This window comes from Saimiri boliviensis, chromosome 14 (assembly GCF_048565385.1).
Source record: "Saimiri boliviensis isolate mSaiBol1 chromosome 14, mSaiBol1.pri, whole genome shotgun sequence".
Classification (NCBI taxonomy): domain Eukaryota; kingdom Metazoa; phylum Chordata; class Mammalia; order Primates; family Cebidae; genus Saimiri; species Saimiri boliviensis.
Genome location: NC_133462.1, coordinates 16,698,843 through 16,841,303, shown reverse-complemented (window position 1 = coordinate 16,841,303; position 142,461 = coordinate 16,698,843). Strand labels below are relative to the sequence as shown.

General features: G+C 44.0%; 8 protein-coding genes, 1 long non-coding RNA gene and 2 pseudogenes across 21 annotated transcripts in view; 5 read left to right on the top strand and 6 right to left on the bottom strand.

Annotated features, from left to right (window-relative positions):
• The window catches only part of LOC101037364 (galectin-10), a 3,887-nt gene extending 3,873 nt beyond the window's left edge, over positions 1–14 (bottom strand). The window contains exon 1 of the mRNA XM_074385683.1: positions 1–14. This exon is cut by the window's left edge and continues 117 nt beyond it. Within this exon, the coding sequence (XP_074241784.1) occupies positions 1–14 (14 nt within the window).
• A 16,706-nt stretch (positions 15–16,720) lies between these two features.
• LOC101036839 (galactoside-binding soluble lectin 13-like) lies at positions 16,721–20,221 on the bottom strand. The gene is given in 5 exon segments (XM_074386362.1): positions 16,721–16,970; positions 18,762–18,972; positions 19,461–19,537; positions 20,113–20,148; positions 20,150–20,221. Coding segments are annotated over 5 exon segments (513 nt in total). The 3' UTR covers positions 16,721–16,853.
• A 12,289-nt stretch (positions 20,222–32,510) lies between these two features.
• Positions 32,511–44,048, top strand: LOC141581147 (uncharacterized; annotated as a pseudogene).
• Positions 44,049–44,055: 7 nt separating this feature from the next.
• LOC101038007 (galactoside-binding soluble lectin 13-like) lies at positions 44,056–48,762 on the bottom strand. Its single transcript, XM_010330981.3, has 4 exons — positions 48,534–48,762; positions 46,485–46,561; positions 45,786–45,996; positions 44,056–44,319 (listed from the first exon to the last, which is right to left on the bottom strand). Exons 1-4 carry the CDS (start codon positions 48,546–48,548, stop codon positions 44,203–44,205), a joined length of 420 nt encoding a protein of 139 aa, XP_010329283.1. The 5' UTR covers positions 48,549–48,762; the 3' UTR covers positions 44,056–44,202.
• Positions 48,763–56,450: 7,688 nt separating this feature from the next.
• Positions 56,451–59,906, top strand: EID2 (EP300 interacting inhibitor of differentiation 2). The gene has a single exon (XM_039466167.2). It carries the CDS (start codon positions 56,554–56,556, stop codon positions 57,238–57,240), a length of 687 nt encoding a protein of 228 aa, XP_039322101.1. The 5' UTR covers positions 56,451–56,553; the 3' UTR covers positions 57,241–59,906.
• Positions 59,907–63,980: 4,074 nt separating this feature from the next.
• On the top strand, positions 63,981–69,579 carry EID2B (EP300 interacting inhibitor of differentiation 2B). Its single transcript, XM_074386360.1, has one exon. It carries the CDS (start codon positions 68,041–68,043, stop codon positions 68,524–68,526), a length of 486 nt encoding a protein of 161 aa, XP_074242461.1. The 5' UTR covers positions 63,981–68,040; the 3' UTR covers positions 68,527–69,579.
• A 3,445-nt stretch (positions 69,580–73,024) lies between these two features.
• SELENOV (selenoprotein V) lies at positions 73,025–90,032 on the bottom strand. Of its 6 annotated transcripts, none has more exons than XR_012513834.1 (8): positions 89,921–90,032; positions 79,796–85,508; positions 77,885–77,909; positions 77,725–77,778; positions 77,565–77,639; positions 77,372–77,471; positions 75,067–75,145; positions 73,025–73,569 (listed from the first exon to the last, which is right to left on the bottom strand). XR_012513834.1 is itself a non-coding variant. In XM_074386357.1 (8 exons), exons 3-7 carry the CDS (start codon positions 80,599–80,601, stop codon positions 77,394–77,396), a joined length of 1,038 nt encoding a protein of 345 aa, XP_074242458.1. In that variant the 5' UTR covers positions 80,602–83,058; positions 85,351–85,508; positions 89,921–90,032; the 3' UTR covers positions 73,025–75,145; positions 77,372–77,393. The 6 variants fall into 6 exon arrangements, 5 of the variants coding, with proteins under 5 accessions (XP_074242458.1, XP_074242459.1, XP_074242456.1 ...); XM_074386357.1 differs by having other exon boundaries at positions 73,025–75,145; positions 79,796–83,058; positions 85,351–85,508; XM_074386358.1 differs by having other exon boundaries at positions 73,025–75,145; positions 79,796–83,055; positions 85,351–85,508.
• Positions 90,033–90,174: 142 nt separating this feature from the next.
• On the top strand, positions 90,175–99,857 carry PSMC4 (proteasome 26S subunit, ATPase 4). Its single transcript, XM_003943152.4, has 11 exons — positions 90,175–90,281; positions 91,186–91,284; positions 91,406–91,592; positions 93,287–93,433; positions 93,515–93,624; positions 93,723–93,816; positions 98,232–98,399; positions 98,485–98,561; positions 98,699–98,867; positions 99,072–99,127; positions 99,609–99,857. Exons 1-11 carry the CDS (start codon positions 90,246–90,248, stop codon positions 99,720–99,722), a joined length of 1,257 nt encoding a protein of 418 aa, XP_003943201.1. The 5' UTR covers positions 90,175–90,245; the 3' UTR covers positions 99,723–99,857.
• An 884-nt stretch (positions 99,858–100,741) lies between these two features.
• On the bottom strand, positions 100,742–111,885 carry LOC141581268 (uncharacterized). The gene is made up of 2 exons (XR_012513835.1): positions 111,690–111,885; positions 100,742–101,518 (listed from the first exon to the last, which is right to left on the bottom strand). It is a non-coding gene; the product is annotated as an uncharacterized LOC141581268 (long non-coding RNA).
• Positions 111,870–134,262, top strand: ZNF546 (zinc finger protein 546). Of its 8 annotated transcripts, none has more exons than XM_074386343.1 (7): positions 111,951–112,036; positions 112,340–112,413; positions 113,244–113,297; positions 121,008–121,094; positions 122,742–122,868; positions 123,948–124,046; positions 128,529–134,262. In XM_074386343.1, exons 2-7 carry the CDS (start codon positions 112,393–112,395, stop codon positions 130,640–130,642), a joined length of 2,502 nt encoding a protein of 833 aa, XP_074242444.1. In that variant the 5' UTR covers positions 111,951–112,036; positions 112,340–112,392; the 3' UTR covers positions 130,643–134,262. The 8 variants fall into 8 exon arrangements, with proteins under 8 accessions (XP_074242441.1, XP_074242444.1, XP_074242442.1 ...); XM_074386341.1 differs by having other exon boundaries at positions 113,241–113,297; XM_074386342.1 differs by having other exon boundaries at positions 111,986–112,003; positions 113,241–113,297.
• On the bottom strand, positions 112,712–113,092 carry LOC120362695 (cytochrome c oxidase subunit 6B1 pseudogene; annotated as a pseudogene).
• Positions 134,263–142,461: the final 8,199 nt, after the last annotated feature.

Here is a 142,461-nt window from a genome sequence, read left to right as displayed (position 1 = left end):
AAGGCCACATGCATGTTTCCAGTTCAACACCCAGTCACATCCCAGCACACACACCCACAGTCACACGGAGCCGCACTCAGAGTCACACATGACCACTCGCTGTGCATATAAAGATGCTCACACGCTGATCTGGCTGTACTCACACACAGTCATATCACAGTTACCATGACAAAGCATGGTCACCCCATGAGACTCATGCACAGACCCGCATGTCCTGATGGGCCATCCACCGCCCACCTAAAGTCGTATAATCTCAACAGACAGCATTCTCATCAGAAACCATCACTTGGTCACAGAGGGTTACAGCAGCCCAGGGTCCATACCCTACACCCACAAGCATCTCAGAAGTGAGAGCCCTAGGTTATCTCATTCACAAGCTTACAACTCTAAGTATTCACAGTAGAAATGCTCATATTTGCATCTCATAAAATATCCCTTTTCTTTTTTCTGTGGCTTAAGATTATTGAAGGCTGTAATTTTCAACTCACAGTTAGTAGTGACATTGTTGTCTCCCTCTGGGCGGCTGTTCCAAATTGTGTCCAGTCTTCTGTGTGGATGTCTTGGAGTTGCAGCATTTAAATGGTCCCTGGCAGCCCTGCCCTCTGGCTTCATTCCTGTTTCCAAGCCCCTCCCAGCAAGGTTTCCCTGTGGGATAGGATGTAAGATGTTAGAAAGAAGCTTAGTCACAACCACACCTGTTTGCAGGCCTATGACAGACAGGGAGGGAGGTTTGAGGGGAGAAAAAGGGATCACCAGGGAAATGCACAGAGAAGGATGATGAAATGAGAGGTTTTGATGTTCATCCTCCATGCCTGTCCTGAAGCATTTTCTCCACTGTGCAGAATCCACCTGGCAGGTGCGCGTTTTTCTAACTTGTACAATGAGAAACAGGTGGGGAGTGTGGAAAAGGCTTTGGCCTTCGAATGTAATCATGTTCTCTGCTCCAGAAGTCTCTGAGAGAGCACTGACCTTGATTCTCAACAGAAACTTAGGGAAGAGGTAGAGAAAGTCCTTGTGTCCTCATGAGCCCACCCCAGGCCCCTTGGCTCTGTTGAGTGGTGACCACTCGGACATACCTGGGCTTCAGCCACACCATCTCCTTTCTCTTTGGGTGTCCATGTGCATTGAAATCCCGAGAGTTCCTGCTTCTCCTGCAGATTCTAGGAGACAGGTGAGATTCTTAAGTCTAGTCCTTGAGTTGTGTGCTCCTTAGCTCCAGACCCGTGTGAGGACAGGTGCAGGTGCAGGTGATTGAACTTCAGCCATAGTGAAGTCACCTGAGGTGGAAGACTCAGGACCCTTCCTCAAGTTCTCTTTCTCTGAAAATAGAAAACATCTCGAAAACCTATATTAGAATTTGAGGAAGGAATATGTTAGAATTCCTCTCCTTCCATTTATTCCCTCTCTTTATTTTCCTCTTCAGGAAATGTAGAATCTCACATTGGCTGTATTTTCTGAAGAGGAAATCTCACATTTTATTGACTGTACATTTAAAGTGTTTTCAAAAAGTTGATCCAAGTTACCAAACAATCCATATTTTGGTGAGTAATTATTAAAATAGCACTTCAGTATTAGGCATGGCCTGTTGGTGACACCCATTGGTTCCTATCTGTCGCTTCCTTGCCATGTAACCTGCCAAACATTGCTTTCTACACAAAATTGTCCCAGTCCCCTCATGCTGATCTTTTTTTTTTTTCCCATGGAAAATTCCAAGATGTATCATAGACTCCCTGAAATTTAAAACAAATCTCTCCCTTTCTGACTGTGAATGCAAGAAATTGTTCATAAGGCAAACAGAGACTTACTGAGAAGGCAAGAATCATGACACACTGAGGATTGGAATCTTTTTTTTTTTTTTTTGAGACGGAGTTTCACTCTTGTTACCCAGGCTGGAGTGCAATGGCGCGATCTCGGCTCACCGCAACCTCCGCCTCCTGGGTTCAGGCAATTCTCCTGCCTCAGCCTCCTGAGTAGCTGGGATTACAGGCACGCGCCACCATGCCCAGCTAATTTTTTGTATTTTTAGTAGAGACGGGGTTTCACCATGTTGACCAGGATGGTCTCGATCTCTCGACCTCATGATCCACCCGCCTCAGCCTCCCAAAGTGCTGGGATTACAGGCTTGAGCCACCGCGCCCGGCTGAGGATTGGAATCTTTAGAGGACCTCTGACAATTGGGGCTCCCCAGAGTTCACCCAAACGCAGACATTCCAAGGAGAAAAGTCACTCTTAGGAATGGACTGTTGGGTCAGGAGGGGTCTTCTTAGATCAAGGTCCAGGCTCTGACATGGGATAGGTTACAGTGGTAGGCACTGCAGGGGGTGGCAATAGAGGTGTCATAACCCCATGTTAGTTGGAGGAGAAGAGTGGGACCTGCAAGGAAGACCATCAGGGAGAGCTGATACTGTGTGCCCTGATCAAAGACTTCACCTTGCATCCTTCTCCAGCCAGGGTTCATACTCTGCAAAGCAGTGACTGCCCTGGGCACTATTGGAGCCTGCAGCTTCTCCTCTGTAAAATGGCTTTTTCCTTTCTCAGTCTGCAGGGAGGGTGGGAGCGGGGTTTGGTCATCCATGGGCACTCTTTACATGAACAAGTTAGCTTTTTCTACGTCTGGGTCTCAACCTTTCCCGAAACGAAGTTGCATATTCCCCATGCATAACCTAAGAAGGAGACAGCATAGGAGTTTTATTTTTGTTTCTTCTGGTTGAGTGGAGGGACCTGTGAGCTTTGGACTTCAGGTAGGTGGAAGGGAGCCCCCACGAGTGCCCCCCTCTCTTTTCACTGCAGAGTGTGACTCCCTCCCACTCAGCTGTGCTCAGTTCAGACATTCCCTCCCACCCTGCTACTCAGTTATTCACATTCCAAACCGCTCTCAGTCTAGAAGCCTGCATGCACATCCTTACCCTTCTCTTTCTATTTACAGCCTGTCTGACACCTGTGGGAAAGTCCTATGGCTCTACTTGAATAAAACAGTCATGAATTGAAAATTTTTCATTTCCTGCCAGTTCACCCAGGACAGGCAGTTTTGTATCTGCTCTGAGTGTCTTGCTGTTTTCTTAATAAACAAATGTCCTTTCTATAACCTCTCTATAACAGTGATGTGATAGAAATAGAATTTGTAAGATTCCAGCAGTGAATTATGAAATCATTTATGTCTGCACCATGGATTTCTTGGGAACCTGTACTGTACCTGGCTTTGTAACTAGATGTGCAAAGGAAACATGGTCGGATTTTCAGTTTGCTTAAAAATTTGCCCAGGGTCATAAGGAAGTGAAGTAATGAAGAGCCCTTGGCAGCCTCCCTGTGGGTCCCAAATTGATCTGTGATTATTTGCTCAGTTTCAAATTGGATAAAAGGATTGGACACATTCAGAACATGGTAGAATCTCACATTGGTTCGGTCATGTAGTGCCTGTATTTCAGTTTCGTGAACTATGAGTGCCATTCACTGCCAATGGCCTAGTTTCTCTTTACAGTCTCTCAGATCTGAGCTGGTGGTGGCCAAGAATGAAACTCATGTGTTGCTAGAGAGTTAAAACAGGACAAGTGTTGCAAAACATACCATATTATTTTTAATAGCTGTTTAGCATATGAAAAGATTCTCAACTTAAATGCGAATAAAATGTAAATCTTTGGGCATAAACATTAGGGAAGGCCAGAAAGTTTGAACATATTCTTTACTACTGAGGTCTGTAGAGAAAGTGACCTTATAGGTGTTAATAGATCAGATTTGAAATGCACACATTTTTGACCCAGTTATTCCATTTCTTTGTAATTATCTTCCAATGTAAGTATCAGAAGGTTAATAATGACAAGAGGGTTGAATAGAGAGCTTAATATTGCATTATTTGTGAGAGCAAAACATTGGAAACAACCTAAATGCCCATCAAAAGGTCAAGTTCAATAATTTTGGGTATTCCTATTGAGATCCTATGCAGTCTTTGAAAACTGAGGCAGCACCGTGGATAGGTGATGTCCTCGAGATATAGTCTTTAAGAACAAATCAACTTGTAATGTGTAATGTGTAGAGCAGTTTATACCAGGATTTGTTTAAAAAGCAAATGAAATCGTAGACCTATATGCTTCTGTAGGCATAGGTTTCCTCTGGAAGGAGAGCAGAGCACTGGTAATGTTCTCAGGAGTCAAACTGGAGTCCAGGAGTGAGACAAAGGCTTAATTTTTGACTGAATACAACAATTTTATTCTTACACATATTATAGTCATTCAGCTAAATGAAAATGTAAGTAACTGCCTAAGTAGAAATGAACACCATAAGAAAAGACAGTGGAGATTCCATACATTGGGGGAAAGAAATGGCAGGTGAGCTGACCTTGACCCTGGTCAGATTTAGGAAACGAGCTGAAAATGGCAGTGCAAGCAGAAGGTGCTCTGTGGTGAAAAGCCTGGGGCAAGGGTAGTAATGGGAGGAGCCCAAGGGACTCATGGGGCCATCTCAGGGCGAGCTGCCTCCTGCTCTGGAAGCCCGCAACGGCCACGTGCTAGGAGCTCCTGGGTGCTCACTTGGTACTCCTTGTTCAGCACTGAGAGGCCCAGGTCAAATGGTTTTCCATCTTTGAAGGGCACATTGTGGCATGTCACCTCACACGTCCAGGCCTCACATTAATGAATGTTCATGACCGCACAATGGCCAAGATACACTCAGAAGTGGAAGGTGATGTCTGAGTCCTCATTCATCCCTGTGTGGAAATACACCTGCAGCTGTGGGTCATTGCTGAGGGTAAAGCACGCAGCAAATTGTGCAGAACCCTCCCTTGTGGGGCACAGACAGGACACACATAGAAATTCCTTCCCCCTTTTCCACAGGGCAGACAGAAGCCTTTCTGGTGCTGCTATAACCCTCATTCCTGTGGGGTTGCTTCAGCTCCTCTTGCCCTTCAAAAGTGAGATGCTTTGCACCGTGTTCCCAGGTGGAAACAGCCACAGTAACTGACCTGAGGCTGTAAGTTATCCATTCCTTGAAAATTCTATGCTCCTTGATAAAGAGACACAGCCCAAACCCACTGAGTGTCCTCCTCCCCTAGGCTGTATGACTGGCCCGCAGTGCAGGAACTGCAAGTTTCATGCCTGGTGCTGGAGGGTCTCCAGGACCTTCACCTGCATGGTGCCTCCATCCTGCCAACTAGACATTTCCACATCACTCACATGAGACCACCTCCTAAGTAAATATTCTCCCTCTTCCTCCACCACGCACCATCCTTGGACCATGGAGTACTCACACAAAAAGGAGGATCAATGTCCCTCTGTCACTCAAGAACCAACAAACAAGTACACAGGCCATGTATGTGGTGCCTGCCACGAAGATTGAGAGTGGATGAGACGGGCAGGGCCAGGTACAGCCTACCCTTCTATAACAGATTCTCATGATGCAGGAGGTTCGAGACCAAAGGCAAACTCAGGCCTCCTCATTCCCACCCTACCACAGTCAGGCCCCTTATTCCTGAGGAAATAGGGGTGGAGGCATAATTATGAGCAAGGCATCAGGAGCCAGGCTGCCCGGATTTCTGTCCTGATTTCGCCTCTTACTAGCTGTGCCATCTTAGATCTGTTACTTAAATGTTCTCTACCTCAGTTTCCCCCATCCAAAGAGGATTACTAGAAATTTCTTCTTTGTAGGATGTTCACATGGATGGAACAGTTAATATATGTAAAACTTTTACCCTAATCGCCGGCATGTATAGGGCCAGTTAGATGTTACTGAAAGAAGAGTGTGGGTTCTTCTGGAACACTGCCCTGCCTTCATTTTCAACTCTGAAAATGTGAAAGCAAGATACGAGGATGTAATAGTAAAGTAATTCACTCCATGAGAAATAATACTTGTTGAAAGAGAGAGGGAAATAGCAAGAGAACAGTGAACCCGTGTGTGTGGGATGCCCATGCATCACAATCATCAAGGGCCATGGACGTCCTTCCCAGAAGGGGCACAAATTGTTAAGAGCACAGCTTCAGTACTTGCGCAAATAGAGTGTGGGCCAGAGTGTGGAGGAAATCTACAAGTGGCTGATACTTGTTCTCTTTTGAGATGGGGTCACATTCTATTGCCTAGGCTTACGTGCACTCATGCAATCCAGAACCTGCACAGCCTTCCTGGGAAGGCAGGAATCAAAACCCTCTGAGGATTAGAATCTGTAGAGCATCTTGGATGGATGAGGCTTACCCAGAGGCCACCCAAAAGTGGATAGACCCACTTTGCTGTTCTATCTGGGTGTCTACTGCTCAATTCCTTCAGCACCACCTCAGTGGGGGACTCTACAGCCAAGCTGGTCTCGGTCATTATAAATCAAGCAATTTTTATTTCCTAACAATTCAACAAGGGCAGGAAATTGTTTTTCTACTCTGAGTGTCTTGCTGTTTCCGTAATAATTGTCTTTTTCTATAACTGCTTTATGAAAAACTGATGTAATAGAATTCGTAAGAATCCAGAAGTAAATAATATAAAATCATTTATGTCTGCACAGTGGATTTCTTGAGAATTTACTGATGGCTTGATAACTAGTTGTAAAAAGAAAACATAATCAGATATTCAGTTTGATTTAAAAGGCTCCAGGGGAAAAGCTACTTTTAGGAGAGGGCTGGGTGTAAGAAAAGGTTTTCTGAGATCAAGGCCCAGTCTCCTACAGGAGAGGGGGCAGTAGTGGCCACTGCAGGACTGGCAATAGAGGTGTCTTACCCCATGTCCGTGGGTGGGTCTGTGGTTGGGGAATAGAGGCTGAAGGGGAAGTCATCAGTGAGACTGGACACTTTGTGCCATGACCAAAGGGTTCACCTTGCATCCATGTCTTTTTTTTTTTTTTGGACATGGAGTCGTCTCACTCTGTCTTCCAGGCTGGAGTGCAGTGGCACAGTCTCAGCTCACTGCAACCTCCACCTCCCAGGCTCAAGCGATTCTCCTGCCTCAGCCTCCCAAGTAGCTGAAACTACAGGTACATGCCACCATGGCTGCTAATAATTTGTATTTTTAGTAGAGATGGGGTTTCACCATGTTAGCCAGGATGGTCTTGACTTCCTGACCTCATGATCCACCTGACTCTGCCTCCCAAAGTGCTGGGATTACATGCGTGAGCCACTGCACCTGGCCCATCTCTTACCAAGATTTACACTCTACAAAGTAGTGCCTGCCCTCCTTATTCTTTCAGCCTGCAGATCCTCCTCTGTGAAATGGCTTTTCTCTTTCTCGGCCTGAGGGGGGTGAATGGAAGCAGGGCATAATCATGCATGAGCACTGTTTAAGTAAATAAATTCCCTTTTTGTAAGTCTGTGCCTCAACAGTTTCAGACATGAAGTTTTTTGTCCCTTATTCCTTAACTCAGAGGGAGAGCATAGGAGTTTCATTCTTGGTTATCCTGGTTTAGTGAAGAGACTTGTGAGCTTTGGAGCCCATGTAGGGGGAAGGGGACCCCCATGAGTGCCCGCCATGCATTTTTAGTGTAGATAGTGTGGCTCCTACTCACCCCTGCTCAGCTCTGACATAGCCCCTCTAACCCTGTGACTTAGTTATTCAAGCCCCAAGTCCCCTCTCCCAGTTCAGAAACCTCCAGGCTGTCCTTTACCCTCCTCTTTCTACTATAGCTTTCCCATACCTATGGGAAAATCTTATGGTCCTCCTTTCATAGAACAATTATGTGTTGAGAAATGCTGAGTATATGATTGCTGAGAAATGCTGAGTGTACAATAGAATATATTGTTTGCTAGGAAGAACGATGTCGAGGAAAACCTAGTCACCCCCACCCCCAAATAGAAAACTTTTTGGGGCATTCTAAAGTGGCAGGACAATATATAAATATCATACACCAGTTAAAACAATTCTTTAAGCATGGGACATCTGACCCATGGCTCCCTCATGGAGAATACTTTTTAATTTGTCCATGGTCAGTGGTAAGTGGGCACCACCTGTCTGCTTGGTATATTTTTGTGTTATGAGAAAATACAAAACATATGTTTGTTAATAGTCATCACCTGTTCAGAGAGAATAAATGTGTGGGTCAGAGTCTGCTCCAGGCCTTCTGCTGGGAATGCTGTCAGCCCCCTGAGGATCTCAACTTGGAAGGCTGTTGGCCCCCTGGATAGACCCACTTTGCTATTCTATCTGGGTGTCTACTTCTCAATTCCTTCAGCACCACCTCGGTGGGGGTCTCTACAGCCGAGCTGGTCTCGGTCATTATGAATCAAGCAATTTTTATTTCCTAACAATTTAACAAGGGCAGGAAATTGTTTTTCTACTCTGAGCGTCTTGCTGTTTCTGTAATAAATGTCTTTTTCTATAACTGCTTTATGAAAAACTGATGTAATAGAATTCGTAAGAATCCAGAAGTGAATAATAAAATCATTTATGTCTGCACAGTGGATTTCTTGAGAATTTACTGATGGCTTGATAGCTAGTTGTAAAAAGAAAACATAATCAGATTTTCAGTTTGGTTTAAAGTTTAGCCAGGATCATAAGATTAAGTTCTTTGGCAGCTGCCCAGTTGGCCCCCTATCTATCTGTAGGTATTTGCTGAGTTTCATGTTGCTGATTTCTCAGAATCTGTGGCTGCTAGAAATGGTATTTACTCAGCATCAGTGGTATTTGTTCAATGTCAGTGGCAGGTAGAGATTCTCAGAAATTTCAGCAGGCTCCTATACAGGAATTATAGCACAGACTCTGAAGGTTCTCGAGCAAAGCCATGCCATCCTTGTAGATATCCACTCCACTTTTGAGAAAAAGTGTTTACCGCCTGTACCTGAAACCTCCTGGGGAGTCAAGCTTATTTCATTTAGTGTACTTTAAAGACTCATTCATGTGATAGCAAGTATCAGAGTGGCATCCACTTTTAAAGCTAATAATCTTCCATTAGAGGTACCTCCTTAGATGGACTTTTGCCTTCTTTCCAGCTTTTGCTTGTAATGAATAATGAGCAATGCTATGGACATCACTGTACAAACACCTGTACCACTCTCTTCCTTCAGTACTTTAGGGTGTATACCCAGAAGTGGTATTTCTGAATCATATGGTAAACTTTTTGAGGAATTGCCGTAATATTTTCCACAGCGGCCATGCCATTTTACACGCCCAGCAGCAGTGTTCAAGGGTTCCAGTTTCTCCACGTGCTCCCAACACTTGTTATTTTGCATTGAAACATCATAGCCACCCTAAAAAGCGTGAAGTGGTATCTCACTGTGGCTCTGACTTCGCATTCCCTAAGGACTTGGGATGTTGAGTGTCATTTCATGTGCTCACTGGCCATTTTTATATCTATTTTGGAAACATGTCTTTTGACGTTCTTTGGCCGTTGTTAAATTGGGTGGGATATTTTTGTTATTACAGTTGTTACTGGGTTGTTGAAGGTCTCTATATGTTCTTGATCAGCGGTCCCCAACCTTTCTGGCACCAGAACATGGTCTTGTGGATGCCAGGTTTTCCATGGACCAGGGATGTGTGTGTGGTGGGGGTAGTGGTTTCTTGGGGTAGTGGTTTCTGGGAGAAACTGTTCCACTTCGGATCGTCAGGCACTGGTTAGACTCTCATAAGGTGCAACAACCTGGATCCCTCACACAACCAGTTTGCAATAGGGTTCACGCTTCTATGCTAATCTAATGCCACAGCTGATTTGGCAGGAAGCAGAGCTAAGGCAGGAATGTGAGGGATGGGATATAGCTGTAAATACAGATGACGCTTTGCTTGGCTGCCCACTGCTCACCTCCTGCTGTATGCAGCCCGTTTTCTAAGAGGCCAGGAGTGGTATTTATCTGTGGCCTGGGGACCCCTCTTCTAGATAATAATCGCCTTTCAGATATATGATTTGCACATTATCTTCCATTCTGTTAATTGACTGTTTACCTTTTTTACAGTGGTCTTTGATGAACAGATGTGATGAATTTTGACGAAGTGCACTTTATGTGTTTTTCCCTTTGTTACTTGGGCTTTTACCCTCCTCTTCCCATCAAACCTACTCAAAAGGTTTATGGTTCTACTTTCATAAAACTGTCATGAAGACAGCTATTCTTACTGCCTACCAATTCCCTGAAGTTAGACAATTGTGAATCTATGCTGAGTGTCTTGATAACTGCTTTTTAAATAAACAAATGTTTTTCTTATCACATCTGTCTGATATACTAATTAGATAGCATTCATTAGAATCCAGAAATAAATTATGGTATTATTTATGTCAGCACCATGGATTTCTTGAGAATTTTAAAATGTTTTAATAACTATGAGTATAAAGCCAAGAACCCAAATAACAACCACAAAAATAAAGTGCACTTCATCTGTTTTTACAGCCCACATTCAAGAAATCATTGCCAAATCTCATGTCATGACGATATCCGTGTCTCTCCTGACTTTTGTCATTGAAGGACTTACGTTTATTCTTTGATACATTTTGAGTTCACTTTTGTATATGTTAGAAGGTAAGGCATCAGTGTGTATAAGTCCAGTTTCCCCAGAATCATGTGTTGAAAAGACTGTCCTTTTCCAATGCGATGGTCTTAGCTTATTGCGGACTCTCAGATGACTCTGTGAGTGTTTCTAGACTCTCTATTCTTCTCCTTTGATTTCTGTGTCTCTCCTTAAGCCAGCACCACACTGTCATGATACTGCAGCTTATAAAGGAGGTCAAACATTGGCCGCAATAAAATAGGCACTTCCAAAGCGATTTTTAGGTATCACATATCATGGAATTGGCTCTGTTTTTTATTCTTATGACCTGCATGGACACTATTTCTTATCCTTCTGATATAGGAGTTATTTAAAAATAGTATTTAGGCAGATAGTAAGGATAAATGTTCTTGGTGAAAATTTTTCTGTCATAAGAAGCAACCCCCAAACCATTTGTTTTCTAACAGAAAAGGCAACTTGAAGGGCCAGGCCAACAAACTGATGCGCAATTGTTGGCCTTTAGAAATGAGGCTTACTCAGTATGGCTTTTCCTGCTTTTTTTTTTTTTTTTTTTTTTCTGTCACCCGGTGTACCAAGTGTTGTGGCCACCTCCAGATAACACCATGTGCTCAGGTCAGGTTCTTCATGGGCTACATAAATAATACACCTGGTCAAACCAGTCTGCTGAGCTCTGTGAAAACCAGACACGGACTCCTCCAGAATCCCAATATAAGCAGCCAATTTTTCCTGCACGTGGTGTTTTCTTTGTTCGAATCACCCCTCCTCTGTGTAGGGGAGCTCTTTTCTTCTTCCTTTTTTCTTTCTTGCCTATTAAATTTTTTACTCCTTAAAATCACTCCATGTGTGTCCGTGGCATTAAACCTATTAGCACGAGACCAAGGACTCTGGTGTTTCTCCAGTCATTGAAGCACTATCATTTTGGTGTTTCGGCCAGGAATGGGAATTCATCAAACGGGTGGGTATGGAGTGAATCTCAACTTTAAATCTGCCCTTTAATTTCAAGGGTTTCTTCCAGCTATCCTGTTGCCAAATGTTCTTTCTCTCTCTGTCCGTGGTCACTTACACCCTGTGTGTGTGTGTCTAATGTGCAGGAATCTTTACAGTTCAGAGAAACAGGTCTCTTAGATAAGGTCACAATCAAGGCAGGCAGTAACTTAATAAACTTGTCTCTACGGTTTCTCTGGTAAGCACATGGTATTTCTAAGCCAACACCACCACCTAGTGGATTGGTTCTCTGTGGTAGATTACAGGTTCACAACTTTTCTACTTTGTCCTTTTCTACTGCTGCTTCTGTGGATGGGAAAGCTTTGGTGTCAACAGTTAGGAGTAAGATGTCTTCCACAGCCAGATTTTAGTTCCGATATTGTTTTATCCCTAGGAATACAGCCATTCGGTTTCTACCTTCTTTTAAGGTACCTATTCTGTCTCCAATTAAGACAGTACTTAATTAGTAAGGATATTTTAAGTTTGAAAGTTAACCACACTTTTTTTTTTTTTTTTAAGGGTAAGTGCATTAGCATGGGTTGTAGTGCCAGGCAGTCTAGCACATTGCCTCCATTAAAGAAGTATTGTGCAAAGGTAACAGGGTCCCTCCAGAGATCCTTTTTTCTGGGAGCTAGGCAAATCACACGGGTTTAGAAAAATCAAAGTAAATCACACGAGGTGGATAAGCTAAAACTGCTTAGGGAGAGGAGCATCACACAATGGGGGCAGTTGGGGGAGTAGGGGAGAGAGCAGCAGGGGGCTGGGTGGGGAGGGTGGGGAGGCATAACATGGGGAGAAATGCCAGATACAGTATGTACCTAAAGTAAAAAAATATAAAATTTCATAGATGAGCATGATTAGCCCCATCACCTAGTACATCCAGTTATATGGCTTGGAAGAGCACGCCTACAACCATGGGGGACACATTTAACGTGATGCGAAGATCCGGAAACCAGGGAGGGAAAGTATTTGGAGGATGCTCCTTGTCTTCTCCTCCACTCTGGGTCATAAGAAAAGGAAGGAGGCTAAGAGGACGTTTTTATTTTCGCTACATTATCTAAATCTGTAATAAATTATCCTCAGCTTGCACCCCTCTGCAGTGCACTCTGAAACGCTGAAACTTCGTTAAACTCAAAACTTTACGGAGAAAAGCAACTCATTTTCTTTTGCATAGGGGTGTGGCATTTTTACTAAATCTTTGTAAGTGGTGTAAGATCAGCTCTTTTAGCAATCATATCAGAAAAGCCCAAGAAAAACAGTTCTCCATAATTAAAAGAAACTTTCAGGGGAACCATCTGAGGATCCCCCTTATTTGGGTTCCCCTCACATTCCCTTCCTATTACAATACCTTAGGCAAATAAAGGGAATCATAGGCCAATTTTCTAAAAACTCTAATAGGTATAGAGAAGCTTTCCAAAATTTAGTGAGGTGTGTAACCTCACATGGTGGGATGTTCTGCTGCTCGTAAACCAAACCTGCAGCTAAAAAGCAGGTAGTTCTGCAAGCAGCAGACAATTTCGGAGATGAGATTATCTCCTGTAATACACCAAAAGGGAAGAAGGCAGAGAGGGAAAGAAAAAAAAAATAACCAAAAACACCATTCCCAATAGAGAGGGAAGCAGTTCCAGTAAACAGCCCTAACTAAAACCACAGTAGCTCTGGAAATGAATCGAAAGGAAACCAACTTTTAAACACATTTTAAAAGTCCTATGGAAAACCAGGGCCAAACCCCTCAGTTACTCTAAACTGTCTATAATGAACCAAAAGCCAGATAAGAATCCTATAGCCTTTATCGAAAGACTAAGAGAGGCACTAATAGAGCACGTTTTCTTATTCCCTAATTCAGTGGAGGAACAGCTCATCCTGAAGGAGAAGTTTAGAAACATCGCAGGGAAGACTCTAATCCTATATTTTTCTCAACCTTACTTGTAGTTAGAAAGACCTATTTGCACATGCTTCCAAGGTGTTGTCATCATAGCTCTACTAGTCAGAAAAGCCTCCAAGTTAACCCTAGAAAATAACTCAACTGTTTACAGCCCACATAATGTGGCAGGATCTCTCTCCTCTAAAGGGAACTCTTAGCTAGAAAACAGCTGGTAAAGAAAGTACATAAGGCAGGATCGGCAGTTGTCACTGTCCCCAAACACAAGCACTCAATTGGCTGAGCTAATAGCTCTTACAATAGCACGTAAATTAAGCAAAAGCAAGCTAGTTAAGTAACCTCATCCCTGTCCAAGCTGTGACAAAAACACTGGAAACAGAACGGCCCAGAGGCAGAGGTCACTGTATTCAAAACATTTATACTAACTCCAAGTATGCTTTTCTAATTTTCCATGCTTATGCTGCCATTTTAAAAAGGCTTTTTTTTTTTAACCACTGATGAATCTCTCATAAAGTATCACCAGGAAATTAACAGGTTATTATCCTCAGATTTTCTTCCACAAGAAATAGCAGGGATGCATTGCAGGGAACAGCAAAAGAAAATAAATAAGGTAGCCAAAGGAAATAAATTAGCTAATCAGGAAGCTAAGTCAGAGGCAAGGAAGCCTCAAGGCATTAACATAACTAGCAAAAGTCCAAGGAAATAAAATAATCTCTATTTAACCCAGGAAATGTAGTATTAGTAAAAACTCTCTACCCTTCCTTAAGCCAAGCTGGGAAGGGGCCCTACACTGTTCTTTCAACCCTCTTGGCAGCAAAAGTTACACAAATCAACTCCTAAATACATCACACTGAAATCAAAGCCTAAAAAACGGAAGGAGCAACCCTTAGCAGCCCAGAGATGTGACCAGAATATCAATGTGGAAAAATAGAAAGTCTTAAGCTAAAAATCATAAACATTAACTGAGTAAAGGTTACTCATCTGACTCAGTCTCACCTTTACCTAAACAGATACTTTTTTGTCTTTTCTGCCCTTACCTCTCAAAATTTGCTACCAAATATTAAAACTTCTTTTTAGGGGCCGGGCGCGGTGGCTCAAGCCTGTAATCCCAGCACTTTGGGAGGCCGAGGCGGGTGGATCACGAGGTCGAGAGATCGAGACCATCCCAGTCAACATGGTGAAACCCCGTCTCTACTAAAAATGCAAAAAATCAGCTGGGCATGGTGGCGCGTGCCTGTAATCCCAGCTACTCAGGAGGCTGAGGCAGGAGAATTGCCTGAACCCAGGAGGCGGAGGTTGCGGTGAGCCGAGATCGCGCCATTGCACTCCAGCCTGGGTAACAAGAGCGAAACTCCGTCTCAAAAAAAAAAAAAAAAAAAAAAAACTTCTTTTTATTGCATATTTGCAGGAAATTTTGAATTATACATGATATTGCACTTGTAACTCTGTAAATCCCAAAAAGGGAAATGTTTAACCTTGGGCAAGTAGTTTTAAACATTTTTTTTTTTTACTACATCACCCTTGTAGCAGTTGTTATAGTCATGCTACCATTTGCAATAAAACTTATACATTGTGGCACCCACAATGTGGGATTCTGGTTGTAAAATTTTAATTTGTGCTTCTATGAGAATCTGATACTGGAGCTGATTTGACAGGAGGTCACTCAGGCAGTAATGCTTACGTGATACTCACCTCCTGCTGTGTGGCTCCATTCCTAACAGGCCACGGATTGTTGCTGGTCTATAGATTGGAGATTGGGGACCCCTGCTCTAGGATCTGTCACTTTCAGGGCTCCATCTAAAAGCCTAACTCTCCCTCCCACTTGGTGGACACCAATCTACAATTTTTGTATCTTCAGATTCACAAGATTGATGGAAGTTCTACTCTGCCACCACCTAAGAATCACCATCTAATTTACAGTACTATTTAAGTTGCCCAAAAAAAATGTCCTTGTTAGCTGTTTTTAAATCCATCTAATTAGGTTTCATGCACTTTGTTTCTATGCTTCCGTAGTCTCTTTTAATCTAGAAGGAGAAGCTGGCATGTCTTACAGGCATGGCTGGAGCAGGTTGAAGAGAGTAAATCAGGGGATACTACACTTCTAAACAACCTGATCTCATGAGGACTGACTTACTATCATGAGAAATGCAAGGGGAAAATTCACCCCCATGTTCAAATCACCTCCCATCAGGTCCCTCCTCCAACACTGAGGATTGCAATTTGATGTGAGATTTGGGAGGGACACAGACCCAAACTATATCTGTGGGGGAAGAAAACCATACTCAGTAAATGGTGCTGGGAACACAGACAAGCCACATGTAGAAGAATGAAACTAAATTCTCATCTGTCATCTTATACAAAATCAACTCAAGGTAGATCAAAGGCTTAAATCTCAGATGTAAAGCCATTAAAATTCAACAAGATAACATTGGAAAAACTCTTGTAGACATTGGCTTAAGCAAAGAATTCATGACTAAGAACTCAAAAGCAAATGCAACAAAAATAAATAAATGAGACCCAATTAAACTAAAAATCTTTTGTACAGTAAAAAAAATGATCAGCAGGGTAAACATACCACTCACACAGTGGGAAGAATATTCACAAACTGCATCGACAAAAGATGCATCCAGAATCTACAAGGAACTCAAATGAAGCAAGAAAGAAAAACAAACATCAAAAAAATGGGCTAAAACATGAATAGAGAATTCTCAAAAGAAGATATAGATATGACCAAAAAACAAATTCAAAAAAGCTCAACATCAGTAATAATTAGGGAAATGCACATCAAAACCACAGAGTGATACCACCTCACTCCTGCAAGAATAGCCATAATTAAAAAAAAAAACAAAACTGTAGATGTTGGCGTGGATGCGGTGATCAGTTATTTCCAAAGAGAAGCCTCTGGATTCTCCCCACATAAAATGGAAACATCTTCAAATGTTTGAAAATAAGGATAACTGGAATTCTTCAAGGGAAATCACTGGGCTCCAGTGATTCTCTATTACTTGGATTGAAAACTTTACATGTGAAACTTGTCATCTTTTTCTTCAGTTCCTTCACAGCAGCCCGCACAAAGCCAGGCACAGTGTTCATACACAATAAGCATCCTGAGAACAATGGAAAAAATTAAGAAATTCCACATTATTTTCCTCAAGTTACAGGGTTTCCCGAGAGTCACCAGGTATACCTTCCTGGCTGTAAACAGCTAATATTTCAGTGCCATGAGTCATCTGAGATTGAGTAAGTCATTTGGTTCAGACTGTATGATGTCAACTACGTGCTATAGAAGCATGCTGTTTCTAATGTCTTCTCAGACATTCCAGGGACCTTGCTACTCACTTCCTTTGTCACAGGAAGGTTTATCCCCTTTGATTTCATGATGCCTCCCATAAATTCCCTGGCCCCTCTTGAGGATGACCACTTCCTCTTTCCCCCTCTTAAAGCAAGAACCAAAGTATGTGAGGTTTGGTGCTTTTTTAATAACCAAGTGTGAGGGAAGGGATAAAGAGGGGTTATTCTGTTAGCAGGCTCTAGGAATCCCATGGTCAGGTAGAAAAGGATTCCTCAACAGTGAGGAATGTGGTCATCTCTCTCAATTGCAGACACACACTGAGGTGAGGAAGATATCTCTGCACACTTGCATCATCTTCACAAATGATGGCGGGAGTCGATGGACAAAGCTGTAAATGCGTTGGCCATTTACCTTTACCTACAGGAGGAAAAAAATGCATCAGAAAGACAGTAGGACACCAAATAAGTTTTCAGCCTCCTCTCCACTCTGCCTTAGTACCAATAACTTTCCCCAAGAACACTACTAGTTATGCAGGTGAACTTAGTAGACACACTTCTGTTTACACAAGACGTTTGTGCCTATTTGAGACAGTTGCCAACTTTGTTTCTAATGCTTTCTCTCGTTCTTCTAGTGAAGTTCTACACTGTGTCACACAGCCCCTGTTAACTCAGCCTCCCTTCTAACCCGAATGATCCCCATCACTAGGGGCTGCGTCTCGGGAACTTGAGACTCTGCATCTTGCACAGGGCATGCCACAGAGTTACTACTCGACCACATTCACTGAAATGCATACTTTTCATTTCCATGAACTGTGACTGCCTTTTACTACTGATGGCACAGTTTCTCTTTGGAGTAGCCTACATCTGAGATGCTATTGACAAAGAGTAAAACCCAGTATTGTTAGAGAGTTAAAGAAGCACAGGTCTTATAAATTAGCATAGGATATTATGTTCAACAACTTCAAAGCATAGGAAAAGATCCCTCACTTGAATCTGAATAAGATATGAATCATTTGCCCTATTCATTAGAGAAAGCCAGAAAGTATGGATATATTCCTTATATTGAGGCTGTAGAAAAAGTCACTTTATTAGTATTAATTTTTTCAAATTTAAAATGCACACATTTTTGAGCCAATTTTTCCATTTTTTGTGTAATTATCTTCCAAAATAAGTATTGGGAAGTTGGTAATGACAAAAGAAAACTTAATACAGCATCATTTGTGAGAGCAAAATATTGCAAACAACTTTAGTGCCCAAAAAAGGGTCAAGTTTAATAATTTTGGGTAAACTTCTTAGTGCAATGTTATGCAGTCTTTAAAAACTGAAGCAGCACCATGGATTGATAATGTCTTTAAGATACATTCTTTGACAGCAAATCAACTTAGTTCCTAAATGGTAACCTGTAGAGTAAGTTATACCAGGATTTGCTTTAAGACAAATGGAATCATAGGCATATCTATATGCTTCCAAAGGCAAATATTTCCCCTGAAGGGCTGGGCACGGTGGCTCATGCCTGTAATCCCAGTATATTGGAAGGCTGAGTTGAGTGAATATCTTGACGTCGGGAGTTCAAGACTAGCCTAGTCAACATGGTGAAACCCCATCTCCACTAAAAATAACAAAAATTAGCCAGGTGTGGTGGCACATGCCTGGAATCCCAGCTACTTGGGAGGCTAAGGCAAAAGAATCACTTGAATCCAGGAGGTGAAGGTTGCAGTGAGCTGAGATCATGTCATTGCACTCCAACCTGGACGATAAAGTGAGACTCTGTCTCAAAAAAAAGAAGTCTCTCTGAAGGAGAGCAGAGCTCTGGTAATATTGTTCTAATGAGTAGAATCGGGGCCCAGAAGTGAGATGAAGACTTAATTTTTGACTGATTAAAACAACTTTTTTCTTAAGTATATTGTATTCACTCAGCTAAATGAAAACTTAAATAATGGCATAAGTAGAAATGAACACTATGTGAGAAAAACAGAGGAGATTCTCTACTTTGGGGGAAATGGAAGGTGGGCTGACCTTGACCTTAGTCAGATTTGGGAAAGAGCTGAGGATGGCAGTGCCAGCAGAGGGCGCTCTGTGATGAAAACCTGGGGCAGAAGCAGTTATGAAAGATGGGCCCTGAGGGGCTGGTGAGGCCAGGTCAATGAGAGCTGCCTCCTGCTCTGGGGGCCCACAGAGTCTGGGTGCTGGGAGCTCCTGGGGTGCTCACCTCGTACTCACTGTGACGCACGTAGATGCGCAGCTCAAATGGTTCGCCATCCACAAAGGGCACGAAGTACGATTTCTCTTCCAACTTCCATATCCCAAACTCACGACTGTTCATGACCATGCGATGGCCAAAATGCACTCGGAAATGGAAGGCAATTTCTGAGTCCTCATCCATTCCAGTGTGGAAATCCACCTGCAGCTGTGGGTCATTGCTGAGGGCAAAGCACACAGCAGGTTGGGCAGGTCCCTCCCTTGCGCAAACACCCACTCAAATCCCTTCCCCCCTTTACCCAGGCCAGGGCAAGTCTCCCTGATGATACTGCAGGCCTGGTCCCTGTGGGGATGCTTCAGCTCCTCATGCCCCCGGCAGGGAGATGCTGTACTCCTCATCCCCAGATGAAAACTGAGCCAGTCACTGACCCGGGCCTGACTTGTTCATTCCCTGAAAATTCGGTGCCCCTTGATTAAGAGCCACAGCCCCAACCCACTGAGTGTTCTCCTCCCCTAGGCCCCATGGCTGGCCCACATGCAGTTGCTGCAGGTCTCATGCCGGGTGCTGGAGGGTCTCCAGGACCTGCACCTGCATGAAGCCACCATCCTGCCAGCTAGACATTTCTACATCACTCACACATAACATCAAGCCCTTAGCAAATCTTCTCCCTTCTCTACCACCCCCTCTGTTGGACCGTGGAGTACTCACATAAAAGAGAGGATCGGTGTTCCTTTGATTATCACACAGGAACCAATAGACAAGGACACAGGAAGTTTGTATGGCACCTGCCAGGGTATTGAGGGTGAGTGAGAGGTGCAGGGTCAGGTGCAGCCTCCCCTCCTGTAACAGATTCCCATGGTGCAGGAGTTTAGAGATTAAAGGGCAGACTCCAAGGCCTCCCCCTTTCACCCTTCCACAGTCAGGGGCTCATATTCCTGAAGATATAGTGGACCCATAGGTAAGAGCAAGGGTTTAGGATGCCTGGATTCCGGTCCTCATTCTGCCTCTTACAAGCAGCGCAATCTTAGATCCATTACTTGAACTCTCCCTGCCTCAGTTTCCCTAGGACAAGGAGGATTATCAGGAATTCCTATGTTTTAGGATGTCCTCCATAATAGAGGAGTTAATATATGTAAAACTTATCCGAATCCTTGGAATGTTTAGGTCCTGTTAGGGGTGAACTAACAGAACAAGGGAGTCCTGAAACACTGACCTGCCTTCATTTTCAACTCAGAAAATAAAAACAAGACTTGATAATGTAAGAGTTTAAAAATTCACTCCAGTGAGAAGCAACACTTGTTTAAAACAGAGAGGGAAATTATTAAAAAAAAAATAGGAAGCCCCTATGTGTAGGATGCACATGCATCACAGTCATCAAGGGCAATGGACGTCTTTCTCAGAAAGGGACACACATTGCTGAGAGCACAGCCCCAGGACTTGCACAAATGAAGCCTGTGGATCAGGGACATAACTGGAGGAAATTATTGATTTCGGTGACGACTACAAGTGGTTGATGATTTTTCTGTATATTTGAGATAGGGTCTTGCTCTTTTGTCCAAGCTGATACGCAGTGGGGTGCAATCAGCTCACTGAAACCTTGAATTCCTGGGCTGCAGTGATCCTCACACACCTGCTCCCTCTTGAGTAGTTGGGATGAAAGGTGCCTGTCACTCTGCCAGTCTGATTAAAGTTTTTTAAAGAAATGGTCTTAAACTTCTGGCCTCAAGTTATTCTCTTATCTTTGCCTCCCAAATTGGTAGAATTAAAGCCATGAGCCAGTGAACCCAGCTGCTTTGTTGACTGATATCCACTGTAAGCTCTGTCTGAACTGAGACTAAATTTGTTCCTTCATGGGTGGAGAAACAAGTTTAGTCTCAGTTCGGACACAGCTTACAGTGGATATTTTGTATGACTCGGTGTCTGAAACCACTGCCTCTGCTGTCCTTCCCTAGCAAACCATCTTCTGCATATCCTCCTGTCTCACAATGGGAAGAACAGGTTAGGCTAGGGACAGGGAAGCTGAGTTGGAAGCAAGAACCAGTGTTCACTTTGTGCAGACCCTACCTCAGGAACCGTCGCCCCCATATTCTGCATTCATCTTCCCCACTCTCATTGGGAAGAGACATCTACTGATCATACATTTTGCTCTCATAAGTGATCTGAGTCCTTGGTAATTCACAATCCCCAAGAGCCCCACCAGTTAAGCCACCAGGGATCCACATTGACACACATAAAAAGACACACAGATTCTTCATCAAAGGTGTGGCTGTGTGGGGAGGAAGTTTCACCTGCACAGAAAGCCAGATGTGTGTTCCCGCTTCAATACACAGTCAAATTCTAGCACACACAACTGCTCACTATGCACATAAAAATGCTCATGCACTGGTCTGGCTGTGCTCACACACACACATCACGGACAGGAAGACAAAGCACACCCCCTCCCTTACACTCACTCACACATCTGCTCGTCCTGGTGGGGCATCTACCTTCCATCTAAAGTCACATCATCCCAGCAGATCTCATTCTCATCAGACACCACCACATGCTCACAGAGGGTTACACTGGACCAGGGTCCACACCCCACACCCCACAAGCATCTCAGATACCACAGCCTCAGGATTTCTTTTCCACACACCCACAACTCTCAGCAAAGCATGCACCGTAGAAATGCACATATTTTCTTCCCATACAATTTTCTGTTTCTTTCTTGGTTTGTGTGACTTGAGATTATTGAAGGCTGTGCCTTTTCAACTCACAGGTAGAGATGACATTGGTCTCTCTTTCTGGGTGATCTTCAGAATTATGTCCAGTCTTCTGTCCAGTGTTCTGAGTAAATCTCGGACTTGGAGCATTTAAATGATCCCTTTCAGCCTTTCCCTCTGGCTTCATTCCAGATTCCATGCTCCTCCCAGCAACGATAGCTATTTGCAGGTCTGTGTCTGTAATGCAGCAGAAATGTCAGTGGGAGGTACCAGGCTGTGGATTGGGTTACGAGGGAAATGCATAGATAAGGATGATGGAGTGAGGGGTAGTGATAGTAAAGTCCAGCCTTTATGCCTCTCAAGCCTTTTCTCCACTATGCAGAATCTACCCAGAAGGTGTACGTTCTTCCAATTTGTACAATAGCAAAAAAAAAAAAAAAAAAAAAAAAGTTGGATATTTAGGGGAAAGACATTAGCCCTAGAAGGTAATTCTTCTCTTTGCCTTTAAACTTTCTAGGAGAACACGGACATTGATCCTCAGGAGGATCTGGGCAGAGAAGTAGAGAAAGTTCCTGCATGAACCTGCCCCACACTAGGCTGCTTGGCTCTGCCAGGTGAGGGCCACTCTCATCTGACTGTCACACATCTGAGCTCTAGTTACACCCTCTCATTTCTCTTGGTGTCCATTTAAATCAAAGTTTAAGAGACACTGTTTCTCCTGCAGATTCTGGGAGAAAGATGAGACTGTTGTTTTTTCTTTGATTTTTTTTTTTTTTTTACTTTTATTATATGTTCACTCTGACACTCGGGCTGGAGTGGTGTGGCACCAACATGGCTCACTGTAACCTCTGGCTCCTGGGCTCAGGTGATCCTTCCAGCTCAGGTTCCTAAGAGGCTGGGACTACAGGCAGATGTCACCATGCCAGACTCATTTTTCTATTTTTAGTAGAGATGGGTTTTTGCCATGTTACTCAGCCTGTTCACAAATTCCTGTGTTCAAGCGATCCACCAGCATTGGCTGCCCGAAGTGCTGGAATTACAGGTGTGAGCAACTGTGCCGAACCCTTTGCCAACTTTTTTATGGGTTTGTTTGTTTCTTTCTTGTAAAATTGTTGAAGTTTCTTATAGATGCTCAGATATTAGACCTTCTTCAGATACATAGTTGGAAAATATTTTCTTCCATTCTGTAGGCTGTTTACTCTGTTGATAGTTTTCTTTGCTGTGCAGAACCTCTTTAGTTTCATTAGATTCTGTTTGTCAATTTTTGCTTTTTTTGTGATTGCCTTTGACGTCTTTATCATGAAATCTTTCCTCATGCCTATGTCCTGCATGGTGTTGCCTAGGTTGTCTTCCAGAGTGTTTATAGTTTTGGGTTTTACATTTAAGTCTTTAATCTACCTTGAGTTGATTGTTCTATATGGTGTAAAGAAGGGGTCCAGTTTCAATATTCTGCATATGGCTAGCCAGTTCTCCCAGTACCATTTCTTAAATAGAAAGTCATTTTTTCGGCCCGGCGCGGTGGCTCACGCCTGTAATCCCAGCACTCTGGGAGGTCGAGGTGGGTACATCACCTGAGGTTGGGAGTTCAAGACCAGCCTGACCAACATGGTGAAACACTGACTTAAAAAAAAAAAAAAGGAAAAGAAAAAAGAAAAAGTCATTTTTTCCATTGCTTGTTTGGTCAGCTTTGTCGAAGATCAAGTGGTTGTAGAGGCGTGGCCTTACTTCTGAGCTCTCCATTCTGTTCCATTGGTCTATGCATCTGTTTTCATAGCAAAACTATGTTGTTTTGGTTACTGTAGCCTTGTAATGTGATGCCTCTAGCTTTGTTCTTTTTGCTTAGAATTGCCTCTGTCATTTGACTCTCTTTTGGTTCCATGTGAATTTTAAAATAGTTTTTCTTCTAATTCTGTGAAGAATGTTATTCATAGTTTGCTAGGAACAGTGTTACATCTGTAAATGTCTTTGGACAGTATGACTGTTTTAATGATATTGATTTTTCCTATCCATGAGCATGGAATATTTTTCCATTTCTTTGTGTCATCTCTGGTTTCTTTGAGCAGTGTTTTGTAATTCTCATTATAGCAATCTTTCACCTCCCTGGTTAGCTGTAATTTTAGGTAGTTTATTATTTTTGTGACAGTTGTGAATAGAATTGCATTCCTGATTTGGCTTTATACTTTGCTGTTGTTGGCATATAGGAGTTCTAGTGATTTTTTGCATACAGGGATAGTTTGACCTCTCTTTCTAGTTAGATGCCCTTTTTTCCTTTCTCTTGCATGATTACTTTAGTCAGGACTTCAGTACTATGTTGAATAGAAGTGATGAGAGAGGGCACTGCAGAAATTGTGGTTTAAAAAATCCAAGTTGAATTTCTGCTTTATTCATCATGGAGATTTTGACCATGATGTGTCAAATACAAAACAGAACAGAACAAAATTCCTCTCTTATTCCGTCGTATTGGCCCCACACTTTCCAATACAGGGCCAAACACACTAATGCTCAGCACCACGGACAATGCCATAGGGGAAACAGCTTTGAGGGACTTGGGCATTATGGACAATATTATCACAGAGTAAATTTATTTTGTGGGAGACTTCAACAAAAACATCACCAATGTAAAGAAACAGGGGTACCAGCCACTAAAAAAAACACATCAAATTATAAAGATCATTGACACAATGAAGAAACTATGTCAACTAACGGGCAGAACAACCAGCTAGCATCATAATGGCAGGATCAAATTCACACATAACAATATTAACCTTAAGTGTAAATGGGCTAAATGCCCCAATTAAGAGACACAGACTGGAAAACTGGATAAAGAGTCAAGACCCATTGGTATGCTGTCTTCAGGAGACCCATCTCACATGCAAAGACACACATGGGCTCAAAAATAAAGGGATGGAGGAAGATTTACCAAGAAAATGAGAGCAAAAAAAAAATCAGGCATCGCGATTGTAGTTTCTGATAAAACCAGCTTTAAGCCAACAAAGATCAAAAGAGACAAAGAAGGGCATTACATAATGGTAAAAGGATCAATGCAACAAGAAGAGCTAACTATCCTAAATATATATTCACCCAATGCAGGAGCACCCAGATTCATAAAGCAAGTTCTTAGAGACCTACAAAAAGACTTAGACTCCCACACAATAATATTGGGAGACTTTAACACCCTACTGTCAATATTAGATCACCAGGACAGAAAATTAACAAGGATATCCAGGACTTGAACTCAGCTCTGGACCAAGTGGACCTAATAGACATCTACAGAACTCTCCACCCAAATCAATAGAATATACAGTCTTCTCAGCACCACATTGCACTTATTCTAAAATTGACCACATAGTTGGAAGTAAATCACCCCTCAACAAATGCAAAAGAATGGAAATTATAACAAGCGGTCTCTCAGACCACAGTGTAATTAAATTAGAACTCAGGATTAAGAAACTCACTCAAAACCACACAACTACATGGGAACTGAACAACCTGCTCCTCAATGACTGTTGGATAAATAATGAAATGGAGACAGAAATAAAGACGTTCAAACTAGCAGAAGACAAGAAATAACTAAGACCAGAACAGAACTGAAGGAGATACAGACACAAAAAACCCTTCAAAAAATCAATGAATCCAGGAACTGGTTTTTTGAAAAGCTCAACATAGTAGATAAACCACTAGCCAGACTAATAAAGAAGAAAAGAGAGAAGAATCAAATAGATGCAAAAAATGATAAAAGGGATATTACCACCGATTCCACAAAAATGCAAACTACCATCAGAGAATACTACAAACAACTCCATGCAAATAAAACAAAATATAGAAGATATGGATAAATTCTTGGGACACCTACACATTTCCAAAACTAAACCAGGGAGACGCTGAATCCGTGACTAGACCAATAACAAGTTCTGAAATACAGGCAGCAATTTATAGCCTACCAACCAAAAATAGTCCAGGACCAGATGGGTTCACAACCAAATTCTACCAGAGGTACAAAGAGGAGCTGGTACCATTCCTTCTGAAACTATTCCAAACAATAGAAAAAGAAAGAATCCCTGTAATCCCAGCACTTTGGGAGGCCGAGGCGGGTGGATCACAAGGTCAAGAGATCAAGACCATCCTGGTCAACATGGTGAAACCCCATCTCTACTAAAAATACAAAAAATTAGCTGGGCGTGGTGGCACATGCCTGTAATCCCAGCTACTCGGGAGGCTGAGGCAGGAGAATTGCCTGAACCCAGGAGGCGGAGGTTGCAGTGAGCCGAGATCGCGCCATTGCACTCCAGCCTGGGTAACAAGAGCAAAACGCCATCTCAAAAAAAAAAAAAAGAAAGAAAGAATCCTCCCTAACTCATTTTATAAGGCCAACATCATCCTGATACCAAAACCCAGCAGAGACACAACTGAAAAAGAAAATGTCAGGCCAATATCCCTGGTGAACACTGGTGTGAAAATCCTCAATAAAATACTGGCAAGCCAAATCTAACAGCTTATCAAAAAATCTTATCCATCATGATCAAGTCCACTTCATCCCTGGGATACAAGACTGGTTGAACATATGCAAATCAATAAACGTAATTTATCACATAAATAGAACCAAAGACAAAAACCACATGATTATTTCAATAGATGCAGAGAAGGTCTTTGGCAAAAATCAACAGGCTTTTATGCTAAAAACTCTTAATAAACTAGGTATTGATGGAACTTATCTCAAAATATTAAGAGCTATTTATGACAATCCCACCGCCATTATCATACTGAATGGGCAAAAACTGGAAGCATTCCCTTTGAAAACCAGCACAAGACAAGAATGCCCTCTCTCACCACTCCTATTCAACATAGCAATGAAAGTTCTGATCAGGGCAATCAGGCAAGAAAAAGAAAGAAAGGGTATTAAATTAGAAAAAGAGGAAGTTAAATTGTCTCTATTTGCAGATGACATGACTGTATATTTAGAAGACCCCTTTGTCTCAGCTCAAAGTCTCCTTAAGCTGATAAGCAACTTCAGCAAAGTCTCAGGATACAAAATCAATGTGCAAAATCACAAGCATTCCTATACATCAATAATGGACAAATAGGGAGCCAAATCATGAGTGAGCTCCCATTCGCAGTTGCTACAAAGAGAATAAAATACCTAGGAATACACTTACAAGACATGTGAAGGACCTCTTCCAGGAGAACTACAAACCACTGCTCAAGGAAGTAAAAGAGGACATGAACAAATGGAAAAACATTCCATGCTCATGGTTAGGAAAAAATCAATATTGTAAAAATTGCCATACTGCCCAAAGTAATTTGTATATTCAGTGCTATACCCGTAAAGCTACCACTGACTTTCTTCACAGAACTGGAAAAAACACCTTCATTTTCATATAGAACCAAAAAGAATCCTGAATAGCCAAGACAATCCTAAAGCAAAAAAAAAGCTTGGAGACATCACACTTTCTGACTTCAACATATGCTACAAGTCTACAGTAATCAAAACAGCATGGTACTGGTACCAAAACAGAGATATAGACCAATGAAACAGAACAGAGACCTCAGAGGCCACACACCTACAACCATCTGATCTTTGAAAAACCTAGCAAAAATAAACAATGGGGAAAGGATTCCCTATTTAATAAATGGGAAAACTGGCTAGCCATATGCAAAAAGCTGAAACTGGATCCCTTCCTTACACTTAATACAAAAATTAACTCAAGATGGATTAAAGATTTAAACATAAGACCTAAAACCGTAAAAACCCTAGAAGAAAACCTAACCAATACCATTCAGGACATAGGCACGGGCAAGGACTTCATGACTAAAATACCAAAAGCAATAGCAACGGAAGCCAAAATAGACAAATGGGATCTGATTAAACTAAAGAGCTTCTGCACAGCAAAAGAAACTATAATCAGAGTGAACAGGCAACTTAGAGTGAGAGAAAACTTTTGCAATCTATCCATCTGACAAACGGCTAGTACCCAGAATCTACAAGTAACATAAACAAATTTACAAGAAAAAAAAATCAAAAAGTGGGTGAAAAATAGACATTTCTCAAAAGGAGACAAATGCAGCCAACAAACTTACCAAAAAAAGCTTATCATGACTGGTCATTAGAGAAAAGCGAATTAAAACCACAATGAGATACCATCTCATGTCTGTTAGAATGGTAATCATTAAAAAATCAGGAGACAAAGATGCTGCAGAGGATGTGGAGAAATAGGAACACTTTTACACTGTTGGTGGGAGTGTAAATTAGTTCAACCATTGTGGAAAACAGTGTGGTGATTCCTCAAGGATCTAGAAATAGAAATACCATTTGACCCAGCAATCCCATTACTGGGTATATACCCAAAGGATTATAAATCGTTCTGTTATAAAGACACAAGCACACATATGTTTATTGCGGCACTGTTCACAATAGCAAAGACTTGGAACCAACCCAAATGCCCATCAATAATAGACTGGACAGGGAAACTGTGGCACATATACACTATGTGATATGTTCACATATCTATGAGATACTATGCAGCCATAAAAAATGATGAGTTTATATCCTTTGCAGGGACATGGATGAATCTGGAAACCATCATTCTCAGCAAACTAACACAAGAACAGAAATCCAAACACCACGTGTTCTCACTCATAAGTGGGAGTTGAACAATGAGAACACCTGGACACAGGGAGGGAAACATCACACACTGGGGCCTGTCAAGTGGGTGGGGTGCTAGGGGAGAGAGAGCATTAGGAGAAATACCTAATGTAGGTGAGGGGGTAATGGATCCAGCAAACCACCGTGGCACTTGTATGACTAGGTAATAAACCTACACGTTCTACACATGTACCCTACAACTTAAAGTATAATAAAAAAAATCACAAAAAATGAAATAACTGGTTCAAAAACGTGTGCATTTTAAGTTTTAACAAACTGACATCTAGAAGGTTACTTTATAGCGCAGTAATGAAGAATACATCCAAATGTTCTGGCCCTTTCTAATTGGTAGGCCAAACATTCACATTTTATTCAAATCAAGTAAAGAATTATTTCCTATGCTTAGAAGCTCTTCAAAATGATATCCTATGTTTTTGCAACACTTGTCCTATTCTATCTCTGCAACAACACTTAAGGTTTATTATTATTATTATTATACTTTAGGTTCTAGGGTACATGTGCAGATGATGCAGGATTGTTGCATAGGTACATACATGGCAAGGTGATTTGCTGCCTCCATCCCCCCATCACCTATATCTGGCATTTCTCCCCATGTTATCCCTCCCCAACCTCCTCACCTATCACTGTTCCTCCCTTAGCCCCCAACAGATCCCCATGTGTGATGCTCCCCTCCCTGTTCCCACGTGTTCTCATTGTTCAACACCCGCCCATGAGCAAGAACATGTGGTATTTGGTTTTCTGTTCTTGTGTCAATTTGCTGAGAATGATGGTTTCCAGATTCATCCATGTCCCTACAAAGAACATGAGCTCATCCTTTTTTATGGCTGTGTAGTATTCCATGGTGTATACATGCCACATTTTCTTTGTCCAGCCTATCATTGATGGGCATTTGGGTGATTCCTCAAGGATCCAGAAATAGAAATTCCCTTTGACCCCACAATCCCATTACTGGGTATATACCGAAAGGATTATAAATCGTTCTGTTATAAAGACACATGCACACATATGTTCATTGTGGCACTGGTTACAATAGCAAAGACCAGGAACCAACCCAAACACTTGAGTTTTATTCTTGGCCACCATCAGCTCAGATCTAGGCAACTCCAAAGAGAAACTGGGCCATCAGCAGTGAATGGAAGTCATAGTTCATGAAACTGAAAGCATTCAGTGAACCTGGTTTGGTCTCACGTTAACCCTGTGTGAACTCCTGTACAAGATGGAGGGATTCAAGTTTATGAAATACAGTCACTAGCCAAGGGGATTTTACAGGCTAGCGGGGAGGCTGAGCAAACATACACAGAGTGGTAGAATCTTGCTGGAGAATGAGATGAAACATTAGAAATAAAGTGAACAGCTGCCTCAGATAGGCACAAAACGTCATCTATAAACAAAAGTGTATGTCCTGGGTTCAGTTTTCTCATGGGATGTTGTAGGTAATAGGACAGAGTGAAGAGAGGGCCAAAAGCTTGTTTGGTGGCATACTGTCTTTCTGATGCATTTTTCCTCTTGTAGGTAATAATAAATGGCCAACACTGTTACAGCTTTGCCCATCCAACTCCCACCATGTTCTTTGAAGATGGTTCAAGTATAAAGAGATGTCTCCCTGATCTCAGTGTCTGTCTGCAGAGGGAGATGACCATACTCCTCATTGTTGAGAAATTCCTCTGTAGGATCCCCAGAGCCTCCTAACAGCATGATCTCTCCTCACCCTTTCTCCTACACTTGGTCATTTTAAAAATCACCAACTTCCCAGGATTTGACTCTTCCTTTAAGAGGGAAAGAGGAAGTGGTCATCCCCATGAAGGCCCAAGGAACTTGATGGGAGGCATCCAGAAATCAAGGAGAATAAATCTTCTTGGGACTCCAGGAGTGGGTTATAACGTCCCTGGAATGTTTGAGAAGACTTTAGGTACAGCGTCCTTCTGTAGCATGTTGTTGACGTCAGAGACAAAATCCTTACCCAATCTCAGATGACTCACTGCACTGAAATCTTAGATAGCTGTTTACAGCCACACAGGTATACCTCGTGGCTTTGGGGAGAAATTTTGTAACTTGAGGACAATCTGGTAGAATTTCCTTATTCTTTCCATTGTTCTCAGGATATTTATTGTGTGTAAGGATGATGCCAGGCTCTGTACAGGCTGCCATGCAGGAACTTTGGAAAAAGACACATTTCCCACATGAAAATTTCAATTAAAGCAATAGTTAGAGAATCACAGGAGTTCAAAGATTTCTCTTAAAGAACCCCAATAGTTGATGTTTAAAAATAATTGTGAGGTTTATCCGATGTATATGGCAGAATCCTGGTATTTCTCTTTGGAAACAAATGGTCATAGTTTTACATCAGAAAATATGGGGGTTATTGTTGGGATGGACACAATTCATACACATGGACCCTGCTTTGCTGCTGTTTCACTAGGCATTGCAGCCCAGCAAACCTCCCAACATGTGTTGGCTTAGAGCAATCATTTATTCTGATCTTTCTCAGTTAACTGGACTGGTGTGAGTAGTAGATCAGCTGGTGAGAGTCATGTTTTCTGAAGGTCTTTTAGGCTGGATTCCAAAGGACGCTTCACTCATGTCTGACTCAACACAAGGACTGGGTGAACACCTGGGGGCTGGCGGGTTATCTCCTTTGCTACCTCACCTCCCCATTCATGCCTTGAATACCCTCAAATCATGAGTCTCATGGTTGGTTCTTAGACCTAATGAATGAATTGATAAGTAAGACATGCACCCAGTGAAAGAAACCATGCTTGCTCTTTGTATATGAATAAAAATTAAAACAAACCAATACAAACAAGCAAGAACAACAAAAAAATGAGCAGCCGTCACTGGTGTATATCATTGCTTAAACCAACAAGACCCCTATTTTCATCTTCTCTGAAAATGTTTCTCTGCAACAGTTGGCTCCACCTCCTACTGTCAGCTTCTTGGAACTCCCACAAAGATGGCACAATGACAGCCCTTTTCCCTCTATGAGGACTGTTGTCATCTGGTTCATAGCACAAATAGAGAACCATTTAGTTGAAGATAAACAACATATTACCTAAAAGCCAAACAATGCAGATTAAGAGGGTCTCATCAAATAGTAGTCTTTATCTACAGGGCCCATCTCAGGTGTCATTTTGATCACTCATCCTCTCTTCCCGTGTTCACTGTCACAGCATACTCCAGCCTTATTCATGGGTATGCCTTTCTTCTTGCCATCCTTTAATCTAACATCAGATACTTTGAGGTGTCAATGCACAGTAAATAACACCTTCATGCCTCTCTTTCTTGTTGCTTTCCTTTATGAACTGAAATGCCCTCCTCTCTCACTGGAAAGTCTCAGGTTCTTGTTAGGTACACTCTCCTCCTTATATCATCCCTCTCACAGTTTTGGTCACTTCTCGATTTTGATGATAGATTATAGGCCCCATCATCAGCATGGAAATAATTTCTTGGGGAATTAGGCAATTCTTGCTCTAAATGAATAAGACTGATCTGAGACTCTGAGTGGATAAAGACTATCTTGGAACCCATGACTTTCGGAGCAGAACTTGAGTTTGATTTCACATCTACATGTCCCTAGATGATGCCCATTGTATTTGAATAACCTACAGGGTCCTACATGCTGTGCCTGCTAGACAAACACAGAGTGACTGCATTTTCTTTATTGACATTCATCAGCTCCGTTTATTTCACACTGGGCATTGGTTACATTCATCTTTATACCAGCTACTACCCTATGCTCATTGTGGCCAGGAGTGATGTCTCAGATAAAAAGAGAAGACATAGAGTCCAGGAGCCAATGTTCAACAAATGACTTCTGATTTGCCTCTGGGGTCCTACTCAACATCTTTTTCATGCTCCTCAACCCAAGTTTATGGTCTTCTCCCAGCAAATACAGCATTGCTCAAAACACAGTAGGTTATTTCTGGATTCTAAAGCCTTGCCTCCTGAAAGGTCTTTAGGGCTTTTCAGTTTTTGTTGAAAACCCCCAGAGAATAAATCTACTGTTTTGTAATGTTGTCCTTGATGCCTAAGTTCCGTGTGTGTGTGTGTGTGTGTGTGTGTGTGTGTGTGTGTGTGTGTTCTGTGTTGCTGTCCGTGGTGCTGAGCCTTGGTGCGTCTTGGCCTGTATTTGCAAGTGAGGGGCCAATAAGACAGAATTAAGAGAGAAATGTTTTGTTTTGTTTTGTTTTGTATTTGATAAATCACAGCTTAAACTATGATGAATGGAGCATGAATTGAATTTGAATTTTCAAACCACACTTTCTGCACTGCCTTCTCTCACACCCTCTCATATGCAACATAGTATTATTGGAAGTCTTGGCCAGAGCAGTCAGGCAAGAGAGAGAAAGAAAGGGCACTGAAATAGAAAGAGAGGTCAAACCATCCCTGTTTGAAGACATGATTCTATATCTAGAGAACCTCATAGTCTCTGCCCAAATGATCCTTAAGCTGGTAAACAACTATAACAAAGTTGCAGATTGCAAAATCAATGTGCAGAAATCACTAGAACTCCTATATGCCAACAACAGTAAAGCATAGGGCATAATCAGGAATGCAATTCCATTCACAATTGCCATAAAAAAGAATAAAATACCTAAGAATACAGCTAACCAGGAGGTGAAAGATTGTTACAATGACAATTACAAAACACTGCTTAAAAAACCAGAGATGACCCAAACAGACAGAAAAACAGCCCATGCTCATGGATAGCAAGACTTACTAAAACAGTCATACTGCCCAAAGAAATGTACAGATTCAATGCTATTCCTATTGACTTACCAATGACATCCTTCACAGAATTAGAAAAAAACTATTTTCAAATGCACATGGAACCAAGACTAAGTTGAATAACCATGACAATTTTAAGCAAAAACCACAAAGCTGGAAACATCACATTATCCAACTTCAAACTGTACTACAGGGCCACAGTAACCAAACAGTATAGTACTGGTACAAAAACAGACATATAGACCAGTGGGACTTAATAGACAGCCCAGAAATAAGGTCACACACCTACAACCATCTGATCTTCGGCAAAGATGACCAAACAAGCAATGGAGAAAGGACTTCCTATTCAAGAAATGGTTCTGAGTTAACCGGCTACCCATATGCATTGATTGAACTTGAACCCCTTCCTTGCTTTACATAGAAAAATCAACTAAAGATGGGTAAAGACTTAAATGTAAAACCCAAGACTATAAAAAAAACCTGGAAGACTACCTAGGCAATACCATTCTGAATGTAGAAATGGGCAAAAGTTTTATGACAAAGATACCAAAAGCAATCACAAGAAAAGCAAAAATTGACCAATGGATCTATTTAAACTAAAGAGCTTCTGCACAGCAATGGAAATTCTCAACAGAGTCAACAGACAACCACAGAATGGGAGAAAATATTTACAAATTATGTTTCTGAAAAAAAGTCTTATATCTAGCATCTATTAAAAACTTTAATAACTTTACAGTAAAGAACAACCCCATAAAAAAGTGGGTAAGGGGGCTGGGCACAGTGGCTCATGCCTGTAATCCTAGCACTGGGAGGCCGAGGCAGGCAGATCACGAGGTTAGGAGATCAAGACCATCCTGGCTAACACAGTGAAACCCCATCTGTACTAAAAATACAAAAAATTATCTGGGCATGGTGGCACATTCCTGTAGTCCTAACTACTTGAGAGTCTGAGGCAGGAGAATCGCTTGAATCTGTGAGGTGGAGATTTCAGTGATGGTTCTAACATGGCACTGCTGGTAAGAGGCAGAATCAGAACTGGAATCCAGGCAGCCTGGCTCCTGAATGCTTGCTTTTACCTATGGGTCCCCCTTTTCTTCAGGTAATCAGGGTCCTGACTGTGCTAGAGTGGGAAGGGGAAGCCTCAAAGTCTGTCCATTGACCTCTAAGCTGCTACACCATAGGAATCTGTTACAGGAGGGGAGGCCACACCTTGCCCAGCCCCTCTCACCCACTCTCAAACCCCTGGCTGGTGCCGTATGCACGGCCTGTGTCCTTGTCTATTGGCTCTTGTGTGAGATTCAGAGGGACACCAGTACTCTCTTTCGTGTGAGTAGTCCACGGTACGTGACAGGAGGGTGGAGGAGAAGGGAGACTATTTGCTAAAGGACTGACCTCATGTGTGAGTAATGTGGAAATGTCTAGTTCGCAGGATGGAGGCACTGTGTAGTTGCAGGTCCTGGAGACCCTGTAGCGCCTGGCATGAAACCTGCAGTGGCTGCACTGTGAGCCAGTCATGGGGCCTAGGGGAGGACACTCAGGGCATTGGGACTGTGGCTCTTTATCAAGGAGCATTGAATTTTCATGAAATCAACAACTCATAAGCCCAGGTCAGTGCCTTGGGATGAGGGAGCTCTTAGGGGCAGGAGGAGTTGAAGAGCCTCCCATGGATGAGGTCTGCAGTATCACCAGGAAGGCTTCTGTCTGCCCCAGGGAAAGCAGAGAAGAAATTTTTGTGTGTCCAGTGTGTGTCCCACAAGGGAGACACCTCCCCAACACACTCTGTGCTTTGCCCTCAGTGAGGACCCACAGCTGCAAGTAGATTTCCACACAGGGACGAATGAGGGGTCAGATTTTACCTTCCATTTTCGAGTGAACTTTGGTCGTTGGGTGGCTGTGAACAGTGATGTGTGTGGGGTCTGGTAGTCAGAGGTGACATGCCACAATATACCCTTTGAGGATGGCAGACCATTTGACCTGCACATCTCTGTGCTGGACAATGAGTACCAGGTGAGCAACCCAGGAGCTCCCAGCACCCAGCCTCCGTAGGCTCCCAGAGCAGCAGGCAGCTCTTCCTTAGCTGGCCCCACTGGTCCCTCAGGACCCATCTCCCATTACTGCTCCTGCCCCAGGCTTTTCCTTACAGAGCACCCTCTGCTTGCACTGCCACCCTCATCTCTTATTCCAAATCTGACCAGGGTCAAGGTTGGCTCACCTGCCATTTTCCCAAAGGTGAAGAATCTCCTCTGTCTTCACCCATAGTTCCTATTTCCATGTATGCTGTTACTTACATTTTCATTCAGACAAATAGATAAAATATGCATATGAATAAAGTTGCTTTATCAGTCCAAAATTTAGTCTTCCTCTCAGTTTTGAACCCCAATCCTGTTCCCCAGAACAACAGTATTACTAGTTTTCTACTCAAATTCCAGAAACAATATATGCTTATGGACACATACAGATCTATGGTTTCATTTCTTTTTAAACCAATGCTGTTTTAAGTTTCTCTACACATTACACTTTAGGAAGTGGGGTGGATTTAATGTTAAACACTATATTGGAGCAATCATCCATCCATGGTGCTGCCTCAATTTTTCAACATTGTACAGTATTCCTGTAGAAGAGTTACCCAGAACTACTGAACTTGATGCTTTTGATGGGCATCAGGCTGTTTCCAGTATTTTGCTCTCACAAATAAAGCTTTCCAATCTACCCTTTGTCATAAGCAACCTCCCAGTTTCTATATTGGAAGATAAGTAGAAAAAATGAAATAACTAGTTCAAAATTGTGTACATTTTACATTTCATAAATTAACACCTAAAAGGTGACTGTCTCTAAAGCTTTAGTAATAAATAAATAAGTATTTCCAGCCTTCCAAATCTTTTCCGTTAGGTAGACCCAAAGATTAACATTTTGTTCATATTTAGATGACAGATGTTTTTCATACACCTATCAGTTGTTCAGAATAATATCCTATGTTTGGCAACACCTGTTTTGTTCCTCCTCTCTGAAGATATTTGCATTTCCTTTGCCCCCACCATTACAGCTCTGAGCAACTCCAAAGACAAACTGGGCCATCAGCAGTCATAGTGAATGGGAGTTGTATTTTGTGGAACTGAAATGCATGCACTCAATGAACACAGTCCAGCACTAACCGCATGGCAGGCCCTGTGCAAGATGCAGGGATTGATGTTCATGAGAGATAGTCCCTGGCCATGGGAATATTTCAGGTGATAGGAGATACTGAGCAAACAGGTTCTGTGATACACAGAGCAGCAAAACCTCCCTGGAAAAATGAGAGAAAATATCGGAAATAAAATGAGCAACTGTCTGAAATAGGCACAAAGGTAGTCTGTAGATAGAAGTGTGTCTGCTGGGTTCTGATGTCTAATTAGGAGTTTTCTGGTTGAGTGCTGTAAGAACTAGGGCAGAATGGATATGATGCTTAAAGCTTGTTTGGTGGCATACGGTATTTCTGATGCATTTTTTTTCTTACAGGTAATGGTAAATAGCAAATACTGTTACAGCTTTGCCCAGCTACTCCCACTATGTTGTGTGAGGATGCTGCTAATGTGTAGAGATGTCTCTGTGACCTCAGTGTGTGTCTCGATGGAGGAAGATGACCACACTCCCTATTGTTGAGGAATCCCTATTCCTGTGTGACCATGGCATTCTCAGAGCCTGGTAATAGAATGATCACTCCTCACCCCTTCCTCTATACTTGGTCACTAAAACCACCCAATTTCCAAAGATTTGGCTTTATTTTAATGGGGAAAAGGTCAAAGTGAAACAAGGACACAAGTGACACAATAAGTGAGTCACAAGGCCACTGGAATATCTGAGATGACATAATGACAACATCCTCTGTGGCCCCTAATTTACGTCAGACACGCTGAACCAAAATTATTCTTCATTTTAGATGACTCACTGCAGTGAAATGTTAGGTAGCTGTTTACAACCACACAGGCATAATTGGCTTTGGGGAGAAACTTTGCAGTTTGAGGAAAGTCAGTTGAAATATCTTAATTTTTCACTCATTCTAAGGATGTTTATTGTGTCTGAATACTGTGCCTGACTTTGTGCAGGATATACTGAAGAAACTGCAGGAAAAAGTCACCAAATCTGCACCTGAAATTTTGTCATTGTTGTTTATCAAGATAAGGTTTTACTCTGTCATTCAGGCTGGAGTGCACTGGTGCCATTAAGGCTCACTGCAGCCTCGACCTCCTGAGCTCAAAAAATTATCCTGCCTCATTCTGCCAAATTGCTGAGACTACAGGTGTTCACCACCAGGCCCAGCTAATTTTTGCATTTTTTATAGGGATAGAGGTTTGCCATGTTGCCCAAGCTGGTGTCAAACTCCTGAGGTTGAGCAATCCACTCACGTCACCCTCCCAAGTCACTGGCATTACAAATGTGAGCCACTGTGCTTGGCCTGTACTTGAAAATTTCAATCCAAAACCTAGAGAATCACAGGAGTTCAAAGAAACACCTTTTGGGCTGGGCGTGGTGGCTCACGCCTGTAATCCCAGCACTTTGGGAGGCCGAGGCGGGTGGATCACGAGGTCAAGAGATCGAGACCATCCTGGTCAACATGGTGAAACCCCGTCTCTACTAAAAATACAAAAAATTAGCTGGGCATGGTGGCATGTGCCTGTAATCCCAGCTACTCAGGAGGCCGAGGCAGGAGAATTGCCTGAACCTAGGAGGCAGAGGTTGCAGTGAGCCGAGATTGCGCCATTGCACTCCAGCCTGGGTAACAAGAGCGAAACTCCGTCTCAAAAAAAAAAAAAAAAAAAAAAAGGAAACACCTTTTGTCATATTTAAAAAGAGCTGCCAGATTTTTCCATTCTATGTGGGTGAAATCCTGGAACTCCTTTATAGATACTCCTTTGTGGAGGTATTCCTTTTTAGAGATAAATTATCAGTTGTAGATCAGAAAATATATAGTTTATTGCTGGAATGAGCACAATTCATTCACGTGGACACAGTGAGCTGACCCTGCTTTGCTGCTGCTACAGTTGGCACTACAGCATAGGAAACCTTCCCAACATGTATTTTCATAAAGCAATCATTTATTCTGATCTCTCCCAGCTTTGCATGTTTACTGGACTCATGTGGGTGGTAGGTCATGCGGTGAGAGTCACATTTTCTGAAGGATCTGCAGGCTGGGATCCTAGAGGATTCTTCACTCAGGTTTGACTTGACACTGAGGGTGGGTGAACACGTGGGGGCTGGCTGGTCATCATCTTCCCTGTCTCCCCTCCACATTGGTGCCTTGAATTTTCTGAAATCATGAAGACCTTATAGTTGTTGGACTTCATCAATGATGACTGTCTTCCACCAAAGAAAGTCTTTCAAAAAACCCAAGAAGAAGGTGCAAGGCATCATAGGTCTTGGCTTTGAAAATTGGACAGTGTCACTTCTATGACATTATATTGATCAAGATGAGTCACACGGACAGCTCAAATCGAGGGGCGGGGGCTCCACAAGCTGTGGTTGTTTTGATTATTTGTCATAATGGGGTTGTTTTTGGAATGAAGTTCCACTCAATCTTTACTGGATTACGTACTGTTCACATACCAAGAGCAGTAACCCTGTAAACAACTATGGAAAGCAATACCATTATAGGAAAAGGCTCAGAGTGGAGTCCAGTGTCTTATCATCTAATCAGGACCTGGTGTCCATGAGGTGACTACAAATTACCAGGTGTACTTTCTCTGAACATATGCACTAATGGGTCAAATTATTGATGCTATACACATCAAACACGCAATACTGAAACGGACATCAGAAGAATGCAATTCACACATCTGTTTTAAGCATTATTTGAAAAAGAGAAGAAAAAGAATTTTACATCAAAAGGACAAGAAAATAAAATTATTTGAAGAGGGGCAAAATAAAATAGACAGCAGTCACTGGGCCATATTATTGCTTAAACCAGCCAGACACCTATTTATTATTTTCTCTGGGAATGTTTCTCTGCAGCAATTGGTTCCATCCTCTGTTCTCAGCTTCTTGGAGTTTCTACCAAGGTGGCAGAATGACAGTCCTTTTTACTTCTCAAGAGCTGTGATTATCTGCTTCATAGAAAATCTAGAGGACCACTTAGGAGAAACAACATGTTACCTACAAACTAATGAAGGATGTTTGAAGAAGATCCTGTCAAATAGCCCTTTTTTCCACGTGGCCCATCTCAGGCCTCATTTTGATTATCCTTATCTTCTTTCCACATGTTCATTGCCACAGCTTGTTCACCCCCAGCCTTACTCACGGGTATGCCCCTTTCCTTACCCTCATTTAGCCTAACATCTGGATACCTTCAGGTGCCAACACACAGTAAGTTCTACTCTTCATGCCTGTCTTCCATGTTTCATTCCCATATATAATAAAATTCCCTCCTCTCACTGGACAGTCTTGGGTTTGGTTTAAATACACTCTCCTCCTTACACCTTTCTGGACTCAGCGTTGTTCACTTCTCTATTTTTATAATAGATCACAGGCCTCATCACCTGTATGGAATTCATTTTTTGTGGAATTAAGCAATTCTTGCTCTGAGTGGATGAAAAGAATCCTGGGACCCATGGCTTACTGAGCAGTAAATGACTTTAATTTCATATAGACTTTTCCCTTTTTCCATATAGTGGCTACTGCATTTGAATAATTTGCATAGTCCCATGTGTTGGCCCTGTTAGACAAACACACAGTGATTGCCCTTTCTTAAATGGATTAAGTTTCTTTGTTTATGTTCTGTCTGGAGGATCTGTCCAATGCTGAAAGTGAAATGTAGAAATCTCCGGTTATTATTGTATTGAGGCCTGTTTCTCTCTTTAGCTCTAATAATACTTTATATACCTGGGTGCTCCAGTGTTGGGTGCACATTCATTATTATATCCTCTTGCTGAATTGATGCCTTAATCATTATATATTAACCTTATTGTCTCAGAGTTTTTCTCTCAGAATCTATTTTTGTCCAATATAAGTACAGCTACTCCTGTTCTTGTTTCATTTCCAGTGGCATGCAATATCCTTTTCTATTCTTTTCTCTTCAGTCTATGTGTGCTTTTATAGGTGAAGTGTGTTTCTTGTAGGCAACAGATCAATTGCTCTTGTTTCTTCATCCATTCAGACACTCTTATGTATTTTGATTGGAGAGTCTAGTTCATTTACTTTTAATGTTATCATTAATAAGTAAGTAAGTAAAGACTTAGTCCTGCTATTTTGTTATTTGATGTCTGGTCGTATTTTGGTCTTCTCTTCTTTTGTTCCTTCCTATCTTCCCTTACTAAAGATGATTTCATCTGGTGATATAGTTTAGTTTCTTGTTTTTTTATTTTTATGCATTCATTATATATTTCTTGGTTCAAGGTGACCATAAGGCTTGCAAATACTATCTTATAACTCATTATTTTAACCAGATAACTACTTGGCACTGCTTACATAAACGAACAAGCAAAAAGAAAACTCATAAAAACTCTACAACTTAACTTCATTCCCCTGATGTTTAACTTTTTGTTTCTACTTATATCTTATTGTGCTGTCTATATCTTCAAAAGTTGTAGTTATTATTTGTATTGGTTCACTGTTTCATCTTTCTGTTTAGGATGTGAGTAGTTCACACACCACAGTTACAGTGTTAAAATATTCTGTGTGTTTCCCCTAAAAAGTCTGCTGACAGATGTATTACAGCTGCATTGTGTGCTATTTTTTTTTTATATTGGGCTTTTAGGATCATTTATTTGCCCTTGACCTTTAAAATTTTGATTACTAAATCGCTTGAGGTAGTCTTTGGTTTCGGTCAGCTTGGTGATCTATAACCTGCTTGTACTTGGATGTTGATCTCCTTTTCTTAGTTTGGGAAGTTTTCTGTTATCCCTTCGAATAAACTTTCTACCACGATTTCTTTCTCTACTTCTTCCTTAAGGACAATAATTCTTAGGTTTGTGCTTTGGAAGCTGTTTTCTAGATCCTTTAGTCATGTTTCATTGCTTTGTGTTTTTTTTATCCTTTCCTCTTTTGTCTCGTCTGGCTGTGTATTTTCTTTTTCTTTTTTTTTTTTTTTTGAGACGGAGTTTCGCTCTTGATCAGTTCTGCTGTTAAAGACTGATGCATTCTTCAGTATGCCAATTGCATTTTTTTTATTTTGTTTTACTTTAAGTTCTGAGATACATGTGCAGAATGTGCTCATTTGTTACATAGGTAAACGTGTGCCATGGTGGTTTGCTGCACCTGTCAACCTGTCACCTAGATGTTAAGCCCCACATGCATTAGCTATTTGTCCTGATGCTCCCCCTCCCTTTGCCCTTCTAACAGGCCACAGTGTGTGATGTTCCCCTCCCTGTGTCTATGTGTTCTCACTGTTCAGCTCCCGCTTATGAATGAGAACATGCATTGTTTGGTTTTCTGTTCCTGTGTTAGTTTGCTGAGAATAATGTCTTTCAGCTTCATCCATGTCCCTGCAAAGGACGTGATCTCATTCCTTTTTATAGCCGCATTTTGCAGCTCCAGAATTTCTGTTGGATTCCTTTTAATTATTTCAACCTCTTTGTTAAACTTATCTAATAAAATTCTGAATTCCTTCCCTACGTTATCTTAAATTTCTTTGAGTTTTCTTCACATCACTAATTTGAATTTTCGGTCCTAAAGGTCACTTGTCTCTGTTTCTCCCTGCTGCTTATTTAGCTTATATGCTTTACTGGATGTTGTTGACACTAGCAGGTGTCATTCAGTGTCTGAGAATTAAATAAGTAGCTATTTATTGTGATCTTCACTGCCTGGGCTTGTTTGTGCCTATCTTTTTGGGGAAGACTTTCAGATATTCAAAAGGACTCAAGTGTTGTGATCTGACAGGAGAATTCTCTGGATTGCAAGGCAGAGCCTCTTTTTCTTTTGCCTTTCTCCCAAACATACAGCGTGTGTGTATGTCTTCTGAGACACATAAAGCTGGGGATGGAGTGACACAGGCACCATTGTGGCCACCACCACCATGACTGGATCTTACCTAAAGCAAGCATAGCACTGCCTGCTGTAACCAATACCTGGTTACAGCCTTGGTTCACTCAAGACACACAGCCCTAAGGCTCTAGAATCAGCATACAGCAAAGGCAGCCACTTCTTTGTGCTTCCCTTCAGGGTGGTGAGTTCCCCAGGCCTGGGGTGGGTCCAGAGGTGCCACCTGGAAGTCAAGGACTAAAGTAAAAAACCTTAGAGGTCTTCTTGGTGTTTGATTGTACACTCAAACCCCAAGATTCAGTCCTTTCTACTCTCCCCTCTCATTTCCAAAGGCAGTGGTCACCCCATGGCCACCACCACCATAGAGAGTACTGCCAGACTACCACAGATGTTCCCTTAAGGCCCAAGGGCACTTAAGTCAACTTAGAGTGAATGCTGCCTGGCCTTGGACTCACCCCACAGGGGAGTGAACTCCCCTCTGGCCCAGAGCAGGTAAATAGATGTCATTCAAGAACCAAGTCCTGGAATTAGGAACCCCAAGAGCCTGCCTGGTGCTCTACTCCCTTCTGGCTGTGCTGGTACCTAAGGTGCAAGGCAAAGTCCCTTTTAGCTTTTTCTCTACTTTTACCAAGGAGAAGAGGTTTTCCCCACAGCCACCACAGCTGATAATGTGCTGAGTCACATCAGAAGCCAGCAGATCTCAGAGACTCATCCAAGGCCCTCAGCATAGTACCTGGGTATTGCTGGTGGCTATTCAGAGCCAAAGGGCTCTTCATTAGCAGGTGATAAATGCTTCCAGGAATGGCTCCTTCCCTTCAAAGCAGCACGTTCCCTTCTGGTCCAGGATGTGTCTAGAAAGATCATCTGGGAGCTAGGGCATGGAATGGGGGCCTCATGACTCTGACTGGCACGCCTATCCTGTTGTGGCTGAGCTGATATCCAAGATGTGAAATAAAGTCTTCCCTACTCTTCTCTCTCCTCTTCCTCTCCGCTCCTCAAGTGAAAGGAAGGGGTCTCTTTTGGAGCCACAGGCTGTGCATCCTGGAGTCAAGGGAGAGGTACTGCCAGCAGCACTCCATTAGTCACCCAAGCTGCCATCTCAGCAGGTCTCCAGACCCCGTCTTGTCTCACCAGACCCCAGTCCATTGTCTCTGGCCTGAGTTCATCCCCAAGACTCACCTCAGAAATTCTGTCCTTATGGCCTCGACTGCCTTTCAAGGTTACTTGGAAACCCACAGCACTGTAGCCCTTACTGGTAACGTTTGCAGGAAGTCATCCTTCAATCGCTAAGATCAGGGATATTCCTCTGGCTAGGGCTGGCTTAAATGCTCCCTTCATTGGTGTGTGTCAGCTGCACTTGATCTCATGTTCTCTTCCTCTCTAGCAGGACAGCAGTGACTCCAATGCCTCACAATTGCTGTGCACTCCCTCCCCCAGTACCCAGAGACTCTGCACCACACCACTGCTGTCCGGATCAAGGAGTGGCATTGGCATTGGCAATTCAAGACTGTTTTTCCTATCTCTTTGGTGCCTCTTTCAGTGACACAGAGTTAAAACCAGGTATCTCTGAGGACTCAGCTAGTTTTTTATTCATACGGAGGTGTTTTCCTGCATAGATACATGAGATTGGTAAAGCCCTTGATTCTGCCATCTTGCAAAGCCTACCCAAAGATTTAAATTCTGATGAAATTCATTTTGTCTGTTCTTTAGTTTCTTGTGCTTTTGGTGTCATATTCAATAAATCATTTCAAGATCCCATGTCATGTAATATTCTTCTATGGTTTTTCTGTGGTTTTTCTAAAAATTTTAAAGTTATAGATCTTACATTTATTGTGTGATATATTTTGAGTTAAGTTTTATATGGGGATTATGGTAAGGACCCAACTTCTGATGTAAACTTTCTCAGCTTTTTCTTTTAATTCCTTCAGTGCATCCCACACAAATTCAAGCAGTTTTGAGACACAAGAAATATTCTTAGAATGAGTGAAGAATTAAGATATTTCACTTGAAGTTTCTCAGATTGTGAAGTTTCTCCCCAAAACCAATTATGCCTGTGTTGTTGTAAACAGATACCTAACACGTCACTGCAATAAGTCATCTAAGATGAAGGAAGAATTTTGGTTTATAGTGTCTGATATAAATTATGGGTTGTAGAAGATGTTCATTTTGTCATCTCAGACACTCCAGTGGCCTTGTGACACTAGATATGTCTCTTGTGTCCTTGTGCCACTTTGTCTTTTTCCCCATTGAAATAAAAACCAGATGATGAAAAATTTGGTGAAGTTTTAATGACCAAGGGTAGGGGCAGGCATAAGGAGAGATCATTCTGTTAGCAGGCTCTGGGAATTTTATGGTCACAAAGAAATGAGGAGTTTCTGTTGTTCCCCAACAACAGGGAGTGTGGACATCACCCTCAAATGCAGACACAGATGGAACTCAGGGAGACATCCCGCCATACTTGCACCATCTTCACATAACATGGTGGGAGTCGATGAGCAAAGCTGTAACTGTGTTGGCCATTTACCAGTACCTACAAGAGGAAAAACGCATTAAAAATACAGCATGCCAGTAAATGAACTCGTCTCCACTCAGCCCTAGTGCCTACAGTATCCAACCAGAAAACTCCTAATTATACATCAGAACCCAGTAGACACACTTCTTCTACAGACTACCTTCGTGCCTATTTCAGACAGTTGCTCATTTTATTCCCAATGTTTTCTCTCGTTTTTCCAGGGAGGGTTTTCCACTCTGTGTATCACAGAACCTGTTTGCTTAGCCTCTCCTCCCACCTGGAAGATCCCTATGGCCAGGGATCTCTCATGAATGTCAATCCCTGTATCTTGCACAGGGCGTGCCGTGGGGTTAGTGCTGGACCGTGTTCATTGAGTGCATGCATTTCAGTTCCACAAACTATTAACTCCCATTCCCTATGACTGCTGATGGCCCAGTTTCTCTTTAGAGTTACCCAGAGCTGTAATGATGTTGGCAAAGACTAAAATCCAAATGTTTTCAGAGAGGAGGAAAAAAACAGGTGTTGCCAAACACAGGATATTATTCTGAACAGCTGATAGGCATGTGAGAAAGTTATCTCACTTAAATATGAACAAAATGTTAATCTTTGGGTCTATCCATTTGAAAAGGTCGGGGAGGTTGAAAATATTTATTACTAAAACTAAAGAGACAGTCACCTTTTAGGTGTTAATTTATAAAATTTAAAATGACACAATTTTGATCTATTTTATTTCTTTGTAACTATCCTCCAGTGTAGAAATTGGGAGGTTTATTATGACAAAAAGTACATCAGAAAGATTCATTTGTGAGAGCAAAATACTGAAAATAGCGTAATGCTCATCAAAAGCATCAAGTTGAATAATTTTGGGTAACTCCTCTACAGGAATATTGTACAATGTTGAAAAACTGGGGCAGCACCACAAGTGGAAAATTGCTCCAATATATATTATTTGACAACAATTCCACCCCAGTTCCTAAAGTGTAATGTGTAGAGAAACTTAAAACAGCATTGATTTAAAAAGAAATGAAACCACAGATCTATATGTGTCCATAAGCATAGATTGTCTCTGGAATTTGTGTAGAGAAACCACTAATACTGTTGTTCTGGGGGTAGGATTGGGGTTCAGGACTGAGAGGAAGACTCGGTTGTGAACTGATAAAACAACCTTATTCATATGCATGTTTTATCCATTTGGCCGAGTGAAAATGTAAGAGCCTAAGTGGAAATGACAACTGTGGGTGAAGACAGAGAAGATTCACCACATTGGGGAAAATGGCATGTGAGCCAACCTTGACCCTGGTCAAATTTGGAATAAGAGCTGTGGGTGGCCGTGCAAGCAGAGGGTGCTCTGTGAGGAAAAGCCTGGGGCAGGAGCAGTTATGGGAGATGGGCCCCAAGGGACTGATGGGACCAGCTCAAAAAGAGCTGCCTGCTGCTCTGGGAGCCCATGGAGGCCGGGTGCTGAGAGCCCCTGGGGTGCTCACCTGGTACTCATTGTCCCGCAGGGAGATGCACAGGTCAAACGGTTTGCCATCCTCAAAGGGCATATTGTGGCTTATCACCTCATGCTGCCAGGCCCCACACACACGACTGTTCATGACCACCCGGCAGCCAAAGTACACTCGGAAATGGAAGGCGATGTCTGAGTGCTCATTCATCCCAGTGTGGAAATCCACCTGCAGCTGCGGGTCCTTGCTGAGGTTAAAGCACACAGGGCGTTGGGCAGGTCCTTCCCTTGTGGGGCACGTACTGGACACACACAAATTCCTTCCCCGCTTTCCCAGGGCAGACAGAAGACTTCCTAGTGACACTGCAGGCCTCCTCCCTGTGGAGCTGCTTCAGCTCCTCCTGCTCTTAAGAGCTCCCTCACCCCAAGATGTAAACTCAGCCACAGGCACTAACCTGGGCCTATGAGTTGTCAATTTCATGAACCGTCTATGTCTCTTGATAAAGAGCCACAGTCCCAATGCCCTGAGTGTCCTCCCCTAGGCCCCATGACTGGCTCACAGTGCAGCCACTGCAGCTTTCATGCCAGGCGCTGCAGGGTCTCCAGGACCTGCACCTGCACGGTGCCTCCATCCTGCCAACTAGACGTTTCTGCATCACTCACACATGAGGTCAGCCCTTCTACAAATATTCTTTCTTCTCCTCCAGCCCCCTGCCATGGACCATGGAGAACTCACATGAAAGAGATGATCGGTGTCCCTTTGATCGTCACACAAGAACCAGCAGACAATGACACAGGCTGTGTGTGTGGCACCTGCCAAGAAATTTACAGTGGGTGAGAGAGGCAGAACCAGGTGTGGCCTCCCCTCCTGTAACAGATTGTCATGGTGCAGGAGGTTAGAGATCAAATAGAAGATTTAGGCCTCCCGCCCACCCTGGCACAGTCAGGTCATATTCCTGAAGAAATGGGGGACCCATAGGTAAGAACAAGGATTCAGGAGCCAGGCTGCCTGGATTCTGGTCCTCATTCTGCCTCTTACTAGCAGTGCCATCGTACATCCATTACTTGAATGCTCCCTACCTCGATTTCCCCAGGACCAGAAGAATAAGTAAAGATTCCTGCTTTGTACGGTTTCCCCAGTAATCAATAAATTAATATATGTGACAGTTTTATCCTAATCTCTGCCATGTATGGGGCCTGTTGGAAGTTACCCAATAGAACAGGGAGGTTCCTTTTGAAACACTGACCTGTGATCATGTTCAACCCTAAGACTGTGAAAACAAGATGTGACGATATAACAGTAAGGAGATTCAATCCAGTAAGAAAAACAGTTGTTGAAAGCGAGAAGAAAACGATGAAAGAACAGGAAACCCTGTGTGTGGAATGCACATGCATCACAATCATTGAGGGCAATGGACGTCCTTCCCAGAAGGGGCCACGTTGGTGACAGCACGGCCCTAGGACTTGCACACATGAAGCCTGTGGGCCAGGGAAGAGATGGGAGGTAATCTAAATATTGTGAGATTTTATTTCTCTGTTTGGTGTTGGGGTTTGGGGTTTTTTGATACAGAATCTTACTCTGTCACCCAGCCTGGGGTGCAGTGGCATGGTCACACCTCACTGTAGCCTCAAACTCTTGGACTCAAGTGATCCTCCTGCCAAAACCTCCTGAATGAAGGTGCACACCAACATGCTTGGCTAATCTTTACATTTCTGGTAGAGACAGGCTCTCACTATGTTGCCCAGGCTGGTCTGGAACTCCTCACCGCAAGTGATTCATCCATCTCGGCCTCCCCAACCACTGGCATTAGAGGCATGAGCCACAAACCCTGGCAAGTTGTTGATTAATATGCACTGTAAGTTCTGTATGAACTGAGGATACACTGGTTTCTTCTCTATTTGGGGAGACTCAGTCTCTGAAACCACATCCCTCAGTGGCCTTCCCTAGTGAGCCAGGATCTGTTCACCCTCTTCTCCCACAATGGGATGGACAGGCTGGGAGACAGAGAGACCTGAGGCTGGAGGCAGGAGTAGGTGGTCTTTCTGGGCAGGTCCCACCTGAGGAACCATCAGCCCCATAGTCTGTGTTTCTTTTCCCTAACTCTGCTTGAAAAGAGGCACCTGATGATTCATGCATTCTGCTCAGAGGTGACTCCTCGATATCTCATGGTCCACAATATCCCCACCAGTTCTGTCACCCGGGATCCACACTGACACACATGGGAAGTGCCCAGCTGCTTCATCAGAGGCACTGCAATGTTGGGATAAACTTTTACGTGCTCAGAAGGACACTTGCATGCTCCTAGTTCAATACCTAGTCACCTCCCAGCACACACACCCACAGTCACACAGAGCCATGCAGCTCTGTTGAGTCACACCGGCTCACTGTGCATATAAAGATGCTCACGCACTGGTCGAGCTGTGCTCACACACACACGCATATCACAGTCATGAAGACAAAACACAGTCACCCCTTTACACTCGGGCACACACCCACCCACCCTGGTTAGCCGTCCACTCCTACCTAAAGTCACATCAACACAGCAGAGTTCACTCTCATCAGACACCACCACATACTCACAGAGGGTTACACTGGTCCAGGGTCCACACCAAACACCCCACCAGCATCTCAAATATCACAGCCCCAGAGTCTCTCTTTCACACTTTCACAACTCTCAGTAACGTGTTCACAATAGAAATTCTACTTTCATCTCATGAAATCACCCCTGGTTCTTTCTTACTTTATATAAATTGAGGTTATTGAAGGCTGGGCCTTTAGACTTACACTTAGCGGTGACATTGTTGTCTTCCTCTGTGTAGCTCTTCGGAAGAGTATCTGGTCTTCTGTGTGAGTCTCTGATTTGCAGCACTTAAAGGTTCCATGTTGGCCCTGCCTCCTGGCTTTGTTTCTGTTTCCAAGCCCCTCCTAGCATGATTTCCCAGAAGTGTGAGGGGAGGGGGCGACAGAAATAGACTCTGTTTCACTTTCAGGCCTGTGACTGTGATGCAGCAGAAATGACAGTAAGGGGTATGCTGGGGGGGCAGGGAATCACCAGAGAAATGCACAGGTGAGGATGCTGGCGTGACGGTGACGAGTTGTGCAGCTCAGCCTCCATGCTTCTCATGAAGTTATGACGTTGTGTTTTCTGGTAAAATGGTTTGCCTTGCATCCATCTCTGACCAAGATTTACACTCGGAAGAGTACTGACTGCCCTGTCCATTATTTGAGCCTACAGCTCCCCCTCTGTGACGTGACTTTTCCCAGGCCGGGCGCGATGGCTCACACCTGTAATCCCAGCACTTTGGGAGGCCGAGGAGGGCATAACGCCTGAGATCGGGAGTTCGAGACCAGCCTGACCAACATGGAGAAACCCTGTCTCTCCTAAAAGTACAAAATAAGCCGGGCGTGTTGGTGCATGCCTGTAATCCCAGATACTCGGGAGGCTGAGGCAGGAGAATTGCTTGAACCCGGGAGGCCAAGATTGCAGTGAGATAAGATTTTGCCATTGCACTCTAGACTGGGTAACAAAAGCAAAACTGTGTCTCAAACACCCCCCAGAACAAACAAACAATAAAAGCATGACTTTTCCCATTCTAAGTCAGGAAGGAGGATGAAAGGAGCACATGGTCATCTGTGAGCACTCTTTAAATGAGGAGATTGTTGCTAAGTCTGGGTCTTAGCATTTCCAGAAAAGAAATGGTTCATCCCAAATTCCGGAACTCAGGGCAGACAGCATATGAGTTTCCATCTTCCTTTTCCTGGTTGAGTAGAGGGACCTGTGAGTTTTGGAGTCCAGGCAGAAAGAAGAGAGACCCCATGAGACCCCTGCTCAGTGTAGTCCATGACTCCCACTGAGCCCTGCTCAGCTCAGAAACAGCCCCTCCTACCCTGCTACTCACTCAGTTATTCATGCTCCAAATCCCCTCTTTCAGTCCAGAAACCTCCACGGCATCCGTTACCGTCCTCTCTCCATCACACACTTTCTCACACTTATGGGATGTCCTATGATTCTACTTTCATAAAGCAACCAGGGATGGAGTGATTCTTATTTCCTGCCAGTTCACCAGGGCAGGCAATTGTGTGTCTACTCTGAGTGTCTTGCTAACTGTTTCCTCAGTACACGTCCTTCCTATCACTTCTGTCTGAAATAACGAGATAGTGTGCATCAGAATCCAGCGAGAAATTACAAAATGATTTTCCTCCACATCATGGATTTCTTGAAAATCTGTTTGTCTCTTTAGTTAGGTCACAAGTTCAGCCAGAACTATCTAAAAGTGAAAGTGCTGCAGAGCACCTTTCACTTTCAGATAGTTCTGGCTCAACCTGTGTACTTTCATGTACCTTTCATGGTGGCATCTCCTGTACAAACTGACATTGGGCAAATAAACTCAGGATGGATGTGGGGACTCAAGTCCCCAAGTCCCCTCTCTCAGGTCAGAAACCTCCACATCATCCTTTATCCTCCTTCCATCACACACTTTCTCACACCTATGGAAGGTCCTAGGGTCCTCTTTATGAAAAAATCAAGGATAGGCTGGGTACAGTTGCTCATGCCTGTAATCCCAGCACTTTGGGAGGCCGAGGTGGGTGAATCGCAGGGTCAAGAGATAGAGACCACCCTAGCCAATGTGGTGAAACCCCGTCTCTAGTAAAAACACAAATACTAACCGGGCATGGTGCCTATAGTCCCAGCTACTTGGGAGGCAGAAGCAGGAGAATGGCTTGAACCCGAGAGGCAGAGGTTGCAGTGAGCCGAGATTGCACCACTGCACTCCAACCTGGCAGTCGAGCAAGACTCCCTCTAAAAATAATAAATAAACAAAATCAAGGATAGAGCAGTTCTTATTTCCCACCAATTCACTTAGGGCAGGCAATTGTGTATCTACTCTTGAGTGTCTTGCAAGCCGCTTCCTCACTAAACAAGTGTCTTTCCTATCTTGTGTCTGAAATACTAACAAGACAGCATGCATCAGAATTCAGCAATAAATTACTAAATCATTTTCCTGTACACCATGGATTTCTCAGAAATCTATGACTTTATAATCAGCAGTGAAAAGAAAACAAAATCCTATTTTTAGTTAGGCTGCAAGTTCAGCCAGAGCTATCTAAAAGTGAAAGTAGGGCAGAGCTCAGTCACACCATGTTTTCTGGTTGCATGTCTTACGCAACCTGAAACTGAGTAAACGGCCGCCGGATGGAAGGGGGGACTCATTGGGCAGAGAGATCAGGCTTGCACAGGTTCTGAAGGCACAAGAAAGCTGCAGGAGGAACGGTCCAAATGTCCAGAGCCCCTACTCCTGACCAATCACCTTCTCCCCACAGCCGGCACCTACAGTCTCAGGGAAAGTCTGTCTTATTCCACTTAGCATGTTTTAAAGACCCATTCATGGGACAGCCAGTGTCAAAATGTGCTCCACTTTTAAGGCTAATAATCTTCCATCATATATATATCTATAGATGGATTTGGGGTTGTTTCCATCTCTTGCCTATAATGAATCATGCTGCTATGAACACTGCTGTGCAGATATCTGTGAGTCTCTTTCTTCAATTATTGATGGGGTATACACAGAAGTGGTATTGCTGGAAACTTTTCCAGAAACTGCCATAAAGTTTTCCACAGCAGCTGCACCATTTTGCACTCCCAGCAGCAACGTTCAAGGGTTGCAGTATCTCTGCATCCTCACAACACTTGTTACTTTGTATCTGAAAATAACAGCCATCCTAGTGAGGAGGAAGTGCTATTTCACTATGGTTTTGATTCTGCATTTCCCCAATGACTCTGAAGTTGAGTCTTTTTTCATATGCTCGTTGGCCACTTTTATATCTGTTCTGGAGATGTGTCTATTGAAGTTATTTGGTCATTGTTAAATTAGAAGAGTTTTTGTGTCGTTGTTAGATGGTAGAAGGTCTCTATTTATTCTAGATCATAATATCTTATCAGATACCTGATTTGCAAATTATCTTCCATTCTGTGAGTTGAGTGTTTACTCTTTCCAGAATGACCTTTGATTAAGTTTTAAGTTTTGAGGGAGTCCAGTTTACCTGTTTTTTCCTTGGTTGCTTGTGCTTTTGGAGTCATACCCAAGAAATCATTGCCAAATCTTGTCATGAAGATATGCTTGTGTTTCTTCTTTTTTTCAAAGAATTTTATCATTTTAGGTCTTTTTTTCCCCCCTTTGAAACAAGACTCTCACATTGTCACCCACGATGGAGTGCAATGGCGCGATATGGGCTCACTGCAACCTCTGCCTCCCAGGTTCTAGCAATTCTCCTGCCTTAGCCTCCTGAGTAGCTTGGACTACAGGTGCACGCTGCCACGCCTGGCTAATTTTTTGTATTTTAGTAGAGATGGGATTTCACTGTGTTTCCCAGGCTGGTCTCAAACTCCTAAGCTCAGGCAGTCCACCCGCCACGACCTCCCAAAGTGCAAGGATTATAGACATGAACCATCGCGCCCGGCCAGCAATCTTACTTTCATGATAACTAGCTCACTGCAATGAAAAGGACATTTATCTGCTGGCTGGATGTGGTGGCTCATGCCTGTAATCCCAGCACTTTGGGAGGCCAAGGCGTGTGGATCACTTGAGGTCAGGAGTTCAAGATCAGCCTGGCCCACGTGGTGAAACCCCATCTCTACTAAAAATATGAAAATTAGCCAGGCTTGTGGCACATGCCAGTGATCCCAGCTACTGAGGCTGAGGCAGGAGAATCGCTTGAACCCGGGAGGCTGAGGTTGCAGTGAGCTGAGATGGCGCTACTGCACTCCAACGTGGACAAGCAAGCAAGACTCCATCTCAAAAAAATAATTGTGGTAAAATACAGTTAATATAAAATCTACTTTTTTTTTTTTTTTTTTTTTTTTGAGACGGAGTTTTGCTCTTGTTGCCCAGGCTGGAGTTCAGTGGCACGATCTCGGCTCACCGCAACCTCCGCCTCCTGGGTTCAGGCAATTCTCCTGCCTCAGCCTCCTGAGTAGCTGGGATTACAGGCACACGCCACCATGCCCAGCTAATTTTTAGTATTTTTAGTAGAGACAGGGTTTCACCATGTTGACCAGGATGGTCTCGATCTCTTGACCTCGTGATCCACCCGCCTCGGCCTCCCAAAGTGCTGGGATTACAGGCTTGAGCCACCGCACCCGGCCTAAAATCTACTATGTTAATAAAAGTTACTTTAAAGTTTCTACCTGGAAAAAAAAAAAGAGAGAATGACATTACTACTCTTATTATGATGCAGAGCCCTCATGACCTAATCGCCCCTTATTAGACCCCACCTTGAAACACCTGCATTGGGGATTAACTTTTTATTTTTTTATTTTTTTATTTTTATTTTTGAGACGGAGTTTCGCTCTTGTTACCCAGGCTGGAGTGCAATGGCGCAATCTCAGCTCACCGCAACCTCCGCCTCCTGGGTTCAGGCGGTTCTCCTGCCTCAGCCTCCTTAGTAGCTGGGATTACAGGCACGTGCCACCACGCCCAGCTAATTTTTTTTTTTTTTTTTTTTTTTTGCATTTTTAGTAGAGACGGGGTTTCACCATGTTGACCAGGATGGTCTCGATCTCCTGACCTCGTGATCCACCCGCCTCGGCCTCCCAAAATGCTGGGATTACAGGCTTGAGCCACCGCGCCCGGCCTGGGATTAACTTTTCAACACATGAACTTTGGGGCATGGATTCAAACCATAGCAACTGCCAAGGAAGATAGGAGGAAATATCAGAGATACATAAGAAACAACATCTCCCTTAGTTTTTCTGGTTATAACTGGGCACATGTGCTCAGACACTCAGTTCTGTTCTCCCTTCAACACACATTTTGAGCATCCTCTCTGTGTCTGGCCCCGTGAAACTGGCATCCCCCAACTCCCAGGTTAAGATTTCTCTCCACACTGCAGAGAAGTTTATGTTGAATTTTCTGGTGTGATGCCCACATTCATTGTCCCGTTTAATGAATGACAATAGATATCTATTGTCAGAAGATGATTATGGCACTTTCCTCTTTTGCAGCTCATTAATTGTCTTCAGAACAAAGTGTAAACCTCTTCCGTGGGCACTTAAGTTCTCTTTGGTAGAAATCTTCCCTTTCTGATACTTACAAGAACATTTTTATTTTTGAGTCTCACTCTGCCACCCAGGGTGGAGTGCAGTGGCATAATCTCGGCTTGCTGCAACCTCCACCTCCCTGCAACCTCCACCTCTCGGGTTCAAGCAATTCTCCTGCCTCAGCCTCCCGAGTATCTAGGATTACAAGTGCGTGCCAACACACCCAGCTAATTTTTGTATTTTAGTAGAGACGGGGTTTCACTATGTTGGCCAGGATGGTCTCAATCTCTTGACCTTGTGATCCACCTGCCTCAGCCTCCCAAAGTGCTGGGATTACAGGCATGAGCCACCGCACCCGGCCCCTAGAACCATTTTTAGATCACTTCAGTCTAATAAACCATGATTTTACTTAGAGCAGTTTCTATTCTTGGAAAATCAGAGGGCCTTTCAGCTTCTGCTGTAAGGTGATTCTTAGTCCAGAGAACAAGATTATATCTGCTTCTGCAGGATTACAGCAAGTTACTAGATTTCTACTTCTTCCTGTCATAATATATGTTATCATCTAAGTCTGGAACTTCCTTTGTTAAATTTTCGTGATTCTCCAGGCTGCCTAAGGGTAGGAACAATAGCTCTGTCTCCAGCCTAGCCTGGGAGCTGCCTTAAAGGAGCCACACACTTAGCGATTGCAGAGATGCTGGTGGGAAGCTGCAAGTAGACTAGCTGTTGTGTTTTACTAATTTGGTGCTTGGATCGGGAAAATTAAAACGCAGTCTTGTGCTCTGTGGATGAGACCTTACTGCCTGAGAATAGCTACTTCTGATAGGCAAAGAACAATGAGTCACTTAAATCATTTGCTGATGGTCATGAATCATGGCATCGTGACAGGGACCACCACCAGCAAAATCAAATCAAATGATTTTGTTCTCGTTAATCAGAACAAAAAGAAAGTAATTGGAGAGCTAGTACATAAGATTCATGTTTTAATATTATGAGACCCATAAAAGAATGGTAATGAATATAATAACTATCAAGAAAATAAAGTATTTATAAACCGTAATGAAAAGATAAGCTAGAAGCCAAGCACGGTGGCTCATGGCTATAATCCCGGCACTTTGGGAGGCCGAGGCAAGTGGATCATTTGAGCCCAGGAATTAAAGACCAGCCTGTGCAACATAAGGAGACCCTGTCTCTATAAAAAGTAAAATAAAAATTAGCAGGGTGTGGTGGTGCACACCTTTAGTCCCAGATACTCAGGAGGCTGAGGTGGGAGGATCACTTGAGCTCAGGAAAACATAGAACAAGATTAAAGTTTTAAAATTCATGATTCTTCAGGCAGCCAGAGGGTGGGAACAAGGAGGTCAAGGCTGCAGTGAGCTGTGATTGCGCCACTGCACTCCAGTCTGGATGACAGAATGAGACCCTGAAAAAAAAAAAAAAAAAAAAGAAGGAAGGAAGGTGGGAGGCTGAGGTGGGCGGATCACCTGAGGTTTTGAGTTCGAGACCAGCCTGACCAACATGGCAAAACCCTGTCTCTACTAAAAATACAAAATTAGCTGGGTGTGGTGGCACATGCTTATAATCCCAGCTACTCGGGAGGCAGAGGCAGGAGACTCACTTGAACCTGGAGGAGGAGATTGGGGTGAGCCAAGATCATGCCATTCCCCTCCAGACTGGGCAACAAGAGTGAAACTCTGTCAAAGAAAGAAAGCAGGAGAGGGGAGGGGAGGGAGGAAAGGAGAGAGAGAGAGAGAAATTACCTGTTGTGACTGCCCTGGGCGTGCCTACCTACCAGACACCTGATCTTGCAAGGTCTTTATTAAAAGTCTCACTTTCACTGTTCTTCGTGCCTCTAAGTCCATTCTTTGGGTTTGGACAGTTAAGTGTGCTTCTCGCGTGTATAAAGTTCAGAATACAGACCAAAGTAAACTATAGCATTAGGAATGCACCCTTAGGTGGTAAAATGAAAAGAGAAACAAGAAAGTATAAATATCAGGATAGTAGTTATTTCTGGGTAGACAGGAGAGGATAGTGATAAGGAGAGGAAGTGTTCTGGAATACTGGAAATACTACATTTCTTGGCCTGTGTGGTAGTTAAATGGAAGTTCATTTGTGATAAATCATTCAGCTGTATACTTATGTTTTGTTTACTTTTCTGCATGTTATATTTTACAAATAAGATTTGAAAATTAAATGTCCAAAGTAGTCAATGTCATACAAGAAAAGAATATAATTATAAAGCTTTAGTAGCTAGGACGATCCATATGGGTGAAGACAGGCAAAGAAATGAATGGAAAAAAATTAAAAAACCCAGAAAAGACCATGAATCTAAAATATCTTTTGACCATGAATCTAAAATATATATGATACGGATGGCGTATAATCACTGAAGAACAAAGAGGAACACTCTAGGACAGAACCTTGAGAACGCCTACAAGAAGCGATCTTGTAAGCGTTCCTAGCGTTCCTCGCAAACATCAAACAGGTTGAAATGTCCAGTACGGCCCCGCCCTTCGTCATTGGGCTGTTTCCGATGCGTTGGCGATTCCCGGCCTCGAGGGGGCATCTGGAGAACCGCGGGCTCCTGGAGAGTACGCATGCGCACTGCTCCCAGGGTTTGCGGTAGAAACTGCTCTCGCGCCCGTTTACGCACACGGCGTTTACCGTGCGCACAGCGCTCACGCACGCGCACTGGGGTGTCCACCGTGCATCGCGCCGTCCCGTTATTCCAGTTTCTCTGGAGTAGCCGAGTTGACCCCGCGGTCTAAGATGTCCAAGCTGCCCGCAGCCAGCAGTGTCCCGCAGACAGGCGCGGCGAATGGTGATAGAGACGTCCCGCAGGCAGAGGTAGGCCGCGGGAGGCGGGAGCCGGCCCCGGCGCAGCCTGAGGAGGCCGGGGAAGGCGCGATGGCGGCGGCGAGAGGAGGCCCGGTGCCGGCGGCCAGGGAAGGCCGGATGGCGGCGGCCAGGGGAGCCCCGGTGGCAGCGGCGGCGGTGGCCAGGGCAGCCGCGGCGGGTAGGGAAAGCCCAGCGGCGGCGGCGGCCAGAGAAGCCCGGATGGCGGAGGTCGCCCGCTTGCTGGGGGAGCCGGTGGACGAAGAGGGTCCCGAGGTTAGGCCCAGGTCCAGGCACGCGAATGGAGGCCTGGCTGCGTTGCCCTATCTCCGCCTCCGCCACCCACTTAGCGTTTTAGGAATCAATTACCAGCAGTTTCTCCGCCACTATCTGGAAAACTACCCGATTGCTCCCGGCAGAATACAGGAGCTTGAAGAACGCCGCAGGCGATTCGTGGAAGCCTGCAGAGCGAGGGAAGCAGCGTTTGATGCCGAGTATCAGCGAAATCCTCACAGGGTGGACCTCGATATTTTAACCTTTACGATAGCTCTGACTGCATCTGAAGTTATTAACCCTCTGATAGAAGAACTTGGTTGTGATAAGTTTATCAATAGAGAATAGTTACGTGGTGACACTACGAGAGAACCTCTGCATTCCAGTTATACCAATCCTGCAACTTGATTTTCAGAAGTCAGAGTATATCGAGATAAGGCAGTGCACAGGTGGAGGTGGAGGGGAAAAAGACAGAGGGAAGCTTATCTTGAAAAAGCATTACAGAAGAAATTGAAAAAAATGTCGAAAGTACTGTAACTGTAACGTTCGTTGAGTTTGTGATTGATCCACATTTTTCCCTCTGCGTTATGGAAAATGTCTCTCAACATTGCTTTATTACAAAGTAAAGGATGGTTTTATAAAGTTGAGACTTGAGGAGAAATCACCAATACGTAAGCCCATGAGGATGAAAGAAATTAGCAAATAGTGCTGAACAGAATAAGGCGTTAACGCCGAGTTATTAGGACTAGAAGGCTGTGAAAAGATCTTGAAATTGTTGGAATATGTGCCCTCCTCTTGTCATATTCAATAAGAAGTTTCTAGTGTAAGATTGATTTTGTGTTTTCTTAGACATTTCAAGTGACAAATGTTGTACATATTACGTGATAAATCATGTTTTCAAGAACATCAAATTTCTGGACTTTTTTCTTTCAATTTTTAATTTTTAAAGTGTTTTCAGTATAAAAAAAATCCATTTACAAACCAAAAAATATATAAAATATGCAGTGAAAAGCCTTCCGTTCTTGTCTTCCTCCATCCAGTACCCACCATGGCCTCTAATGATAGCCACAGTTTCCTTTCCATCCTTCTGGTTTCCCTGTGTGTACACAGGCACCTGTAAATCTGGGTTTACTTGTTTTTACTTCTTCACAGAAGTTAGCTTATTATACTTACTGGTTTATACATTGCTACCAAACCACTGTATTTCCTCATTATTTTTTAAAGAGGCATTTTATTTCATTCTGAAATTATGTTGAAATTTACTTAACCAGGGATATATTGATGGACATTTAGGCTGTTTCCCATATATTTCTTTGGAGAGAAAACAAAATTGCTGGAGTAGTTGATCTTGTACACATATCATGTGGCAGGTGCACAAATACAGTATTGCTTCCATTCAAAATACACTTTTCATATTTTAACATAGCTGAAATGTGGGTGCATCTTACATTTGATGGAGTAATACAGCATTTTTTCCTTAGGTTTTCATGAAACTAATGATGTGTCTTATAATCATTAGCTACCTATATTTCTTTTAACGTGTAGTATCTGTAGGCTGATTCCCTAGAAGTGAGACTTCTGGACCAAAGGTACTCCTTTAAAATTGTATGGATACTGCCATGCAGCACTATGTGTCCTGGTTTGCACTCCCACCAACAACTGATGATCAAGGATGTTTCATGACAGCCTAGCCAACACACTAAACCAACAATCATCCAGCTTTTATCAATCTGATAGTTGAAAAAAAATAGTTTACCAGTTTTAATTTGCTTTTATTATGAGTGAAGTTAAGTATCTTTTTTTTTTTTTTTTTTTTTTTCCCCGAGATGGAGTTTTGCTCTTGTTGTCCAGGCTGAAGTGCAGTGGTGTGATCTCTGCTCACTGCAGTGTCCGCCTCCCAGGCTCAAGTGATTCGCCTGCCTCAGCCTCCTTAGAGCTGGGATTACAGGCATGTACCACCACGCCTGGCTAATTTTTGTATTTTTAGCAGAGATGGGGTTTCACCATGCTGGCCAAACTGGTTTTGAACTCCTGACCTCAGGCAATCCACCCACCTCGGCCTTCCAAAGTGCTGGAATTATAGGTGTGAGCCACTGCACCCAGCCAGTTAAATATATTTTAAAGAGTCATATATATATATGCCCTTTTCCATAAAGTGTCTGTTCATATTCTTTTTTCTTTTCTTTTCTTTTTGAGATGAAGTCTTGCTCTTGTTGCCCAGGCTGAAGTGCAATGGTGCCATCTCAGCTCACTGCAACATCCACTTCCCAGATTCAAGTGGTTCTCCTACCTTAGCCTCCTAAATAGATGGAATTACAGGTGTGTGCCGCCTCGTCTGGCTCATTTTTGTATTTTTAGTAGAGATGGGGTTTTACCATGTTGGCCAGGCTGGTCTTGAACTCCTCATCTCAGATGATCCTCCTGCCTTGGCCTCCCAAAGTTCTGGGATTATAAACTTGAGCCACCGTGCCTAGTTCATATTCTTTATCCACTTCCCTGACAGATAATTTTGTCCTTTCTTCATTGAATTCAGTAGCTATTTCTGATACTCATGTTAGTGATATGAGGTATAATAACAGCTTGGTATATGAGTTAGGATATTTTTTCACAATTTGTGATTAGGCTTTGGCTTTTTAGAAAGCCTTTTGGCCGTGGTGATTTTTGCTGCCTATTTTCCTTTAAATTTGCAGTAGGCCCAGCACAGTGACTCACACCTGTAATCCCAGCTCTCTGGGAGGCTGAGGCGGGCAGACCACTTAAGCTTGGGAGTTAAAGACCGAGCCGGGCAACATGGCAAAACTCCGTCTCTTTGAAAAATATGAGAAATTAGCCTGGCGTAGTGGCACACGCCTGTAATCCCATCTACTCTGGGAGCTGAGGTGGAAGGATCATTTGAGCCCAGTAGGCTAAGGCTGCAGTAAAGCCAAGATCACACCACTGTACTCCAGCATGGATAACAAAGTGAGATTCTGTCTCAAAAGTAAAAAATAAACCTGCAGTATTTTGAATCCCAAGGTTGTAGTGTGTGTACTCTGTGTGTGTGTGTGTATGTGTGTGTGTTTTCATTGTTCATGTTCGAATCTTTGAACCATTTGAAATTTATTCTCAGGTGCAGTATAAGGATCTAATTTTTTTTAGACGATTGCCTGATTGCCCTAACATCACTTACTAAGTAGTCTATCTTTTCTCCACTAACTGTTTTTTGTTTTTGTTTTTCAGACAGAGCCTTGCTCTGTCAACCAGGCTGGAGTGCAGTGGCAGGATCTCAGCTTACTGCAACCTCCTCCTCCCGGATTCAAGCAGTCTCCTGCCTCAGCCTTCTAAGTAGCTGGGATTACAGGCCCATGCCACCACACCCGGCTAATTTTTTGTGTTTTTCGTAGAGACGGGGTTTCATTATGTTGTCCAGGTTGGTTCGAACTCCTGACCTCAGGTGATCCACCTGCCTCAGCTTCCCAAAGTGCTGGGTGCCATGCCTGGCCCCACTAATTGTTTTCAGATGCCTATTCATACAAAAACTGTGTTTTAGATTTTCTAACTAGTTCTAAATCTGGTAATGCTAAGGCCTTTCAGTATACTTTTTCATAGTGCTTCTGGGTATTTTGTTCATTATGTAACTACATCAACCTCAAAATCAGCTAACCTTATTTTAAAACAAAGCATTTTTATTAGAATCCTATTACACTTCATTAACTCATGGGTAATTGCTATCCTTTAGATAATGAGTCTTCTTCATATCTAAATGATCAGGTTTTTTTTTTTTTTTTTTTTTGAGACAGTCTCACTCTGTCACCAGTGTGGAGTGCAGTGGCACAATCTTGGTTCACTGCAACCTCCACCTCTTGGGTCCAAGCGATTTTCATGCCTCAGCCTCCCGAATAGCTGGGACTACAGTTGCCCATCACCACGACTGGTGAATTTTTGTAATTTTAGTAGAGATGGGTTTTTGCCACATTGGCCAGGCTGGTCTTGAACTCCTGGCCTCATATGATCAGCTACCTAGGCCTCCCAAAGTGCTGGAATTACAGCTGTGAGCCACCATACCTGGCAGTTTTTCCATTTTTTAAAAGACTTCCTTTGTATTCTTCAGGAGAGCATTAATGTTTGTCATTAATGTTCCTAAAGTAGGTCTTTCATAGGTCTAGTCATTTATTCCTAGATACTTGATCTTTCATGTTTTTTCTGTAGTACATGAAGATATTTCTAGTATAGAAGCTTGCCTGTGTATTTGAAAATAATTGATGTCTGCATATTTATTTGATAGCCTCCTTTAATATACTGAATTATCTTACTATTTATAGTAGTTTTTCAAATGATTCTCTTGTTGAGGAATTAGTCATTTGCAAATAATGATGGTTTTGGTTTTGCCTCGTTCACTTTTTTTTTTTAGGGATAGGGTCATGATCTCCTATGCTTAAGCTATCCTGCTGCCTTGATCTCCTAAAGTTCTGAGATTAGAGGCATGAGCCTAGCTGGGCGTGGTGGTGTGCGCCTGTAATCCCAGCTACTCGGGAGGCTGAGGCAGGAGAATTGCTTGAACCCAGGAGGCGGAGGTTGCAGTGAGCCAAGATTGTGGCACTGCTCTCCAGCCCAAGTGACAGAGTGAGACCCTGTCTCAAAAAATTAAAAATAACAAAAGATCAATGAAAAAAAACACAATTTTTAAAAAAATAGAGGCGTTAGCCACCATGCCTGGCCCCTTTTACAATTTTTAATACCTCTGGCTTCTTTATTAGTTTTTTGGCTAATACCTTCTATCTAATTTAATACAATGCTGGAAGATAATGAAGCATCCTTGTCTTGTTCCTGATTTCATGGAAATCTTCCCCCTCCCCCTCCCCCCCCGCTGCCCCTTTCAACAGCGTTTCACTCTGTTGCCCAGGCTGGAGTGCAGTGGCGCAGTCTTGGCTCACTGCAGCCTCTGCCTCCAAGGCTCAAGCGATTCTCGTATCTCAGCCTACTGAGTAGCTGGGACTACAGGCACACACCACCATGCTTGGCTAATTTCTATATGTTTTTGTAGAGATGGAGTTTTGCCATGTTGCCCAGCCAGTCTCAAACTCTTGAGCTCAAGTGATCCTCCCACCTTGATTTCTCCAAGTGTTGTGATTACAGATGCGAGCCACCGCACCAGACCAATTTCATAGAAATGTTTACATAGCTATCTATTGCTGTGTGTATATGTGTATGTCTGTGTGTGTTTTATCAAGAATGGTTGTTGAATTTTGTCAAAGATCTTTTCAGAATCTGTGAAGGTAATCCTAGGATTGTTTCAAATCTACCACCATGAAGACTCACATTTAGAGTTACTAGTAATACATGATCTTTGCATTCTTCAAATTAATTAATTATATATATATATATATATATATATATATATATATACACACACACACACTTTTTATTTTATTTTATTTTATTTTTTGGGAGGGAGTCTTACTCTGCCACCCAGGCTGGAGTGTAGTGGCATGATATCAGCTCACTGCAACCTTCACCTGCTGGATTCGAGCAGTTCTCTGCCTTAGTCTCCTTAGTAGCTGGGATTACAGGCGTTCGCCACCATGTCCAGCCAGTTTTGTATTTTTGGTAGAGATGAGGTTTCACCATGTTGGTCAGGCTGGTCTCGAACTCCTGACGTCAGGTGATCCACCCACCGTGGCCTCTCAAAGTGCTGGATTACAGGCGTGAGCGACCGCGTCCGGCCAGAGATGATATTTTAATATGCTACTGGATCTCTGTTTTTTTGTTAAAGGACATTCATATTCATGTTCATAAGTGAGGCTGCTGTGTCATTTTCTGGTACAGCATTTGTCACTCTTAAATAGTGATGTTATTACATCATATAAATAATTTGGAAATTTCCTTAGTTCTGGAACACTTTAAAAATCCACTGGAATTATCTAACGTTTGGTAGAATTTCCCTTGGGGACCATCTAGGCTGGTGTCTGGGGTGGCAAGGAGCAGTAGCTCTTTCACCACTTTGTGGATTTTTTTTTTTTTTTTTTTTTTTGAGATGGAGTTTTGCTCTTGTTACCCAGGCTGGAGTGCAATGGCGCGATCTCGGCTCACCGCAACCTCCACCTCCTGGGTTCAGGCAATTCTCCTGCCTCAGCCTCCCGAGTAGCTGGGATTACAGGCACGCGCCACCATGCCCAGATAATTTTTTGTATTTTTAGTAGAGACGGGGTTTCACCATGTTGACCAGGGTGGTCTCGATCTCTTGACCTCGTGATCCACCCGCCTCAGCCTCCCAAAGTGCTGGGATTACAGGCTTGAGCCACCGCGCCCGGCCCACTTTGTGGATTTTTTTCCCCATGGTATGAGCAATAGATGTTTAGGTTCTTTGAAGACAAACCAATCCTTGCTGAGTTAGAATATAGCATTTTTCCTAACTTTTCTTGATTGCATGCCCTTCTACCTAACGGTCACAGAGGGGATTGTTGAACTTGTAGAAGTGTTATGTGATAACTGTACAATACATATAAAACTCTCCAAAATAATCTTCATGGAGCTTGGTTTTAGCCTTACCATCTCCTTCTCTGATATGATGAGTATATCAAAGGCAAAACACTCTTCCTGGATTCCTGAAGTCAGCCTGGGGTTTCTATTTATTCGGCTGCCGTGAGAGGCTTTTTCTGAGGGTTCTTACAGTATTTGGCCAGAGACAGAAATCTTGGGTTCCTTCCCCTGATGGAAGCTGAACTCAGGTCTAGAGAAAAAGGGGTTGTTGCCCAAACAGTAAGAATGATAATCACTTGGACTTCCACAGTTCTAAACAGCTTAGTTAACTATTTTGTCACTTAATGTTTCCAGGAAGGAGCCTGAAGGCTCATAGGATTGATAGTCTTTACAAGTCCATCTGACTCAGATCATGAACTCTTCCCACTAAAGGGCACTGGCCTAACAGGGTTGGACTCTCAAGAGGCAGAGGAGGAGGATTCGGGAAAAGTGTGAAGAGCATCACTTCTGGTATCAGACTGCGTTTGTTCAAGTTCTGGCTTTCATCACCTGTGGGACCCTGCATATATTACTCAACACTCTATTCTCTTAAATTTACCCCAACTCCCTCCCTTTTTTCTATATCCTTTTTTTTTTTTTTTTTTTTTTTTTTTTGGACAGAGTCTTCTGTCACCCTGGCTGCAGTGCTAGAGTGTGGTGGCAGGATCTCGGCTCACTGCAACCTCCACCTCACAGGTTCAACCAGTCCTCCTGCCTCAGCCTCCTGAATAGCTGGGACTATAGGCGTGTGGCATTATGCCCAGATAATTTTTGTATGGAGTTTTGCCCTGTTGGCCAGGCTGGTCTCGAACTCCTGACCTCAAGTGATCCACTAGCCTCGGCTTCCCAAATTGCTGGGATTACAGGTGTGAGCCACCACACCCAACCATTCTACATCCTTATAAGTGGTGAAATCTTACCGAGGTTAAACATGGAAAGTTTTGGGAGTTGTGAGGGGCAGCATATAAGAATCTATAGTTCCTGGACCAACACACATCCTTAGAATAGCTAAGTACACATTCCAAATGAATTTGAATTAAATACACATTGAAACTGAATTCTGGCTGGGTGAAGTGGCTCACGCCTGTAATCCCAGCACTTTGGGAGGCTGAGGCAGGTGGATTGCTTGAGGTCAGGAGTTCAAGACCAGCCTGGCCAACATGGTGAAACCCCGTCTCTTAAAAAAAAAAAAAAAAAAAAAAAAAAGGAATTCCATTTCTTTATGCAAACCTAAACATATGACCTCATATCTGAGATCCAGACTCATCTGTTTCTGGAGAAATGCCCACTTGCAGGTGCTGAATGTGGGAAACCTTCCAATAAATGGGCATTGGACACCTAGTTCTGAAGCGAACATGACTAGGATGGTAGGTAAGTTTCTGTTTTCTTCAGGGATTGAATGAAAGACACAAAAAGGAAAGTGGGAGGTGGTTCTCTGTCAGCTAACTACAATGACTAGATGGTTCCTACTTCCCCTGTCACCAAGATCTACCCATACCCACTGTCTTCTGCAAGGAAAGCAGAAAAATCCCTCCATTTATCATGCAATGGATGGGTCACAGGTGTGCTTCAAAAGGAGAAAACACCAGATGAAAATCATTGATCCTCAAAGTCGAAATAGCCTTTGTGCTATAATAAGAAAGATACAGTGTTTGGTCTTTCTGGTTCCTGGCACAGAACTCCTAAAACTCTTAGAATCAACTGAGTGATAGTGTGTTAGGAACATCTTTTGCTCTAATGAGGTGACTCTTGGTGGCCCTTGGATGGCTTCAGAATGGGAGCTATCACTAGAAAGACCAAGGCTTCACTGGAAGCTTGGGACTTTCAGCCCCATCCGCAGCCTCCTGGTAAGGGGAGAGGAGCAAGGTGCTAGAGATTGAATCAATCACCAGTGGTAACTGACTTATCAATGATGCCTATGTAATTAAACCTCCATAAAGCCCCTAAACAGCAGGGTTTGAGAGTTTCCAGATTGAACACATCAAGCCGCTGGGAGAGTCCCACCAAGAGAGGGCATGGAAGCTCTATATGCGCCCCACTACACCCACCCTATCCATCTCTACTACGTAGCTCTTCCTGAGTTATATCCTTTATAATAAACCAGTACTGGCCGAGCGTAGTGACTCACACCTGTAATCCCAGCACTTTGGGAGGTCGAGGACAGTGAATCACTGGAGGACAGGAATTTAAGACCAGCCTGGCCAAGATATCAAAACCCTGTCTCTACTAAAAATACACAAATTAGCCCGGTGTGGTGGTAACACACCTGTAATCCCAGCTACTCAGGAGGCTGAGGCACAAGAATCACTTGAACCCAGGAGGTGCAGGTTGCAGTGAGCTGAGATCACATCAGTGCACTCCAGCCTGGGCGAGAGAGTGAGACTCCGTCTCTAAATAAATTAATTAAACTAGTACTAGTAAATACAGCACTTTACTAAGTTGCGTGAGTTCTAGCAAATTATCAAATCTGAGGGGTGGTCATGGGAACTCCTGAATTTGTACTTGGCTGGGTAGAAATGTGGGTAGCCTATGCACTCCATTTGTGGCTGGCATCTGAAGTGGGCATAGTTTTATGGGTCAGGATTTCGAGACCAGCCTGGCCAACATGGCGAAACCCCAACTCTACTAGAAATACAAAAATTAGCCGGGCAAGGTGGTGGGCACCTATAATCCCAGCTGTTCAGGAGACTGAGGCAGGAGAATTGCTTGAGCCCAGGAGGTGTAAGATGCAGTAACGCAGGAGGTGAAGTTGCAGTGAGCTGAGATAACACCACTGCACTCCAGCCTGGGTGATGGAGTGAGACTCTGTCTCAAAAATATAAAAATAAAGTAGTTGGAGAATCAGCATTAAAACTTAGTTTAAGAATTTTTACTTGATCTTTCTTTTTTTCCAGAGTTTCTCTGGCCTCTTTTCTTTGACTTGCAGGTACTGAGCAGTGTATTATTATAGCCATCCAAAATGGAAACCACACTGAATTTTGGAGACTTTACAGCTAACTCATAATTACAAATTCCATCCAGTAACCAAGCTGTCTATCTAAAGTTACCTTCCAAAGAAGTCCTTTCTTGAGTCTTCTGCGTAATAGCTCAAATGTGCCTTTTGAAGCATATATGTCACATTTGGGAGAACTCCATCTCTCCAAGAGAATGGTAGAAACAAAGCAAGGTGCACGTGAGTCAGAATGATTTCCAACCCAATCAGCTTCCAGACATGACCTGCGATAGGTCAGAATTTTTAGATGGATTCTCATGAAATTCAATTGCCAGCAACTCTCATATTTGGATTCCAGTTAAATTCCAGTGATTTTTTTTTTTTGAGACAGGATTTCACTCTGTCATACAGGGCAGTGTGCAGTGGTGCAATCATAGCTCACTGTACAGTTGACCTCCCAACCTCAAGTTATTCTTCCACCTCAGCCCCCTGAATAGCTGTGACTACAGGTTTACATGCCACCATGCCTACCTAATTTTTTTTGTAGGGACAGCGGTCTCACTATGTTGCCCACGCTGGTCTTGAACTCATGGGCTCAAGCAGTCCCCCCGCCTTTGCTTCCCAACGTGCTGAGATTACAGGCGTGAGTCACTACACCCAACCAGAGCTGACTGGTTTTAAATGAAACATAGACTTTCACATTTTGGTTATCAAGATCAGAGCTAGCCACACAAGAAAGACTAGCTATATCATTAGAAAGTTGGGGCTTGGAGCCATGTGATATCAGGTAGGAGGCTGGAGATTGACTGCAACAAAATAGGCAATGGTTTAATCAAGCATGCCTATGTAGTGAAACCCCAGTAAAAACTCTGGACACCAAAGCCTGGGTAAGAGTCCTATGTTGGCACTACCCCTGCACTTACGGCTGAGCATAGATACCAAAGGGGAACAGGTCCCTAGGGACACAGGAACTTCATATTTGGAGCCCTGCCCATCCCAGACTGTGCCTTACACATCTCTTCTCATCTGTGTCCTTTGTAATAAGCATGACTTTGAGTATAACAGATTTCCGTGAGCTCTGGGAATTATCAAACCTAAAGGTGGTTTTGGGAAACCCCAAACTTGCAGTGTCAAAATATTACTTACAGGCCAGGTCGAGTGGCTCAGGCCTGTAATCCCAGCACTTTGGAAGGCCAAGGCAGGATGATCACTTGAGGCTAGGAGTTCGAGACCAGCCTAGGAAACATAGTGAGACCCAATCTCTACAAAAAATAAAAAATTAGCTGGGTGTGGTGGTGCGCACCTGCAGTCCCAGCTACTCCGGAGGCTGAGGCAGGAGGATGGCTTAAGGCTGGGAGGTCAAGACAGCAGTAACCAAGATTGTACCACTGCACTCCCGCCTGTGCGACAGGGTGAGACCCGTTCTCAAAAAAAAAAAAAAAAGGCTGGAAAATGACCTTATAAGAAGGTTTACATTAATATTGAAGTGGTTGTAGTTTAAAATATCACACGGTCCTCAGGCCCTAAGGCGCTTAGAGGACAGGCGGCTACAGACGTAATGGCACTCAGGACCGCTAGGGGACGGTCGAGGAGTGCGCACCCTGCTTACGCATGCGCACACACTCGCAGCGGTTTACGCGCACACCGAGGTTCGCGCATGCGCACGACCCGCGTGCAGCAGTGAGGTGCAGTTACTCCCATCTCCGTAGAAACAGACTATGGCGGAGCCGACTGGGCGGTCGGAGATGTCCGAGCTCCCCGGAGACAGCAGCGTCCCACAGGTGGGCTCAGCGAGTGGCGTCAGCGACGTACTGCAGGGGGCAGTCGGCGGCGGGGGGCGGGTGCAGGAGGCCGGGGGAGGCCCAGTGGCCGAAGCTGCGCGGTCCATGGCACGGGTGCCGGGCCCTGTGCCGGGGCCCATCCCCAGCGGCGTCCCGGGTCTGGCGTCCGCGCCGGACCCCCATCAGCAGCTCGGTTTCTTAGAAATTAACCAGCAGCTGTTGTTCCGCGAGTATCTGGATGGTAGCTCCATGATCCCGGTCAGGTTACTACGGGATTTCGAGGAACGCCGCAGGCTGTTCGTGGAAGGCTGCAAGGCGAGGGAAGCAGCCTTTGACGCGGATCCCCCGCAGATGGACTTCGCGGCTGTCGCCTTTGCTGTAGCGCTGACTGCCTCCGAGACCCTCAGTCCTCTGGCCGACTGAGTCGGCTGTGACGACGAGATTGGTGGCAAGGAATAGCTAAGTGACTGTTTTCGGATCAAAAGAACAGGCTGTGCCAGTTTAAACTGAGTCAGTTAAATTCAGTTTAATGACTGAGTTATCAGTCATTAGGGGGAATGCAGACTGGAAGGGAATACGGCAATGTGCAATTGAAGGAGGAAGCACACTCCGAAATGGAAACAGACAAGACTGTTGAATATTGTTTTCCTTCTTCTTTTTAAATATTATTTAAATAGAGATGGGAGTCTCGTGATGTTCCCTAGTCTGGTCCCGAACCCTTGGACCCAAGCGATCCTCCCGCTTCGGCCTCCCAAAGTGCTGGGATTATTTTACAGGCGTGAGCCACCGCGCCTGGCCTAATCTTGTTTTCAAAGAGGTCCAAAGACACTTCTGACTTAGCACTTTGTTAGCGATGCTTTTTCCTGCATTTGTGGAGAATCCTTCAAGATTGTTTCACCATAAAGGATGGTTTTGCAAAGATCTGAGAAAAAAAAAAAGGCTAATAATAGAACTCATAAAAGTGAGCCAAAGTAATGAAAGAAAACAAATAACAGTTGTCAGGAATCCAGGTGTATCTGAGTTACTAGGATTGGAAAGCTATTGAGAGGACTTTGAAATTTCACAATTTGTGGTCATGTCATGTCAACAAATCCTAGTGTAAGATTCTTATTTGTGTTTTCTGAGGTACTTTAGATGAATAGCAAATATTCAGTAGGAAAAGCCACGTATTTATTATATGATCATTGTTTTCAAGTCTATGTGAAATTTAATAGCTGTGGGAATCAACTTGTTTTTGTTAATTTTAAGCTTATTTTATTCTAGAATATGTATTCTATTCGCAAGACTCAACCAAAAAAAAAGTATCAAAAGATGCTGTGAGGAATCTCTTATTGCTGTCCTCTGCCAAACTCAAAACTATTCCATACAGGTGTCATTGCTCGTGGCTTGGGATTTTGTTGTTTTCTTGGTTTTGCTTGTTTGCTGTATGTCTTTCAACAGTTTTCTAATGCATATGCAAATAAACATCAATCTAAATATTGTGCATTCTCCCTTTTAAAATCATCGTAGTTAACTTGCATCACAAGGTGTAAATTTTAAAAAATATAAAATCAAAGTAGTATATACCTCTATCAGCATCTTAGTTTTTTCAGTTATATATGGAGAGATTTATGTATAAGGGGTATTTTTCTTCTTCTTTTTTTTTTTTCTTTTGAGACAGAGTCCCCCTCTGTTGCCCAGGGTGGAATGCAGTGGTGAGATCTCGGCTCACTGCAGCCTCCACCTCCCCGGGTCAAGTGATTCTCCTGACTCAAGCCTCCCAAGTGGCTGGGATTACGGATGTGCACCATCACACCCGGGTAATTTTTTTATTTTTTATTTTTTTTTATTTTATTTTTTTGAGACGGAGTTTTGCTCTTGTTACCCAGGCTGGAGTGCAATGGCGCGATCTCGGCTCACCGCAACCTCCGCCTCCTGGGTTCAGGCAATTCTCCTGCCTCAGCCTCCTGAGTAGCTGGGATTACAGGCACGTGCCACCATGCCCAGCTAATTTTTTGTATCTTTAGTAGAGACGGGGTTTCACCATTTTGACCAGGATGGTCTCAATCTCTTGACCTCGTGATCCACCCGCCTCAGCCTCCCAAAGTGCTGGGATTACAGGCTTGAGCCACCGCGCCCGGCAATTTTTTTATTTTTAATAGAGACGGGGCTTTACTGGCCAGGCTGGTCTCAAACTCCTGACCTCAGGTAATCCGCCCGCCTCAACCTCCCACAGTACTGGGATTACAGGCATAAGCCACCGTGCCCAGCCTACTGGGGTTGTATTATGCAGGTGTGATTGACTGGATCATTGGTCATGGAACTGACCTCAATCTCTAGCTTCCTTCCCCTCCCAGACAGTCAAGTTGATACCACAGCTCAAAGTCCAGTTTTCTCATAATCTTATAGTGACTCTTCTGGCACTGACAGCCATCATTCTGGACTCATTACCATAAACGAGAAGTGCACCATTAGTCACCTTTTGAGTCTAAACTATCAAGTATGGCCCAAGGGGCCCACCATGTTAACAGTGACAGCCCTGTCACTTGGGAAATGCCAAGGATTTAATAAGTCCCTCCCAGCAACTAGACACAAAGGCCAACCAAATTCTCTACTATCCGACAATATCTAATATTGTTTTTTACCTTAATGACTTTGTTGTTAACAATTTTTTTTCTTTCTTTGAAACAAGGGCTCAGTCTGTCTCCCAGGCTGGAGTGGAGTGGCACAACCACGGCTCACTGCAGCCTCGACCTCCTGGGCTCAAGCAATCCTCCAGCCTCAGTTTTCTGAGTAGCTGGGACTGCAGGCGCATGCCACCACGCTGGGCTAATTTTTGTATTGTAGAGACAGGGTCTCCCTATGTTGCCCAGGCCAGTCTTGAACTGCTGGCCTCAAGCTATCCTCCCACCTCCACCTCCCTAGGTGCTGGGATTACAGGTGTGAGCCACCATGCCCAGCTCCTTTTAATAGCTAATTCATGTTGCTCAGAACTTTATCTTTGGGAACTGCTTGAGAATTGGTTCAGCATCTTCTTAGCTGACTTCTATTTAATCTTGCCATGTACTTGGGAACATTCCTAACCAGACATTAGATGAAATTTCAGACTTGACAGATGGCAGAAATTTAGGTCCCACATTTGTGCAAGTGCAGGCTTATTAACAGAGGGCTTTCTTTGAATCATTTGCTCACTAACAAGGTGGAGACTAATTACCCCTACCTACCACCTACCTCTGTGGGAGGGGCATTTTTTTCCCAACCTACCCACCAGAGGGTACTGCCTCCTGGGGTTCTGGCAGCCACATGGTCTCCACTTGGGCATCTTATCCCCAGGGTTTGCGTTCTGTCTTTTCCCTTCACATTTTGAGTCACGCAGGTTCTCCCCATCAAATTAGCAGATTTCCTCACAAGCCCCATCTCCAACACGAGCCACCTCTGGATTTTTATTTCCATAAGATTTCTGGACTCCAGGAGTTCCCTTACCTTCCCACCACCTCAATTTTGCATTAAAAATATTTTTTGTTATTCCACCTGATTCTGATGAGCTACCGGAAAAACAAGAAAAAAGAATAAATAGAAAAAAAATATTTTTTGTTGTTAAAAATATTTTTTAAATATTTTAGGCCGGGCACGGTGGCTCATGCCTATAATCCCAGCACTTTGGGAGGCCGAGGCAGGCAGATCACAAGGTCAGGAATTCGAGACCAGCCTGGCCTGACACGGTAAAATCCCGTCTCTACTAAAGATACAAAAAATCAGGCATAGTGGCTCGAACCTGTAATCCCAGCTACTCAGGAGGCTGAGGCAGGAGAATCACTTGAACCCAGGAGGCAGAGATTGCAGTGAGCTGAGATTGTGCCACTGCACTCCAGCCTGGGCAACAGAGTCAGAATGTCGCAAAAAAAAAAAAAAAAAAAAATCTCTGCTAAGTGTTTTTCTTAACTGTAGGGGGTGGAAAGTATATGTCACATAGGAAATATCCTCTCATATTTTATATCACTTGACACAGATTTCACTGAGACAAACTCCATATATGTTCTGGGACTTACCCTTACCCTCCAGCACTCGATCTTATCAGGCATCCTGCTCACAGACTCTTACCAGCATATCACTGTACAGGGCCAGCATATTATCTTGTGAGGTGGCTCACACCTGTAATCCCAGCACTTTAAAAGTCTTAGGTTAGCGGATCACTTGAAGTCAGGCATTGAGACCAGCCTGTCCAACAAGGTGAAACCTCATCTCTTTTAAAAATACAAAAATAAGCTGGGTATAGTGGCACGTGCCTATAATCTCAGGTACTCAGGAGGCTAAGGCAGGCGAATCGCTTGAACCTGGGAAGCGGAGGTTGCAGTGAGCCAAGATTGCACTATTGCACACCAACCTGGGTGACAGAGCCAGACTCCATCTAAAAAAAAAAAGAATTTGTGTTTTCTAACTAAAATCTACTACTAACTGAAACCTACTAATTCTGTGATAAGCCTTCTGCTAATCCCTTCCCAGGCATAATTATTACAAAAATTCCATGAGTTGAATAGTGCTATGATGTCAATTTTATGGAGGAGGAAATTGAAGCTCATAGAGGTGGCATCCCTTGTTTGTGGTCACACAGCAATTAAGTGGTAAAGTCTGAGTCCCCTTCTTGTGCCCTTGACCTCCTGGCATATGACCACTGACCCCACCATGCCAGGTGCAGAGTAGAGCACCCATAAATGTCCACCCAATGTGAATGTCTCTCCCCCAGCCCCAGATCAGAGAGACACTCCCACACTGGGATTCTAAAACCTATGGGTTAAATTTTTTCTTTTTTCTGAAACAGGGTCTCATTCTGTTGCCCAGGCTGCAGTGCAGTGGCATGATCATGGCTCACTGCAGCCTCCTGGGCTCAAGCCATCCTCCTGCCTCAGCCTCCCAAGTAGCTAGGACCACAGGCACACACCACCACACCTGGCTAATTTTTTATTTGTTGTAGAGTTGGGGTCTCACTAGGTTGCCCAGGCTGGAACATAGATCTTACAGGTTTAGAAAGTGGGTCCTGGAGCACAAATGAGTTTGGAGTGTTAAGGGTTTGAGACTAACCACCATCCCCGTTTCCCTTACAACCCCGGAAAATGCCAATAAGATGGAAAGTTTTCAAAATGTATCTGGAACCAGGGCATGGGAAATGACAAAGCCACAAAAGAAACAAACTAGCCTAGCAGCCAGAGGAGCTGAGGCAGACGGAGGACTGGAGCCACAGGACTAGCCTCATATTGCAAGTTCCCCGTCCCTCCCGCCCCTGGGGCCAGAATATCGGAGATACTGGGAGCAGTGCAGCAGGTGACTTCCACAGATGTGGCGACGGCAGACACAGACCGGACACAGGGGGGCAGACTCTGTATGTATTCTCCTCTTCCCCTTCCCTGAGCTCACCCCAGCCCCAGCCACCATCAGAAAAGGACCTGACTTAGCAACATTTCAGTCCTTCTCATCATCCTGCTGAGGTTCCTGAGATGGGAGAGAAGAGAGGAAAAAATGTAAAATAACAATAACAATGACAGCTCCATAAAAATAAGTGTTTATATAGGGTTTACCATGCCTCAGGCACTGTTCTACTGTTTTCTATGGACTACAGTGCCCACTCTAGCTTCCTCATTTTTTAAAATCTTTTAGAGACAGGGTCTTGCTCTGTCACCCAAGCTGGAGTGCAGTGGCCCAGTCAGAGCTCATGGCAGCCTATAACTCCTGGGCTCAAGTGATCCACCTAACTCAGGCTTTCAAAGTGCTGGGATTACAGGCATGAGCCACTGTGTCTGGCTCATTTTTTTATTATTATTATTTTGTAGACACAGAGTCTTGATATGTTGGCCTGGCTGGTCTCAAACTCCTGGACTCAAGCAATCTGCCATTTCAGCCACCCTAAGTGCTAGGATTGCAGGTGTGAGCCACTGTGCCCTGCCTCCTTGCTATTTTTCAGACTCAATGAACACAGTCCTACCCCAGGGTCTTCGCACTTGCTATTCCCACCGTCGGGAATACTTTTCCCTAGAATATCCACATGGTTCAATCCCTCACTTATTTCAGGTATTCAAATACTACCTTGCCAATGAGGTCTTCTCTGCACACTCAGTTTAAGAGTTGCAAAAAAAAACCTCTCAGGACTCCCCACCCCTATTGATTTTTCTCCTTAGCAGGTATCACCTCCTAAAATGCCTTCTTTTTTTTTTTTTTTTTTTTTGAGGCGGCGTCTAGCTCTGTCACCCAGGCTGGAGTGCAGTGGCATGATCTTGGCTCACCACAACCTCCACCTCCTGGGTTCAAGCGATTCTCCTGCTTCAGCCTCTGGAGTAGTTGGGATTACAGGTGCCCGCCACCATGCCCAGCTAATTTTTGTATTTTTAGCTGGTCTCAGACTCTAAAGTGCTGAGATTACAAGCGTGAGCCACCACATCAGACCAAATGCCTTCTATTCACCTAACTATCCTGTTCATTGTCTCCCAGAATAGAACATCCGTTTCACTGGGGCGGGGGTTTGTATTTGTTTTGTTCACTGCTGTAGCCCCAAGACCTAGAACAGTATCAGCACATTGTAGGTACTCAGCAAATATGTGTTGAGTAAGCCACAAGAATGGGCACATGACTCAAGACTGGCCAATGAGAGCACCACAATCTTTGGGCCCCGGTGACTGGCTCTGGGATGGACATGTGCCCTAACCTAGGCCAATGAGAACCTTCTGCAGGATTTATGCTACCAGTACTGAGAATAAAGCCAGCCCAGGAAAAAAGCAGAAACCAAAGGAAGAGTGAGATTCCCAAAGGCACCCTTTTGGTGCCTGGATCCAGCCATGCCTGTAACCAACCAAATTATGCCCTGGACTTTCCCATGTGTCCATATTTTTATGTCTAAAGCCGGTTTGAGCAGGATTTTCTTTTACAATCAGAACTGTCCTGATTCTAGTAACAACAGCTGTTACTTACTGAAAAAGGTCTTTGGAAAGCTCTTACCTCACATCATCTTCACCCTGCTTAGGCTGTGTGGCTGGTGCATCCAGGATTTGAACCTCAGTCTCTGTGGCCCTGGAAACTATATGCATAACCACTACCATATTCTGCATATCAGCAAGTGTGAGAAACAGACCTCACCCCTGTCTCCCTCTTCCCTTCACTCCAGCTTGGCTGCTAGAAAGCAAGCCTGCCGGCTGGGCGCAAAAACTCACACCTGTAATCCCAGCACTTGGGAGGCCGAGGTGGGTGGATCAAGAGGTCAGGAGTTAAGACCAGCCTGGCCAAGATGTTGAAACCCCATCTCTACTAAAAATACAAAAGTTAGCCGGGTGTGATGGCGTGTGCCTGTAATCCCAGCTAGTTGGAAGGCTGAGTGAGGAGAATCGGTCGAATCTGGGAGGCAGAGGTTGCAGTGAGCTGAGATTGTGCCACTGCACTCCAGCCTGGGTGACAGACTCTGTATCAAAAAAAAAAAAAAAAAAAAAAGTCCAGTACCAGGGGTAAATAAATTATTGTGCATGTACTTTAATACCTGAGCACAATGTGCACCAACAGAACTTTTTGTCCTCTTGTGCCCTGTGTTTGGCACCTGCCACCAAATACAGTATAAACCAATCCAACATGGTAGCCACTGAGCACTCAAAGTGTAGCTAAAGCAAGTAAGAAATTGGATTTTTTTTTTCTTTTTTTGAGACAGAGTCTTGCTCTGTTGCCCAGGCTGGAGTGCAGTGGGGCGATCTCGGCTCACTGCAACCTCACCTCCTGGGTTCAAGCAATTCTCCTGCCTCAGCCTCCTGAGTAGCTGGGATTACAGGCACGCGCCACCAGCTGGGCACACGCCCAGCTAATTTTTGTATTTTCAGTAAAGACGGGGTTTTACCATGTTGGTCAGGCTGGTCTCAAATTCCTGACGTCATGATTTTCCCACCTCAGCCTCCCAAAGTGCTGGGATTACAGGCGTGAGCCACTGTGCCCAGGCAGGAATTGGATTTTTAATGTACTTAATTTTAATTAATTAAGCTTCAAATTTACAAGGTACATGCTATTATTGGATAGCACAGCTTTACAACTAAAAGGTTAAAAAAGATAAAGAGCAGGGCTAGGTGGTTCACACCTATAATCCCAGCACTTTGGCCGGGTGGGCAGATAACTTGAGGTCAGCAGTTCAAGGCCAGCCTGGCCAACCCAGTCAAACTCTGCCTCTACTAAAAATACAAAAATTCGCTGGGCATGGTGGTGGGCGCCTGCAGTCCCAGCTACTCGGGAGGCTGAGGCAGGAGAATCGCTGGAACCTGAGAGGCAGAGGTTGCAGTGAGCCAAAATCACATCACTGCACTCCAGCCTGGGTGATAGAGTGAGACTCAGTCTCAAAAAAGAAAAAAAGCTCTTTACAACAAAAATGGGCTGGAACTGGCTTACACCTGCAATCCCAACACTTTGGGGGGCAGAGGGGGAAGGATCACTTGAACCCAGGAGTTCAAGGTTGCAATGAGCTATGATTGAGCCATTGCACTCCAGCCTGGGCAACATAGCAAGACCCTGTTTCTAAAAAAAAAAAATTAAAACTTAACCAGGCATGTTGGCATGTACCTATAGTCCCAGCTACTCAAGAGGCTAAGGCAGGAGAATCTCTTGAGCCCAGGAGGTTGAGGCTGCAGTGAGCTATGATGGAGCCATTGTACTCCAGCCTGGGCAACACAGTGAGACCCTGACTCTTAAAAAAAAAACAAAACGTAAATGTGCCATTGGAATATCTTTTTTTTTTTTTTTTTTGAGACGGAGTTTCGCTCTTGTTACCCAGGCTGGAGTGCAATGGCGCGATCTCGGCTCACCGCAACCTCCGCCTCCTGGGCTCAGGCAATTCTCCTGCCTCAGCCTCCCGAGTAGCTGGGATTACAGGCACTTGCCACCATGCCCAGCTAATTTTTTGTATTTTTAGTAGAGATGGGGTTTCACCATGTTGACCAGGATGGTCTCGATCTCTTGACCTTGTGATCCACCCGCCTCGGCCTCCCAAAGTGCTGGGATTACAGGCTTGAGCCACCGCGCCCGGCCGCCATTGGAATATCTTGAGCCCTGCTCTGAGCCGTGTATTATTTATTACCTGGTATGAGTTGTCTCATAGAATCATCACAGCAAGCCCATCTTACAGATGAGAAAACTGAGGCTCAGAAAAGTGTGTAGGCGACTTGTTATGATTCTAACAGTGAGGACTGGCTGAGCTGGGAACAGAACAGTGCCCTGCCCCATCCTCCCACCTGGCCCCCTCCCCTCCCACTGCAGCCTTGAGAGCTCCACAGCTTACCTCCAGCTCCACCCCTTGCCGGCTACCTCTTCTTGATCACCTCATCAATAACGCTCACAATTTTCTGCAGCTTGGCCTCATCCACAAAGCCGTCACCCCTCTGGGCAAAAAGAGGAGAAAGCACACAGGTCTTTCACCCCCAGGACCTCAGTACCACCCCGCCTCCCTGTCCCGGCCCCTCACCCAGAATCACCTTTTTGGAATGGACCAGTCTCCCATCTACAAACACTTCAAAATCCCCTGTAGCCTGGGCAGCTCTGTCTTCCTCCTGGGAGGAAATGGTAGGGGTAGGGGGAGGCCAAGACTCGGATCGCTGACCACCCCTGTCTTCCCCAGGACCCCCACACACTTACAAAGAGTAGGCGATCTGGAAATCGCTGCTCCAGGCTCTTTTTCAGTAGAATGTACTGAGGGGCACAGATGGGGTCATGGGGTCGCAGGGGAGGAGAATCAGGGACTCCTCCCAGTCTTCATGCCTCAAGCTCCCCTACCTCCAAAGCCAAAACTACTCACCCGAAGGCTATAGCTTCAGAGGCCACTGGAGGCCAGGAGCAGGAGCAGAAAGGCAGAGAGAGACCAGGGAAGACATTTCGTCAGTATCATCCCCAGCTCAGGGCACCCTATGAACACTTGAGTTAGACCATGTTCCTCTCCTGTTCATAACCCTGAAGTAGTGCCATCTCACACAGGGGAAAAACCAGTCTTTCCTGTGGCCTCCAGGCCACCACAGGATCTGCCTTCTCACCCCTCTGTCCCCTCTCCTCCTACTCTCCCCCAACTCATTCACCCTGTGCCAGCCAGAAACCGCTAGCTCAACTTTCTCTCTTTTTTTTTTTTCTGAGACAGAGTCTCACTGTCACCCAGGCTGGAGTGCTGTGGTGAGATCTCAGCTCACGGCAACCTTCCACTTCCTGGTTTCCAGCAATTCTCCCACCTCAGCCTCCCCAGTAGCTGGGATTACCAGTGCAGGCCACCACACTGGGCTAATTTTTGATTTTTTTTTGAGATGGAGTATTACTCCATCGCCTGGACTGGAGTGCAGTGGCGCGATCTTGGCTCACTGCAACCTCCGACTCCCAGGTTCAAGTGATTCTCCTGCCTCAGCCTCCCAAGTAGTTGGGATTACAGGTGCCCACCACCACACTCAGCTAATTTTTTTGTATTTTTAGTAGAGACAGGTTTTCTCCATGTTAGCCAGGCTAGTCTTGAACTCTCTTGGCATCAAGTGATCCAACCATCTCAGCCTCCCAAAGTGCTGGGATTACAGTCCTAGCCCCAGTTCATCTGTCAACACCCCAGGTATGCCCTGTCTTAGGGCCTTTGCACGGGCGGTTCCCTCAGCTGAATGCTCTCCCTGCAGTATCCACACGACTCCTCTCTTTCCTTCTGGGGGGCTTTGCTCATATATCCCCTTCTCAGTGAGGCCTTCCTGATCACCCCAGCTAAAACTGCAACCCCCAAAATGCCTTTTGTTCACAGTACTGATCACCTCCTCACATACAAGATCACTTTTTTTCCCTTTTCTTTTTGTTTTTTTGAGACAGTTTCACCCTTTTTGCCCAGGCTGGAATGCAATGGCATGGTCTTGGCTCACTGCACTTCCGCCTCCCGGTTTCAAGTGATTTTCCTGCCTCAACCTCCTGAGGACCTGGGATTACAGGTATGCGCCACCATACTCAGCTAATTTTGTATTTTTAGTAAAGACAGGGTTTCTCCATGTTGGTCAGGCTGGTCTTGAACTCCCAACCTCAGGTGATCTGCCCGCCTCAGCCTCCCAAAGTGCTGGGATTACAGGCGTGAGCAACCGAGCCTGGCCAGTAAGACAAACCCAAAGACAGTGCTCATGATGGGGGCTCCCATCATGATCCCCGTCCTTGCACTCCAGCCTGGGCAATAAAGCAAGATCCTGTCTGAAACAAAAACAAAACAGACAGAGAGAGACAGAGTGAGGTGGGGAGACAGAGAATGGTAGAGACTGCCTGGGAAGCGACAGAAGAAGACAAATTGAGAGAGAGAGAGACAAGGGACCAGAGAGGCTTCCAAGGTAGGAGAGAGGCTGGCAAGGGAAGCCAGAGCCCCCATCATGAGCACTGTCTTTGGGTTTGTCTTACTGGGGAGCAAAGCAGGTCGCTTTGCTGAGCATCTCATCCCCAGCACAAGCCTGGCAGTTGGCCCGCAGGGCACTCAGAAACGAATGAATGAATGAAGCTCAGATCCAAAGCACGGATTTGAACCTGACGCTCTCCGGCCCCAAAGAGAATGAGAGACAAGAGTGAGTTCCCAGTCTGGTAACTGGGACTCTGGGGCTCTACCCGAATCCCTCCCCTCGCCCTATCCCAACCATGACCTCCACGTCCAGGAGTCCCAGCCCCCACCGCTGGCCCTGTCCCCAGGGGTTGGGAGAGGCGGGTGTGAGGTCCTCACCAGTAAGTCACTCGAATAGGGACCCTCTTGTCCAGCGCGAAGTTCTCGCTGGCGGAGACGAAGCTTTCGGCAGAATTCGGTAAGGAGGCGGCCGACGGGATGGTCCCCGGGATGGGCGCAGGGACAGAGCCGGGAATGGTGTGATCCGCCAGCCCAGTGGCCGACGGGTCTGCCCTGAAGTCTAGCGTGGGCCCGGGTGGGTTCGTGGCCAGTGGGGTGCGCGCGGGAAGGGGCCCCGGGGCGGGCCCAGTCTCGCCGGAGACCGACGGGACGAGCTTCAGGCTCGGCGCCGGCTCAGGGTCCTCCTCGGATGACACAGACACAGGCGGCTCCGGAGCAGGTTCCGGGAGCGGATCCCAAGGCAGGGCCGAGGCCGGGTAGGAGTCCAAGAAGGGGAGCATGGCCCGAATCCCGGCCAGTACTAGAGCTGGGGCTGGGGCGGGGGTCGGGGCTGGGGCGGGGGCGGGGACTGGGGCTGGGGCTGGGGCCGGGGCCGGGACCGGCGCTGGCGCTGGGATCCGGGCGGGGGCTGGGAGCCGGACTGGAGTCAGGGTCCGAACCAGAGCCGGGATCGGAGTTGGGGTCCGGGCGGGAGCAGGAGTCGGAACTGGAGTTGGGACCGGACGGGAGATCCGGGCCGGAGCTGGAGTCGGGACCACAGCGGGAGTCCCGGCCAGAGACGGGGTCAGGGTCCGGATGGGGGTCCGAGTCCGGACTGGAGTCGGTGTCCGGGTCGGGGTAGAAGCCCGGACCGACGTTGAGGTCCGGGCCGAGGAGGGGGCGGGGGTCCGCGCCTGGTTATTCATGGATCCGAGGGGGACCCGGGCACGCCGGTGAGGGGAGTCCCGCCCGCCTTCCCTCCTTGGGCGGGGAGAGAGTCTTCCGCACCGGGTTCTGAGACGGGGCACGACCACAGGGGGCTCTGTTACACCGAGTTCCACTCCGCGCCCGCGTTCCAAGGGTCGCAGGGCACGTGACCTCTAGACCTCGGCGAGTAATTCCTGCCCCCTTAACCGCCGACGCTGGGCTGAGAAACACCCAGATTGCCCCAGTTCCCCGCAGCTGTCGGTGATACTCGGGTCTTCAGTATATGTGTACTGAGTGCCTGCTGCGTGCACACTTCTCTGCTGGGTGAATTTGGGGACAGAGCAGGGATCAGGAAAGCCCTGGTCCATGCCCTCACCAGGCTCCCTGTCCAGTGGGGGGACACATACCCATTACCAAAGAGCTACATCCCAGAGTGTTCAGGGCCGGGATGAGGAAGCCCAAAAGCTGTGGGATTCCAGGACAGGTGGTCACTCTGTGGCAATCAGAGAGGGCTTCCTGGAAAAGGGGACAACTGACATCTGGAGAATGATGGCGAGCACCACGGAGAATGTACTTTTGAGACAGTCTCACTCTGTGGCCCAGGCTACAGTGCAGTGGCCCCATCTCAGCTCACTGCAACCTCAGCCTTCGGGTTCAAGAGATTCTCCTGCCTCATCCTCCCAAGTAGCTGAGATTACAGGCACCGGCCACTACGCCCAGCTAATGTTTGTTATTTTCAATAGAAACGGGGTTTCACTATGTTGGACAGGCTGGTCTCCAACTCCTGGCCTCAAGTGATCCACTTGCCTCTGCCTCTCAAAGTGCTGGGATTACATGGGTGAGCCACTGTGCCCAGCTGAGAGTTTAGGCGCTAAACGTTTGCCCACAGCTAGTTAAGTGGCAGAGCTGGGATTCAGACTCGACCCATGAGGCTGCAGCATCCTGGGGGCTTAACCACTTTGAGAAGGAATGTCAAGCTGTGAGCTCCTCAAGGATAGGGCCTTGCCTGTCTTGTTTACTACTGTATCCCCAGCTCCCAGAATAAGACCTGGCATGCAGTAGGTGCTCAATAAATGTTTGTAGAATTTAAAAAGAGATAAAAGCCGGGTACCGTGGCTTGCGCCTGTAATCCCAGCACTTTGGAAGGCTTAAGTGAGCGGATCACCTGAGGTCAGGAGTTCGAGACCAGCCTAACCAACATGGAGAAACCCCATCTCTACTAAAAATACAAAATTAGCCAGGTGTGGTGGCACATGTCTGTAATCCCAGCTACTCAGGAGGCTGAGGCAGGAATATCACTTGAACTCGGGAGGCGGAGGTTGCAGTGAACCAAGATCAAGTCACTGAACTCCAGCCTGAGCAACAAAAGCGAAACTGTCTCAAAAAAAAAAAAAAAATTAAAATTAAAAATAGCAAGACAAAGGAGTTACCCAGGTAAAGGAGGAGTTAGCTGGAGGCACAGCGGGGAAAGCCTGGCTTGTTGAAAGAGCTGATGGTGCCTGGGCGGAACTAGAGCCCAGATAGCAAGCACAGCAGATATGGCCCTGGAGTGAAGGGCAGGGCCATTCCCCAAGGATCTGCTTTTATTTTTCATCAGCACATCAGACAAGCGCTTTTTTTCATTTTTATTTTTTGGGAGGACAGGCTCTCTGTCACTCAGGCTGCAGCACAGTGGAGCGATCACAGCTCACTGCAGCCTGGACCTCCTAGGGTCAAGCAATCCTCCCACCTTGGCCTAGAAAGTTCTGGGACTACAGCATGAGCTGGTCAGTCTTTGGTTGGTTGTTTGGGTGGGGAAGGGGCAAGGCTTGTTTTCAGTAATTTGAAGGAAGCCAAGAGAGGGGTGTCTGTGTCTAACAGCCTGGACGGTTTTACTTCCAAAGCAGAAAGGTGCTCCAGTGTTAAGACTGATTAAAAAAAAAAAAAAAAGGCCTCTGGCCAGGAGCGATGGCTCATACCTGTAATCGCAACACTGGGAGAGCAAGACAGGTGGATCACCTGAGGTCAGGAGTTCGAGATCAGCCTAGCCAACATGGTGAAACCCGTCTCTACTAAAAATACACACACAAAAAAATAATTAGCCAGGTGTGGCATCAGGCACCTGTAATACCAGCTACTTAGGAGGCTGAGGCAGGAGAATTGCTTGAACCTGGGAGGCGAAGGTTGCAGAGTTGAGATGACACTACTGCTCTCCAGCCTGGTGACAAGAGTGAAACTGTCTCAAAAGAAAAAAAAAAAAAAAAAAAAAATGACCTCTTCACATCCATGCCCTTGGAAATGTGACTCTGTACCTTCCGCCACCAAGAAGTGGAGTCTGTTTCCCCACTCCTAGAATCTGGGCTGGCCTTGTGACTGGCTTTCGTCAACAGGATGCAGGAGAAGTGAAGCTGTTCATGGAGTCCACTTTCTCTCCTGGACTCCTGCCTCAGCCATGAGCACACACCAGGGCCAGCCTGCTGGAGGATGAGAGGTCCATGGAGCCAAGCAGAACCCCCACCCCCAGTGGACTCCTGAGCTTGCTACACACACATTCATCAGTCCCTCTCTCATCTGCCAAGCCCAGTCCTGCCCAGAGCAGAAACCCAGCCAACCTGTAGACCTGTGAGCAAAAGTAAATGTTAAGTCTGGGCACAGTGGCTCATGCCTGTAATCCCAGCACTTTGGGAGGCTGAGGTTGGAGGATCACTTGAGCTGAGAAGTTAAGAGACCAGCCTCGGCAACACGGTGAGACTCCATTGCTACAAAAATGAAAAATATTAGCCAGGCGGCCAGGCAAGGTAGCTCACACCTGTAATCCTGGCACTTTGGGAGGCCAAGGTGGGCAGATCACGAGGTCAGGAGTTTGAGACCATGCTGGCCAATATGGCGAAACCCCATCTCTACTAAAATACCAAAAGATTAGCTGGGCATGGTGGTGTGTGCCTGTAGTCCCAGCTACTCAGGAGGCTGAGGCAGAAGAATAGCCTCAATCCAGGAGGCAGAGGTTGCAGTGAGCTGAGATGCACTCCAGCCTGGTGACAAAGCAAGACTTTCACATCGAAAAATAAAAATAAAATTAGCCAGGCATGGTGGTGCACACCTGTAGTCCCAGCTACTTGGAAGGCTGAGGCAGGAGGTTAAGGCTGCAGTGAGTTGTGATCACGCCCAGGAGGTTAAGGCTGCAGTGAGTTGTGATCACGCCACTGCACTCCAGGCTGAGTGACAGAGCGAAACCCTGTCTCTAAAACATAAATGGGCTGGGCGTGGTGGCTCATGCAGCACTTTTGGAGGCCAAAGCAAGATGACTACTTGAGCCCAGGGGCTCAAGACCAGACTGGACAACATAACGGGCACCCCTCTTAATCTTAAAAAAAAACTGAAAACTTAGCCAGTTATGGTGATATGCACCTGCAGTCCCAGCTACTCAGGAGGCTGAGGCTGGAGAATCCCTTGAACCTGGGAGGTGGAGGTTGCAGTGAGCCAAGATCTCACTATTGCACTGCAGCCTGGGCAACAAGAGTGAAACTCCATCTCAAAAAAAAAAAAAAAAAAAAAAAAGGAGGAAGAGGAGGAGGAGGAAGAAAAGGAGAAGGTCGGAAAATTTCCACTACCTAACTTTTAAGACTTATTATAAAGCTATATTAATAAAGACAATGTGGTATTGGTGTCCAGGTAGAAAATTAGAACAGAATAGAATGAAGAGTCCACAGATAGATGTACACATGCATAGTCAATTACTTTTTTACAAAGTTGCAAGGCATTTCAGTAGGAAAAGATAATATTTTCAATAAACGGTACTGGAGTGACTGGGTATTCACATGCAAAAAGATGAAACTTTTGCCAGGTGCAGTGGCAAAAGGGATTATATGCCTATAATCCCAGCACTTTGGGAAGCCTAGGCAGGTGGATCACCAGAGGTCAGGAGTTTGAGAATAGCCTGGCTAACATGATGAAAGCCCATCTCTACTAAAAGTATAAAAATTAGCCAAGCATGGTAGCGGGCGCCTGTAATCCCAGCTACTCCAAAGGCAGAGACAGGAGAATTGCTTGAATCTGGGAGGCGGAAGTTTCAGTGAGATCACACCACTGCACTCCAACCTGGGCCACAGAGCAAGACTCTGTCTCAAAAACAACAACAAACTCAAAATGGATCATAGCTCTAAATGTGAAATATCAAACTATCAAACTTCTTTTTTACGCCCCCCCCAAAGTGCTGGGATTACACAGGTGAGCCACTACACCCAGCCAATCAAACTATCAAACTGAAGAAAACATTTTTTTAAAAAACTTTGTGAGTTTTCACCAGGCAAAAGTTTTTAAAATATAACACCAACAGCATGATTCATAAAAGAAAACATTCAGGCCGGGTGCGGTGGCTCAAGCTTGTAATCCCAGCACTTTGGGAGGCCGAGGCGGGTGGATCACGAGGTCAAGAGATCAAGACCATCCTGGTCAACATGTTGAAACCCCATCTCTACTAAAAATACAAAAAAAATTTAGCTGGGCATGGTGGCGCTTGCCTGTAATCCCAGCTACTCGGGAGGCTGAGGCAGGAGAATTGCCTGGACCCAGGAGGCGGTGAGCCGAGATCGCGCCATTGCACTCCAGCCTGGGTAACAAGAGTGAAACTCCGTCTCAAAAAAAAAAAAAGAAAGAAAACTGTATTGTAGTCTATAAAAGATGGATGTCTCAAAGTTTATTTAGCCAATCAGCTATTGTTAGACATTTACATTTGATTTTCCCTGCATTTACTCCCTGCCATCTTTTACCTTATATTCTTGCTGCCTTCTAAATGGTTCAGACACCTCCCTATACCTTCATCCTGGGATTGAGTGAAGTTCTTCATTCCAGAGCCTCTGAGAGCAATATGGTAGTCTCCCCTTACCCACAGGGGGCACATTCCAATACCCCCAGTGGATGCTTGAAACTGTGGATAGTTAAAAAAAAAAAGAAAGAAAGAAAAGAAACTGTGGATAGTATTGAATCCTGATATGGTTGCCCGAATCTCATCTTGAATTTTAATCCCCAAGTGTCAAGGGAGGGACCTGGTGGGAGGTGATTGGATCACGGGGGCGGTTTCCCCCATACTGTTCTCATGATAGTGAGTGAATTCTCATGGGATCTGATGGTTTCACAAATGGCAGTTTCCTCTGCTTTCTCTCCTGCTGCCTTGTGAAGAAGATGCTTGCTTCCCTTGGCCTTCTGCCATGATTGTAAGTTTTCTTAGGCCTCCCAGCCATGCAGAACTGTGAGTCAACTAAATCTATTTCCTTTATAAATTACTCAATCTCTGGCATTTCTTTATAGCAGTGTGAAAACAAACTAATACAAACTGATCTGGTTTGGCTGTGTCCTCACCCAAATCTCCTCTTGAATTCCCACGTGTTGTGGGAGAGACCTGGTGGGAGGTAATTGAATCACGGGGGCAGGTCTTTCCTGTGCTGTTCTTGTGATAGTGAATAAGTCTCACAAGAGCTGATGGTTTTAAAAGAAGAGTTTCTCTGTACATGCTCCCTTCTCTTGTCTGCTGCCACGTGAGACATGATTTTCACCTTCAGCCATGATTGTGAGGCCTCCCCAGCCACAGGAAACTGTAAGTCCATTAAACCTCTTTCTTTTGTAAATTGCCGAGTCTTGGGCATGTCTTTATCAGCAGCATGAAAACAAACTAATACAGAAACGCTATATATACCAAGTTTTTTCCTACACATATGTTCCTATGATAAAGTTTAATTTATAAATTAGGCATAAGAGACTAACAACTTCTCTTTGGCATGTATTTGGCTTTTCTTGGACAGATCCAAATTGCCAACGTCACCACTTTTAAACTTTGGAGCCATTATTAAGTAAAATAATCACGGCCATACCACGATAGTGTATCTATCTGACAACCAAGACACCTACTAAGTGACCAAGGGGTAGGTAGCATCTTGGTCTACACTGTGGGAATAGTGGGAACACACCGGACAAAAGGTGGAATGGGATGGTGCGAGATTTCATCCCGCTACTCAGAACAGAGCGCCACATAAAATCTATGAATTGTTTATTTCTGGAAATTTTCTATTAATATTTTCAGACTGTGGCAGTCTGTGGGTAAGTGAAACTGATGAATGCAAATCGCAAGTAAGTGGGGACTGCTGTAGTGGGGACAGAGTAAGCCTAGACCAGGAGTCACCTACCAGTTGCATGAAGTCCACAGATGTGTTTTGTTGTATCCACATGGTGATTTTAAATGTTTGAATTTATAGTGAATATTTAAAAATTAGAAGATTTTACTTGAAAATCTGGATGTTGACTTCTTTTGAAATATATCTGGCTACAGTGAGCCCACATTCTGGCATGGCTAATTGTGGCTGGAGCTGAGTTTCAGCTGCATCCTGTAGATGAAGGTTGTTCTGAGCCAGAGCAGCTGTCCTTACTTGTCTGCTAACTCTCGTGTTTTTTCTTTAATTTTTTTACACCTATCTGTCAAAAGGAAGTTCTGATATGCAACTTGTCTGCTAATTCTTGTTTTTTTTTAATTATTATTTTTTACACCTATCTATCAAAAGGAAGTTCTCATATACAACTTGTCTGCTGACTCTTATATACACTCAGTCTCATCCAAGGTCCTAAAGTCTCAGATCTGGGAACACCCTCACTTCAACAGCTGTTCAGGACACCTTTTATTTTATTATTTTTAAAGACAGGGTCTTGCTCTGTCACCCAGACTGGAATACAGTGGTGCAATTATAGCTCACTGCAACCTTGACCTCCTGGATTCAAGTGATCCTCCCACCTCAGCCTCCTGAGTAGGTGGGACCACAGGCACATGCCACCACTCCCGGACAAAGGACTCCTTTTAGAAAGCAGTGTAGTTGGGAGGAATAAAACACTGAGTTTGAACCAGAAGAGATGAATTTTAGTCAACAGAACCATTCCCAGCTCTAGTTTTCCCTTCTGTTCAATGCCTTAGACGAGTATTTCTTGACCAGGTGTGGAGGTTCACGCCTGTAATCCTAGCACTTTGGGAGACCGAGGTGGGCAAATTACTTGAAGTCAGGAATTCGAGACTAGCCAGGTCAACATGGTGAAACCTCATCTCTACTAAAAATACAAAAATTAGCCAGGCATGGTGGTACATGCCTATAATCCCAGCTGCTCAGGAGGCTGACACAGAAGAACTGCTTAAACCCAGTTGGCAGAGGTTGCAGTGAGCCAAGATCACACCACTGCCCTCTAGCCTAGGCGAAAGAGCGAGACTCTAACTCAAAAAAAAAAAAAAAAAAAAAAAAAAAAGGGTATTTCTTAACTGGGGGATGGGAGGAATGGTCATAATTATAGAGACAGGTAAAGGTAAGTCTAGCTTGAAAAAACTCCCTCAATGATTCCTATGCCCTTATCCTTAAGCATGAGTGGCTTATCCTTCTAAGATCATCTGCAGATCCAAATAACTATCAAGTGTTTAGAGCTCAAACTAAGAATTTTTATGTCAGCTCTACCATTTACTTGCTGGGTGAACTTGGGCAAGTAACTAACTACTACTCTGAGCCTGGTTTTTCACGTAGGACCTTCGAATGCAGGAAGTAAGACAATTCACAGTTCAAAAAAGAAAAGTTCACTGATCCTATCCGTTGCCTCTGCCTATACATAAGAAAACATTGAAGGCTGGGCGCGGTGATTCACGCCTGTAATCCCAGCACTTTGGGAGGCTGCGGCAGGTGGATCATCAGGTTGGGAGTTCGAGACCAGTCTGACCAACATGGAGAAACCCTGTCTCTACTAAAAATACAAAATTAGCCAGGCGTGGTGGTGCATGCCTGTAATCCTAGCTACTCGGGAGGCTGAGGCAGGAGAATTGCTTGAACCCGGGAGGCAGAGGTTGCAGTGAGTCAAGATCATGCCATTGAACTCCAGCCTGGGTGAAAAGATTAAAACTATGTCTCAAAAAAGAAAAGAAAAGAAACGAAAACACTGAACAGGATTAATGATTATGTGTCGCACCCAAACTTTGACAAGATTTTGCTCTTGTAACTTCTGAGCACATAAGCTGCAGCCAACTGTATAAAAACTGCAGGCTGAAACACTGGAGCAGTCCAACAGATTCTCTGACTCTCCCAGGTTCCAATCCTCAGTAAGACTTCTGAATAAAACTAACCTTAATTCTCGAAAAGTTTTTTTCTCTTTCTTTTTTTCGAGACAGGGTCTCACTCTGTCACCCAGGCTGGAGTGCAGCGGCCTTGACCTGCTGGGCTCAAGCAATCCTCCCACCTCAGCCTCCTGAGTAGCTGGAACTATGGGTGCATGATTGTGCTGCGTTAATTTTTAAAGTTTCTTTTTTTTTAGAGATGGGGTCTCACTGTGTTGCCCAACGTGGTCTTGAACTCCTGGGCTCAAGCAATCCTCCTGCCTACGCTCCCAAAGTTCTGAGATTACAAGAGCAGGAATGAGCACTTGGCCTGATTTTTGTTTTCATTGACAATAGTCAGTGTTCAGGAAATGATTATTTATGATTATCATCCATAAAAATTGCAAAGGGATACACTGATTTGTCATTACCAAAGGGGCCAGAGAGAACCTGGTGATTATTTAACTGGGCTTAGGGGAATAAAGGCAAAGCTCTCAGATGAGTTTGAGTTCGAAGCCTGGAAACAGGGAGGACAGGAGGCCAGGGACAAGATGATGGATTCCATTTTAAGTGATAACTTCTAAGCCTCAAGTAAAAATCCAGGTTGCCTTTTGGGTGTAAAGTAGAAACCTGAGATACAGAATTAAGTGTTGCCCAGGTCAGGCGAGGTAGCTCACGCCTGTAATCCCAGCACTTTGGGGACAGTCAGACCTGGGTCCCAATCTGTGCTTTGTCCCTTCGGCCCGTTGTGACTGTGGCTAGTGGCTTCCTGGCTCTGGGCTTGTTTCCTTCTCTATAAATAAGGAAACATGCTATCTGCTACAATGATGCCTGTAAAGCTTAAGCACAGGACCTGGCATAGATCTATAAGGCGGAAACCTGGGGTACAGAATTAAGATCTATGGGTCTCCCGTGCAACCCAACTTTTGGGCACTCTGCCTCATTTTCCCCAGCCCAGACGCGTGGGTTCTGTTTGACTGGTTGCCCACTGCGGGCTTGGGGCTCCTCACTCCCGGGGCAAAGCCCGGTATGAAGGGTCACCTTCTGGGGCAGCTCGGACCTTCCCACGCCCGCGCGGCGCACAATCTTGGGATCAGCCCCCCGTGGAGATCCCACCCGCCCGTACGATCCTGTCTGTGCAGCTCAGCTCAAGGCCCCTCCAGCCCAGATACTAAATGAAAACGAAGAGCAGCTGGCCGCCAGACTGTAGCGCCAGATCTCTGCGAACTTACGCCACTGAAAGAGGAACTGGGACGCGCCACCTCCGGGACAGAAATCCCCTCCCTCAGTTACAGGGCAAAATGGCGCCGCCGCGCTACACTGCGCACGCGAACTGCTCTGGTCCTGGTCCCGCCCCTGCACCCGCGGGTACTGACGGCGCGTGAGCGTATGTTGGGGGCGGAGCCCAGACGAGCCTTTCATCCTGTCTTGCCCAACCCCTCTCAGAGGTAACTTAAACTACACTTCCCAGAATCCTTCTCGGCCGGGAACTTCCGTTGTCGTCAGCGGAAGCGGTGACAGAGCATCCCAAGCCACACAGAGGCCGGCTTGGTCACTATGGAGGAGATAGGCATCTTGGTGGAGAAGGCTCAGGTACATTGGGGAGTTGGGCTTTTTAGTCCAGGCCGGGCTCACGCGGAGAGGGTGAAGCCAGACCTGAGTGGAGGAATGAATGGCTTCGAGAATCCCAGTCCGGGCTGGGGTGATTTCAGAGGCCTCAGTGGAGAGAGCTTTGTGCCGTTCGGAGGCCTGTCTCGGTGACCGGGTGATGATAGGAAGTAAGGCTCAGAAAGCGGGGCTGGGGGAGTGAGTGACGTTAGTAGGTCTTTGAGACGATTGATTTCGAACCCTGACCGGGAGTGCTTAGTGACGTCGGCGATCCGGCTTTGGGATTGGGTCAGGCGGTGAGTGATGTGTGGGACCCAGCCATGCGGCCGAGTTACCCCCGGGGCTAGGCTGTGGGGCTGACTGATGTTCAGGGCTTTGCTGATGGGGGTAATGGTGGGGGTTGCTAAGTATTATCTGTTGCTTGGCTGAGTGTTGTTTAGGTCTAAGGAGAGTTGGGAGACCGTGACATAAGGGATCTTTGAGGGAAAACTAGGGAATGTTAGGACTCTTTGAAGTCGCAGTCACTTTAACAGCCTATCTGGGAGAGCCATGTGACATTAGGAACCTCTTGAGGGGGACTGGGTGGCATTTGGGTCTGATAAGGAGTTGATGTGACATTTAGATCCTAGTTGGGGGTTCTGTGATACTGGAGACATTTTGAGTGGTATGATAGCATAAGATCTGTGTGAGGGGCGAGTTGACATAAGGGGGTTGTTTAGGGGGCCAAGAGGTTTCCAGGATCCACATAGAGGGTCTTACTATGTCAGGGGTCTGTTAGGGGCTAAGTGACTTCATGGTGAAGTGGGGAAGGGAACAAACATTAGTGAAGTTGAGATGCTTTCATGAGAGGACCGTCTTCTTCCAACGTGAGTTTTCTCCTTTGGTCTAGGATGAAATCCCAGCACTGTCCGTGTCCCGGCCCCAGACTAGTCTGTCCTTCCTGGGCCCTGAGCCTGAGGACCTGGAGGACCTGTACAGCCGCTACAAGGTACCTTCAACCCCCAACCCAGACCTTGCACAGGACCTGGAATCTCACTCTCCCCACTTTCTACCACTCTCTGGATCAGCAAGGGCTGGAGCCATCCCCTGTGTCCCCTCTCTACTCACAGAAGCTGCAGCAAGAGCTGGAGTTCCTAGAGGTACAGGAGGAATACATCAAGGATGAGCAAAAGAACCTGAAAAAGGAATTCCTCCATGCCCAGGAGGAGGTGAAGCGAATCCAAAGCATCCCGCTTGTCATCGGACAATTTCTGGAGGCTGTGGATCAGAATACAGCCATTGTGGGCTCCACCACAGGTGTGTGGGTGGCCGAGTACACCTCATTCATTCACCTGGCCACTTAACCACTATTTCCTACCATGTGCTAGGTAGCAGCAAACAAGGCAGGAAAGTACAGTGTTCTTCAGAGTATTTTGACTGATCCAAAGGTAGAAATACATATACCACATGGTGAAACTTTTTTTTTTTAAGACAGAGTTTCACTCTTGTTGCCCAGGCTGGAGTGCAGTGGCATGATCTCACAGCTCACTGCAACTTCTGCCTCCTGGGTTCAAGCAATTTTCCTGCTTCAGCCTCCCAAGCAGCCCGGTTAATTTTTGTATTTTTAGTAGAGTCAGGGTTTCACCATGTTGGCCAGGCTGGTCTTGAACTCCTGACCTTAGGTGATCCACCAACCTCAGCCTCCCAAAATGCTGGGATTACAGGTGTGAGCCACTGCACCCGGCCAGAAATATATTTTACATTGTGAATGTCTGTCTCTGTCTCTTACTCTTTAGATAGATGTATAAAATGTAAGTTTTGCCATGAGATATTTAGCCTGTATGTGGTATACTCTGATGTTTTCTATCCTATTCTAATCTGTTTTGCTTTAAACACAGTTCTGGTCATGACCATCCTAATTGATTTTACAGCTACTACTGGGTTGGGGCCTGCAGTTTGAAACGATGAGTGAGTGTTAAGAGATTGGGCTCTGAGGCCAGGCACGGTGCCTCACATGTATAAGTCCAGCACTTTGGGAGACCGAGGTGGGCAGATTGCTTGAGGCCAGAAGTTTGAGACCAGCCTGGGCAACATGGCGAAACCCTGTCTCAACTAAAAATAGAAAAATTAGCTGGGTGTGGTGGTGCACGCCAGCAATCCCAGCTACTCAGGTGGTTGAGGCACGAGAATCTGTTGAACCCAGGACGTAGAGGTTGCAGTGAGCTGAGATCGAAACACTGTACTCCAGCCTGGGCAACAGAGTGACATACTCTGTCTCAAAAAAAAAAAAAGAAGACTGGGCTTTGATAAGGACCTTATCAGAGTATATTGTAGCTGCTGTTGTTTATATAGGTCCAGGCCTTGCCCTCATGATAGTCATTGTCACTGGCATCTTAACTGGTGTTTTTTTTTTTGTTTTTTTTTTTTTTCTGTTTCTGGGCTCTGCTCCTCTAGACTAAGCAATGTTCTTGTAAAGATTGTGGAGAAAGGCATGCGATTGTGCCTGGAATTGGACTGGTGGGCTATGAGGAAGTGAGATGAGGGTGGTATCCAGAATGAGGCCTCTATCTCTGACCTGTGGGAGTTGGGACAGTGAGGCTTTCCCTGAGATGGCACCATGGATACAGGAGTAGGTTTGTGGGAAGACAGGGAGGGCAATCCAGAGCGTGATGGGAGGTGTCCAGGTGGCTGCTGGTCAGTCAGGTCTGACAGGAGAGAGATTGAGCTTGGAAAGAGAAGTGTGCCTCATAAGCATGAGATGTTGCAGGGGGAGGCCTGCCGGACAGCCAGGGCTGGAGCTCGAGAGAATCAGAGTGGTAGACAAGGAGTTTGTATGAATGTTGGGGACAGACAGCAGGAGGAAGGATGAAAGCAGAGAGGGGACCCCTCAGTGTCTCAGCCAGAGATGCTGGCGGCATAGGGCGGTGCAACCGTGAGATTAGGAGGAAGGAAGGGGGAAGGGGCAGTTTCCAGGCTCTGGCACTTCTTGTTTTTCTTCTCCTTTCTCGTAGGCTCCAACTATTATGTGCGCATCCTGAGCACCATCGATCGGGAGCTACTCAAGCCCAACGCCTCAGTGGCCCTCCACAAGCACAGCAATGCACTGGTGGACGTGCTGCCCCCTGAAGCCGACAGCAGCATCATGATGCTCACCTCAGGTAAAGGGGGAGCCTGCAGCTGGGGGTCCCATAGGGACCTTGAGGACCTGGCCGGAAGCCCCAGCTCTGCTCTTCCACCAGACCAGAAGCCAGACGTGATGTACGCAGACATCGGAGGCATGGACATCCAGAAGCAGGAGGTGCGAGAGGCCGTGGAGCTCCCGCTCACGCATTTCGAGCTCTACAAGCAGGTGAGGCGGTGCAGGTGGCAGGGAAGGGAGAGGCCCAGTTGGGTCTGGCATTAGGGGTGGGACTCCTGACCAACACTCTTCCCTCCTCTGGGTTTCAGATCGGCATCGATCCCCCCCGAGGCGTCCTCATGTACGGCCCACCTGGCTGCGGGAAGACCATGTTGGCAAAGGCGGTGGCACATCACACAACAGGTGAGGCATATCACCCTCTGCCCCTGCCCCAAGCTCTAATCTTCTGGCCTCTTCGTCTTGCTCCCTGCTTGCTCACTCTTCCCAGGAAGTGGCACCGCACAGTGATTAGAAACATAGACTCTGGGGTCACAGCCCACGTGTGCATGTTACTGGCTGTGCTGGCTTCAGCTCCTTGGGCCTTTCCTCAGAGTAAAAGACTCATTTCACCCAGTGATTATGAGCAGTTAATGAAATAAGGTAGTGTTTTCCTACAATGGGTTGTGACCCATTAGTAATTATGAATTTCAGTTTGTGGGTTGCAGCAAGCATTTTGAAACATGAAATAGAAGAGAAAGTACCAGAGCACATCCACATGGTATTATTTATACATGGTACAAGTATATATGGTGCAAGTTCGTCTGTTTTGTGAAACTTGTTTCATACACATGTGCACATTCATGTATTCTTGTGGTTCTTCGAAAATATATATATTTTTAAATTTTTTAATTTTTTGTATGTTGCCCAGGCTGGTCTTGAACTCCTGGGCTCAAGGGATCCTCCCACCTCAGCCTCCCAAAGTGCTGGGATTATAGGCGTGAGCCACGCGCCTGGCTCCAAAAATGTATTTCTTATTGTAGGTACCAGACAAAAATGTTTGAAAGTCACTTGCTGTGTAACTCTTTTTGTTTTGATTTTGAAGCCCTAAAATCTTAAGCGTATTTTCAGATCTTAATACATCTGAGCCAGGGAGCAGCAGGAGATAGTAGTTAAGCAGTGTGTTTTCCGCAGCCAGACTGCCTGGCTTTGAAATCTTACTTCCCCACCAACTTCTTATGTGATCCTGGGTAAGTTAACCTCTCTGTGACTGAGTTTCCTTAATTGTCAGATGGAGACAATCATAGTATCTCTTTTTCTGGGGTGGTTGTTCAGAAGAGCAATTTGATACAAAGCATCTAGAATGGACAATAAATGTTACCTGTTGTCATTGTTACTCATTTGTTTGGTACTTTATTGAACTTCTACTCTGTACCAGGCTTTGTGCTGGAATGCAAAGATGACAGTCAGAGATGTCCCTTGCCTTGACTGGGACCTAGAACTTAGTCATTCATCGATTGTTTACTGAACACCTACTATGTGCTAGGATGTGTTGTAGATGCTAGAGACGTGGCAGTGAACAGAACACCTCCTTATAGAGGTGATGTCTTAGTTGGAAAAGCAAAGAGATAAACAAGTCGATAGATTATATAGCACAAGCTTGTCCAACCCATGGCCACACGTGGCCAGGATGGCTTGAATGTGGCCCAACACAAATTCGTAAACTTTCTTAAAACATTATGAGATTTTTTTTTTTTTTTTTTTTAAGACAGAGTCTCGTTCTGTCACCCAGGCTGGAGTGCAGTGACGTGATCTTCATTCACTGCAACCTTTGCCTCCTGGGTTCAAGCAGTTCTCCTGCCTCAGCCTCTTGAGTAGCTGGAATTACAGGTACATGTCACCTTACCCGGCTATTTGTATTTTCAGTAGAGATGGAGTTTCACCATCTTGGCCAGGCTGATCTTGAACTCCTGACCTCATGATCCACCTGCCTTGGCCTCCCAAAGTGCCGGGATTACAGGCATGAGCCACCACGCCCAGCTGATTTTTTTTTTTTTTTTAAGCTCATCAGCTGTCATCAGTGTTAGGGTATTTTATGTGTGGCCCAAGACAGTTCTTCCAATGTGACCCTGTGTACCCTTCACCGAGATTCCCTAATGTTATTATCTTATGTAACCATAGTACAATTAGGAAAATCCGGAAATTAACAATGGTACAGTACTATGAACTAAAGTATAGACCTCCTTCAAATTTTACCAGTTTTTTTACTAGTGTCCTTGTTCTGTCCTGAGTTCCAATCCAGTGAAGACAAATAAGCTTGGCTGAGTAGGAACAGAATTTGAGAGACCCTGACTTCCAGTTCTGTCATTTTTCTGAGTGAACTGGGGTGGTTTGTCACTGGAAGAGGGAGGGAAGAGAGAAGGTGCAGAAGGATTGTAGACATGGGAAAAGCTGCTGACTGGGGTTGAGTTTTGTTTTGTTTTTTCGAGAGACAGGGTCTTGTTCTATCACCCAGGCTGGAGCGCAGTGGTGTAATCATAGCTCACTGCAACCTCAGTCTCCTGGGCTCAAGCGATCCCCACCACCTCAGTCTCCTGAGTAGCTGGGACTACAGGCATGTGCCACTGTTCCCAACTAATTTTTATATCTTTATTTTTAGTAGAGATAGAGTCTTGCTATGTTGCCTAGGCTGGTCTTGAACTCCTGGGCTCAAGCCATCCTCCTGCCTCAGCTTCCCAAAGTGTTGGGATCACAGGTGTGAGCCTTTTTTTCTCGCTCTCTTTTTTCGGGGGGAATTCATCTATTTGTTCTGGTGGCAGTACAGCTTACCAAGAGTGAGTAACTGAAGCAGGAGCCCATTCCAGGGTAGGTGGAAGGAGTAGCAGAGCCCAGAGGGGGCTGAGAGATTGGGAGGATAGGGAAGGTCATGGTAGGAAGGGGACTGTGGTGATTGAGTAGGGAAGGCTGACGGACAGGCTGGGTTCCAGAGATGGGGGTTTCATATGGAATTGGTTGGACATTTTCAAAACAGCTAAGTAAATGTATGGCCAGAGTCAGTTGGTCAGGGTGTGTTTAGAGCAGAAAAAGTCAGAAACCTTGAGGTGAGGATGCTGAATGAGCCCCCAGCTGATGGAAGTACCTAGAAAGAGGGATCCATTGAGCCAGGTGTCAAGTCTGGGTCTTAGGGAGAGAACAGGGCAGGGATGAAGCCTTGAACAGTTCCTAGTTTAGGACATAAAACCACCCTGTCTACATGTTTGGACTGCATGTCTCGCTTCTCTGGTGGCTGGAAGGAGATTACTGGGGGTATGCTCTGTATAACACAAAGCACCAGATCCTTAAGAAGCAAGTGTTACTTTGGCTGGGCGTGGCGGCTCATGCCTGTAGTCCCAGCACTTTGGGAGGCTGAGGTGGGTGGATCACCTGAGGTCAGGAATTCAAGACCAGCCTGACCAACATGGAGAAATCCTGTCTCTACTAAAAATACAAAAGTAGCTGGGTGTGGTGGTGCATGCCTGTGATCCCAGGTACTCGGGAGGCTGAGGCAGGAGAATTGCTTTGAACTTGGGAGGCGGAGGTTGCAGTGAGCCAAGATTGTGCCATTGCACTCCAGTCAGGGCCACAAAAGTGAAACTCTGCCTCCAAAAAAAAAAAAAAAAAGAAGAAGAAGAAGAAGAAACAAGTGTAACTTTAAGAAACAAGGGCAGGGTCAAGCCTGGGGTAGCTCATGCCTATAATCCCAGCACTTCGGGAGACTAAGCCAGGAGGATCCCTTGAGGCCAGGAGTTTGAGACCAGCCTGGGCAATATAGGAAGACCCCATCTCCTCAAAAATTTTAAAAAACTAGGTGTGGCTACATGCCTGTAGTCCTGGCTACACAGAAGGCTGAAGAGAGGGGATTGCTTGAGCCCAGGAGATTGAGGCTATAGTAAGCTATGATCACACTACTGTATTCCAGTCTGGGCAAGAGAGTGAGACCCTATCTTTAAAAAAATAAACAAGTCCAAAGGGAGGGCCCAGAGCAAATCTGTCTTCAACCCTATTACCAGTTGTCAATTATATCAGAAGACATGCCCATGGGCCCTGAATTTTTCAGGAAATTAAAAAGCTGGTCCTTATAGCAAACAGGAACTCAGAGCTCTTGGCGAGGCAGTATGATGTCTTAGTGTATGGGCAGCATGTCTGTTTTCTTGCTGATTTTGCAAGTGCTCCAGAAATCTAGATTTTCTTTCTTTTATTTTAGTATTTCATATCCTGATTTTTAAATGTTGGACCAAAAAATATGACACATCTGGCTGGGCGCGGTGGCTCACGCCTGTAATCCCAGAACTTTGGGAGGCCGAGGCGGGTGGATCATTGAGGTCAAGAGTTCAAGACCAGCCTAGCCAACATGGTGAAAATTCACCTCTACTAAAAATACAACTATTAGCTTGGTGTGGCAGCACACGCCTGTAATCCCAGCTACCCAGGAGGCTGAGGCAGGAGAATCACTTGAACCCAGGAGGCGGAAGTTGCAGTGAGCTGAGATCATGCCACTGCACCAGCCTGGGCCACGGAGCCAGACTCCATCTGAAAAAAAAAAAAAAAAAAAAAAAAAAAAAGTGACACATCTGTGAGGAGGATTCATAATTTAAGCCACTGGGTGACTGTGGGATACGAATAGATGGCTGTTCCTCAGGGCTGGATCAGGGACCCAGCCTCGGGCCTGAGAGAATGACACAACTGCTAGGTGTGGGTATCCAAGGAAAAGGATGTCTTCAAGGAATTCTTAGTTTCTGTTGAAGCAGAATGGGCCTTTCAGGAGGCTCATCCCTGCCTAATCCTTGTCATGCTGCCATCAGCTGCATTCATCCGGGTCGTGGGCTCGGAGTTTGTACAGAAGTACCTGGGTGAGGGCCCCCGCATGGTCCGGGATGTGTTCCGCCTGGCCAAGGAGAATGCACCTGCCATCATCTTCATAGACGAGATCGATGCCATCGCCACCAAGAGATTCGATGCTCAGACTGGAGGTGAGTGATGCCAAAACAAGGCCCAGGGTCTTGGACAGGCTTGTTGCACAGGATGCCAGGGAATGACCATGCTGTGCACTCTCAGCCGACAGGGAGGTTCAGAGGATCCTGCTGGAGCTGCTGAATCAGATGGATGGATTTGATCAGAATGTCAATGTCAAGGTGCGGGGTTCGTGATGAACAAGGGGAGGTTGGTGTAGGAATCAGGGAAAGGTGGGGGCTGGCACCTGAGGAGTGGTTATCATGACGGGAAGGAGGTAGGAATGCAGAGATATGAGTTGGCCTGCCCCCAATGCCAGGTGATCATGGCCACCAACAGAGCAGACACCCTGGATCCAGCTCTGCTGCGGCCAGGACGCCTGGACCGTAAAATTGAATTTCCACTTCCTGACCGCCGCCAGAAGAGATTGATTTTCTCCACTATCACCAGCAAGATGAATCTCTCTGAGGAGGTTGACCTGGAAGATTGTATCCTGCTCCAGAAGTGAGGGAGGGGCCCCAGTTGGGAACAGGGATTAGATCTTCAATTCAACTTCTGCCATCACCACAGCCCAGACTGTGGGGGGTAGGACCAAGGTCCAGGGAGGAGGGGAGGTGACAGAGATGGCCAAAGGTGACTTCCAGCCCCAGGCATTCACCCCCATAGGGAATGGTTTCCTTAACTCACTGCAGATGTGGCCCGGCCAGATAAGATTTCAGGAGCTGATATCAACTCCATCTGTCAGGAGGTAAGTGGTGGTTTCTCTCTGGATCCAGGTAGCAGGTGTGTAAGGACCCTTCTCTCAACCACTCTGCTACAGTCCTTCTGTCCCCTCATGGCTGCCCTGGGTTATGAGCCCCATCTCTCTCCTCCTTTACCATCACTAGGGGTGAAGAGTACAGGGGGTAGTGTGTTTTTTTTGTTTTTTGCTTTGAGACAGGGACTGGCTCTGTCGCCCAGGCTAGAGTGCAGTGGCGCAATCATGACTCACTGCAGTCATCCTCCCACCTCAGCCTCCCAAGTAGCTGGGATTACAGGTGCACACCACCATGTCCAACTAATTTTTGTATTTTTTGTAGAGACAGGGTTTTACCATGTTGCCCAGGCTGGTCTCAAACTCCTGGGCTCAAGTAATCCATCTACCTCAGCTTCCCAAAGCGTTGGGATTATAGGTGTGAGCCATCATGCCCTGCGACAGGAAGTCAGTTTTAACTCTTATCCTTCAACAGAGTGGAATGTTGGCTGTCCGTGAGAACCGCTACATTGTCCTGGCCAAGGACTTTGAGAAAGCATACAAGACTGTCATCAAGAAGGACGAGCAGGAGCATGAATTTTACAAGTGACCCCTCCCTTCCCTCCCCCAAAGGGGGCTGCTTCTCTCACGCCCCCTCCCCCACCCCCCAGAACTTCTGCCCCCAAACCTCATTCCCTTTTTTCTTTACCCAGGATTGGTTTCTTCAATAAATAGATAAGATTGATTCCATTTAATTTCTTCTTCTAAGTTTAACTCCTTTGGAGAATGTGGGCCTTGAACAGGATCCTCTGGGTCCGTCTTGATCTGACAGATGAGAGACAAGGTACATGGCCTGGGTAGCAGCTTGAGAGAACCAAGGAATTCAAACCAGATGACCTCCGAAATGTGGGGAAAGGGATGGAAAATGAACCCAAGATAGCAGTCCTTAATCACGGAATAAAGCCCCTATGCATCACCCCCATTCCCTACAGGTGAAAGACAATAAAGAAGTTCAGGTCACAGGCCTTGGGAGTTCATAGGAAGGAGATGTCCAGTGCTGTCCAACAGAACTTTCCATGTTCATGGATATGTTATGTGTTCTACAGTATGGCAGCTGCTCGCCACATACGGCTGGCTAATGAGCACCTGAAATATGGCTAGGTTGACTGAGAAACTGAACTCTTTTTTTTATTTTTTTGAGATGGAGTCTTGCTCTGGCGCCCAGGCTGGAGTGCAGTGGTGAGATCTCAGCTTACTGCAGCCTCCACTTCCCATGTTCACGATTCTCCTGCCTCAGCTTCCTGAGTAGCAGGGACCACAGGCACCTGCTACCACACCTGGCTAATACAGGGTTTCACTATATTGGCCAGACTGGTCTTGAACTCCTGACCTCAAATGATCCGCCCACCTCGGCCTCCCAAAATGTTGGGATTACAGGCGTTAGCCACCATGCCTGGCCAAGAAATGGGACTCTTACACACTGCTGATGGGAATGTCAAATGATAAGCCACTTTGGAAAACAGTTTGACAATTTCTTATGCTAAATACACACCTATCCGATGATTTAGCAACTTTTGTGTATTTACTTAAGAAAAAATAAAACATACATCCATATGAAGACTTGTAAATAAATGTCCTCATCATTTTTATTTGAAATGGCTAAAACTGGAAACAACCCAAATGTCCACCAGCAAGTGAATGGACATACAAATTGTATGTATGTATGCAGTTTAACACCACTCAGTAATATGAAAATGAACTACTGATATATGCAAAAACATGAAATTCAAAATAACTATGCTGAGTGACAGAATCCAGACAACAAATAATACATACTGTATTATTCTATTTATATAAAGTTTTTAAAAAATGCAAACTAAGTGACAAAGCATACCTATGGTTATCTGGGGTTTGGAGCAGGTGGGACAGATTATAAAGAAAAGAGTAGAAGGTGATAGATATGTTTAATTTTTTTGTTTGTTTTTACTGTGGTGATGGTTTTTCAAGCATGTGTGTCAAAACTTACCAAATTGTACCTAATTTATTGTAGGTCAATTATACCTCAATAAAACTACTAATAGCTAAATACATAAATGTACTGAAGTTCCACCTAGCATAATAAGATAAGAAAAAAAGTCATGAGACTGGAAAAGAAATAGAACTCTCATTATTCACAGATGTCATGATTGCATATATGAAAAATCTAAATCTACAGAAACCTATGAAAATTAAATAGTGAATTCAGCAATGTGGCTAAACATAGGTCAACATAAAATATCAAATATAAGCCAGGCATGGTGACATGCATCATCCACAGTCCCAACAACTCAGGAGGCTGAGGCAGGAGAATTGCTTGAGCTGGGGAGTTCAAGTTCAGCCCGGGCAATGTAGCAAGAACCACTGTCTCTGAAAAAAAAAAAAACAAAAAACATATATATCAGCAATAAATAGAAACTTAATTTTTTTTTTTTTTTTTTTTTTTTGAGATGGAGTTTCACTCTTGTTACCCAGGCTGGAGTGCCATGGAGCAATCTCAGCTCACCGCAACCTCCACCTCCTGGGTTCAGGCAATTCTCCTGCCTCAGCCTCCTGTGTAGCTGGGATTACAGGCACGTGCCACCATGCCCAGCTAATTTTTTGTATTTTTAGTAGAGATGGGGTTTCACCATGTTGACCAGGATGGTCTCGATCTCTTGACCTCGTGATCCACCCGCCTCGGCCTCCCAAAGTGCTGGGATTACAGGCTTGAGCCACCGCACCCGGTCGGAACTTAAATTTTAAGTTAGAACACTTATCAAATAGAATATTAAGTGACAAGAATAAATTTAAAATATATATGAGATATAAATTACAGAATATTAACAGAAATCAAAGAAGACAAATAAATGTTGGGATACAACATGTTAATATATTGGAAGATTAACAGTAAAAATATTAGCAAGGCTGAGTGGCTTATGCCTGTAATCCCAGCACTTTGGGAGGCCAAGGTGGGCAGATCATGAGGTCAGGAGTTAGACCAGCCTAGGCAATATGGTGAAACCCCGTCTCTACTAAAAATACAAAAATTAGCCGGGTGTGGTGGCGTGCTCCTGCAATCCCAGCCAGTAGGGAGGCTGAGGCAGGAGAATGGCTTGAACCCAGGAGGTGGAGGTTGCAGTGAGCTGAGACTGTGCCACTGCACTCCAGCCTGACCAACAGAGCAAGATCGCATCTCAGAAAAGAAAAAGAATAAAAGTATTAATTATCCACAAATTGATCTATAAACAACCCAATGCCAATCAAAATTCCAACAGTTTTGTCTTGCTGGAAATTGAGAAACGAATTCTAAAGTTTGTAAGTAAATGAAAGTCAGCAGGGGTTGGTTTAGGTTCCCTGTCTCTAGACCCTATTCTGCCTCATTTGGACCCCTGCAATCTAATTGTAAAGGTAAAAGCTAAGAGGGAAACAAATAATTACGTAGAAGAATAGCTTCATGACCTTTGGATTGGCAGAATTATCATTTTTTTTTTAAATAGTATTTTTTTTGGAGACAGTCTCGCTCTGTCGCCTAGGCTTCAGTGCAGTGGCACCTCGGCTCACTGCAACCTCTGCCTCCCAGGTTCAAACGATTCTCCTGTCTCAGTCTCCTGAGTAGCTGGGATTACCGGTGCACATCACTATGCCCAGCTAATTTTTGTATTTTTAGTAGAGATGGGGTTTCGCCATGTTGATCAGGCTGGCTGACGTCGTTATCTACCCACCTTGGCCTCCCAAAGTGCTAAGATTACAGGCATGAGCCACTGCACCTGACCTAAGATAGTATTTTTTTTTTTTTTTTTTTTTTGAGGTGGAGTTTCACTCTTGTTACCCAGGCTGGAGTGCAATGGCGCGATCTCGGCTCACCGCAACCTCCGCCTCCTGGGTTCAGGCAATTCTGCCTCAGCCTCCTGAGTAGCTGGGATTACAGGCACACGCCACTATACCCAGCTAATTTTTTGTATTTTTAGTAGAGACGGGGTTTCACTATGTTGACCAGGATGGTCTCGATCTCTTGACCTCGTGATCCACCTGCCTCGGCCTCCCAAAGTGCTGGGATTACAGGCTTGAGCCACCGTGCCCGGCTAAGATAGTATTTTTAAGAAGCTCTAACAATAAAGAAAAAATTATTTGGGCTATGTTAAAGTTAATAATTTCCATTCATCAATGAAAAGAAATCTCATACTGGGAGAAGTTATTTATAGTACATATATATATATATATATATATATATACACACACACACACACACACACACATATATAAAACAAATATCTTGATATTTCAATATGTAATATAAATAAATCCTACAGACTAATGTAAAAAAAAGACAGATAATTTAATAAAAAGGCAGCAAAAGAGGTGGGTGGATCATCTAAGGTCAGGAGTTCCAGACTAGCCTGACCAACATAGTGAAACCCCCACCTCTACTAAAAATACAAAAATTAGCAGGGCATTGTGGTACATGTCTGTCATCTGAGCTACTCAGGAGGCTGAAGCAGAGAACCTGGGAGACGGAGGTTGCAGTGAGCCAAGATCATGCCACTGCACTCCAGCCAGATTGTCTCAAAGAAAAAGGAAAAGGTGCTTAATAATTCAGAAACTGAAAGTTTCAAGATTTTTGCTCTACTTGCATGCTAACAAGATAGCCTGCTGCAGCTTCACATACATCTAACAGAGAAAAATAAGACCCCTGAGTCAAAGTCAAACAATTTTTTACTCGTGGCAAAAGTGGCAGGAACAATATAAACAAAATTACAAGTGTATTACAACTGATACCACAGAAATACCAAAGATCATCAGAGACTACAATAAATATACACTAACAAACTGGAAAACCTGGAGGAAATGGATAAATTCCTGGATACATATAATTTGCCAAGATTAAATAAGGAAGGAAATATAAAACCTGAACAGACCGATAATGAGTAAGACCAATAATGATTCAAAGATATTGAATCAATGATTAAAATCTCCCAAACAAAGAAAAGTCTAGGACTTGGTGCCAGCAATTCTCTAACTGTTCCAAAAATTGAAGAGAAGGGATTCTCCCTAGCTCATTCTAAGAGGCCAGCATTACCTTGAGGCCAAAAACCAGACAAGGACGCAACAACAAAAAAACTACAGGCCAATATCCCGGATGTACATAGAAGCAAAAATTATCAACTAAATACTAGCCAAATTCAACAGCACATCAGAAAGATAATACACCATGACCAAATGGGATTTATCTGAGGAATGCAAGGATACGTTTAACATATTCAGATCAGTAAATGTAATACATCACATTAACAGAATGAAGAGAAAAAGCCGTATAATCATCTCCATAGATACATTAAAGCACTTGATGAAAATAAACATCCTTCCAAGATAAAAACACTCATCAAACTAGGCATAGAAGGAACAAACTTCAACAAAGTAAGGGCCGTATATGACAAGCCCACAGCCAATATCATACTGAATGAGGAAAAGCTAAAAGGCTTTCCTCTAAGAATTGGAAGAAGACAAGGATGCCCACTTTCACTACTCCTATTCAGCACAGTACTGGAAGTCCTAGCCAGATTAATCAGGCAAGAGAAATAAATAAAAGACATCCAAATTGGAAAAGAGGAAATAAAACTGTCCCTCTTTTCCAATGATATGCTCCATCAATGATATTTCTAGGAAAAACTAAAGACTCCACAAAAACCTCTTAGATCTCATGTAGCCAGAAACCAATTGGGAAAGCAATCCTGAACAAAAACAACAAAGCTGAAGGCATCACACTACCTGACTTCAAAATGTATTACAAGGCTATGATAACCAAAACAGTATGGTGTTGGTATAAAACCAGACGCAGACCAGTGGAACAGAATAGAGAACCAGAAATAAATCTGTATTTACAGCCAACTGATTTTCAACAAAGGCACCAAAAACATATAGAGGGGAAAGAATATCCTCTTCAATAAATGGTGCTAGGAATACTGAATATGCATATGCCAAAGAATGAAACTGGATCCGTATCTCCCACCATTTACAAAACTCAATTGAAAATGGATTAAATGGATTAGAGACTTAAATGGCAGACCTAAAACTATGAAGAGAAAACATAGGGGAAATACTTCAGGACATTGGTCTAGGCAAAGATTTTATGGCTTAGACCTCAAAAGCATAGGCAACAAAAACAAAAATAGACAAATGGGACTATATTATGGTAAAAAACTTGCCGGGCGTGGTGGCTCAAGCCTGTAATCCCAGCACTTTGGGAGGCCGAGGCGGGTGGATCACGAGGTCAAGAGATCGAGACCATCCTGGTCAACATGGTGAAACCCCGTCTCTACTAAAAATACAAAACATTAGCTGGGCATGGTGGCGCATGCCTCTAATCCCAGCTACTCAGGAGGCTGAGGCAGGAGAATTGCCTGAACCCAGGAGGCGGAGGTTGCGGTGAGCCGAGATCACGCCATTGCACTCCAGCCTGGGTAACAAGAGCGAAACTCCGTCTCAAAAAACAAAAAAACAAAAAACAAAACAAAACAAAACAAAAAAAAAACTTGTGCATCACTCACACACACACACACACACACACACACACACCCCCACACACGTAAATGACACTTGTAGAACTCTAACCACATCCCATATGGGCTCTGAATATCCTAGGTAGTGCTTGGTGCAAGAGAGGTTTGTTGGCATTTAACTCACCTTATCACCCGTCTCTTTGTCACAATTCTGCTAAATTGTTGAGCCCCCATCACATCCAGTTTCTTATGGACATTCTAGTCTCACCCAGAACTGACTCAAATTTGGACATAAACTTTTTTTTTTGTTTTTTTAGACAGAATCTCATTCTGTCACCCAGACTGGACTGCAATGGCACAATCCCGACTCACCGCAAACTCTGCCTCTCATGTTCAAGTGATTCTCCTGCCTCAGCCTCCCAAGTAGCTGGGACTACAGGTGCATACCACCACGCTCAGCTAATTTTTTGTATTTTTAGTACAGATGGGGTTTCACCATGTTAGCCAGGATGGTCTTGATCTCCTGCCCTCATATCTCATATTAAAATGCAATCCACCTGTCTTCGCCTCCCAAAGTACTGGATTACAGGTATGAGCCACCGCACATGGCCCAAACTTTTTCTTAATTCCTCCTAATTGAAACTGTATATCCTTTGATCAACATCTGTCCAACCACCCCCATCCCTGCCAGGCCCTGGTAACCACAATTCTACTCTCTACTTCTATGAGTTCAACTTTTTTGGATTCCACATATAAGTGAGATCATGCAGTATTTGTCTTTCTATGCCAGGCTTACTTCACTTAACATAATGTCCTCCAGGTCATCCTTGCTGCAGGGATTTCCTCCTTTTTAAAGTCTGAATACTATTCCATTACATATATCCCACTTCCTTTACCCATTCATCCTTTTTTTTTTTTTTTTTTTTTTTTTTTTTGGAGACGGAGTTTCGCTCTTGTTACCCAGGCTGGAGTGCAATGGCGCGATCTCGGCTCACTGCAACCTCCGCCTCCTGGGTTCAGGCAATTCCCTTGCCTCAGCCTCCTGAGTAGCTGGGATTACAGGCACGTGCCACCATGCCCAGCTAATTTTTTTGTATTTTTAGTAGAGACGGGGTTTCACCTTGTTGACCAGGATGGTCTCGATCTCTCGACCTCGTGATCCACCCGCCTCGGCCTCCCAAAGTGCTGGGATTACAGGCTTGAGCCACCGTGCCCGGCCCATTCATCCTTTGATGAACACTTAGGTTGCTTCCGTATCTTGACTATTGTGAATAGTGCTGCATCAAACATGGGAGCATAGATATCTCTTAAACATACTGATTTTATTTCCTTTGGATATTGATACAGTTTAAATGTGTGTCCCTGCCCAAATCTCATATGGATATGTAATCCCCAATGTTGGAGGTGGGGCCTGGTGGGAGGTGATTGGATCACAGGGGTGGAGTTCTCATGAATGATTTAGCACCATCCCTTAGTACTGATCTCACAAGAGTGAGTTCTCATGAGATCTGGTTGTTTAAAAGTGTATATAGCACCTCCCCTCACCCTTTTGCTCCTGCTTTTGACATACGGCATGCCTACTCCCCTTTTGTCTTCTACTATGACTGGAAGCTTCCTGAGGCCTCCCCAGAAGTAGGTGCCATTATACTTCCTGTACAGCCTGCAGAACTGCGAGCCAATTAAACCTCTTTACTTACAAATTACCTAGTCTCAGGTATTCCTTTATAGCAATTCAAGAATGGACTAATACAGAAAATTGGTACTGAGGAGTTGGGCATTGCTATAAAGATGCCTGAAAATGTGGAAGCAGCTTTGGAATTGGGTAACAGGCAGGGGTTGCAAGAGAGTTGAGAGCTCATAAGACAGGAAGATAAAGGAAAATTTGGAACTTTTTAGAGACTGGTTAAATGGTTGTGACTAAAATGCTGATAGTGATATGGACAACCAAGTTCAGGCTACCAAGGTCTCAGATGGAAATTAGGAATTTATTGGGAACTGGAGCAATGGTCCCTTCTGTTATGCCTTAGCAAAGAGCTTGGCTGCATTGTGTCCATGTCCTAGGGATCTATGGAAGTTTGAACTTGAGAGTGATAAAGAAGAAATGTCTAAATAGCAAAGCATTCAAAATGTAGCCTGGCTGCTTGTAACTGCCTACCCTAAGATGTGGGAGTAAAGAAATGACTTAAAGCTGGAACTAAGCAGTGTAAAAGTTTGGAAAATTGGCATTGGCCATGTGGTAGAAAGAAAAGCTCATTTTCAGAAGAATTCAAGTAGGTTTCTGAGCAACAATTTGCTAGATAAATTTGCATAACTAAAAAGGAGGCAAGTGCAGATAGCCAAGACGATGGGAAACAGGCATTTCAGAGATCTAAGAGGCAGCCCCTCCCATCACAGGCCCTGAGGCCTAGGAGGAAAGAATGGTTTCATGGGCCAGGAGTGACCTGTGCAGCCTCAGGACATGGCTCCCTGCATCCTGGTTGCTCCAACTCCAGCTGTGACTCACACTGCAGCTCCAAAGGTTGCAAGCCATAAGTCTTGTTGGCTTCCACATGGTGTTAAGTCTGCAGGTACACAGAGTATAAATAAGGCTTGAGAGCTTCCACCTAAATTTCAGAGGATATATGGAAGAGTCGAGGCATCCAGGCAGAAGCATGCCACAGGGGCTAAGCCTTGACAGAGAACCTCTTTTTGCAGGGTAAAGAGGAAATGTGGGGTTGGAACCCTAACACAAGAGTCCACACTGGGGCACTGACTAGTAGAGTTATAAGAAGAGGGCCACCATCTTCCAGATCCCAGAATGGTAGATCCACGGGCAGCTTACACCATCAGTATAGAAAAGCCACAGGCATTCAACAGCCTGTGAGAGCAGCCTCTGAGCCTGAACCCTGCAAAGCCATAGGGGAAGAACTGCCCAAGGCCTTGGGAGCCTACCCTTAAATTGGTGTGCCCAGGACATGGGACATGGAGTTAAAGATTATTCTGGAGCTTTAAGATTTAATTACTGCCCTACTGCGTTTTTATCTTGCATAGGGCCTGTAGCCTCATTCTTTTAGCCAATTTCTCCCTTTTGCAACAGGACTATCTATCCAATGCTTGTACTCCCATTGTATCTTGGAAGTAACTAACTTGTTTTTTATTTTACAGGCTCGTTGGTGGAAAGGACTTGCCTTGTCTCAGATGAGACTTCAGACTTTGGAGTTTTGAGTTAATGCTGGAATCAGTTAAGACTTTGGGGGACTGTTAGAAAGGCATGATTGTGTTTTGAAATGTGAGACAGCCATGAGATTTGAGAGAGGCCAGGGACAGAATGATATCATTTGGATGTGTGTCACAACCCAAATCTCATACTGAAATGTAATCCCCAATATTGGAAGTGGGGACTGGTGGGAGGGGACTGGATCACGGGGGCCGATTCTCATGAATGGTTTAGCACCATCCCCTTTGTTTCCATCTTCATGAAAGTGAGTTCTCATGAGCTTTGGACATTTAAACGTGTGTAGCATCTCCCTCCTCACTCTCTTGCTCCTGCTTTCACCATGTGATGTGCCTGCTCCCATTTTGCCTTCTGAAATGACTGGAAGCTTCCTGAGGCCTGCCCCAAGGCAGATGACATTATGCTTCCTGTACAGCCTGCAGAATTGTGAGCCAATTAAACCTCTTTTCTTGTAAATTAGCCAGACTCAGGTTTTCCCTATAGAAATACAAGAATGGGCCAGGTGCGGTGGCTCACGCCTGTAATCCCAGCACTTTGGGAGGCCGAGGCGGGTGGATCACGAGGTCAAGAGATCGAGACCGTCCTGGTCAACATGGTGAAACCCCGTCTCTACTAAAAATACAAAAAATCAGCTGGGCATGGTGGCACGTGCCTGTAATCCCAGCTACTCAGGAGGCGGAGGCAGGAGAATTGCCTGAACCCAGGAGGCAGAGGTTGCGGTGAGCCGAGATCGCGCCATTGCACTCCAGCCTGAGTAACAAGAGTGAAAAAAAAAAAAAAAGAATGGACTAACACAAATATACACCCAGTAGTGGGATGGCTGGATCATATAATTTTATATATATGTATATATATATATATATATATATATTTTTTTTTTTTTTTTTTTTTTTGAGACGGAGTTTCGCTCTTGTTAACCCAGGCTGGAGTGCAATGGCACGATCTCGGCTCACCGCAACCTCCGCCTCCTGGGTTCAGGCAATTCTCCTGCCTCAGCCTCCTGAGTAGCTGGGATTACAGGCACACGCCACCATGCCCAGCTAATTTTTTGTATTTTTAGTAGAGATGGGGTTTCACCATGTTGACCAGGCTGGTCTCAATCTCTTGACCTTGTGATCCACCCGCCTCGGCCTCCCAAAGTGCTGGGATTACAGGCTTGAGCCACCGCGCCCGGCCATATTTTTAATTTGAGAAACCTCTGGATATTTTCTGTAATGTCTGTACTAATTTACATTCCCACAAATAGTGAATAAGTGTTCCCTTATCTCCATATTCTCACCAACCTTTGTTGTATTTTATCTCTTTGATTATAGCCATTCTAACACTGTGAGGTGGTATCTCATATGGTTTTAATTTGCATTTTTCTGATGATTAGTGATGTTGAGCATTTTTTCATATGGACACCTTTTTTTTTTTTTTAGACAGAGTTTCATTCGGTCCCCAAGGCTGGAATGCCGTGGCACGATCTTGGCTAACTAAAATCTCTGCCTCCCAGGTTCAAGCGATTCTCCTGCCTCAACCTCCTGAGTAGCTGGGATTACAGGTCCACACCACCATGCCTAGCTAATTTTTGTAATTTTTTTAGTAGAGAATTGGGTCTCATCATGTTCGTCAGGCTGGTCTCAAACTCCTGACCTTGTGATCCGCCCACCTCAGCCTCCCAAAGTGCTGGGATTACAGGCATGAGCCACCTCGCCCAGCCTTATATGGGAACATTTTTAAGGGACTTGGTTTGTGGGTGGGGGAAGGGGGTGGGGGGCTGGGAGGTGTGATTCTTTGCAACAATGTAAACATCCAGTCCCTCATCAAACTTTCGATTTTTTTCACTTACTGATTTATATCAGTTTGGAATTATGATTCTGTTATTTAATGGGTTTTAATCTATAACTAGCACTATTTATTTTGATGCTCAAACCATGTCATGTTTGGTCAGTGGAAGTCCCTTCAATCGGGTTTCCATGTCCTTTGAACACGTCCCTACCATTCTTTGAGCACTTCCTTACTTTTCAAGCACAGGTTGTTCTAAGTTCATTCTGATCCTTCCCTTCCCGAGCCCTGGAATCTGCCATTTCTCCATGGAGTCTTGCTCCTTTCAATGAAGCATGGTATTAAGGAACCAAGGGCTGACTGCCTAATGTGCTTGCTAAGTATAATGTCCTCAGTCCAAGCTTTTCCAATTGATCTGCCAAAGACTCATTGCCAGAATAGAAGAGTGGAAGGAAATTCTTAATATTTTTTAAAAGTTACTATTATTTGCATTTTTCTCTTTGTAAAAAATTCATTTAAATCAATATAAAAAAGCAAAATTCTTTGGCACATAAATTGCAACTCTCCGATCCAAATCTTTAAAGTTGATACTCTAAGAATATATAACATATGCTCTTTATTCCACAGACATATAGGCCTATGGTTGCACACTTTTATACACACAGTCACAATTCCACTAGCACCAGTGACGTTCCACATCCAGATTTTCCAAGTCACACGTTACATCTTCACACAGCCTTGCTTGCGCCCAGTCACACGGCATAGTACCACATTGTTACATCAAGCACAGCCACGATCCACCACACAGCCTGTCATCCCATTGACCAAAGTCACAAAATTCACACCCCCAGGTATTTTCTGTGGTTTTCTCCAGTCAGATGCCTTTACTCACTACACACCGACTCACACTCAAATTACACACACGCGGAAACACAACCCGCCACAGCCAGAGAGGCTCGGTCGGTCCCGCAACCCTCACAGTACCACATACACGCGCTCACAAGGTCAAGCACAAATGGCCAGGCAACAATTCATTATAGTACACATACTGAGCGCCTACGATGTACTACGCCGGGACTACCTCAACGGGTGAATCAGACAAAATCCTGCCTGGCGGAGGTATCGCCCAGTCCTGCACGCACTCGGCCTCAGGGTCGCAAGGATGCACTCGGCGGTCCCACCCTCAAGTGGCCCGGGGAGGCCCAGAGGCGTCTGTTCTCCTCCTCACCTTCCCGCGTGGGTTCCCGTGACTTAGGTCGAAGCCATCGGATGCGCGCGCGTCCGCGCCTGCGCACAAAAGACCCCGTGGACTGCATTTCCCAGAAGCCCCTTGGGCAGTGTTGCCTGGATCCCGGGGGCCATTTCCGTTGCTTTCCTAATGGTTCAGCCGCCTGGGTGCGTTCTTCACAGACAAGAAGTCGGAGCTGGGTGAGGAGGAACGGGACTCTTAGGAGTAGCACTGGGGATGAAACTGCCGCCGAAAATGAGGCGCTCTAGGGCCCAGACCTGGCGTGCCGTGCCCGGAGGGAGCCTCAGGCCTGTGCGAGCGTGGGGAGCGGAGAAGGGGGATTGTGACACAGTGTGGCAGACGGTGTCTGTATGTGTGCCGCGCGCGCGACGAGGTGCCTGTCAGGACCGGGTTGGGCGGGTGTGGGTGCTGATGTGAGGCTGAGACAGGTGCGTGGCTTTCTGGTGTGTGTCACTGACCCTCTGCCCCCCTCACGGCCCCAGGTGTCTGCACAGCGCAGTGTCCCCAAGGGGGAAGTCACATACTGAGCTCTGAGATGAAGGTTCTCAGCAAGAAGGTACAGACGTGGGTTGGCAATTGGACTTTTGAGTTAGAAGTGTCCCTGAAACAGATTCCTGGGACGACAGGATGGAGGGGTGCCCATTGGAGGCGCCGTGTGGACAGCTGCGTTTTGGTTTTTTTTTGTTTGTTTGTTTGTTTGTTTTTGGGTTTTTTTTTTTTTTTTCCCCCAACGAGTTTTTATAAGTAGTTAAGTCATGATTTAGGATCCCGGGGCTGGGATCACTGGGTACTAGGTCTCCCTTTACCACCCTGGGAGAAGGACAGAGGATGCAGGAGAGGGTGGTGCAGCCAGTTCAGATCTTCCCGGGAAAAGTGCCATCAGCCCGCTGCTCGTCCCAGTCTGTGACCCAGGCTATGGGGCAGAGGGACTTGTATACACGCCGTTACCATTGGCACACAGACACATCACCTCCTTTAGCATTCAGTGCCTTCTCACAGTGGTGGAAGTCCAGGTAGTTCTGCCAGCAGTTCCTGGCCTGGTTCTGGTTGGGAAAGCGGCTGTCAAAAGGGACAGTCTTGTAATTCTCGAGTTTGGACTTCATCTCTTCCGCCGTGGTGCTGAATCCTAAAGGCAGCCCCGATGCACCTCGCAACTCAGTGTCACAGCTGCGTTTTTCAGAACCGCCCCGTTCGTGTACCTCAGATCTAGAAATCTGCTGTGAGTTCAGAGACATTCCAGCTTCACTCTCACACAGCTGTTAGGTGCGTCAGATCGGCACAGATGTGACGCTAGAAGGGGATGTTCTGGGTCGGTCTGTGCTCTAAGAAAGGGCTGCTGTCTCATGATTTTTTTTCTTCCCCCATCCTGCTATTCACCAAAAGAAGGATCCTGAAAAGAAGGAAACAATTGTTGTAGCAAGTCTAAAATTTGAGATCCAGGTAAGTTTATGTTTCCTCTTTGTTCTTAAAATGCAAATCACACATTTCAAATCACGCATTCTCATCTTCACACAGCCTTGCCTGCACCCGGTCACACGGCATGGTACCACACTATGTCAAACACAACCACAATCTACCCCAGAGCCTGTGACTATGAGCCTGTCTCCTCATTGCTCATAGTCACAAAGATCACATCCCTTGGTACTTTCTGTGGCTTTCATTTGCATTTGTCCCTTTGAAAAAATTCACTGATTCAATATAAAAAAGACACGTAAATTGCAACTCTCTGGTCCAAATCTTTAAATAAATATTTAAATAAATACATAAGATGTTTTTGTTTTTAGGACATGGAAACATTGCTTTACTTTTCCTTTTTTCTTTTGAGACGGAGTCTTGCTCTGTCACCCAGGCTGGAGTGCAGTGATGCGATCTCGACTCACTGCCAGCCTCCACCTACTGGATTCAAGCAATTCCCTTGCCTCAGCCTCCTGAGTAGCTGGGACTACAGGCATGTGCCACCACACCCAGCTAATTTTTTGTGTGTTTTTAGTAGAGACAAGGTTTCACCATGTTGGCTAGGATAGTCTCTATCTCGACCTTGTGATCCGCGGGCTTTGGCCTCCCAGTGCTGGGATTACAGGCATGAGCCACCGCGCCCAGCCTGCTTTGCTTTTCCTGAATTGTCCAGTGACCTATCACAGGCCTTCCTTTCCAGTGAACAATGGACCATGCAGGTAGATCCTCCACGGGCCTCTAAATGAAATTCTCGTTTTTCAAATCATTCCTCTATACTCACTTTCCGTAATAGTAGATAAATGCATATCTTGGAGTCTAAAGTTTAAACTTTGTTTTATTGAGATTAATGTTTAGGTAGGATCATATCATTCATCTTCTCCAATCTTCTCCAAAGACCTCAGTTTTAAAGTATGACAGGAATAGAGATGACCTGACTCGTATCAGTAAGCAAGTGATAATGGTCATCTGCTTTTAAGGCTTTTAGGAGTGGGAACACATTCCCACTCCTAAAATTGGAAGTCCAAGCATAGAAATCTGTGTGAACATAAACAGGGATTTTTTCCAAGAAATCCATGAGTTGAGATTTATGTTTATACAGAGTTAGTTGTAAGAATAAAAAAGTACATATGGGGAAAAAAAAAGTACGCATGAGAAAGTAATAGTCATAGCGATGAAGAATAATATGCAACTTTTTTTTTTCCCCAAGACAGAGTCTTGCTTTGTCGCCCAGACTGGAGTGCAATGGGGTGAACTCGGCTCACTGCAGCCTCTGCCTCCTGGGTTCAAGCAATTCTCCTGCCTCAACCTCCCGAGTAGCTGGGACTACAGGCGTGCGCTATCATGCCCAGCTAATTTTTGTATTTTTAGTAGAGACGGGGTTTCACCATGTTGACCAGGATGGTCTCGATCTCTTGACCTTGTGATCCACCCGCCTCAGCCTCCCAAAGTGCTGGGATTATAGGCATGAGCCACCGCGCCGGGCCCCAGAGAAGAATCTTAATAGTGAAAAGGTCTTGTTGAATTGAAGAAGAATGTTCAAGAACTGGTAGGCATTTATTTATAATGGTCACACTGTTTTCTTACTGTTTCCATACATGTCAAGCCAATTTGCTTCTGACATGTTATTTTATTTTATTTATTTATTTATTTATTTATTTATTTATTTATTTATTTTTGAGATGGAGTTTCGCTCTTGTTACCCAGGCTGGAGTGCAATGGTGCGATCTCGGCTCACCGCAACCTCCGCCTCCTGGGTTCAGGCAAGTCTCCTGCCTCAGCCTCCTGAGTAGCTGGGATTACAGGCATGTGCCACCATGCTCAGCTAATTTTTTGTGTTTTTAGTAGAGACGGGGTTTCACCATGTTGACCAGGATAGTCTCAATCTCTTGACCTCGTGATCCACCCGCCTCAGCCTCCCAAAGTGCTGGGATTACAGGCTTGAGCCACCGCGCCCGGCTGGAATTATTTTCTTAAGAGATTTCTACACTTTTTTTTTTGAGGGAGAGGACTCAACTTGTGGAGGAAAAACTTTAATTGCTGTTGTGCAAACTATCTGTTTGAAGTAGAAATTAGTTTCAGTAATATCAGTGGCTTTTTCATTCTGTTGATTCTGTCTTTTCAGGCACAGACGTTTTTAATTTGGATGTAGCCCAATCGGTTTATTTTTTCTTTTGTTATTTGTACTTTTGGTGTCACATCCAAGAAATTATTGCCAAATCCAGCATCACGAAACTTATTCCTGTGTTTTTATAGTTTGGGCACTTACAGTTAGATCCTTGTTTGTTTGTTTTTATACAGTCTTGCTTCAGTCCGGGCTAAAGTGCAGTGGCGTGATCATGGCTCACCGGAACCTTGAACTCCTGGGCTCACGTGATCTTCCTGTCTCAGTCCCCATGCCTGGCCGATGTCTGCATTATTATTATTATTTTTTTTTTTTTTGAGACGGAGTTTCGCTCTTGTTACCCAGGCTGGAGTGCAATGGCGTGATCTCGGCTCACCGCAACCTTCGCCTCCTGGATTCAGGCAATTCTCCTGCCTCAGCTTCCTGAGTAGCTGGGATTACAGGCACGTGCCACCATGCCCAGCTAATTTTTTGTATTTTTAGTAGAGATGGGGTTTCACCTTATTGACCAGGATGGTCTCCATCTCCTGACCTCGTGATCCACCCGCCTCTGCCTCCCAAAGTGTTGGGATTACAGGCGTGAGCCACCACGCCCAGCAGCATTTTATTTTATAATTGGATATAGATTTATCGTATACTTCTGATTATAGAATTAATGCTCACTTTTTATAAATTATTCAGTTACTCAGTTATATTACATAAGGGACTTATAAAGAAGAAAGTTAAAATAGCTCCAGCATCACTATTATTACTTTGGGAAACTATATATATATATATTTTTTTTTTTTTTTGAGACGGAGTTTCGCTCTTGTTGCCCAGGCTGGAGTGCAATGGCGCGATCTCGGCTCACCGCAACCTCCGCCTCCTGGGTTCAGGCAATTCTCCTGCCTCAGCCTCCTGAGTAGCTGGGATTACAGGCACGCGCCACCATGCCCAGCTAATTTTTAGTATTTTTAGTAGAGACGGGGTTTCACCATGTTGACCAGGATGGTCTCGATCTCTTGACCTCGTGATCCACCCACCTCGGCCTCCCAAAGTGCTGGGATTACAGGCTTGAGCCACCGCGCCCGGCCTGGGAAACTATATTTTAGCAAGAGTTTTCAGTACACTTTTGTGTGTGTATGTGTCGTGTGTGTGCGTGCACATGCACACACACGCACATGCGTTTTTTCTTCCTGCAGAATAGAAATTGCACTAACTGATCTTTCAAAGGACACAAAGACTCTCCAGTTCCTAATTAGAAAAGTGATTCTCCGTAACCGTAACTTTTTTTTTTTTTTTGAGGTGAAGTTTTGCTCTTTCACCCAGACTGGAGTGCAGTGGTGCGATCTTGGCTCGCTGCAGCCCCCACCTTCTGGTTCAAGCGATTCTCCTGCCTCAGCCTCCTGAGTTGCTGGGATTATAGGCACATGCTACCACTCCTGGCTGATTTTTTGTATTTTTAGTAAAGATAGGGTTTCACCGTGTTGGCCAGGCTGGTCTTGAATTCCTGACCTTGTGGTCCACCTGCCTCAGCCTCCTAAAGTGCTGGGTTTACGAGCATAAGCCACCTCGCCTGGTCAGCTTTCTTATATCTCTGTGCAGTAGGGAGAAGCAGAAAACACCAATTAACCCTGCTAAGTTTGATTAACCTTTGAGATATTTACAACTTTTAGGGTTATATAAACCAATTAAAGATAATTAATATTATACAATTTATCAAATAAGACAGTTCTTCAGGATTATACTTTCTTTTAGAAGGTTGCTTTTACAGGACATAGCAATACTCTTTTATCTTGGCCAGGTTTTGTTCAGTATTCCATTATGTGAATAACATTTTATAGGACGGATTTATAACAGTAGAAAATGGAATAAGATAGTAACAGCTATAAATATTCATGTAAATATTTACATATAGAAGAGGAGAACAAGATTGAACCTCATATTAAAGTTATCTATGTAATGCCTTATTACAGCAGTCCCCAACATTTTTGGCACCAGAGACTGGTTTTATGGAGGACAGTTTTTTCACAGATAGGGAGAAGGAGATGGTTTCAGGATGATTCAACCACATTACATTTATTGTGCACCTTACTCTTATTATTACATTGTAACATGTAATTAAATCATTCTACAACTCACCATAATATGGAATCAGTGGGAGCCCTAAGCTTGTTTTCCTGCAACTGTATGGTCCAGTCTGGGGGTGATGGGAGACAATGACAGATCATCAGGCATTAGATTCTCATAAGGAGCATGCAACCTAGATCCCTCACATGTTCAGTTCATAATGCTGCAGCTGATCTGACAGGAGGCAGAGATCAAGTGGTTAATGTAAGCAATGGGGAGTAGCTCTAAATACAGATGAAGCTTCCCTTGCTGGCCTGCTGCTCACCTTCTGCTGTGTGGCCCAGTTCCTAACAGGCTGGGGTCCAGTATCAGTCGTGACCAGGGGGTTGGAGACCCCTACCTTAATTAGGTCCTTTTAGCTAGTTTTATGTTGAAGAATGATGTTTCCTCTTTGATAGTTGCAAGAACGAGAGGAGATTGTTTTGTTTTGTTTTGTTTTCGAGACAGTCTCACTCTATTGCCCAGGCTGGAGTGCAGTGGTACAATCTCAGCTCACTGCATCCTCTGCCTCCCAGGTTCAAGCGATTCTCTTGCATCAGCCTCCCTAGTAGCAGGGATTACAGGTGCATGTCACCACCCCTGGCTAATTTTTGTGTTTTTAGTAGAGACGGGGGTTTCACCATGTTGGCCAGGCTGGTCTCAAACTTCTGACCTCAGGTGATCCACCCATCTCAGCCTCCTAAAGGCCTGGCATTACAGGCATGAGTCACCGCACCAAGCCGAGAGATTTATTATTTTTCTGGGAGTCTGTTTTACTAATGTTGTTAATTTAAAATAATTGCATCTTCAAGGCTCAGCTCTAAAATACTTAAAATATCACTATTAAAAAATGGGCATGAGATTCAAACTTTACTTGAAATAAGTGAAATAATATAAAATCATTTTATTTAATAGCAATGGAATAAAGGACATAATGTCCCCTATTTTAATAATACTGGCTAACTTTTATTAAGTAATTATGTATTATTAAGTGGAATATAGGTATTATCTCAATCTTCATGACAACCCTATTAGATAGGTGCTCTTCTTATCCCTAATTTACCAACAAACTAACTGAAAAGTATGTAGCTGTCAGACTAAGATTCACATTCTGAAAATCTGACAACAGAGTCTGTGTTTTTAATAACAATATTATAACCCTCCCCATAATGGCATATGCTCCTTTAATTTGCCAGTATCAATCGGTAACTCATCATTGATGTCTTCCTCCGAAAATAAACAGGGACCAATATAATTAGTAAGGCCTTGGTGTGCCATCATAACAGACCATAGTTTATTTAACCTGTTGCCTACTATAGCTATTAGTATTTTTAATATTTGATTATTTTAAGTTGTTATATGATAAATATCTTATGTATATGTCTTAATATGCTTTAGTAGCCACTTCCAAGAAAAAATCCCTAAAAATGGAATTTTAGTCAAATATCAGACATAAGGACTCATAGTATACTGAATCTTGTGTTAGTAATTAGAGGAGTACAGAACTGAAAACACGTAGGTGCCACCCTACAGCAGAGAGTATAAAATCAGAATAGACTGAATAAGTATAAGGTAGAAGATAATAAAAAACAGTAAAGAAATTCAGGTTACAGGCCTTGGGAGTTCATAGGAAGGAGACGTCCAGTGTTTCCAATAGAACTTTCCATGTTGATGAATATGTTCTGTCTTCTCCAGTATGGTAGCTGTTTGCCACATGTGGCTAATGAGCACCTGAAATATGGCTAAGTTACCTGAGAAACTGACCTTTTTTTTTTTTTGGTGACAGTCTTGCTTTATCACCAAGGTTGGAATGCAGTGGCGAGATCTCAGCTCACTGCAGCCTCTGCCTCCCAGGTTCAAGCGATTCTGCCTCAGTTTCCTGAGTAGCTGGGACCACGGGCCCCTGCCACCATGTGCAGCAAATTTTTGCAGTTTTAGCAGCCTGTCGCCGAGGCTGGAGTGCAGCTCACTGAAACCTCTGCCTCCGAGGTTCAAGCAATTCTTCTGCCTTTGCCTCCTAAGTAGCTGGGATCACAGTCATGTACCATCATACCTGGCTAATTTTTTTGTATTTTTAGTAGAGACAGGGATTCACCATGTTATCCAGGCTGGTTTCAAACTCCTGAACTCAAGTGATCTGCCCGTCTCGGCCTCCCAAAGGGCTAGGATTACAGGTGTGAGCCACCGCTCCTGGCCTAACCTGCATACATCTTAATATACATTTACAGTCATTTGGTTTGCGTAGAGCCCCAGAAATAGGCTCTACTTCTGGGTTGGGTGGTAAAAGTCCCTCACATCCTTCTACGTGCCATGTTTTAAGGTCCTACAAATCTGTAGCATTTACACAGTATCCATTTCCCTGTGATGTTGCTCATCTGGCATATCATTAGTCTTTTAAATCTGCCATTCCAATAACTGTCAACTGGTACTTCCTTGATTAGGATCTCCTTAATTGTATTGAAATTTGATAACTTCTGTGGATGATATGTTGCTATTTTTAGTGAATTACCCATGCTTAAGTTTCATTTGAAAAAATTCTGAGCTTCAGAGGAAAAGCTGGAGTTGAGAGAGCAAGACCCTGTCTCCAGAAAAGAGAGAGACAGAGAAAGAGAGAGAGAGAGAGAGAGAGACAGAGAGACAAAGAAAGAGAGAGAATTGGCTTTATATTTAGAGAAACATGGATTCAGACTACAGCTCTGCCTCTTTCTGTGAATTTGGGCAATGTACTTTACTTTGAGCCTTCATTACCTCATCTGTTGAAAGGAGATAAATGCATTGCATGGTTAAATGTTAATATGATAAAGGACCCATCATGCAGAAGATCCTAAAAAGAGCTATTTTTGTTGTTGTCACCTGGCAGCCGTGGGCATGAATTCACACCACTCCAGCCTTGATATTGAGTTATTGGGGTAGTCAGTGACTTCATGCAGGAAAGCAGTATAGCTGTTCCTGGTTGGGGAATCAGTTAGGAAATTGTTTGGAAACAGAATTCTGGGGGCTGTGGTTCTAGCTGGGAAGGGCTCCACAGGGCAAGTGTAGTTTTGCAGTGAGAAGGGCTGCCCAGTTTTCTGCCTTCCTGTCTGTGGAGTCCAGGCATATAACCAAGCCATGAATGATATTTGGATTTTGATGGGTGGCCCCTTCTCAGCCCTAAGGTGGGCATGGATGGAAGAGGATCTGCTCAAGGTAGGACCTAAAAATTCAGTTTCAGCTACTCATCAGCAGCATCAGAAGTTGAAGTAAGCCAGAGACCCTTCTGCTGGAGCTCCTGATCTGGGTTTGTGCAGGAGGCCTCTACCCTGTATCTACACATGCACAAGTGGTTTCTCATAGCGTAGGGAGGGTTTGGCTTTCTTCCCCTGTTTATATGTGCAGAATGGTGGGGTTGGAAGTAGAAATTATGCAAAAACAGGATCTTACTAACTTAAGTCATTTTAGGACTTCAGAGACACATCTGGCCTCAGATTAACTTGTTCTTCCCTTAGCCCCGGCTTCTCTGGATTCTGTGCTTCTCCATGGAGGAAGCCCAAGGAGAACTGACAAGTTCTTGTGGTGCTAAAACCATGGCCCATGTAAGTTTGTGTTTTTCTTCCTTGAAATATTGTGTTTTAAAATTCATTGATCATTGAAATCTCATTAACTTGAGACTTTCTTCTTAAGACAAACCCTGTTGTGGAATCTGCTCCCTAGTTACTCTGATCACAGTGAAGGATAGTGCCACATAATCTAGTGTCTTCCTCATTTGCTCCTATTTTCTCTTAGCAATGCTCACCTATTGCCCATTCATCTATGTGCCTAGTCTTCTCTCAGGAACATTGGTGGAACAGTGAAAGATGAAATATTTAAGGGAATATTTGAGTTTAAGGGAAATATTTGAGTTTCTGTCGAGCCATGGTTCGTTTCTTTCTTTCTTTTTTTCTTTCTTTCTTTCTTTCTTCTTTCTTTCTTACTTTTTTTGAAACAGAGCCTCACTCTGTTACCCAGGCTGGAGGGTAGTGGTGCCATCTCAGCTCACTACAACCTCTGCCTCCGGGTTCAAGTGATTCTCCTGCCTCAGTCTCCGGAGTAGCTGGGATTACAGGTGTCCACCACCACACCTGGCTAGTAGAGACAGGGTTTCACTATGTTGGCCAGGCTGGTCTCAAACTCCTGACCTCAGGTGATCCACCCTCCTCAGCCTCCCAAAATGCTGGGATTATAGGTGTGAGTCACCATGCCAGCCAGGAGTCATGGTTCTGTGGCACACAGGTAGTGGTCCCATTAGACTACCCAGACCTGAATTTTGTGGGTTGATGGATGGGATTTAGTGTTCAGCGTTTTGTCTTCTGCAGTGACTCAAACATTGTCTTCCGTATCAGCCTCAGAGGCAGAGGTGAGGTCTCAGGCATTAAGAGGCTTAGAGGACTAGGTTGGAGTATAATTAGGGCCTGTATATTGCATTTTCAGGGATCTAGCCAGGGGAATCTCCAAGGATGAATAAGAAAACAAAAGTCAATTTTGTGGTTGTGGAGGCTGTACTGGTCTCCAGTGACATCAGTGTCATTGTGGATCCGTCAGCATCCTCTGGCTTAGGAACAAAGTAAGTGTTCCTGAAGTATGGCTGAGTGGCAGATAGGAAGATCCTCCAATCCCTATGATGGCTGGACATAGTCTCTGATCCCCAATGATGGTGAAAATAGGATTGGGAAAAACCTTAAACACTTTGGCCACCCCAAATAAATGCCTAAGAATAAAAGAATTAGTCTGCAGAATCCACAAGATGGATGATATTATTAGCCAGCCAATAAATATACTAACTGAAGACTTTGCTTTGAGGTTATTTTGCATCATGATGAACCTGAGTTCCAGCAAAATTACATAATGTCAGTCAACTCCTGTTTTCTAAGAGAGATTTTTAGAGTACTTTTTGGTAAAAGAATTCTTTTTTGAAAAATTTTTTGAAGGGAAGAGGGGATGTTGGAACTTGCATTTATTTAGAACTTAAAATGCAGCCACATAATGGGCAGTGTGCTTAATTTATGTTATTTCACTTAATTTGCATCAACAGTAGTCTTTAAAAGCATATAAACACTTTATTTCAGAAATATGAATTTCCTTATTCTTTTATCCATGTTGCAGGCTTGAGCCCCAGTGTATTTGCTTACTATGCTGCTTCTTACCTGCAAAGCAGTTTTCCATCTTGAAAATACATTTAAAAAATTTTTAATATGTCATTTCAGGTAACCTTGGCATTCAGGGATGTGTCCATAGACCTCTCCCAAGAGGAGTGGGAGTGCCTGGATCCTGCGCAGAGGGACTTGTACAAGGATGTGATGTTCGAGAACTACAGCAACCTGATCTCACTGGGTAAGGTATCTGCTGAAATAGTTTACAACCTGTTTTCTGGAGTATCCACTTTAACCACTTTCTCCACTGTCAAATTTTACAACTCTGTTTTAAGAGACCAACTGACTTCCCCTATTTCTAAAAACATAGTTTGAGGAGTCTTGGGGTGGAAATTGGCACCTGTGTTAAGCAACTTCATCTTTCCATCCCTCAGTGGCATTCACTCCTGCCTCTGACTCTTCCTGTTATTGCTTGCTTTTCCAAATGATTTCCAGGTTTGATTTGTGTGACATTTTCAGAGAGACCAGATTTCATATAACGCGTAAACTCAGAATTCCTATAGTTGCTCTGTGTTAATATCTGGCCCTCCTACAAGACAACAGCTAGTCTCAGAATTCTCTCTCTTTTTTTTTTTTTTTTAACTATCAAAAGAAGCTCCATGGATTATACAATGGTAGATTGAGTTAACAATAGTTATGTAAAATTTAAGCCAACATACCACATCCTAGAGGAGACATACTCCCCTTAACCTGCTGTGTGGTTGAAAGTTAAAGGCTGTGAATTTACATTTTCTGTTAAAGGAGTATCTGAGGAAGAACCTGGAAATGTTTTAGTAAACTTAGTATATTTCTCCTAGGAAAATAGTAACAACAAAATAATACTATATACTAGGCATGTTTTTATGCCTTTGCATATATTAATTCATTTAATTCTCACAACAGCCTATGAAGTCGGTAATATCAGCCCCATTTTGCGTTTGATCAAAGTGAACACACGCAGGGTAAGTAACTTTCAAGGTCACACAGCTGGTAGGTGGCAGAAGATTTGAACCCAGGCCATAGGGTCCAGAGGTTATGCTCACAACCCCTCTCTATACTGCCGTTAGCAGCAAAGCAGACCTTTTCCCTCTCTTTCCTTGTCTCTAGTCCTGTAATTGTGAGTCCTTGTTAACATGAATGTTCTTAGCCTGATGTCAAGTACCATTTTCACCTGCAGTTTACTACAAATGTAACCCAAGTATGAATTGTCAATTCAAGGTTATGGTTGTTTGGGGTTTGTTTTTATTTTTTTCTACAACGTGTCATTTCTTTTCTCATAAGCAGGATATACCATTCCTAAGCCAGATGTGATTGCTTTATTGGAGCAAGAGAAAGAGCCCTGGATAGTCATGAGGGAAGGGACAAGGAGTTGGTACACAGGTGAGCGACCGCAAATCAGGCAGGAGGGTGCTATCACAAGTTATGACCCATGAGGTCAGGGAGGAGGCACAACACTGAGCTGTTTGGACAGCACCCTTCAAAGGCCCGAGGGCTGTGGAGAAAGGACTGATACCTGGGAAGCATTCAGATTCTCTCAACATGAGCTACCAAAGGAACTTTAGCCAGTTTGCTAAACTTCTTGTTTCTCTTTTCTCATGTTTCTCTCCCTTTTCAAAGTGGGGCTGCTTTCTTTCTTACCCACTGATGATCATTTTACCTGTGTTTCAGGTCTCCTTTTACATTTAGATTTATATTCATTTCTCCATTGTCCAAATTTTATTCAACAAATATTTCCCATTTGCCTAACCTAAGCCAGGCACTGTCCTAGAGTCTAGGCACTATTGATAGATACTCCTGTTGTCATGGAGATATTGATATTCTAGTAAGGGAAACATATTGTGAATAAGTAAACAGATTATAATCAGGTTTTGATATGTGTTGTGAAGAAAGTGAAGTAGGGTAAGGAGATAAGTGTTAGGGAGTTAGTAGGACTAATTTAGAGATCAGGAAAGACCATTTTAAGGTGATGATCTTTGAACTAGAGACATAAAATAAGGTCTCGGCCATGTAAATGTTGAGGAAGAGCACTACAAGCAGAAAAAGCTGCAAATGCAAAGGTTCTAAGATAAAGCACCATCTGTGTTTATTCCCAAAACAGATATGCCAGCTGATGTGAACATTCTTGTACAATCGTTTTGTGTTCAGATGTTTTCATTTCTGTTAGTTTTCATTTTTCTTGGGAATTTATGGAAGTGGAATTTTGGGGTTATAGGACAAGTGTATTTTCTTAATCATATATATTGAGGTAGAATTTATATAATGCAAAATGCACTCATTTTAAGTGTCAATTTTTATAACATTTTAAAACAGTTTCATTGACCTATAATTGGCATACAATAAATTGCACACATTTAAAGCATAAAATTTGCTAAGTCGCCATGTATATTGTGAAACCATTACACAATCAAAATAATAAACATATCCATCACCTCGGAAAGAAATCTCTCCCTCTTGTCCTTTACCCACTGCCCAGGTAAGCACTGATCATCTGTCTGTCACTATAACTTAGTTTCCATTTTCTAGAATTTTGTATCATGGAATTATATGGTGATTTTTTTTTCTTTTTAAAAAATATGGTGTTTTTTTTTCAATTTAGCTTCATTCACTCAGCAAAATTATTTTGAGATTCATCCATGTTGCTCTATGTATTAGTATTTCATTTCATTGTTGAGTAGTATTCCACTGTATGGATGTGCCACAGTTTACTTATCCATTTACCTATAGGGATGGACACTGAGTTATTTCCAGTGTTTGGCTATTAGAGATAAAACTACTGGAAACATTCATCTAAAATTCTTTGTACAGACAGATGCTTTCATTTGTCTTGGGTAAATATCTGGGTAGAATGGGTAGATCATATGAAAGATATATGTTTATTTTTTTAAGACACTGCCACACTGTTTTTGAAAGTGGTTATATCAGCCAAGAGCAGTGGCTCATGCCTGTAATCCCAGCACATTGGGAGGCTGAGGCAGGTAGATCACTTGAGGTCAGGAGTTCAAGACCAGCGTGGCCAACATGGTGAAACTTCATCTTTACTAAAAATACAAAAATTTGCCAGACATAGTGGCAGGTATCTGTAATCCCAGCTACTTGGGAGGCTGAGGCAGGAGAATCACTTGAACCCTGGATGCAGAAGTTGCAGTGAGCCAAGATTGTGCCACTGCATTCCAGCAGCCTGGGTGACAGAGCAAGACTCCATCTGGGAAAAAAAAAAAAAAAAAGAAAGAAAGAAAGACAGTGGTTGTATCCATTTACTTTCACAGCAGAAGTTTATGAAATACCAGTTACACATTCTTATCATCACAATAGGTGAGTAGTGGTATCACATTGTGGTTTTAATTTTCATTTTCCTAATGCCTAATAATCCCGAGCAACTTTTTATTCTTATTATCCATGTATCTTCTTTGCTGAAGTGTCTGTTAGTCTTCTGCCTGTTTTCTTTTTTCATTTTTTTTTTTTTTTTTTTGAGATGGAGTCTTGCTCTGTTGCCCAGGCTGGAGTGCAGTGGTGTAACCTCAGCTCACTGTAACCTTAGCCTCCTGAGTACAAGCGATTCTCTCGCCTTAGCCTCCTGAGTAGCTGGGACCACAGGCATGCGCCACCATGCCTAGCTAATTTTTGTATTTTTGACAGAGATGGGGTTTCACCACATTGGCCAGGCTAGTCTCAAACTCCTGACCTCAGATCCATCAGCCTCAGCCACCCAAAGTGCTGGGATTACAAGCATGAACCACTGCACCCAGCCTTCTACCTGTTTTCTAATTGAGTTGTTTGTTCACTAATTACTAGGTTTTGGTAGTCCCTTATGTATTCTGGATGTAAGTCCTTTATCAAATGTATGATTTGTAAATATCTTCTCCCATTATTGGCTTGTATTTTCATTCTCTTAACAGTGTCTTCTGAATAGCATAAGCTCTTAATTTGATTAAGTTCAATGTATCATGTTTTTCTCTTGTGGACTGTCCTTTTGGATCATATTTAAGAAATCTTTGCAAAATACTAAAAGTACAAAAGTTTTGTTTTCTTATAGAAATATTTTTTTTGAGATGGAGTCTCGCTGTGTCACCCAGGCTGGAGAGCAGTGGCGCAATCTCTCACTGCAACATCCGCCTGCTGGGTTCAAGTGATTCTTCTGCCTCAGCCTCCCGAGTAGCTGAAACTAAGGTGTGTACCACCATGCCCGGCTAATTTTTGTATTTTTAGTAGAGACGGGGTTTCACCATATTGGCCAGGCTGATCTCAAACTCCTAACCTCGTGATCCACCCACCTTGGCTTCCCAAAGTGCTGGGATTATAGGCATGAGCCACTATGCCCAGCCTTTCTAGAAATTTTAGTTTTAGATTTTTACATTTGTATATCTATTGTACACAAACTCTTCCAGAAACTTTAAGATGATCTTCAAGTCCAGCATTACCCTGATACAGAAACCAGACAAAGGCATTATCAGAAAAGGAATCTGTAAGTCAATTATTTTTTACAAACACAAATGCAAAAATTCTAGACAAAATTTCTAGCCTTTTGAATCTAACAATTTATGAAAAGAATAGCAGTTACTGGCCAATCTTGGCATTCCTTGGCTTGCAGATGTATCACTTTAGTCTCTGCTTTCATCATCTTCATGGAACCCTCTCTTTATCTCCCTATGCCTCGCTCTTTTTTTTTTTTTTTTTTTTTTTTTTTTTTTTTTTTTTTTGGAGACGGAGTTTCGCTCTTGTTACCCAGGCTGGAGTGCAATGGCGTGATCTCGGCTCACCGCAACCTCCACCTCCTGGGTTCAGGCAATTCTCCTGCCTCAGCCTCCTGAGTAGCTGGGATTACAGGCACGTGCCACCATGCCCAGCTAATTTTTTTTTATGTTTTAGTAGAGACGGGGTTTCACCGTGTTGACCAGGATGGTCTTGATCTCTTCATGATCCACCCGCCTCGGCCTCCCAAAGTGCTGGGATTACAGGCTTGAGCCACTGCGCCCGGCCTGCCTCGCTCTTATAAGTACACCTGTTAGTGGATTTAGGGCCCACCCTTTTTCCAAGTTAGGTCCCATTCACAGGCACTCGGAGTTAGGAATATGGCTTTTCTGGGGGCAACAATTCAACTTACTACATCTGAGAATAAAGGCTTTTATTTTTCTTCTTTCTGAAGCTCGTGTTCTTCACCTTACCTTACTCTACTAGCCAGGACCTGCAGTGTACTTATTGACTAGCAATGAGTTTGAGCATCTGTGAATGAGCAATGATAAAACACAACTGATGTTCACCAAATAAAATATCTCAGTATTTGAGTTGGGATAGAGACAAAGAAAAGGAATAGTGGCCACAAACAGGGCAACTGTAAACAGTTTTGGAGATACCTAATGTTCAAGATAACAATAGATAATGGGAAAATGATGAAATACAAAAATAATGACTTTTTCTTTTTCTTTTTTTTTTTTTTTTTTTGAGACAGAGTTTCACTCTTGTTACCCAGGCTGGAGTGCAATGGCGCGATCTCGGCTCACCGCAACCTCCGCCTCCTGGGTTCAGGCAATTCTCCTGCCTCAGCCTCCTGAGTAGCTGGGATTACAGGCACGTGCCACCATGCCCAGCTAATTTTTTGTATTTTTAGTAGAGACGGGGTTTCACTATGTTGACCAGGATGGTCTCGATCTCTCGACCTCGTGATCCACCCGCCTCGGCCTCCCAAAGTGCTGGGATTACAGGCTTGAGCCACCGCGCCGGGCTACACCATTTATTTCTAATGTGTGTTATTTCTGTTCATCTTTTATTTCTACTATAAGGTACAACCCCCATCCCTGCCCTAACACAGAAAAATAGCATTATAGCATTTGTTTGCCTTTTTTTTTTTTTTTTTTTTTTGTACAGATTTGGAGTACAAGTGTATCACCAAGAATTTACTTCCAGAAAAGAATGCTTGCAAAATATGTTTATCTCAATTGCAGACAGGGGAAAAAAGTAAAAATACCATCCATGAGGATGCCATGAGAAATGGTTTGCAGTACAAACATGAATTTGAGAGACAAGAGGGACATCAGATGGAATGCATTAGTCAAATGATAATACAAAAACAAATATCTCATCCTCTGTATCTGAAAATTCATGCTAGAGAGAAACCATATGAATGTAAGGAATGTAGGAAAGCCTTTAGACAACAGTCATACCTTATTCAACATCTCAGAATTCACACTGGTGAAAGACCCTATAAATGTATGGAATGTGGAAAGGCTTTTTGTCGAGTGGGAGACCTTAGAGTACATCAGACAATACATGCTGGGGAGAGACCCTATGAATGCAAAGAATGTGGGAAGGCCTTTAGACTTCATTACCACCTTACCGAACATCAGAGAATACATTCTGGTTTGAAACCCTATGAGTGTAAGGAATGTGGAAAGGCCTTTAGTCGGGTTAGAGATCTCAGAGTACATCAGACAATTCATGCTGGGGAGAGACCTTATGAATGTAAAGAATGTGGGAAGGCCTTTAGACTTCATTATCAGCTAACTGAACATCAAAGAATTCACACTGGTGAGAGGCCTTATGAATGTAAGGTTTGTGGCAAGACTTTTAGGGTACAACGACATGTTAGTCAACATCAGAAAATTCATACTGGTGTCAAACCCTATAAATGTAATGAATGTGGGAAAGCCTTTAGTCATGGCTCATACCTTGTTCAACATCAGAAAATTCATACTGGTGATAAACCCTATGAATGTAAAGAATGTAGTAAGTCATTTAGTTTTCATGCAGAACTTGCTCGACATCATAGAATTCATACTGGTGAGAAACCCTATGAATGTAAAGAATGTGGAAAAGCCTTTCGTCTTCAAACAGAACTTACTCGGCATCATAGAACTCATACTGGTGAAAAACCCTATGAATGTAAAGAATGTGGGAAGGCCTTTATTTGTGGCTATCAACTTACTTTACATATGAGAACTCACACCGGTGAGATTCCTTATGAATGTAAGGAATGTGGGAAAACTTTCAGTAGTCGCTATCATCTTACTCAACACTACAGAATTCATACTGGTGAGAAACCCTACATATGTAATGAATGTGGAAAAGCCTTTCGTCTTCAGGCAGAACTTACCCGACATCACAGAATTCATACATGTCAGAAACCCTATAAATGTAAGGAATGTGGGAAGGCTTTTATTCATAGCAATCAATTTATTTCACACCAGCAAATTCACACCAGTGAGAGCACCTATGTATGTACAGAATGTGGGAAGATTTTTGGTCGTCGCTATAATCTTACTCAACATCATAAAATTCATACTGATGAGAAACCCTATATGTGTAATGAATGTGGGAAAGCCTTTCGATTTCAAACAGAACTTACTCAGCATCACAGAATTCATACTGGTGAAAAACCCTATAAATGTATGGAATGTGGGAAGGCCTTTATTCGTAGCACTCATCTCATGCAACATCACAGGATTCATACTGGCGAGAAACCCTACAAATGTAAGGAATGTGGGAAGACGTTTAGTCGTCACTATCATCTTACTCAACATCACAGAGGCCATACTGGTGAGAAGCCCTACATATGTAATGAATGTGGGAATGCTTTTATTTGCAGTTATCGACTTACATTACATCAAAGAATTCACACTGGTGAGATACCATATGAATGTAAGGAATGTGGAAAGACCTTTAGTCGCCGGTATCATCTTACTCAACATTTTAGACTTCATACTGGTGAGAAACCTTACAGCTGTAAAGAATGTGGGAATGCCTTTCGTCTTCAAGCAGAACTTACTCGACATCACATAGTTCACACGGGTGAGAAACCCTATAAATGTAAAGAATGTGGGAAGGCCTTCAGCATTAATTCTGAACTTACTCGACATCACAGAATTCATACTGGTGAAAAACCCTATAAATGTGAAGAATGTGGAAAAGCCTTTATTCGTAGTGATCAACTTGCTTTACATCAGAGAAATCATATGAGTGAGGAAGCCCTATGTGTAATGTAAAGAGAATGCGATGGCCTTTAGAAAATGCCCCTTACAACAGCAGAGAATTTATAAGAAATTTTCTGTTTGCTAGGGAACATGTGGGAATCTGTTTTACTTCATGTTCACAATTTATCAGAAATGGTTTAGTATGTTGATTTAAAGATTTGAAACGCTATGGCATCACTCAGTCCCTGTTAGACTTTAGAAGATTGTTACTGATGCACTGCATCCCAAACCATCAAGAACTTTTTCCTCTGCAAACTGTTCTTGAACGGTGCTTCTATAAAATGCCGTAATAATGGGCCAGGTGAAGTGGCTTACACCTGTAATCCCAGCACTTTGAAAGGACAGGAGTTTGAAACTAGCCTGGGCAACATAGTGAGACCCTTCCTCTACAAAAAAAAATTTTTTTTAATAGGTGTAGTGGCACACACCTGTCGTCCTTGCTACTCAGGAGGCTGAGACAGGAGGATCAGTTGAGCCAAGGACTTTGAGGCTTTAGTGAGCCATGATTGTGCCACTGCACTCCAGCTTGGTGACAGAGTGAGATCCTGTCTCTAAATAAATAAATGTGGGCTGGGCACAGTGGCTCATACCTGTAATCCCAGCACTTTGGGAGGCCCAGGTGGGCAGATGAGGTCAGGAGTTAAAGACCAGCCTGAACAACATGGTGAAACCCAGTCTCTACTAAAATAAATTAGCTGGGCATGGTGACGGGTGCCTATAATTGCAGCTATTGCAGAGGCTGAGGCAGGAGAATTGCTTGAACCTAGGTGGCAGAGGGTGCAGTGAGCCAAATAAATAAATAAATACATTGAAATAATATTAGATTGCCAGAAAAATGAAAAGAACAGACATACAAAATAAAAGCTCCAGTTTTTTATTATGGTATTTAACTGAGTTAACTCTGTCAGATTGCTGTGAACATTTCCAAATACTTGCTTCAATATGTTTAACTTTTGCAGAAACCAGAAGCAAACAATTTGTGGACCAGTGCCAACACATGGACCACACTTTATATAGCATTGTAAAAGAAAATGACTCTGTTAATTTGATGAACATGGGAGAGACCAGCCTTGGCATATCTTTATGATATGTATAAATAATATAACTCTCGTAATTCCACCTCTGCCTATATGGTGTTTGGCAAAACATGTCCCTGTGCCTTGGTTTTTAAAATGGTGATAATAGTACCACCTAATAGTATTTTTGTGAAGATGAAATGCTAATAAAAGATAAAAACCTTTCAAAGAGTATTTGGCACACAGCATTCTATCAATAAATATTGATTTATTTTTTTCATCAGTGATACACTAGTACATTCATGTGAGAGGAAGGCCCTGTGGGTGTAAGGAATTTGTAAAAAATTACCTCTCACTACTTATTTAGATTGGGATTATTAACTGGGGATAAGATCCAGTGAAATAGATTAAACTTCCATTTCTAAAATCAGAACTCATCTCTGAAAACTAATGTGAGAAAGAAATCTCTAGATTTGATGGATGTGAAGAGTATGAGAGTAAAGGTTTTGAAGACTCGGGAATAGCTGTAATGCTTTTTCTTTTCTTTTTTTTTTTTTTTTGAGACGGAGTTTCGCTCTTGTTACTCAGGCTGGAGTGCAATGGCATGATCTCGGCTCACCGCAACCTCCGCCTCCTGGGTTCAAGCAATTCTCCTGCCTCAGCCTCCCGAGTAGCTGGGATTACAGGCACGTGCCACCATGCCCAGCTAATTTTTGTATTTTTAGTAGAGACAGGGTTTCACCGTGTTGACCAGGATGATCTCGATCTCTCGACCTCGTGATCCACCTGCCTTGGCCTCCCAAAGTGCCAGGATTACAGGCTTGAGCCACCAAGCCCGGCCCTGCTTTTTCTTTTCTTTTCTTTTTTTTTTTTTTTGAGACGGAGTTTCGCTCTTGTTACCCAGGCTGGAGTGCAATGGCGCGATATCGGCTCACCGCAACCTCCGCCTCCTGGGTTCAGGCAATTCTCCTGCCTCAGCCTCCTAAGTAGCTGGAATTACAGGCACGCACCACCATGCCCAGCTAATTTTTTGTATTTTTAGTAGAGACGGGGTTTCACCATGTTGACCAGAATGGTCTCGATCTCTTGACCTCGTGATCCACCCACCTGGGCCTCCCAAAGTGCTGGGATTACAGGCTTGAGCCACCGCGCCCGGCTGCTTTTTCTTTTTATAACCCAAAAAGCAAGTATGTTAGTCTGCGTTTTCTGCCCACGGTTAATGATAAATTAGAAACTAACAGCCACTATCCATTTGGAAGAATTAAAAGAATAATGAACACTGGTATTTTCTATCTAGATTAAACAATTGTTAATATGTTGTCATATTTGGTTTGCTTCTATGTAATATTTACATATTTTTGCTGTAGCATTTGAGTATAAATTGTAGATACTATAACACATAATATCTAAGAGTAAAGGCTGCTTCCAATTTAATTGCTATATAACAATTGTCCAACCTGTCTGTGGCCCAGAGCAGCTTTGAATGCAGTCCAACACAAATTTGTAAGCTTTCTGAAAACATGATTTTTTTTTTGCAATTTTTTTAGCTCATGAGCCATTGCTAGTGTATTTTATGTGTGGCCCAAGACAATCCTTCCATTTTAGCCCAGGGAAGCCAAAAGATTTTATGTTTTTCTCCTTAAATTTATTGATGTATTGATTTGTACTTATGACTTTCTTAAATTTTAAACATTTCTTGTGATATAGTGTGATTTTTGTCATACTGCTAGTCCATTTGGTGGTATTTTATTTAGAATTTTTCCATCTATAGTCATATGAGGCAGTGTTTTTTTAAAAAAATATATTTTATTGCATTTTAGGTTTTGGGGTACATGTGAAAAACATGCAAGATTTTTGCATAGGTACATACATGGCAGTGTAGTTTGCTGCCTTCCTCCCCATCACCTATTTCTGGAATTTCTCCCCATGTTATCCCTCCCCAACTCTCCACCCACCACTGTACCTCCCCTAGTTCCCCCTGACAGACCCCCGTGTGTGATGGTCCCCTCCCTGTATCCATGTGTTCTCATTGTCCAGCACCTGCCTATGAGTAAGAACATGTGGTGTTTGATTTTATGATCTTGTGTCCGTTTGCTGAGAATTATGATTTCCAGGTTCATCCATGTCCCTACAAAGGACACGAACTCATTATTTTTTATGGCTGCATAGTATTCCATGGTGTATATGTGCCACATTTTCCCTGTCCAATCTATCTTCGAAGGGCATTTGGGTTGGTTCCAAGTCTTTGCTATTGTAAACAGTGCTGCAATGAACATTTGTGTGAATGTGTCCTTATAATAGAATGATATATAATCCTTTGGATATATACCCAGTAATGGGATTGCTGGGTCAAATGAAATTTCTATTTCTAGGTCCTTGAGGAATCACCACACTGTCTTCCACAATGGTTGAACTAATTTACACTCCCACCAACAGTGTAAAAGTGTTCCTATTTCTCCACATCCTCTCCAGTGTCTGTTGTCTCCAGATTTTTTGATGATTGCCATTCTAACTCGTGTGAGATGGTATCTCAACGTAGTTTTGATTTGCATTTCTCTAATGACCAGTGATGATGAGCGTTTTTTCATATGTTTATTGGCCTCATGTATGTCCTTTTTTTTTTTTTTTTTTTTTTTTTTGAGATGGAGTTTCGCTCTTATTACCCAGGCTGGAGTGCAATGGCACGATCTCGGCTCACTGCAACCTCCACCTCCTGGGTTCAAGCAATTCTCTTGCCTCAGCCTCCTGAGTAGGTGGGACTACAGGTGCATGCCACCATGCCCAGCTAATTTTTGTATTTTTAGTAGAGACAGGGTTTCAGAATGTTGGCCAGGATGGTCTCGATCTTTTGACCTCGTGATCCACCCACCTCGGCCTCCCAAAGTGCTGGAATTATAGGCGTGAGCCACCGCACTCGGCCATATGTCTTCTTTTGTAAAGTGTCTGTTCATATCCTTTGCCCACTTTTGAATGGGCTTGTTTGTTTTTTTCTCATAAATCTGTTTTACTTCTTTGTAGAGTCTGGATATTAGCCCTTTGTCAGGTGGGTAGATTGCAAAAAATTTTTCCCATGTGTTGGTTGCCAATTCACTCTAATGACTTTCTTTTGCTGTGGAGAAGCTGTGGAATTTGATTAGGTCCCATTTGTCTATTTTGGCCTTTGTTGCCAATGCTTTTGGTGTTTTAGTCATGAAGTCCTTGCCTGTGCCTATGTCCTGAATGGTTTTGCCTAGATTTTCTTCTAGGGTTTTTATGGTGTTAGGTCTTAAGTCTTTAATCCATCTGGAGTTAATTTTAGTGTAAGATGTCAGGGAAGGGTCCAGTTTCTGCTTTCTGCACATAGCTAGCCAGTTTTCCCAACACCACCATTTATTAAACAGGGAATCCTTTCCCCATTGCTTGTTTTCGTCAGGTTTGTCAAAGATCAGATGGTTGTAAATGTGTGGCATTGCCTCCAAGGCCTCTGTTTTGTTCCATTGGTCTATATCTCTGTTTGGTATCATCAGTACCATGCTGTTTTGATTACTGTAGCCTTGTAGTATAGTTCAAAGTCAGGTAATGTGATGCCTCCAGCTTTGTTCTTTTTGTGTAGAATTGGCTTGGCTATGCGGGCTCTCTTTTGGTTCCATATGAAGTTTAAGGTGGTTTTTTCCAGTTCTGTGAAGAAGGTCATTGGTAACCTGATGGGGATAGCGTTGAATCTGTAAATTGCTTTGGGCAGTATGGCCATTTTCATGATATTGATTCTTCCTATGCATGAGCATGGAATGTTTCTCCATCTGTTTGTGTCCTCTTTTATTTCGTTGAGCAGTGGTTTGTAGTTCTCCTTGAAAAGGTCCTTTACCTTCTTTGTTAGTTGTATTCCTAGGTATTTTATTCTCTTCATAGCATTTGTGCATAGGAGTTTGCTCTTGATTTGGCTCTCTTTTAGTCTGTTATTGGTGTATAGGAATGCTCGTGATTTCTGCACATTGATTTTGTATCCTGAGACTTTGCTGAAGTTGCTTCTCAGTTTCAGGAGATTTTGGACTGAGACGATGGGGTCTTCTAGATATACAATCATGTCTTCTGCAAATACAGGCAATTTGACTTCCTCCTTTCCTAATTGAATACCCTTTATTTCTTTTTCTTGCCTGATTGCTGTGGCTAGAACTCCCAATACTATATTGAATAGTAGTGGTGAGAGAGGGCATCCTTGTCTAGTGCCAGATTTCAAAGGGAATGCTTCCAGTTTTTGCCCATTCAGTATGATATTGGCTGTGGGTTTGTGGTAAATAGCTTTTATTATTTTGAGATACGTTCTGTCAATATCTAGTATATTGAGAGTTTTTAGCATAAAGTGCTGTTGAATTTTGTCAAAGGCCTTCTTTGCATCTATTGAGATAATCATGTGGTTTTTGTCTTTGGTTCTGTTTATGTGGTGAATTACGTTTATAGACTTGCATATGTTGAACCAGCCTTGCATCCCTGGGATGAAACCTACTTGATCATGGTGGATAAGCTTTTTGATGTGCTGTTGCAATGGGTGATATAGTTTCTTTTTCTTTAAAGATTTTAGAGTTGTAACAATCTGTTCTTTAATAACTAGAAGCAACTTATCTTTCAAGTATTTACATTCTTGTATCTTGATATTATATTTTATGATTTTCTCAATTCACTTAGCTTTAGCAGGGCTTATTTTTTTAAATTAGAATTTTCTATAATCACAATCAGGACATCTGTGAAGACAGTTTCTCTTAATTTATATTTCCTTTATTTGCCATACTGTACAGGCTAGGGCATTCTGTACAGTGTTGAACAGAAATGCTCAGAGCGGCCGGGCGCGGTGGCTCAAGCCTGTAATCCCAGCACTTTGGGAGGCCGAGGCGGGTGGATCACGAGGTCGAGAGATCGAGACCATCCTGGTCAACATGGTGAAACCCCGTCTCTACTAAAAATACAAAAAATTAGCTGGGCGTGGTGGCACGTGCCTGTAATCCCAGCTACTCAGGAGGCTGAGGCAGGAGAATTGCCTGAACCCAGGAGGCGGAGGTTGCGGTGAGCCGAGATCACGCCATTGCACTCCAGCCTGGGTAACAAGAGCGAAACTCCGTCTCAAAAAAAAAAAAAAAAGAAATGCTCAGAGCAAGGCCGGGTGCAGTGGCTCACATCTGTAATCCCAGCACTTTGGGAGTCCGAGGCTGGTGGATCACAAGGTCGAGAGATCGAGACCATCCTGGCCAACATGGGGAAACTCCGTCTCTACTAAAAATATAAAAATTATCTGGGTGTGGTGCTGCACCTGTGATCCCAGCTACTCAGGAGGCTGAGGCAGGAGAATCGCTTGAACCCTGGAGGTGGAGGTTGCAGTGAGCCAAGATCATGTCCCTGCACTCCAGCCTGGGTGACAGAGCAAGACTCTGTCTAAAAAAATAAATGCAGGTTGGGCATGGTGGCTCATGCCTGTAATCCCAGCACTTTGGGAGTCTGAGGTGGGTGGATCACGAGGTCGAGAGATCGAGACCATCCTGGCCAAGATGGTGAAACCCTGTCCCTAAAAATACAAAAATCAGCTGGGCGTGGTGGAACGCGCCTGTAGTCCCAGCTACTCGGGAGGCTGAGGCAGGAGAATTGCTTGAACCCGGGAGGCAGAGGTTGCAGTGAGCTGAGATTGCACCACTGCACTCCAGCCTGGTGCCTGGCAATGGAGCGAGACTGTGTCTCAAAAAAAAAAAAAAAAAAAGAAAGAAAAAAAAAAAAAGCTCAGAGCAGACATCCTTACCTTGAGTCTGACTTTAGTGAGAAAGCAGTCAATACTTTATAAAGTTCTATGTTAACTGTTTATTTTCCCTAGATATTCTTTATCAGACTGGGAAATGTTTGTTTTATTCATAGCTTACCGAGTTTTATTATCAATGGTGTTGAATTTTGTCAGGTTAATAACTACTGACATTATCTTTTGATTTCTCTTCTTCTTTGATGTGGTGAATTAATTTTAGAATGTCACATCAGCCTCACATTCCTGAGTTATGCCCTACTTGGTCACTATATATATATATGTGTGTGTGTGTATGTGTGTGTGTATATGTATACATATATAAATATATATATGTGCATATATATGTGTGTGTGTATATATCTATATATGTGTGTGTATATATACATATATATACACACACATATATATATACACATATATACACACATATATACACACATACACACACACACACACACACACACACACACACAAATATATATAGTCACATGCAGCCAAATTCCATTTGCTAATTACTTTGGAGATTTTTATGTGTATATTTATAGGTATTTTTTAATACCTAGAAACAACTTGTCTTTAAAGTGTTTACATTTTTGTATCTTGATATTTTATGACTTCCTAAATTCACTTAGCTTTAGGTATTTTAGTGAAATCTATTTCCCTTTCCCCTTGCAGTGTGAAGTATTTTATGTTGTTCCTCAGAAGGTGGAGCCTTAAACATATGCACAGCTACCTTGGTGTGACAATGGTTTTAAACAGGAGTCTCTTTGACTATCTTTCCCTATCTCTCTGTTAAGATGACTACCTCCTTGGTATTATTTCCAGCCCACTAGGCTCCACTGCCTTCTATCTGATCACTCCATTGTTTTCAACAATTCCTTAGAGTATAAATTATTAAGCAGTTTAATATAATTTAAGTCAGGCAGGGCTAGTTTTTGAGGCTAGTCTTTGAGGTTTCTTTCTTTCTTTCTTTTTTTTTTTTTTTTTGAGACCGAGTTTTGCTCTTGTTACCCAGGCTGGAGTGCAGTGGCGCAATCTCGGCTCACTGCAACCTCTGCCTCCTGGGTTCAGGCAATTCTCCTGCCTCAGCCTCCTGAGTAGCTGGGATTACAGGCACGTGCCACCATGCCAGCTAATTTTTTGTATTTTTAGTAGAGACGGGGTTTCACCATGTTGACCAAGATGGTCTCAATCTCTTGACCTCATGATCCACCTGCCTCGGCCTCCCAAAGTGCTGGGATTACAGGCTTGAGCCACCGCGCCCGGCCGAGGTTTCTTTTGACCTTAGGAAGGCTCCTTAGCTGTCTCTTTGCATAGAATTATCTGGCCTATGGTTTATGTTGTTGTGTTTAACTAAGGGAGCTATTTGTTTGACACTGTTTCAAATAAATTCCATTCCTTTGGAGAGAGCTTCAGAGCTCTATTCTTATGGACTGCCACTCCTTCTGGACAAAATCTCTGAACCACCATTCTGGGTAATGAGTTGGGTGGTAGCCATCTTGTTTCTCTTGTTGTGAAACCTCTGCCTTACAAACAAGCTGAAGCAAGGGCAATCAGGGTCCAAATCTGAGTTTGCTGAGTTCACTGGGTAGAGTTTCCAAACTGTGGGTGGGGCTGGCAGAAGCAAAGCCCCAAACCTCTTAGTTGTGTTCACTAGGAATTTAACTACTTCAAGAGCTGGTAGGGATAAGAAACTTGGAGGTGTGCCCCTCCTGTCGATATATAACAAACCTTGATTGACAGCTGGAGCCCCCTCATCTTGGCAGCATCCATCCAGAGTGAAGCTTCTATTAAATTGAGCTGTAAAGAGTAAAAGGTAGTCGGTTGTGTCTTAAATGCCACAAATTATCTTACCAAGTTCTTGGTTCTTACCAAGTTTTAGTAGAATTTTGTATTTCATTTCCTATATACTCTGGACACGTTCAGACCTCAAATGGTAAGGTTTATGATTTTTTTTTTTTTGGTCAGTTTTACTAGAAAATTAGTTTGCAGAACCCCCTGTCTACCATCTAAAAGTGGAACTACGTATAGTCATTTAACAATAGTTTAGCATTTTCTGTCATCTCATTCTGGAGAATCATAGATGTGGCAGAAACATATATTCTTGAAGAAAAAATGTCTCCCTTTTGGGTACTGTGATTTCAATAGGGTGTGGGATAAGTACATGACAACATACATGGGATACTCTGTTCTCTATAGATCAGTGCTTTTGACTTAGAGAACACAGAAGGATATGTTGACTGTTACTACTTTAAACATGTGACAATCTGGTTGTATCATTTAAGATTAAATTTGGTTGTGAGTAAAATAGTAAAACTGCCCCAAATTAAAGTTGATCAAAAAGATAAAAGTTAATTTCTCAACCATATTGTATGGATGTAAGCCTGATATTGTGGCCTTGCTCCAAATCAATCATGAATTTTACCATTCTGGCATCAGAATGGAATGAGCGCTCAGACTTACACAGAACTTGGAAGAATAGTAAAGAATTTCTGGATACCCTTCACCTGGATTTCTCAAATACTAATGTATTAAGCCAGTTTTTTAAGAGGTTTCCAGAATTGCCAAAATATTCACTTATATCCTACTTGCCATAAGTTATGTCACATGACACCTTGGAGAAATAAATACAGTCCTTATTCTAGATGGTCATGGCCAAGAGTTAATAAAAATTACTGATTCTATATTCCTAGAAGCAGGGTAGAATGAATATGGGGGCCTAATAAATAGCAGATTCTGATCCACTGAGGAACCCATGGAGATGGTTTCAGTTTGATCAGTAACAAAGACAATGAATCCCTGAGACCACATTTGTGCAGAAGACTCATTGAAATGGAATGTGATTCTGGAAATTAAGACACATGGGTCCCTTATCCCTCATACCCCAAACTGGATGATCACAATATCCTGTAAAAGGATGACAGAAATCTTGTGTCTACTTTTTCTTCTTTTCTAGGGAGTCTATGAACATTCAAGATATCATCTACTATTGAATGTTCTAAAACAACTTCTTCACAATGCTGCTCAGAAACACCATGACAAATTTGAATCAGAGCAGTATCTCCAAAAATGGGAGGCAAATTAATTTATCATTTCAGACAGGTCTTAACAGGAAATAAACATCAGCTATCACCATACATAAAACCTTTTAATTCAATGAAATCCCAAATGCAAAAAGCAGATCATAGAAATGTAAGTTAAGAAAAATCAGAGTGAACTTCTCACCTTATGATGACCATTTTCAACCCTGAAACCATTAAAATAATTCTAATAAAAGCAGCATCTTTTTCCATACCTATAACTGCCATGTGCACCCACAGCAGCCAGATTTTTTGGTCTCTAATGTTCTTTTCCTCTAAAAGGAACCAGGACTCCCTAAGATAAGAAGGTATTGAATAATGAGTTGATTCCATTACTCAGGACAAGAGGCATGGGGACATGAACCAACAAACAGGATCAGTCTAAAACATCTTCTTATGACCTGAAAACAATATTCCTTTAAGAAGTCAAAAGAAAAAAAGAAGTAAAAGAAAAACCAAAAAACCCAAACAAATGTAAATGGATTCCTACTGGCCCCATTATGTCAATTTGAGCATCAAATTGTCATAATTACTGCAGATCCTTCTCAATTTATGATGGGGTTATATACAAATAAACCCATCATAAATTGAAAATATGATATTCCAAGTGTGCGTTTATAACCTACAATATTTCCAACTTAACAATGGGTTAATCTAGACACAGCCCCATTTTAAGTTGAGGAGCATACTCTGACTATTTCTTACTCCATTTTGTGTTACTATAAAGGAATATCTGAGGCTGGGTAATTAATAAAGAGGTTTATTTGGCTTGCGGTTCTGCAGGATGTACAAGAATCATGTACAGATTCTGCTTCTGGTAAGAGCCTCAGGCTGCTTACACTTGTGGCAGAAGATGAAGGGGGCAGTGTATGCACACATCACATACCAAGAGAGGAAGCAAGAGGGTGAGGAAGGAGGTGTCAGGCTCTTCTGAACAACCAGCTCCCAGAGCAACTAATAAAGTAATAACTCACCCCCCAATCCAGAGAGGACATTAATTTATTCATGAGGGATCTTCCCTCATGACCCAAACACCTCCAATTAGGCCCTACCTCCAACACTGGGATCAAACTTCAACATGAGATTTGGAGGGGAAAAGTAGCCAAACTATAGCAGCATTATCACTTTTGTACCATAATAAAGCTGAACATTGTAAGTCAAACCATTTTAAGTTGGGGATTACAGGTGTGAGCCACCATGCCCGGCTGTGATTTTTAAATTTGTGCATACTTGGTTTGTAATTTTAGCAAATGAAGTATTTTATTATGTTTGCAAAGGGACTCTGACTTCCAACATAGTACTGCCAAGATTGCGTGATGATAGAGTTTCATTGAAAGGCTGCCAGGGATCTTTCTTGTATGACAATTCTTAATAATACTACCGGGATGTGCAATGATCCATAAAGGAGTTGTGCTGGGTTAATACCCAGGGAATCTTCTGAGGTCAAAGAAGAAAGTTCAAGAGAATGAATACAGAAAAAGATGAAACTGGAAATAAAAAATAGGAACATTGGCCAGGCGCCGTGGCTCACGCCTATAATCCCAGCACTTTGGGAGGCCAAGGCGGGTGGATCACAGGTCAATAGATCGAGACTGGCCATGGTCAACATGGTGAAACCCCATCTCTACCAAAAAAAAGAAAAGAAAAGGCCTTATTAGGGCCGGGCGCGGTGGCTCAAGCCTGTAATCCCAGCACTTTGGGAGGCCGAGACGGGTGGATCACGAGGTCAAGAGATCGAGACCATCCTGGTCAACAAGGTGAAACCCCGTCTCTACTAAAAATACAAAAAATTAGCTGGGCATGGTGGCGCGTGCCTGTAATCCCAGCTACTCAGGAGGCTGAGGCAGGAGAATTGCCTGAACCCAGGAGGCGGAGGTTGCGGTGAGCCGAGATCGCACCATTGCACTCCAGCCTGGGTAATAAGAGCGAAACTCCGTCTCAAAAAAAAAAAAAAAAAAAAATTAAGTAGTCTATCAA

Bases quoted from the DNA above. Each gene is read 5' to 3' on its own strand.
- LOC101038007 (XM_010330981.3), bottom strand. The intron at 45,997-46,484 runs GTGAGTTCTCCA...CTTTAACCTCAG, and splicing joins ACACCGATCATCTCTTTCAT to CAAGGACCCGCAGCTGCAGG. The intron at 44,320-45,785 runs GTGAGCACCCCA...TTCCTCTTGTAG, and splicing joins TGCGGGACAATGAGTACCAG to GTACTGGTAAATGGCCAACA.
- EID2 (XM_039466167.2), top strand. From the start codon at position 56,554: ATGTCCAAGCTGCCCGCAGCCAGCAGTGTCCCGCAGACAGGCGCGGCG.
- EID2B (XM_074386360.1), top strand. From the start codon at position 68,041: ATGGCGGAGCCGACTGGGCGGTCGGAGATGTCCGAGCTCCCCGGAGAC.
- PSMC4 (XM_003943152.4), top strand. From the start codon at position 90,246: ATGGAGGAGATAGGCATCTTGGTGGAGAAGGCTCAG. The intron at 91,593-93,286 runs GTGTGTGGGTGG...CCTTTCTCGTAG, and splicing joins CATTGTGGGCTCCACCACAG to GCTCCAACTATTATGTGCGC. The intron at 93,434-93,514 runs GTAAAGGGGGAG...CTCTTCCACCAG, and splicing joins CATCATGATGCTCACCTCAG to ACCAGAAGCCAGACGTGATG.
- ZNF546 (XM_074386340.1), top strand. From the start codon at position 111,878: ATGCGCGCGCGTCCGCGCCTGCGCACAAAAGACCCCGTGGACTGCATT. The intron at 121,095-122,741 runs GTAAGTTTGTGT...ATGTCATTTCAG, and splicing joins GTGCTAAAACCATGGCCCAT to GTAACCTTGGCATTCAGGGA. The intron at 124,047-128,528 runs GTGAGCGACCGC...TTTTTTGTACAG, and splicing joins GACAAGGAGTTGGTACACAG to ATTTGGAGTACAAGTGTATC.